This window comes from Rana temporaria, chromosome 5, assembly GCF_905171775.1.
Source record: "Rana temporaria chromosome 5, aRanTem1.1, whole genome shotgun sequence".
Lineage (NCBI taxonomy): Eukaryota > Metazoa > Chordata > Amphibia > Anura > Ranidae > Rana > Rana temporaria.
The window spans coordinates 247,534,000-247,678,178 of record NC_053493.1 but is presented as its reverse complement, the minus strand read 5'-3'; the positions used below and the strand labels follow the sequence as shown (position 1 = coordinate 247,678,178).

Genomic DNA, 144,179 nt, shown 5'->3' with positions numbered 1-144,179 from the left:
CTTGACTATGACAGCAACACTAGTTACATGCAATCTTGTTTTTGCCATCTCCATATTTAAGACACACAAACAGTACTGCCTAAATCTACAATATGATGATACTGAGAAGATAACACAAAAGATTTGGGCTTTAGGAGCTATAAGACTCTTAAAAGGACAAAGATGAAGATAAGATTTATTCAAATTAAACAACAGTATAAGTGGTGCATTTTGCTTTAGTTGACCCCTTAAATGATTTGACCCCTAATATATACAAACACAGCAGATGAGAGAATACATTTGAATTAAATCAGGGGTCTTTAGCAATGTTAAAAACATCAAAGGGTTAACTAAGGAGCGTCCGACAGTTTCAATCACTGTATAAACTGTCCCAATTAGTTCAATCATTTCAAGTAGTGCTGCTGAGCTGTCATCCTAATTTAGAAAGTGTGCCCTTTACAGCTTTCAAGTGCATGATGGATCAGAAAGGTATTAATCAACATGGCATGTACACAAATCCACACCACAAACTCTTCATAACAGGTACAACAATATAATAATATGACAGCAAAATTATAACTGTAGTGAAGATACTCAATATACAAGTTTCCAGGTACAAAGAAAATCTACTGTATTTAAGATTTTATAAAAATGTTGTTGCATGTAAATGTCGGAAAATTAATCCATCTAGGAACAAGTTATGTGCCATTGGGATTTACAGGGCTCTTCTCAATTCATCCAGTGGGATTTTGTACTGTATATGGTAAAAACTATTGTTTTTTTATCTCTAGAGCTCTGTGTTATATAGCAGAGCCATATGATTTCTTGAGCACTCCCTTTCCCAGGAAGCTTTCATCATCTGAGATAAAGATTGGACACACTGTAAAGTGGCAGGGCATAAAATGACACTGGGCCATATTCTCAAACAAGTTACGCCGGTGTATCTACTGATACACCGGCGTAAATCGATTTTCCCGCCGGCGTATCATTATTTTGTATTCACAAAACAAGATACGCCGGATTTAGGCTAGGATTCTACTAGTGTAAGTCACTTACACTGTCGGATCCTAAATGTAATTTGCCGCCGGCCGCTAGGTGGCGTTTACGTTCAGGTCTCATTTGTTTATGCAAATGGCCTGATACACTGATTCCCGAACGAAATTGCGTCGCGTAACCGTCGCTAACGTTGTTTGCGTAAGCGTAAGGTTACCCCTGCTATATGAGGGGTAACCTTACACCAGTCCCACGTATGCCATGTTAAGTATGGCGTCGGGTCCACGTCGTCTTTTCCCGTCGGGTAGGTCGTTTTACTAAGTCGTTCTTGAATACGACTTTACGTCAATGACGCACACGTCGGCGTCATTGACGTTTTCTGCCGAGAACTGGAGCATGCGCACTGGGCTATTTTTAGCCCGGCGCATGCGCAGTTCGATCGAAACGGGGCGCGCTTAATTTAAATATAAGCCACCCCCTTTGAAATACACGGGGATACGCCGGGCCTTTTACACTACGCCGCCCCAAACTACGGAGCAAGTGTTTGGGGAATACAGCACTTGCTCCTGTAGGTTGGGGCGGCGTAGTGTAAATGGCTTACGCGACGCCTGCCGGAAATCTATGGGAATATGGCCCACTGTTTTGCCAAAAAGTTGCCACTTGGCTCCTTCAGCTTTTCAATCAAAGTTTGTTGAGGCCAGTGGTGCCGACAGGGTCACCCCCAGCTCTAATTTTATCTGATTCAGCAGGAATTGGATGAAATTTGAGCCGTGTATAACCAGCTTAAAATTGAGCTTCACTCAGTTTTTTTCACCTCCTTTCATCTTGGGGTGTAACATTTTCTGCAGAGCGCAGCCTGTTCGTCCGCCTCTCCCCCCATCTGAAGCCTCAGGACTATAACGAACCCACTGCACATGTGGTGAGAGTCATCGGGGGGCTGGCTGCTTGGACCCAGAAAAGACAGCTAGTCTTCTGATGACATCAGCAAAGAGGATGTTGGCGCAGATCCTGCATTGCAGTGGCTTTTGGTGGATCAAATCAGAATATTGCTGGATTTCCTTCAACTCAACCCAGCAGAAATGGGATTGAGATCAATAGTAACTCTGGAGTGGGAGGAGGTGAAGTTCCTCTTTAGTTTGAAAACTTAAAAAAAAATCTAAACCCAAGAATACTGTAGATGTGCACGCCAGAAATTTTCATTTTTGTTTTGGATGCATTCGTTCATTGAAGAATATTGTTTCCTCATATTTTTGTTGAACCGATACATTTTCGGAATTTGTTTCTTATCTTTGGCATCTGTTTCATATATTTGTTGGTCCAGGTGGATTCAAACGTTTAGCAGTTTTTCTGGAAGATTTCTATATATTCGATATATTATCGAATCGGTCGGATTCGAATTAGAAGGATCCAATATTTTTAGATGCTAGTCCAACCCACCAGAGAAATGGCATGAGTTGATAGGACTATATCGACTGGCATCATGTGACTCCGAATTAACAAATGGAAGGAAATTTCGGATCCATTTGAAAATGTTATTAATTTCCCTGATGGGCCCGAACTACTATCGCATCATGTGACGTCATCCGAATAAAATGAGTGCATTCCTTAATTTCATTATAACTTTTTCTGACTCATTAACATTTGTTATTATGTCTAATAGGAGATTTGTACGCACCGGAATCTCTAAAAATGAATTTTTTGTCCGAAAAACAAAATCGTAATGAAACAAAACACACACCCATGGTGCAGCTCACCAGTCCTTAGATGTTGCGACGTTATGTTAGTTTCCTTTATTTTCACTTGATCCTGCTAGTAATCCAATTCCTCTTCTATAGGGAAAAAACGTACTGCCTGTACTTTATCTATTGCGAAAAGTGTTGTCGCCCTAGAACAGGAACTTTGTTAAAGCTTAACTCCACTTTTATTGAGAGAAAAAAGCATTACCCTCTGGGTGATCAATGTACATTGCAAGTATTATAACAACCTTTGTTGCAGTTTCCTAGCTTTTGTTATTCTGAAGTAATCCATGTGTGTTTGTCTGTGCCTCTGTGGGTCTAATGGGAGTGGTTTCATAATTAACCGTCAGGCGTGCAGCTGCAGAGCACTAAGGCCTGCATCCCTTTAGATGTGCTCCTATTGAACGTATATTTCCAAAAATGTCATTTTTGTTGCAGGGGAAGCCTGAAATCTGACTTGTTTCTTAGGGCAGACTTTTGGGAAAATTGGTGAGCCAATCACACAAGCAGCAAATTATGTTTTTGGGGAGTGGACAGTATACACTCTGGCCCAGATTCTGATACAGTGGGCGTACTCTGCGGCGGCGTAACGTATGTCATTTACGTTATGCCACCGCAAGTTTTTTCAGGCAAGTGCATTATTCACAAAGCACTTGCCTGTAAAGTTGCGGCGGCGTAGCGTAAATCACCCGACGGAATTAAAATTTGGCGGGTAGGGCGCGTGAATCATTTAAATGAAGCGCATCCCCACGCCGAACGAACTGCGCATGCGCCGTCCCTAAAATATCCCAGTGTGCATTGTTCCAAATGACGTCGCAAGGACGTCATTGGTTTCGACCTGAACGTAAATGACGTCCAGCCCCATTTACGACTTACGCAAACAACGTAACTTTTTAAATTTTCGACGCGGGAACGACGGCCATACTTAACATTGGCTGCGCCTCATATAGCAGGGGCAACTTTACGCCGGGAAAAGCCTAACGTAAACGTCGTAACTTTACTGCGTCGGCCGCGCGTACGTTCGGGAATTTGCGTATCTAGCTAATTTGCATACTCGACGCGGAAATCGACGGAAGCGCCACCTAGCGGGAAAAAAAATTGCAGTTACGATCCGACGGCGTAAGAGACTTACGCCTGTCGGATCTAATGGATATCTATGCCTAACTGATTCTAAGAATCAGTCGCATAGATACGATGGCCCAGATTAGGACTTACGACGGTGTACATGCGACTGCGCCATCGTAAATCCTTTGAGAATCTGGGCCTCTATGAACAGAACAACTCTATGTAGCCATATTGCAATGCATTCTCAGAAAATGACAATGCCTGCAGAATGAAAAGGAAAGGTAATTTTTAATAACATTCCATTACAATATGATTAGTGTCACAATTATATGTGCTATATTATTTTTTCTTTATTTGCTATTTTTTTCCTCTACCTCTCCTCACCTTCTTAACCACTTAAGGACCGCCTCCTGCACATTTACGTCGGCAGAATGGCACGGCTGGGCACATGCACGTACAGGTACGTCCTGTGCTAGTACCCAGCCGTGGGTCGCGGGCTCGCGCCCGGGACCGCGGGACCCGTGGACCTGATGACCGCTGGAGTCCCTCGAGCAGTCCCCGGAGCTGAAGAACGGGGAGAGCTGTATGTAAACACAGCTTCCCCGTTCTTCACTGTGGCGGTGTCATCGATCGTGTGATTCCTTTTATAGGGATACACAATCGATGACATCACACCTACAGCCACACACCCCTACAGTTGTAAACACACATGAGGTCACACATAACCCCATCAGCGCCCCCTTGTGGTTAACTCCCAAACTGCAATTGTCAATTTTAAAGTAATCAATGCATCTTAAATGCATTTTTTGCTGTGAAAATGACAATAGTCCCAAAAATGTGTCAAAATTGCCTGAAGTGTCCGCCATAATGTCGCAGTGATGAAAAAAATCATAGTAAAAAAAAATAATAATAATAAGAATGCAATAAAACTATCCCCTATTTTGTAAACGCTATCAATTTTGTGCAAACCAACCGATAAACGCTTATTGCGATTTTTTTACCAAAAATAGGTAGTAGAATAAGTATCGGCCTAAACTGAGGAAAATAATGTTTTTTTATATATTTTTGGGGGATATTTATTATAGCAAAAAGTAAAAAATATTGCATTTTTTTCAAAATTGTCGCTCTATTTTTGTTTATAGCGCAAAAAAAAAACGCAGAGGTGATCAAATACCACCAAAAGAAAGCTCTATTTGTGGGGAAAAAAGGAAGCCAATTTTGTTTCGGAGCCACGTCTCACGACCGCGCAATTGTCTGTTAAAGTGACGCAGTGCCGAATCGTAAAACCTGGCCGGGTCCTTTAGCTGCCTAAAGGTCCGGGTCTTAGGTGGTTAAAATGCAAGGAAAGAATATTAGCTAGCAACAGTATCTTACAGGCAGAGAGCACAAGAGGTTATCAGATTAATAGCTTTTTTGCAGGATCAATAGTTATTTTTGCACTTATAAAAAAGACTGTTTTCAATAATATATTCAGCCTAGGTTCACACTGCTGCGAATTCAAAATCGCGGTAAAATGCGCGATTTTACCGCGATTTCGCGGCCGCAATTTTGCCGCGATTTCGGCCGCAATTTAATGTAAATCGCGGCCCGAAATCGCAAAAAAGTAGTACAGGAACTACTTTTTGAAATCGCAGATGCGGCGTCGCACTGATTAGGACAGTGCCATTGCCGACAATTGCCGCCGATTTGAGATGCGATTTGACATGTCAAATCGCATCTCAAATCGTTCCAAATCGTACCCAGTGTGAACCAGGGCTAAACAAAACATAAGGAAGCAAATTAAAGAAGTTCATTGATAAAATGCACTTTCATTTTGCATTTGTCCTGGAAAACCTTCAGCATACAGCATTATCCATTAAGGCACTTAAAACAGACAATTTGCAAAGCGCATACAACATTTTCACATTCAAAGCTGTGACAGATCACACAGTGCACCAAATTACTAATTAGCATTCACATTTTTGTGACAGGTCTTCTTTAAATCTATCAACATTCAACTCATTCAGCCTTGCTAAGATCAGTTCAATTATGTCCTTATATATCTTAAAGCAAAGCCGTCTCTGTAGATATAGCCCACATAGGGTCTGCTCTGTGTTGTAGGTAATAGATGGGAGGTGAGGTAGTTGATTTTGATTATTTCTCCCAGGGCACTCGTTTGAGGAACAGTTTTCACAGACCATTCAACAGATTCAAACATAACTCCAGTCAAAGAGCTTGTAGGAGAACCAAGCTCATGATTTACTGTGACTTTTAAGTCCAAATAATAACAAAGATACAGGGGGTTGTATTTATATACTAATCTCCAATTTGTAAATCAGATCGCAGATCAATTTTCTAAGAAAAAAAAAATATTACCGGTATGTGCATCTATCTGTGTGCATTAACTGTTAAATAATGGGTCGGGTAAAACTTAGCTAATGATGCAATTTTACTTGCCTAGAATGTCCCTGATAAAAGTTGCATGGCTGCTGTTCTCTTGTAATTTTGGCGTTAATCACAACCAAGCCATTGAATTGTATCTATAGCCAAAGTTTGCATTTTTATTTTAGTTTTGGATAGAGTAGGGAATGGTTTAAACCCATCAGGATTTTCTTTTATTTGGGCAGATCTCTCTTTACTCCCTGCGCTAGAGACACAACAGGAAGTGAGAAAAAATCTTTACAAAATGAAGTGAAATTCCCACTTAAACAGAAGGATTTTTAATTGCTTTCTGTCCCAGTTACAATGACAATCAGGACAAAAAGAAAGGTTGACTTTCACCAGCGGAGACAGGCTACAATAAAAACCTGGTTTTAACCTTTCTCCACATCACATTAAAAAAAAGAAGAGAGAATTTATTTTGCTAGGGATACACTTTGAAGTACACGTTTAAATGTATTTGCCGACCAGCGCACGCACATTTACGTCTACACAATGGCACGGGCAGGCAAATGGACGTACCTGTACGTCCCTTTAAATTTTCCGCCTCTTGAGTGCGCCCGCAGGTCCCGGGAACTCGATGTTCGACGGACGGCCTGTCATTGCGGTCGGCAAAGGCAGAACAGGGGGGTGCCTTTGTAAACAAGGGGGCAGATTCAAAAAGATCCCCACCCGCGCAGCGTATCTGAGATACGCTACGCCGCTGTAACTTACTTGGCAAATCTTTCAATCCAGAAAGAATTCGAATGTAAATGGCGTCCAGCCCCATTCACGGACGGCTTGCGCAAACAAAATAAAAAATGTTCAAATTCGACGCGGGAACGACGGCCATACTTAACATTGACTACGCCACCAGATAGCAGCTTTAACTATACGCCGAAAAAAGCTGAACGTAAACGACGGCGTACTTTCTTTGTGGATCTGCCCCAAGGCATTCCCCTGTTCTGCCTAGAGACACGTCAGGGATCTACTGTTACCTGTGATCGGGAACAGTGATCGCTGACATGTCACTGGTAGCCCCCCCCTAAAAGAATCACTCCCTAGGACAAATTTAACACCTTCAGCGCCCCTAGTGATTAACCCCTTTACTGCCGGTGTAATTTTTACAGTAATCAGTGCATTTTTATTGCACTGATTGCTGTAAAAATTACAACGGTCCCAAAAATGTGTCAAAAGTGTCCGATGTGTCTGCTATAAAGTCGAAATCACGATAAAAAAAAATCACAGATCGCGGCCATTACTAGTAAAAAAATTATAAAAATGCCATAAAACTATCCCCTAATTTGTAGACCCTATAACTTTTGCGCAAACCAATCAATATAAGCTTATTGTGATTTTTTTTAACCAAAAATATGTAGAAGAATACATATCGGCCTAAACTTAGAAAAAAATCGCTTTTTTATTACAAAAACAATAAATAATTGGAGATATTTATTATAGCAAAAAGTACAAAATATTGCTTTTTTTTTTAAATTGTCGCTCTAGTTTTGTTCATAGCGCAAAAAATAAAAATCGCAGGTGATCAAATACCACCAAAAGAAAGCTCTATTTGGGGGGAAAAAAGGACGTTGATTTTGTTTGGGAGCCACGTCGCACGACTGCGCAATTCTCAGTTAAATCGATGCAGTGCCGAATCACAAAAAGTGCCCTGGTCTTTGGCCAGCCAAATGGTAGGGTCTTAAGTGGTTAAAAAATATATATATGGTTCCCCAAAGCCCCTCCTACCTGGTATGTCCCACAAAGACCTCAGATGTAGTGCAGACCCCTCTCCCAACTGTGGGTCCCTTCACTGAGTCAGGGGTTGTTTACATCCATTATTCAATTGAATACTTGTGCTGATAAGACAACTCCTCAATTCATCTATATTGTCATAATAGATGAAAAAAAGGATGTAAACACCTAAAAAACAGAATACGAGGTGGTATTAAAAAGTTGATACTAGCTCTGTTTACAAAAAAGTACTTTATTTAGCTACATTTACGCACTATTACCTTTAACCACTTGCTGCCTGCCCACCGTCAAATGACAGAGGGACATGGCAGCTATCATTCTGGTGATGCAGCTTTTCTCTACTTCAGGAACGTGCCTCAGAAGGAGGGGGATCGCATGCGCAGACGGAGTGGCGCATCTCCGATCGGCACGAGGGCTCTGTGATTGGCCCTTCTGATTACTTGACGACCGTGTCCAATCACAGCCGTCATGTGATGTAAACAGAGAGCCGGTTACTAAGTGATTGGCTCTCCTCTCCTCACACAAAGGTTGTCAGTGAGGAGAGGAGAGCAGATCGCTGCAGCCGGCTGGTGATCAGTGTGTATGAGCTGTTTTTTACACCTTTTCACACACTGATCACCAGCCAGTTTTTTACACCTTTTCACACACTGATCACCAGCCTAGTAACACACAATGTAAAACACACAAAGTCCCCACACACAGGTCCGCAGATAGTAAAAAACACCTGTCCCCCACACATGTCCCAATGATTATCTGCACAAATATGTCCGTGATCACCTGCACACATCTGTACATGATCATTTGCGTACCTCTGTCCGTGATTTTGGCTTAAATTTATGACAAAATTTGATTTTATTGGATTTCTTTTAAAATAGAAAGAAGAAAATATTGTGTTTTTTTTCTCCAAATTTCCGCTCTTTTTCCGCTTATATCGCAAAAAAAATAAAAAGGGAGTCGTGAATAAATACCACCAAAAGAAAGCTCTATTTGTGCGAAGAAAATTAAATAAAATGCATTTGGGTACAGCGTAGCATGATTGCGCAATTGTCATTGAAAATGTGAGAGCGCTGAAAGCTGAAAATTGGCCTGGGAAGGGAGGGGGCGAAAGTGCCCAGTATTGAAGTGGTTAATTATGTGATTGGCTGTGTCCAATCACAGCCGGTCACATGTAAACAAGGAAGTGCCGGTAATCGGCACTTCTCGCCTCACACTGACATAGTGTGTGTCGAGGAGAGCCGATCAGCAGCATCTCCTCGTAGGGGACAGTAAGAGATGTGATCAGTGCCCTGATTACATTAGACTGCCAGAAGTGCCAAGAATCAGTGCCCACCAGAGCCAGCAATTGATGCCCATTAGTGATGCCAGTCAGTGCTGGCTTTCAGTGCCCATCTGTGCCACCTATCAGTGCTGCCCATCAGTGCCACCCATCAATGCCCATTAATGCCGCCTATCAGTGCACACCAGTGCGGCTATTAGTGCCCATCAGTGCCACCTATTAGTGCCAATAAGTCCAGAATATTAGTGCCTCCTTATCAGTGCCACCTCATCAGTGCAACCTATCAGTGCCCATCAGTGCCGCCTCTTTAGCGCACATCAGTGAAGAAGAAAAAATACTTATTTATAAAATTTACTAAAAGAAACTAAGAAAAACTTTTTTTTTTCTTTCTGGTAAGAAACTCACGTGTGAGGAGAGCTCGGTGACTGGGTGCACTGTCATCATGGAGCAGATGTGGTAACGCACATGTTCAGAATACCACCAGTTGCACAGCTCCTGATGAAAGTCTTCTGACACACTGACTTAAAGCGTGGTTCCAACCACAATTAGCATTTTTTAAATGTATGTCCTTTCATTGCATTTTTATAATATAAATCTGGCCACTTACTATTTTACAATCCGCCACCGATCCACATAGTTATTCAAAAAAGATAGAAAGAAGCAATGGTTGGGACTTTTCATGAGACCATGACCATACAGTACACAGGTCTCCATCCCCAAAATATTGAGTAAAAGGTGACAGTAAGGATAGGGGAAGGGACGGGGAAGGGGCAGTGGGACTTTCAAATGAAACAAAACACTAGGGCAGGATGAGTCAGTCAATGAAGTAAACAAAGCATTTTATAGTATCATCATTGAGTGTAGTACATGAAAAGACATTCATAATACATCCATAAGACAATACCAGGTAGGGTATATAATGATTGGTAAATCATATCGAACATAGTAAAACATGGTTGCATAAAAAGCATAGTACCCATGATTCGCAAAGATGTCAGTGGTGACTCAAATGTTGAACTTATTAAAATAGTACAATAAAATAACATTGAAATGAGACTCAAACTTTTCAAAATGACGCATGATAACTTCATGATTGCTGTGATATGACATCAATTGATAATGAGGCTCAACGCGTTTCGTGGAGTAATATCCACTCATCAGGAGCAGTAATTGGGTTCATCTATAATGAGTAAATACATATATAATATAATATAAATCTGGCCACTTACTATTTTACAATCCGCCGCCGGTCCGCATAGTTATTCAAAAAAGATAGTTTATAAAACTATGTCCACACCGTTGTCATTTTGCTTGTGGGCATTGTAAAGCCCACAAGCACTTACTTCCTGGAAGTCTTGGATGGGGAGTTATAATGGGGTATCGCACTGCATCCTGGGAAATGATGACACACGTTTCCCAAGAGCATTAGCGTGCTGAGGAGCCGAGGGAAATGATGTCAGAATACTAGGTGATTCCAAAGGCAGATTTCGTGGGACCGCATAGCAACAGGCATTTCCAGGTGAGTAAAAATGTTTTATTTATTTTATCTTTATTTTTTTTAGGTGTAATGAGCACAATAATGAAAAAAACATTTTGGGATGGAAACTCCACTTTACAGTTGGCACTCCCTGTGACTGTGCTTGCAGCCTTGTACTGCCATCTGTTGGCATGTTGCAAAACAAAACGTTTTGATACCACCTCGTAGAAGAGGGGCCCTTTCTGAATAACACTTAACAACTAGAAAATTACAACAGCAGGAAGTTCCAGAAGAGTGCAATCAAATAAAGTCACACTGAATATTTTCCCTAACCCAATACAAAACTTTCAGGTTAGCAGGAGAGATGTTGCTTTAAAAACATATACCAGGACATTTCAGGTAATTCTTGTCAGTTTGGGACAATGGCATGAGAGCCCTGTGTGTAATGCCGCGTACACACCATCACTTTATGTGATGAAAAAAAACAACGTTTTTAAAAACGTCAATTAAAATGACCGTGTGTGGGGAAAACGTAGTTTTATGTCTTGTGAAAAACGACAAAAAAAATTGAAGCATGCTTAAATTTTTTGTGTCGTTTTTCAAAACGTCGTTTTAGCCTACACACACTAATTTTGAATGACACAAAAAACGACGTTTTGAAAAACGACACAAAAAATTGAAGCATCGTTAAAATGACCGCGTGTAGGCTAAAACTACGTTTTTAAACCTGCGCATGCTCAGAAGCAAGTTAGGACGCGAGTTTGAATGGAACAGAGTGCCGTCGTACGTGCTGAACGTAACCGCGCTTTGCTAGAGCTTTTGGAAAAAACAATGGTGTGTATGCTACATCGTTTTTGAAAATGAAGTTTGAAAAACGTCGTTTTTTTTCATCACATAAAACGACCGTCTGTACGCGGCATAAGTAATAGTGCATCTACTATAACAGATCTTAAACCATCATTTTCAGCATTGAGTGGAATTTTCCTTTAATTAGAAAATCACCCTAGTGAAGTAGTATTACTTGAGTTCTATTTTTTGCACTAGAAATCAAACCCCTGGCACTTTTTCTTCACAGTACACCGGGATAAATCATAGTTTCCAGAGTTTACGCAAACACTAACATCTTTTGCTGTTGTCCCAATTTCTGTAAAAATACATCTAAATAACACACATTGACAGTTTCAATGTGAATCACATCATTTCAAATAAACACAACCACGTGGAGTTTGAGGTGCAGATATGTATGGTTCTCAAACCTAAAAGCAACATTCTGCCAAATTGCAATAACACTAGGGAGAAATTATTTTAAGTATTAAGGTTTCCTTGACAAAAGTAAGGCTAGACCCAAGCACTATCTGACACTGTCTAATTTTACTGACAAGCACAACTCATGCCAAGACATCTGAATGTGACATGTTTTAGCCTGTCAGGCATTTCCGAAGGACATTTATCTCCTTTATGATTCATGTGCCAAGATGATTGTGTTTGACATACAACATATATCCCTGGGTAGTTTGTGTTTGAACATTGACTTTGATAGCAGCAGATATATGCAGTTTTCTGTTACAAGATTACATTTTCATCAGTAACATCTGATTCAAAAGATTCTAAAATAAACAGAGGGACAAAGTAAATGGCCCTGAAGAGGACCTGTCATCCGAGTGTAATTAGGTTGTATCTATAGGCTGAAAAATATTATGTTTATTTTCAGTTTAATATTTCATCATCTTAACAAAAACTAGGTTGAAAGAATAGATATTTCCTCTCCCTAGCCAGTTTTTCTCTATTCTTAATATATAGATCAAGATGTAAAAGTTAAGCATATTTTCAATGTATATCTGATCAAAGAACCGGTACTTCAAAAGTTATCAGGTTCTGCCTTTACAGAATCCGCATGATGTGATTATAGTGCAGACTATTGGGAACATTCATGCATTTCTTCCACTGACTGACTGACAGGCTTGTCATTTCAAAATGAGTGGTCCTGTCAACGCACACCATTGGGAACATAATATCCCAGTAACCCTGAACCTGGAAGTAAGCTACAGAGTTTTGTCCATTAAGGACTCAGAAAGGGGGCAAATCTTACATAGTTAGAAAAAAGACACAAGTCCATCCAGTTCAACCACAAATCTTCTGCTGACCTCTCAGGCCGCGTACACACGGTCGGTCCATCCGCGGTTAACCGATGAAGCGGACTGATGGTCTGATGTGCCTACACACCATCATTTAAAAAAACAATCGAGCCCAACACGTGACGTAAAACACAACGACGTGCTGAGAAAAATGAAGTTCAATGCTTCTAAGCATGCGTCGACTTGATTCTGAGCATGCGCAGGTTTTTAACTGATGCTTTTACATACTAACCATCAGTTTTGACCTATCGGTTAGGCGTCCATCGTTTAAATTTTAAAGCAAGTTCTAAAATTTTGGACCGAAGGATAACTGACCGATGGGGCCCACACACCATCGGTTTGGACCGATGAAACGGTCCTTCAGTCCATTTCCATCGGTTTTGACTGACCGTGTGTACGCGGCCTAAGTATAGAAGACCAAATTCTTGGTAGTTTCAGGTGTGTTGGGGCAAATAGAGAAGTAGTCATCTCATGTAAGGTTTGAGGTATTTTTAAATGGCTTTAGACTATATGATATGTCATATAACACCTTTCACTCAAGAATTCATGGAGTTTTGCTTTAACCACTTGCTTACTGGGCACATATACCCCCTTCCTGACCAGCGGACTTTTTGCGATTCGGCACTGCGTCGCTTTAACTGACAATTGCGCGGTCGTGCGACGTGGCTCCCAAACAAAATTGACGTCCTTTTTTTCCCACAAATAGAGCTTTCTTTTGGTGGTATTTGATCACCTCTGCGGTTTTTATTTTTTGCGCTATAAACAAAATAGAGCGACAATTCAATTTTGAAAAAAAAATATATATTTTTTACTTGTTGCTATAATAAATAGCTAAAAAAAAAAAATTCTCATTCTAGGCCGATACGTATTCTACATATTTTTGGTAAAAAAAAATAAAAAAATCGCAATAAGCGACTGGTTTGCGCAAAAGTTATAGCGCCTACAAAATAGGGGACAGAATTATTTTATTAATATTTTTACTAGTAATGGCGGCGATCTGCGATTTTTATCGGTACTGCGACATTATGGCGGACACATCGGACACTTTTGACACATTTTTGGCACCATTCACATTTATACTGCGATCAGTGCTATAAATATGCACTAATTACTGTATAAATGTGACTGGCATTGAAGCGGTTAACACTAGGGGGTGAGGGATGGGTTAAATGTGTACCTTGCCTAGTGTTACTAACTGTGGGGGAAGGGGACTGACTGGGGGAGGTGACCGTTCTGTGTCCCTATGTACAAGAGACACAGATCGGTCTCTTCTCTCCCTGACAGGACGTGGAGCTCTGTGTTTACACACACAGATCCACATCCTTGTTTCTGTAACCGCCGATCGCGGGAGCGTGGCGGACATCGTGGCCGCCAGGCACGCGCATCAGCATCTCAGTGATGCGGCGGGCACGCTCGCGCGCCCCGCAGTGGCCAGGAGGAGTGGAAAGTATGAGCTGAAAGTTTAGAGGGACGGCCAGGTCTTCGTAGATTTGCAGTGGTCTGATACTCCTTCCATTTCAATATTATCACTTGAACAGTGCTCCTTGGGATTTTTAAAGCTTGGGAAATCTTTTTGTATCCAAATCCGGCTTTAAACTTCTCCACAACAGAATCTCAGACCTGCCTGGTGTGTTCCTTGTTCTTCATGATGCTCTCTGCGCCTTAAACGGACCTCTGAGACTATCACAGTGCAGGTGCATTTATACGGAGACTTGATTGTACACAGGTGGATTCTATTTATCATCATTAGTCATTTAGGTCAACATTGGATCATTCAGAGATCCTCACTGAACTTCTGGAGAGAGTTTGCTGCACTGAAAGTAAACGGTCTGAATAATTTTGCACGCCCAATTTTTCAGTTTTTTATTTGTTAAAAAAGTTTGAAATATCCAATAAATTTCGTTCCACTTCATGATTGTGTCCCACTTGTTGTTGATTCTTCAAAACAAATTACAGTTTTATATCTTTATGTTTGAAGCCTGAAATGTGGCAAAAGGTCGCAAAGTTCAAGGGGGCCGAATACTTTCGCAAGGCACTGTATCATAATAAACCAGCTAGGAAGGCAACGCTGGAGAAACTGCTGGCGTTAGTAAAGACACAGGTCCCCGACACAGACATCGCGTTTGAGGAAAAGAAAATTGGTAACTTGAGAAGTATGTATAAGAAACAGCGTAGGAAGGTCCTGGAATCACTTTCTACACTTCCCTCTCCCCCAGCTGAGGCTTCTGAGGACCAACCTGGGCCTTCCATCCTGGAAGAAGTGGAGGAGCTCAGCTGGAGCCAGGTATAGTATTTTTTACCATATTTATTGTCCTAAAATTATTGTTGTTAACTAGATGTTATTATTGAAAACAAATGAATGATTTAACAAAAAGTTTCTGACATATCAATACACAGTAGTGGAATGATTGGGACAAGAATGAAAAATGCTGGGGTCAGAATGATAGTTTTTTGTATTTATTTATTCAATTTGCAACAATCATGAGCTAAAAATTGTGTGTGATCGATGAACGAAAAACTAAAACTATGTCCCTTTTTTAAACACAGGCAGACCTCAGCCAGGAGGAGGGTCTGGAAAGTGGCAGGCAGGAGGAGGCAGGGGTAAGTGGCAGCCAGGAGGTGGCTGGGCCCAGTGGCCTCACCCAATCTCAGGTGCCTCCCCTCAGCCTTCCAACTAAAATGGCCAGGAAGGGGAAGAACATGAATGAGGCAGCACTGGGCCACATTAGGGAGGCTAGTGAGGCCCTCAGAACCCCCCTGGCGCTGAAGAGGCTTATGGCTGCTATATATCTGGTAGATTGCAGAAAATGGAGGTGGGCCAACAACTCATCTGTGAGGGAATTCTTTTTCAGGCCCTTCATAAGGGGTTGAGGGGCCAGCTGACTGATAACATGCACTTATGTGTGCTTGACCATCATCCTCCTCCTGCCACAAGTCCACCTCCAGAGCCACAGCCTCCAAGGAAGCGTGCAGGGAAGGCAAGAAAGTGATGGCCTGGGTTCTGGTCTGACAGAAGACGCAGGCTGTTGTAGTACCACAGACTGGGGACATATATGTCATATGCTGCTGTTCCTGATCTCTGGGAGTCCTGGACCAGATTGGGCTCCCTATTATATTGACTTCTCAGGCTACCATTTTTTTTTTCGCCACAGAGTTGATGTCTGCCCTGGGTCCAAAGGCTTCGCAAATTCCAGCAGTTTCTCCAGCGTTGCCTTTCTCTTTATTTTGTTATGAGCCAGAATAAATGGAAAAAAAAGTTCTGAAAATACTTGCCTATGTGTTTTTCTTCAAATAGGACAGCTTGTTTGTGGGTAGGCAGGTACATTTCAAAAATACAATGTCAAATTAACAAGGGACACCAACCAACCTCCTTGAGGTTTAAAAATACAAGATAATAATGTTGTTGTGGTAACTTGACACACACACAGAAAAAAAATAAAAAATATATGGAGATCACTAGAAAATAATTTTAAAATAATCAAAAAAACAGGATATCTGGATTAAAAAAAAAGAGAACTATAAAAAAATGATTCTAAACATTATTATGGAGATTTGGCTTTAAAAAAAAAAAAAAAAGATTCACGAGATTACGAGAAATAATAAAGAAATGCGTTTGACAGAACTCTGTGTGAATATCAGCAGCAAAACAACTTCATTATTCTAGCATTATAAAGAACAAAAGAATGTGCTGCATTAAAAGATCCCAGAATTTGCAGCGTGATGAATGTGCTATCTCCATTACGAACGCTAGTTTTACAAGACCGAGCGCTCCCGTCTCTTACTTGATTCTGAGCATGCATGTTTTTTTGCGTGTCGGAATTGCATACAGACAAACGTATTTTCAGATAGGAATTTTTTCCGTCTGCAAAATTGAGAACCTGCTCTCAAACTTTTGCTGGCGGAAATTCTGCCAGCAAAAGTCCGATTGAGCATACATACACTGTCGGAATTTCCGACGAAAAGCTCACATTGGACTTTTGCTGGCGGAAAATCCGTCCATGTGTACGGGGCATTAGAAAAAAAAAACAGCATTTTTGCTTGCACATGATTAAATGATGGAAGTCAGCAGAGCTTCTGCTCATTTACTAAGCTCAGGCACAACTGCACCTGTTGGGCCAGATTCACATAGGTTAGCGGATCTTTTGGTTAAGCATATTATTATTATTATTATTATACAGGATTTATATAGTGCCAACAGTTTGCGCAGCGCTTTACAACATGAGGGCAGACAGTACAGTTACAATACAATTCAATACAATACAGGAGGAATCAGAAAGCACTGATGAATAGAGCTTACAATCTAGGGATAAAAAAAAAAAAAGCTCCTTATTGCACATTAATCCTGGGCACGTTCCTGCATTCTAATGGCCAGACTCTTAACCAATAGAACGTGTTAACACCAGATGCGCATTAGAGTAGGTTGCATTCACACTAGAGCATTTTGTAGCTTGAAGCGCCAACAATCTATTATTCTTTATAGAGATGGTTTACATCCCCACTCCATGTTGCCAGAAGCTAAAAAAAGTTCTGGAGCTTTTTTAGTAGCTTGAATCGGGCAGATCTGAGTGTTTTTGGCGTGGTTTTATTCTCATAGAAATGAATGGAAACGCACCATTTGTGTGTTTTTGTGCACATTTTGTTGCAGTTTTTGTGTGATTTTCTGCTTAACCACTTTAAGTGGAGTTCCTCCAAAAAAAAATCTTTAAGAGTCAGCAGCTACAAATACTGCATCTGCTGACTTTTAAAATATGGACACTTACCTGTCCAGGCCACCCGCGATGTCGGCACCAAAGCAGATCTGTCCCTCGGCTCTCAGGTGGAGGCGCTACCACCTTCAGTAAGGGAATCAGGAAGTGAAACCTTGCGGCTTTACTTCCTGGTTCCCTACTGCGCATGAGCGAGTTCACTGGTCCCTGCTGTCTTCTGGGACCTGTGTCTCCCAGAAGACAGTGGGGGGGTGGACATGGCGGATTACACAGGTATTTGCTCCTCCCTCAGGCCTATTTTTGACATGTGTTGTTTAAGGTAAAATCAGTTATTTATATATTTTTTCAGACACCCCAGAGACTAAAATGGCGGTTGTTGCAATACTTTATGTCACACCGTATTTGCGCAGCAGTCTTATAAACGCGATTTTTTTAGGAAAAAATACACTTTTTTGAAATAAAAAAATAAGAACACAATAAATTTAGCCCAATTTTTTCTCTATTGTGAAAGATGATGTTACACTGAGTAAACTAATATACAACATTTCTACAGGTTACCAGTTTTGAGTTAGAGGATTTCTTATGCTAGAATTATTGCTCTCGCTCTAACAAATGCAGCGATACCTTACTTTTTTTTCCTTATTTATTTTACTTCTTTTTTATTCTTACACTGTCCTTTTTTTTTAAATTGGATCATGTCAGGGGGCTGCAGAACAGGGAGATGCCTATGTAAACAAGGCATTTCCCTGTTCTGCCTAGTGACAGGACATTGATCTACTGCTCCGTGTCATCAGGAGCAATGATCATTGTCATGTCACTGGTAGCCCAGTCCCCTCACAGTTAGAATCACTCCCTAGGACACACTTAACCCCTTCCTTGCCCCCCTAGTGGTTAACCCCTTCCCTGCCAGTGTCATTTACACAGTAATCGGTGCATTTTATAGTACTGATCGCTGTATAAATGACAATGGTCCAAAAATAGTGTCAAAAGTGTCCATGAGCTATGTATGTATTTTATTTTGTCTTTCTTTTGTTGTTACGTGAAAAAACCTTAATAAAAACAACTTAAAAAATATATATATGAATACACATATAACAAAAAATTATCATAAGTAAAATAGATTAATAATATGTAATAATACATTAATAAATAATAATTAACCTTAAAAATATTAAATAAATTAATTATTAACAATAATAATAACAACAACAACAACAAACACCCAAACTCGAACAAAACAAATACACTATTAATAATTATAAATGTATTTTATGTTAGGGTTAGTTATGTATTATTTTTTTGGGGGGGGTAGGGTTTAAAGTTAAAGTGGATGTAAAGTTATATTTTTTACTTTTACTACAGGTAAGCCTATATATTTACCTTTACGGTTTAGGAGATATTCCCCTCGCAATGAGCCGCTGAATGCTTAAGGCCCGGCAGCCGCCGGACCTTGCCGGAAAGAAGTCTCCCGCACGCATACAGTGATGACATAGCGGCTCCAGCCACTCACAGTGCTGGAGCCGCGATACCCAGAAAGACACGCCGAGGCAAAATGTCAGCTGCCTCAGCGTGGACCGCGAGGGATGCCGACGCCTCGTTCTAAGGTAAGTATTTCATGAGCTAGTATGCACTGCATACTAGCTCATTATGCCTTTTCCCTTACAGGTGTAAGGCTTCATTTCAACTGACATTTTTACAGCCACTTTTCTGAGCGTTTTTTACAGCTTAAAAACGCCTGTCCATGTTATTCTATGGCATCATGCCCACATAGGCGTTTTTGAGCTGCAAATGGCATAGGCGTTTTTGAGCTGTAAAAAAAACGCAGGACCAGGGCGTTCTGTGGCTCCTAAAACACAGCTGTAAAAACGCCAGACGTTAAACGCGCAATAACGCTTAAAAACGCGTAAAACGCTAACTGCTGCTTTTTTGAGCTCCAGGGATTTATCATCAAAAATCCCATTGGTCACTGTAGCCTCTGTAAACACAGGAAATTCCTGTCTGGACACCCAGGAGTGCTTTGCAAAGCCGTGTGCTTGTGGAGAGAGAGAGAGAGCAGAGACAAGATGGCAAATGTTAATGCTGTGTCCCAGGCTGCCATGATTGCAGCTGTGCAGGCACCCCCTGAATTATGGGATGTGTCTCATGTTCTGCATGGAGATCATGTGAGGAAAATCAGCTTATGGGAAGATATTTGTGCAGCAATATACCCCGGCTGGGAAGACGCAGAAGATTCCAGCGAAAGAAAAGAAATAAGTAAGTTCATTTTACTTGAATGCAAGTTTATAACCACTTGCCATCCTGGCCAATTCTGACCTTTTTTACCTACCTGAAAATCATCTTTTTTGGGATAGAATTACATAGAAACCCCAAAAATATATGTTTTTTTTTTTTAGCCAAGACCTTATAGAATACAATGGCGGTCACTGTAACTTATCTCACACGTTATTTGCGCTTCAATTTGTACAACCCTTTTTTAAAAAAAAAAAAACACATTTTCATGATTTAAAAAAAAAAAAAAGCAAAGTTAGCCAAATTTTTATTACCTAATGTAAAGATGATGTTACGCCAATAGCTAGCTATCATGTCACCCATCAAAATTGCACATGCTCGTGAAATGGCGTCAAACTTGGGTAAAAATAACATGTTTTGAATTAAGGTCTTGCGCTTCAATTATTTCGATCTTGCACAAACGTTGGGGGCAATACCTCACATGTGTGGTCTGAACACCATTTTCATATGTGGGTGGGACGTGCGTATGCTTTCGCTTCTGCGTGCCGGCACACGGGGACAGGTGCACTTTAACCACTTAAGGACCGGACCAATATGCTGCTAAATGCCCAGAGGCGTTTTTACAATTTGGCACTGCGTCGCTTTAACAGACAATTGCGCGGTCGTGCGACGTGGCTCCCAAACATAATTTGCGTCCTTTTCTTCCCACAAATAGAGCTTTCTTTTGATGGTATGTGATTGCCTCTGCGATTTTTATTTTTTGCGCTATATACAAAAATAGAGGGTAATTTTTGAAAAAAAAACAATATTTTACTTTTTGTTCTAAGAAAAATCGAATAAACTAAATTTTACTCAAACATTTAGGCCAAAATGTATTCAGCCACATGTCTTTATTAAAAAAAAAAATCACAATAAAAAAAAAATAGCTACCTAGCGGCAAAAGTGACACTAATACAGCGATCAGAAAAATGATCGCTTAGTGACACTGGCAATAGGGAGTGAAGGGGTTAACTAGGGCGGTGATCAAGGGGTTAAAACTTTATTGGGGGGTACGGGGGCTACCCTAAACCTAACACTAACTGCCTGTCACTAAATGCAGTGATCAGTACATATATGATCACTGCATTCAGTGACACTGTGACAGGTGGGGGGGGGGTGATCGCAAGGGGTTAATGTGCCTACATGTCCTGGTGTCAGTGTAGTGTTGTGCAGACTCACTGTGTGATGTCTTCTCTCCTCAGCGGCGGTTGAAAATACCGCCGAGAGGAGAGATCACATCACTTCCCTCTTCCTGTGTTTACACAGGCAGAGGAAGTGACACGCAGGGGGAGGACGCGCATTGGCTTGTAGCGATCCGGAGGGGGCGGACAAAAACGAACAGCCGCCCCCTCGTCATCGATCGCTCCCACAGCCACGGGGACCGCCACAGGTACCGGGGGGTCCCGATCGGACCCCCGACCCACGTCTAGGCAGGGACGTACAGGTACGCCAATGTGCCTGTACGTGCCATTCTGCAGACGTATATGTACATGCGGCGGTCCGCAAGTGGTTAAAATAAAAAAAGTTTGGCAATTCGCAGAGGTGAGTCAGTAGAAGTCAGTAGAAGCACCGGAGGGGTAACATCCCCTCTCGCCGCCTAAAGCAGCAGAACAGCTGCTATGATCGTTCGGGCTCTAAAAGACGATATCTGAATGATGCCTGTAGCTGTACCCATCATTCAGATATCCCCGCACATCATTCAAATATCCCTGCACATCATTCGGATATCCCTGCACATCATTCGGATATCCCTGTCCAAGAAAAAACATGCAAAACAGCAGCAGACCGTAAGTTTTAATTATTTTTCTGAATATACTTGACTATGTACAATATTTTATGTCACTGTCTTTGCCCAGCGGTCTTTCATATGTAATGAATTTTTTTTTTTAATGAAAAGCAAAAAATGATGTTACACCATGAGAATCGTGATCTATCTTCTAAGCCAAAAAAATGTGATTCTCATTTTCGGCAAAATCGTGCAGCTCTAATGTACATTGCTTTTCAGGCGGTATTCTCTATTGATTACGTACATTTTGTATTGTCTGCAGCACAACCTCAAATATATCCCCGGTGGATGCAGGACATTCAAATCCGGAACCCACCAGTCCCACAGAAGAGAGCCCACCAGTCCCACAGTCACCAAATTCGAATGGTGATGTAACTGAATGTCTAGATGAGGTAACTGCTTATGTCTGTCTATCTATGGGCTAGATTCAGGAAAGAGATAAGAGATCTCCAGATAAGCCGTCCTATCTCTACGTCTGAGCCCTTTCCCTTAGATCCGACTTGCGTAAGTCTCTTACGCTGTCGTATCTTATTTTCATATTTAGGCAGGGCGCTAGGTGGCGTTCCCGTCTAAAATATGCAAATGAGCGTATACGCTGATTCCCGAACGTGCGCCAGGCCGGCGTATCTGTTTACGCCATTTACGTTAGGCTTACGCCTGGCCTAAAGTTATCCCTGCTATATGAGGCGCAGCCAATGTAAAGTATGGACGTCGGGACAGACGTTGTTTGCGTAAGTCGATTCAGAATGGGGCTGGCCGTACGTTACGTTCACGTCGCTTTCATTGACAATTTGCGACGTGATTTGGAGCATGCGCACTTGAAAACTTTCACGGCTGGCGCATGCGCAGTACGTTCGGTGCGGGATCGCGCTTTATTTAACCACTTCCATACCGGGCCTTTTTTTGGCACTTATCTCCTACATGCATAAATCATAATTTTTTTGTTAGAAAATTACTCAGAACCCCCAAACACTATATATGTTTTTTTAGCAGACACCCTAGGGAATAAAATGCCGGCCATTGCAACTTTTTATCCCGCACAGCATTTGCGCAATAATTTTTCAAACGCCTTTTTTTGAAGAAAAAAACTGTTTTGTGAATTAAAAAATAACAAAACAGTAAAGTTAGCCCAATTTTTTTGTATAATGTGAAAGATGAAGTTACGCCGAGTAAATAGATACCTAACATGTCACGCTTTAAAATTGCGCACACTCATGGAATGGCGAGTCAGTACTTAAAAATCTCCATAGGCGTCGCTTATTATAAAATTTACAAATTTAGAGTTACAGAGTAGGTCTAGTGCTAGAATTGTTGCTGGCGCTCTAACGCATGCGGCGATACATCACATGTGTGGTTTGAACGGCGTTTACATATGTGGGCGGGACTTACGTGTGTGTTCGCTTCTGAACGCGAGTTACCGGGGATAGGGGCGTTTAAAAAATGTCTTTTATTATTTTATTTTACTCAATTTCTTTTATTTTTACACTTTTTTTTTTGTATCACTTTTATTCCTATTACAAGGAATGTAAACATCCCTTGTAATAGGAATGGTTTGTGACAGGTACTCTTTATGGAGAGATGCAGGGTCAATAAGACCCCACATCTCTCCTCCAGGCTGGAAAGCATTAGATCGTGAAAAAAAATTCACCGATCTCATGCTTTCAGCTGCGATTGCGGCTGTGTTTACATTCCAGGACCCGGGCGTGACGCCATAACATCTCGCCCGGGCCTCCGACGATCATACAGATGACTGGTGACCAGTCTACTCTATGGTTTCCATCGGACGCCGGCGGATCGTTTCTCTGGGTCTCCGATGGCAAAGGAGAGCCCGGAGAAGCACCGGATGGCGGCGGGAGGCGTCCCCTCCCGCCGCCTATAAGAACGATCAAGCGGCGGAACCGCCACTAAGATCGTTCTTATGGTGCAGGGATTCATCGGCTGAAGAGATGGATACCTGAATGATGCCTGTAGCTGCAGGCATCATTCAGATATCCCCACTGAAAGTCCAGGACGTCATATGACATCCTTGGGCGGGAAGTGGTTAAATAATAGACGCCCCCTACCCGCCAAATTTGAATTACGACGGGCCATTTACGCTATGCCGCCACAACTTTACAGGTAAGTGCTTTGTGAATAAAGCACTTGCCTGTAAAAATTGTGGCGGCGTAGTGTAAACAGCATACACTACGCCTGCACAAAAATCGGCGATTCTACCTGAATCTAGCCCTCTCTCTTTGTCTGTCTGTCCATGTACATGTTAATTATACTTTTTTTTTTCATTTTGCAGGATTCCTTGCCAATGGATTTGGCAACTGGCAGTCGGGTGGCTACGGGAACAAGGGGTCGTGGTAGTCTCCGTGGACGTCAGCCGAGGGGCGGCTGTGATGATCAGTTGGTAGCACTGCTGCAGGAAGTGCGGCAGGAGAGGCACAGTCTTGATGCTTTCTTGGATCATAGCAACCCACGCACCATCTTCTGCCGCAGCTTATACCCTATCCTGGAGGAAATTGGGGGAGACCAAGAGAAGCTTTGCATGAATCGCATGTATGCGATCGCAATGGAATTTTCGTGCTGCCAAAATAAGTGGTGGGCCGACACCTACATGCGATTCATGCAATACTTCTCTTGCTCCGCCCACGGCCCCTGGCACCTCAGCAGTGCGACCATCCCCCTCTCAATATTATCCCCCTCCTCAAAACCAAACACTACCTACTCCATCGTATTCCCAATTGATGCCCCAGTCATATGGTGATTTCACACCAGCCACCTCCTCCCATTTCCCTTCCCCGTACTCTGCACCCCGCTACCAACCGGACTCTTGGATTGAGACCCAGCCCCAATTATTACCCCGTCCCAAATCCCCATGGAGATCAAGTCTCCACCCCCACTTTTCACCAGCTCTGATAAAATCTTTTTTCTCTCAATAAATATATTTTTTCACCTGTAAATATAATTGTTCAATAGTCTTTTCTATGATGCAAAACAGCACTGCTTTGCCCTCTGCCCTCAGACGGGCTTATGCTAGCCCTTTTTGGGCTTAGCATACGCCCGCCTGAAGGCAGAGGGCAAAGGACTGAAAAAGGGCTAGCATACGCTTTCCAAGATGCAGAGGGCAAAGCACTTCTTTGCCCTCAGATGGGCGTAAGCTAGCCCTTTTTGGGCTTTGCCCTCTGCCTTAACCACTTACCCCCCGGACCATATTGCTGCCCAAAGACCAGAGTACTTTTTGCGATTCGGGACTGCATCGCTTTAACAGACAATTGCGCGGTCGTGCGACGTGGCTCCCAAACAAAATTAGCGTCCTTTTTTTCCCACAAATAGAGCTTTCTTTTGGTGGTATTTGATCACCTCTGCGGTTTTTAGTTTTTGCGCTATAAACAAAAATAGAGCGACAATTTTGAAAAAAAATTATATTTTTTACATTTTGCTATAATAAATATCCCCCAAAAATATATATATATATAAAAAAAAAATGTCCTCAGTTTAGGCCGATACGTATTCTTCTACATATTTTTGGTAAAAAAAAAAATCGCAATAAGCGTTTATTGATTGGTTTGCGCAAAAGTTATAGCGTTTACAAAATAGGGGGTATTTCTATGTCATTTTTATTATATTTTTTTTACTAGTAATGGTGGCGATCAGCGATTTTTTTTTTCGGTACTGCGACATTATGGCGGACACTTCTGACACATTTTTGGGACCATTGGCATTTTTATAGCGATCAGTGCTATAAAAATGCATTGGATTACTATAAAAATGCCACTGGCAGTGAAGGGGTTAACACTAGGGAGCGGGGAAGGGGTTAAGTATGCCTGGGTGTGTTCTTACTGTGGGGGGTGGCCTCACTAGGGGAAACACTGATCCTCGGTTCAAACATTGTATGAACCGAAGATCAGCATTTCCCCTGCTGACAGGACCGAGAGGACGTCATACTACGTGCTCTCGCCCAGCCGAGCCAACTTGCCGACGTATAACGGCGGTGGGCGGTCGGCTAGTGGTTAAGGTAAGTGTATGCTAAGGACTCAAAAAAGGATAGCATACGCTTGCCTGAAGGCACAGTTAAATGGACTTGTAGAACAAAATCGTTGAAAAATGGACATATAAAAAAAATATTTTTTTTGAGAAATGCTTTATTTCAAAAAAACACAAGAAAGTTAAACTGTATACATCTTTATTTAAAATTTATCTGTATCAAATTTAGCTGTATCTGAATCCATGTGTATTCAATTTTTTTCTTTTACACATAATCATTCTGCCATGACACCTCTCCATCAGGGGATTCAAAAAATGCAGCAAACTGGTTGCGAATGGTCATGACACGTGCCGTTGACCGTAGGTCCATAAATTGCACCCTCTGCGATTGGTGACTGGGCTCCGGATCAACGTTGCTGCTGTCATTGTCCCTTAGGAAATTATGAAGAACACAGCATGCCAGAACAACTTTAATGGCGTTCTCCACGTCAAGTTGCATGCTTGTTAGCAAAACGCGCCATTTGGCTGTGCACACCCCCAAATGCACATTTGACAACACGGCGTGCATGGCTGAGCCTGTAATTATAAATTTTTTGTTGTCGGTTGAGACCTCAGCTGCTGTATGGCCTCATAAGGTTTTCTGCCAAACCAAAGGCCTCATCTGCCACCATTACCAAAGGTAAGCTTGGTTCCTCAGTGCAGGGTAGAGGCCTGCTTTCTGGAATGTTCAGTTGTCCCGCATGTATACGCCGACCAAAGGCCGACTCGCGGAAGATACGGGCGTCACCTTGGCTTCCATAAGCTCCCACATCCACCAAAAGAAATTTAAGGTGTGCATCTGATAATGCGAGTAGGACCAACGAAAAATATTTTTTATAATTAAAATATGATGATCTTGAGTGGGGAGGCTTCCTCACCCTGATGTGTTTCCCATCAAGGGCACCAATGCAATTTGGAAACTGCATTTTCTCCCAAAACGTGTCTACGACTGATTCCCAGATCTCCTCTGTGGGCTCTGGCATGACAACGTCATGTAACTCCTCCCATATTGCCACACATGTTTCCTTCACTACTCTGGATACTGTTGTGACGTCAAGTAGAAAATAATGGTGTAAGGTTGCATAACTCTGTCCTGTAGCAAGGAACCTAAGATATATAAAAAAAAAAAAAAAAAATGTACATATTGAAAAAAAAAAAAAAAAAAAAGAATACAAATAAGTCCTTAATCCAGGGCTCGACAAATCCAGGGCGCCAGGTCGCCATGGCGACTAGAAATAGGGTCCTGGCGACTTGGCTTGGAAGGGGGGCAAAAAAAAAAAAAACATTTTTTTTGTGAGCTGGTGCCATCTGGTGGTGAGCCGTTGGTATTACAAGTTATTACCACCAGATGTGTAAGCTGGCGCCATCTGGTGGTGGCCGTTGGTATTACAAGTTAAACAGCAATTCTAATGTAATTTTTCACTATTTTCACTGCCATCTTCTTCCCTCTAATTAGAACCCCCAAACATTATATATATATTTTTATCCTAACACCCTGGAGAATAAAATGGCGATCATTGCAATACTTTCTGTCATGCCGTATTTGCGCATCGGTCTTACAAGCGCACTTTTTTGGGAAAAAATTACACTTTTTTTAATTAAAAAATAAGACAACAGTAAAGTTATCCACATTTTTTTTAATATTATGAAAGATAATGTTACGCCGAGGAAATTCATACCCAACATGTCACGCTTCAAAATTGCGTCCGCTCGTGGAATGCCGACAAATCTTCATAAATCTCCAGTCTGGGAGATCGAGTGCAGTACTGCTATGGGAGAGGAGTGAATATACTGCTTGTCAGTGCCTACTAAACTCAGCTGTGTGTCCTGACAAGAAATAAAGAAAGATTAAGATTAGCCAGGTTGACTGTGACTTATGTTGACGAAGAAATGCTTTCAGGATAGTTTAAACATGCACATAACTCAGACTGGGCAATAAGAGACGGTTTGAGGAGGAGTACTACACATTAGATCTCGTATATCCCGCCAAGGATTCCTATGCATTGTGGTCTGTTTACATCCCGGGTTCAACTTAAGCTGTTCCTCATACTCTGGAGTATCCTGGTGTTAACCATAAATAACGCTGTTATTTGGTTGCCTTGTGGTAAGCCTCAGTCCATGTGGTGGCGGATCACATTTATGTCATTAATCACACACTGGGTGTCGTTTATTCTGGATTTCACTATTTTGGACTTTTATGTTGCATATGTGCACTATTAAGGACTTAATTACACTTATTTTTTGCACGTATTTTTGTGCGATTTTCTCCTTAATAATTTGATAATTTTTTGTGGATACACATAAGGACTTTATCGCATGTATTAGGTTGGCGCAATTTTTCTGCTTTTTTCTAAATCTTCATAGGCGACGTTCAAAAAAATCTACAGGTTGCATGTTTTGAGTTACAGAGGAGGTCTAGGGCTAGAATTATTGCTCTAGCTCTACCAATCGCGGTGATACCTCACATGTGTGGTTTGAACACCGTTTACATATGTGGGCGCTGCTCACGTATGTGTTCGCTTCTGCGCGCAAGCTCGTCGGGACGGGGTGCGTTTTCTGGCTCCTAACTTTTTTAGCTGGCTCCTAGATTCCAAGAAAATTTGTCAACCCTGCCTTAATCTAACCTAACCCTATCCATGAACCCTAACCTCTAACCCTAACCCTATCCCCTAACCCTAATCCCAGAACCCTATCCCCTAACCCTAATCCCAGAACCCTATCCCCTATCCATAAGCTCTATCCAAGAACCCTAACCCAATCCCCTAACCCTATCCCAGAACCCTATCACCTAACCCATATGTGTTTTGCACTTACCTGAGTGTCACTAAGAGCCGTTCCTCCGGTGAAACAGAGTTTCGCATTGCAGTGTCCATCCTGGTCAGCCTTGGTCTGAGCCTCTCCAACAGGTCGTCGAAGCGCGGCACTGACATCCTTGTAAAGTTCATAAATTTGGTTGGATATATACGCAATTCCGAATACAAATTGCAAAAATAGCCCGTTGACACCCGATGGGATACCATAGGATGCACCCAATACTGATGCCGTCTCCTGCTTCTCTCCTCCTCCTGTCTCCTCCGTTGCCTCCGCAAGGCAATCAGAATGATCGCCTCATCAATTTTCTGCATGACGGGATCCATATTTATCCGCTAATTTGACAAAATGCCGAAAAGCTCAATCAACTCAGATATGCTCTCTCCAAACAAAATGGCACCAACACATGCTCTGTTATGTTTTCTGATGCATTGTTGGAAATTTGAGACTGTATATAGCCTAGAGATGTTTTTTTTTTCCAAAAAACGCTGCCTAACGCTAGCGTTAAAAAACGTGCAAAAACGCTAATGCAAAAACGCTGTAAATATCGCGTTTTTAACGCAGATTTTTCCAGGAATACCTAGCTTTTTTACAGCTCGTTTTTAAAACGTCAGTGGAAATGAAGCCTAAAGGAAAAAAAAAAAAAGTCAGCGAGTTTACTACCGCTTTAAACTCGTGTAGGAGAAAAAGAACCCTGTCCTGAAAATAACTTCCTGCTTCAGCTATCTGCAGAGTTCTCCCATACATTTGGTGTATTTGCTAGAACAGGAAGTGACGCTTCTACACAGCACCCCTCAGGCTGATCAGTGGCACACCGAGTTGAACAGAATACAAGGCACCTGAACAACCCCATCTAGTTACGTGCTGACGTATATATATATATATATATATATATATATATAATTTAGCCCCAATGTACATAAATCCCCTCCGTTCAAACACAAAGCCACGACCAGCCCTATAGACAAGCCGTGCTCTCGTCACTGACTGACTGAGCCACAACTGCCTACAACACGCTTGTTCATTCATTTGCTTCCGGTTGCATGCGCCCCGCCCATTATCTATTCCTACCAATCGAATCTTGTGGTGAGAAGTAGGCTTCCCACTTTTGGACCATTCGCACATGTTCTCATTTAGAAGGGGAGGGGCAGTCTTGTGCTGTGTGGTTGGCAACGTGTTTCTCTGAGGGACTTGCCAACCAAGATGGCGGTGGAGGAGCTGTGTGCGCTGGAGAAATGTCTGGGATTAAAGGCAGGAAAGTACAGCAGCCGCGCTCAGGGGGACAGACAGGTAATGTGAGGGGGACACGTGTGTCACTAGCTTTAAACTGAATAGCACGTTTGGTCGGTGTGCCGTGTTTGGTTACAATGCACATTGACTGAATGGCTCCCTTTATATGGAGATGTGTTGGTTGTGTGTTGCTCAGAGGTTCTATGTAATGTAGATCAGTGATAAGTGCCTTACTATGGCTAGTTGTCTTACTGTAGGACAGCTGCTGCACTATGAATAGTACCCGGCGTGGTGTGCTGCTGATGCAATGAGGAGAGGAGATCCGATATCATTCATATGCAGTGTCATCATCAGCTGAGGAGATCCGATATCATTCATATGCAGTGTCATCATCAGCTGAGGAGATCCGATATCATTCATATGCAGTGTCATCATCAGCTGAGGAGATCCGATATCATTCATATGCAGTGTCATCATCAGCTGAACAATGCTCCATCACATTCTAGAAATCCGTCTTATGGGTGCTTCAGAGCTCATCTCTGGGGTCTGGGCTTCCCCTTTATTTACAATCGCTAACTAAACCCATTGACTTAAAGGGGAATTCCAACCTGGCCATACATGTTCAGTTTTTTTTCTTATTATTCAGCCAGCAGTCTAAATGAAAACACTGAACCAGTTCTGACTTTTTGAGGCGGATGGGGGAATTCTCTCCACTGCATTGTAGTGTTGTGACAGCAGGAAAACACGATCCCATCCCCCCCAAACCAACACACCTTCAAAATACACAAAACAGGGCTGCGGCGCTGATCGAGCGACTTCTGTTCGACTGCAGTGGCCACACGTGGTTCAAAATGTAGATGAATATGTTTTCACCATGACGGAATATTGTAGTTATTGGCCATGTATATAGAGAGAAAATAATACCCCCTAAAATGGGACTCTAACCACTTAAAGCGGGGGTTCACCCTTAGAGGGCACTTTTCCCCCTTAGATTCCTGCTCGTTTTTACTAGGGGAATCGGCTATTTATTTTAAAATATGTGCAGTACTTACCCGTTTACGAGATGCATCCTCTCCGTCGCTTCCGGGTATGGGCTTCGGGAATGGGCGTTCCTTCTTGATTGACAGGCTTCCGAGAGGCTTCCGACGGTCGCATCCATCGCGTCACGATTTTCCGAAAGAAGCCGAACGTCGGTGCGCAGGCGCAGTATAGAGCCGCACCGACGTTCAGCTTCTTTCGGCTACGAGTGACGCGATGGATGCGACCGTCGGAAGCCTCTCGGAAGGCTGTCAATCAAGAAGGAACGCCCGCTCCCGAAGACCCATACCCGGAAGCGACGGAAGAAGATGCAGCTCGAAAACGGGTAAGTACTGCTCATATTTTAATACAAATAGCCGATTCCCCTAGACCGAACGAGCAGGAAGCTAAGGGGAGAAAAAATTTTTTTTTACAAATGGGTGAACTCCCGCTTTAAGACCCGGACCAATATGCAGGTAAAGGACCAGGCCCCTTTTTGCGGTTCGGCACTGCGTCGCTTTAACTGACAATTGCGCGGTGGTGCAACGTGGCGTCCTTTTCCCCCCACAAATAGAGCTTTATTTTGGTGGTATTTGATCACCTCTGTTTTTTTATTTTTTGCGCTATAAACAAAAATAGAGCGACAATTTTGAAAAAAATGCAATATTTTTTACTTTTTGCTATAATAAATATCCCCCAAAAATATATATATAAAAAAAAACTGTTTTTTCCTCCGTTTATGCCGATATGTGTTCTTCTACCTATTTTTGGGGAAAAAAATCGCAATAAGCATTTATCGATTGGCTTGCGCAAAATGTATAGCGTTTACAAAATAGGGGATAGTTTTATTGCATTTTTTTAATATTTAGTTTTTTTTACTAATTGCGGCGATCAGCGTTTTTTTTTTTTTTTTTTTTTTTTTTGTGACTGCGACATTATGGCGGACACATCGGACAATTTTGACACATTTTTGGGACCATTGTCATTTTCACAGAAAAATGTGCTATAAAAATGCATTGTTTACTGTGAAAATGACAATTGCAGTTTGGGAGTTAACCACTAGGGGGCGCTTAAGGGGTTAAGTGTGACCTAATATGTTTTTCTAACTTTAGGGGGGCGGGGCTGCACGTGTGACGTCATTGATTGCCTTTCCCTATATCAGGGAACAATGACAGCACCACTGTGAAGAACGGGGAAGGTGTATTTACACACACATCTCCCCGTTCTTCAACTCCTATGACCGATTGCGGGTCTCGCGGCTGCGGAGCTTCAGACCGGGTCGCGCCCGCGACCCGCGGCTGAGCACTTAACCACTTAAGCCCCGGACCAAAATGCAGCTAAAGGACCAGGCCCTTTTTGCAAATCGACACTGCGTCGCTTTAACTGACAATTGCGCGGTCGTGCGACGTGGCTCCCAAACAAAATTGCCATCCTTTATTTTATTTTTCACAAATAGAGCTTTCTTTTGGTGGTATTTGATCACCTCTGCGTTTTTTTTTTTTTTTTTTTTTGCGCTATAAACAAAAATAGAGCGACAATTTTGAAAATAATGCAATATTTTTTACTTTTTGCTGTAATAAATATCCCCCAAAAACATATAAAAAAAACATTTTTTTTCCCTCAGTTTAGGCCGATGCGTATTCTTCTACCCATTTTTGGTAAAAAAAAATCGCAATAAGCGTCTATCGATTGGCTTGCGCAAAATTTATAGCGTTTACAAAATAGGGGATAGTTTTATTGCATTTTTTAAATTTTTTTTAAAAAATTTTTTTTACTAATTGCGGCGATCAGCGTTTTTTTGTGACTGCGACATTATGGCGGACACATCGGACAATTTTGACACATTTTTGGGACCATTGTCATTTTCACAGCAAAATGTGCTATACAAATGCATTGTTTACTGTGAAAATGACAATTGCAGTTTGGGAGTTAACCACTAGGGGGGCTGAAGGGGTTAAGTGTGACCTCCATGTGTTTCTAACTGTAGGGGGGCGGGGCTGCACGTGTGACGTCATTGATTGCCTTTCCCTATATCAGGGAACGGACGATCAATGACAGCGCCACTGTGAAAAACGGGGAAGGTGTGTTTACACACAGCTCTTCCCGTTCTTCAACTCCTGTGACCGATTGCGGGACTCCGGCGGCGATCGTGTCCGCGGGGTCCCGTGGCTGCAGAGCTTCGGACCGGGTCGCGTGTGTGCGCCCGCGACCCACGGCTGGGCACTTAATAAGCACGTACAGGTAAGTGATTGTGCCCAGCCGTGCTGGTACTACAGGAGATGGTCGGGGACTGTGGACATGGTACTACAGGAGATGGTCGGGGACTGTGGACATGGTACTACAGGAGATGGTCGGGGACTGGGGACATGGTACTACAGGAGATGGTCGGGGACTGGGGACATGGTACTACAGGAGATGGTCGGGGACTGGGGACATGGTACTACAGGAGATGGTCGGGGACTGGGGACATGGTACTACAGGAGATGGTCGGGGACTGGGGACATGGTACTACAGGAGATGGTCGGGGACTGGGGACATGGTACTACAGGAGATGGTCGGGGACTGGGGACATGGTACTACAGGAGATGGTCGGGGACTGGGGACATGGTACTACAGGAGATGGTCGGGGACTGGGGACATGGTACTACAGGAGATGGTCGGGGACTGGGGACATGGTACTACAGGAGATGGTCGGGGACTGGGGACATGGTACTACAGGAGATTGTCGGGGACTGGGGACATGGTACTACAGGAGATGGTCGGGGACTGGGGACATGGTACTACAGGAGATGGTCGGGGACTGGGGACATGGTACTACAGGAGATGGTCGGGGACTGGGGACATGGTACTACAGGAGATGGTCGGGGACTGGGGACATGGTACTACAGGAGATGGTCGGGGACTGGGGACATGGTACTACAGGAGATGGTCGGGGACTGGGGACATGGTACTACAGGAGATGGTCGGGGACTGGGGACATGGTACTACAGGAGATGGGCGGGGACTGGGGACATGGTACTACAGGAGATGGTCGGGGACTGGGGACATGGTACTACAGGAGATGGTCGGGGACTGGGGACATGGTACTACAGGAGATGGTCGGGGACTGGGGACATGGTACTACAGGAGATGGTCGGGGACTGTGGACATGGTACTACAGGAGATGGTCGGGGACTGTGGACATGGTACGGGACTGTGGACATGGTACAGGAGATTATTATTTAGATACTTCTAGCACCGTCAATTTACGCAGCACTTTACATATACAACGTACATTCATAATCAGACCCTACCCTTAAGGAGCTTACAATCTAAGGTCCCTAACTCACATTTATATACTAGGGCCAATTTAGGCAGAAGCCAATTAACCTACTAGCATGTCTTTAGAGTGTGGGAGGAAACCGGAGTATCTGGAGGAAACCCACACAGGCACAGGGAGAACATGCAAACTCCAGGCAGGTAGTGTCGTGGTCGGAGACTGGGGACATGGTACAGGAGAATGGGTCGGAGACTGGGGAGATGAGGGGCTCATGGGCAGCAGAAAAAAGCTGGTGAGGAGGGGCAGCATACAGAGGAACCAATGCCCTCTGTTCTTCCTGCAGCTGCTGAATGCCCACGTTTCCTCCTTTCCCTCCTGCAGGAAGAACATGGAAGGCATTAGTTCCTCTGTATGCCGCCCCTCCTCTCAGGCTGGGTCGCCATTGCGACCACTGTAGTTACGCCCTTGCAGTGAAGCTGTGACAGCTGCAGACTAGAGCATACAGAGGGTAACAAGACTAGTAGAAGATTGTAGACAGGAAATGCGGAGGATGAAGGCGGAGGAGGGGGGCTGTGAGAGCTGGACAAGCAATGAGAGAGAAGAAAATGGAATGGGGTCAGATGTCAGAATCCTCCCACATGGGAGGGACTTCTAACACCCGATCGCCACGCTGAGTGATGGGAGGAGGGGAGCAAGCTCCACCGCCTGTGCCGCCGATAAACTTGTACCCTGTGTCCCGGCTGCACTTAGCATGTGCAGGAGCAACTCGGAGCGAGATGTCGGGAGGCGGAGCTGGGAGGGAAAGACGCTCTGCACAGTTTCCTCCACAGTGCGTACCCGCAAAGCACGACCGCGCTCTAGAATGACACCCCCGTAATGGGCGGCACCAGGGGGGGGGGCGCCCCATTTTTGGCTTCATTATCGGTGTGTTTTTCTTTCTTTTGGCAATATGCCGAAACGACAGCCGAAATTTCGGTGCATCCCCACACACGTGATGATTTTTAAAGCGCATAACAAAAAAACACAATATCTTGCAATCATATAATTATTTACAGTGTTGTACATTGTCTCTAGTGGTTACTTTCCATTGTCTGAGAACAAGCTTCAGTACCCAATGCGTTTTGGGTTCAAGCCCTTTGTCAGGGGTATTTATATAGGAGAATCTATATTCCGCATACGATAAATGGTACAGTATTCCAATGTACAGTTATTCAAGCAAAGACTGGATTGTCACTGACAGTGGATGACGTGGTTGGAAGTTTGGTGTAGCCCTTGATATCAACCAAGGTTACCCCACGGAGATCCCAATGTCAGATAGATCACGCAAATTGCGTTTTTACAAGTACCACAAACTGAATTAGTCAAATGGTCTCAATGTGGGCTAGATCAGCCCTCAAAACTTCAAATTGCTAGCTCGCATTTGGCGAGTTGAAATAAGTTGAGGGCGAGCATAGAGCAGGGTTGCCAACTGTCTGTTACGGACGGCTGCCGCCCATAAAATATATGACCGCAGGCAGGTTTTTATAACTGCAAGCACAGTGCTGAGGCCGGCTCAGGCAGGGGGCAGACAGCCGGGCGTATAGTTGGTGACATCACAGCCGCGCCGCCTTTTATGAATTACAGGGTAGGGTAGCTGGACCGGCCTGGGAACGCGGCGGCCTCGCATTTGGAGGTATTGCATTAGTTCCGGCTGCCGCCTCAGAGCCCTGGATGGTGTGTCCGGAGGAGGCCGAGTACAGGAGAGGCGGGGATGGTGCAGTTTTTCTCCCCTCTAGAAGGTAAGACCAGCCGGGGAGAGGGAGGAATGCAAGTCCCAGACAGCAATGCGTGCAGAGCCGTGCTAAGGTATGGTGGGAATTGAAGCTCACTACTAATAATGTCCAGAGTTTATAGGAGCTGTGCTTCTACCCACTACCTGCCTATAAAGTGCTGGGACTTGTAGTTTCACATCTGCAGAGCTGCATGCTGACAGGAGGAGAGACCAGATGGCCGTACACTGTCCAGTCTGATTGCAGATGACCATAAACTGTACAATCTCCTGTAAGTTGGCCATACACTGTACAATCATATTGTACAGTGTATGGCCATCTTACAGGAGATTGTATAACCAGATTGTACAGTGTATAGCCATCTTACAGGAGATTGTATAGTCAGATTGTACAGTGTATAGCCATCTTACAGGAGATTGTATAGTCAGATTGTACAGTGTATAGCCATCTTACAGGAGATTGTATAGTCAGATTGTACAGTGTATAGCCATCTTACAGGAGATTGTATAATCCACAACCCCCTAAAACTCCCCTCCTTCCAGGGGTGTGCTGTGTGCAGAGGTCTTGGATGCGCTTGGTACATAGTACAGAGTTTAGGGGTGTGCTTGGTACAGAGTTTAGGGATACACTACATGCAGAGTTTAGGGGTGTGCTTGGTACAGAGTTTAGGGATACACTACATGCAGAGTTTAGGGGTGTGCTTGGTACAGAGTTTAGGGATACACTACATGCAGAGTTTAGGGGTGTGCTTGGTACAGAGTTTAGGGATACACTACATGCAGAGTTTAGGGGTGTGCTATGTACATAGTACAGAGTTTAGGGGTGCTCTTGATACAGAGTTTAGGGATACGCTACATGCAGAGTTCAGGGGGGTGCTATGGACTATGAACCAGAGGTGGTGGAACCGAGTTTCACCAAGTTCCAGCTGGAAAAAAGCCCTGCGTGTCACCATATTATGTCAATGATGTCTCAAGCATCCCCGCCCCTTTGTGTACATGCAGCTGCGGTGTGGGAAATGCCCCTAGCCTTAGTTGATGGGGCGAGTGTGTTGGCTTCCTTTTTCAGTTTCCATCCAAACCAGAGCTCATCCCTATTCCGGATGTTGGTAGAAGGGTGTGTGATCTCGCAGAGAACTACAGTGGGGCTTTGAGGAGACTGGTCTATGTGCTGCACATAGATCTGGTGCAGTTGCCTGATCCCAGCTTGGCCGTGAACAAAAGTGCTCATAGCTGAGGGGACCAGTGGGAAGGTGTTAATTGCTGTAGTGGTCAGCGTTCTTATGGTGATAGCCACAATCTTCAGGGTCCTGTGCCAAACGGCTCTGATTTGGAAGAGGTGGAGATTGGGACATCACGGATTTGCCTGTCCACGTCGTCCAATCTGAGAACACTTTGTATTCATTGAAAAAATACAAGATGTTCTATGACTAGCAGCAGTGCCAAGCATGCAACCCTCAGCTCACCCTGCCACCCTTGTCCCTCACTGGAGCCTCTTCTAGGACTGGAGATGAGTAATCCCGTTCTGCAGTCTGCTTTTGCTAATCGCTCCCCTTATGGTGACCCTATCATGATGCGCATCCTTCTGGATCCTGAGAGGATCTCACAATTGGATATCAGATGGACATATTGTACGTCATTCAGGCAAACAACGTGGAGATCTGTAGAATCTCCAGCTAGGTAAAGACCACAGATTTAAATTGGGACCTGTGTTGATGGTATTGGTTTGAGACACTTGTGAGATCATTCAGAATTCATTAACGTTTACATTTGACCTGCAGTTGACCACCTTCTGATGTAAAAAAAAACTGGAGTGGGGTCTTAAGACCAAGAAAATCTAATTTGTATATGAATAAATAAAAGCATTTTACATTTATTTATTTTTTTCTCAGATTCCTGTGCTTCAAACCAATAAAGGTCCCAGCTTGGTGGGACTTGCCACTATCGCTTCTCATTTAGCTACTGAGGCCAAAAAAGAGGAACTCCTTGGTGTCTCAACAGAAGAGAAGGCAATTGTACAACAGTGGCTGGAATATAGAATTGCACGTATAGACAGATTGTCTTCCAATTCCAAAGAAGATGTTCGATCCATTCTAAAGGTTAGTGTGATGACTTTTGTGCAGATATGGTGAGGCCATACTTTTTGGAAGCCCTGTTTCAAGTGGATATGCAATAAACATAACATTTTTGAATCCTTCTCAAGCTAGATATACATTGGGCCAGTTCTAGAACTCTATTCATATCAGTTGAAAAGATAAGGTGATGCTGCATATGTAGACAGATTGGTCCTTTGTATATATATTCCCATAAAAGATGTGTGACTTTCTTTTGGGTTTAAGAATGCATGAGCTATCACTTTGACAAAGCTTGTAAACCTTTTTGTTGTAATAATCAAAATGACCAAGTGGTTGGCTCCTAAAAGAGGAACTGATCTTTTATAATAAAATAAAGACAGTCCTATTCCACAACAGCTTACCTTGCCATAATTGTTTTATTGGTTTAGACTGTCAAAATCAAAGACTAATATTTGGTAACTCTTGAAGGCCTGCTCAAGTTCAAGGCTGCCTTGACACTAGGGTTGTCCCGATACCAGTATCGGGACCGATACCGAGTATTTGCGGGAGTACTTGTACTCCCGCAAATACCCCCGATGCCTAAATAGAATACTTGCCCCCGCCGCCGTATATCGCAAAGCAGCCGCCGTATATCGCAAAGCAGCCGCCGTATATCGCAAAACAGCCGCCGTATATCGCAAAGCAGTCGTCGTATATCGCAAAGCCGCCGCGTTAATCACCGCGCGGGGAACATTAGAGTGAGCTTTCGTTTGAATAGCTGTTTTCCCCGCCGCGCATAGACACTCCCCCTTGCTCGGGATTGGACGGATCTGTCCAATCGCGAGCAAGGGGGAGTGTCTCTATACATAGCGCGGCAGGGAAAACGGCTTATTCAAACGAAAGCTGACTGTAATGTTCCCCGCGCAGTGATTAACGCGGCGGCGGCATCATTTAGGTACGGGGGACATGGCTGCGATATGTTTGGGGACATGGCTGCGATATGTTTGGGGACATGGCTGCGATATGTTTGGGGACATGGCTGCGATATGTTTGGGGACATGGCTGCATTTGGGGACACATTTAAAAAAAAGTATCGGTATCGGCGAGTACATAAAAAAAAAAAAAAAAAAAGTATCGATACTTGTACTCAGTCCTAAAAAAGTGGTATCGGGACAACCCTACTTGACACCACAGTAGTGTGTGAACACAAAAAGCACCACGTCACATTTGCAGTACCGTTCATTTGTTAACCACTTTTACCACAAGGCACTTTTACCCCCTTCCTGCCTAGGCCAATTTTCAGCGCTGTCGCACTTTGACAATTGCGTGGTCATGCAACACTGCTTTACCCAAACTAAATTTTTATCATTTTTCTCACACAAATAGAGCTTTCTTTTTTTGGTGTTATTTAATCACCACTGTGTTTTTTCTTTTTTGCTGAATAAACAAAAGAACAAAAATTTTGCAAATAAATCATTGTTCTTCATAATTTTAGGCCAGAATGTATTCTGCCAAATTTCTTTGGTGAAAATAACCCAAATCTGTGTATATTTAGTATAAAGTTAGAGTCCACAAACTAAGGGGTGTGTGTGTGTATCCCCCTCAAATTGACCCCTTTTTATTTATATATGGTAGACAGGCCAATGTATAGTAAGAGGCATGGCAAAAATTTTTGTCATAAGTTTTCGAAAAATGACTTTTTTTACTTTCAAAATATTTTATTTTCATAGTATATAGAATACAATTATTTATTGTTCTAAAGTCATACAAATAATAAATCCTGGACAATGACAAGATTAATCAAATAATTGCTGAGTAGCTTAAATAAGTTGAGATAAAAGAAGTTTAGAAGAGTAAAATAATCCTATTAGGTCCTACCAAGAAAGCAACCAGCTTAGGGAGAGACACCAAAGAGCAGAGGTATTCTCGATCCCCCGGGAAACCCCTAAAGGCAACACGCTGTGCCAGCGGAGAGAACCACTCCTCCAATGACCCCCATCCCCCTATCCAAGAGGTCCTTATGTCGAAAATAGTCAGCCCTATGAATTGAAACATAATGAAAAATATTTCTGTAGGTTATATGAGAATATTAAGAAGAAATGAAAAAACATGAGGGTAATTCTTGTGTTATCTTTTATTTATTTTTTATTTTAACATACTTGTCACCAGTGCCATATAACAGGTGGATTGTGTGGTAATCATGAAAACTGACTGGTGACGGTACAAAAAAAATAACTCACTATTCATATTGTACAAATGGGCTGTGATTGGCCTAGTCTGTACCATGGGATCACACAATTTCATACAATGGATGGCTAGAAAGAGAGCCATCCATTGTATACAACTGTCATGTGACCTTCTGTGATTGGTTAGGGGTCACATGGTATTTGCAGTGGGCTAGTACAGTGATCAGTCATTGGCTGTGTTTGGTGGACGCAGCCAGTGACAGCTTGCGCTGCTGTACGGCCCTACAATCCAGAATGACGTTATGACATCTGCCCGTATTGACGAGAGGTTCCTGCCAGCGTCATTCTACTATACGTCAGGTCGGAAACCAGTTAATAGCACCACAAATGCACCAAAAAATTCTCGAAGCCCAGAAAGATACTTGAGCTTCTTCGTCATGTGTAGAGCAGCCTAGTGAAATAAGTGGCCTGCCCGATGTAGGAAAACTTGTGTACATGGGACGTGCTATGTATTGTGAGGAAGGGTCAGGTCGTTTATAAAGTTTTAAAATGGTTCCCCGCTGGGAATATTTCCTTCTGCTTCTTTTGACAACAATCACCTGGACAGGGATTGAGGAGAAATGTGCAGAAGACAAAACAGAGGTTCTAAGCCTTCCCTATATAGATAGAGATAGATAACATTTTTTATATATATCTATCTATTGTTTTGTATGTAGCCCTGAAAACAAAAATTATGCTACTGCCTTTTTAAAGCAATGTAATACATTTTTGTATATTGCCATTTTATTCAGCCCTGCCTATGTTGTGCAATACCTGGTTGATCCTGCCTGTGCACCTCCTCCTGATAATAAACTGACCACTCTAGCATGGCTGCCGATCCATGTTAATGTGGTCAGTTTAGGTCTTCTGTCATGCCGCTGCTAATACATTCAGTGTGCCAGTATCTTCCATTGTCTGTGGAAAAACACACACACACACACACACCCTCCAGTTGCTACTTCCTCTCTCTGCACTTGGCTGGGGTAAGGGGGAAGCAACATTGTTGCTGGGTCGGACTGCATTTCATTGCTATAGAAATGCAGGAGCTCAGCTGCAACATCATTTCCTGCAATGACGTTGCTCCCTTCTCTATTGGCACTACCAGCAGATCCGTGGTTCGCTCAGTAAGCTAGAGAGGGATCATGTGGCCTGCAATTTAGCAAGGAATAATACTGTTGCTGCATAGGCCAAAAGAAAATAACTGCTTTTAGACCAGTGTAGCATTTATCCTTGGAACAATGATAATGTGTTTGTCATTTGACTTTACAACTACTTTAAGCCCTCGTTGTTCACACTAATGCAATTTGACGGTTCAAAATCGCATGGCAAGTTGAACGCAATTTTCGGCAATGAAATCGTTCAAATTGTTGCCACTCGAGATGCCCTACTTTTCTGCTATTTCATTGCCACTTGCATTGACTTCTGTTAAATGAAGTCGCAAGCCGCAATGGAATCTGAGAATCACATTGATTGGCTTTGAAATCACGCTGAAGTAGCTCAGCTTTTTATTAGTAGGAAAAATTCACCAAAACAGCAAAAGGCAGTAGTACATGTATGAGTCACAGATTTTCCAAGCATAGATAAAATGGTATACAGTAGTCGGGTAAGATATACAATCCATGTATACACAGCGTCTCCTCAATATAAACTGGTCGGGCTCAATTTTTCAAATTTGTTACATCTATAAAGATGGACAAGCTGGACAAATAAAGCGGTCATGCAAATACATATTTTTCCAGTTTGCGCTTATGTTTCACTGACAGGCTAGTAAGCCTGTTGTATTTCTAGTACCTTCTTCTGCAGCAAAAAGCCACTTGTAAGATTACAGTGTACTGTATGTATACTGTGTTTTTACTTTTTTTGCATTTGGCACCGATCTCCGCCCCCGTGCGTCGCAGGGAACAGAGCTCAGTGGCACACGGGCACTGTGTGAATCGAGCGAGGAGACAGCTCGCGCACACAGCGGGGAGACATCGCAGGATCCAGGGGACAAGGTAAGTAACTCTCCCTGTATCCTGCGATGCAATCCCGAGTCTGGCTCGGGATTACTGCTAATGGTACTGAAATGTCACCCCGCGCCAGACTCGGCAATACCACTAGGCAGGTTAATCATAGCAATCACATGATACAGTGATCGGGTACCAATCGCCGTAATCGGACGCAGCGGTCACGGAATCGTGCTGCTGCGCACCCCAGGGGTGGAGCAGTATATTTACTGTGAGCGGGTCAGCAAGTGGCGAAATACGAGTGATTCTAAGCAGACCTGGTGATTCAGCACACTCCTAAACCGCCTTGTTTGATTATTGTGATCATTTTGCTAATTTCTGTTTTGTCAGCATACAGCATTTACACGTTAATAGAGCTGTTTTATTGCTACCAGTGAATCGTATTTTTCCTAATAAAACTAAACAAATCTAGTAGTTATGACGTGACTGGGAAAGCTATGTGAAAGGCAGAACATTTGGTTGTTCTAGTAATAAGCTGAAGGGTATTCACATATGTCAGATCACTTTTAACTGGTACTAATTTGAATGCATTTTAGTAAATGCTCTTGGCCACATCTTCCCATAGTTAACAAGAGAGAAAAAATGCAAAGCTGTTAGGCTATTGGGCAAATTGTACATTTTAAAATGGAAACAAAAGTAGCAACTGTCACCTCCTGTGTATTTTCTAAGTGGACAACTTAAATGGTTGCTGAGTCCTATTATTGTAGTGTGTTGTAAAATAAATGTAGCTCAATCATTGAGCAGTGTGTCTAATGTATTTATACTACAGTAATGCTTGTTCTTCATAACCAGAGCTTTTTTTCTCAGAAAATAGGTGCAGGAACTCAACCAAGACCCTGTTCAGTTTTCAAAAACAGTAGAAGGGTCTTAAAGGGGCATTAAATACCAGGATTGCATAACATACGGAGTGCAGAGTTCAGGGGGCCACACACAGAGTGCAGAGCGGTAACTTGTAAACACAAAAACCACACTTCTGTGTTTACAAGTGATTGTGGTGAGCAGGCACCAAAGGGTCTGAGCCAGAGGTGGTGGAACTGAGTTCCCCCAAGTTCCCCCTGAAAAAAAGCCCTGTTCATAACACAGGTGATCGACTAATAGTAGATTACAATGGGGTAGGATAAAGCTAACCCCACATGTTACAATCTGACTACAATTTCTTTGATCTACCAACAACTATGTATGACAAGCTCTGGCCTGATTGGAGAGTTTAGGCAGGTCCCCATATCACGTAGTTTTGGTAGATGATATGGAGCTTGTACAGTTAAATTGAAATATGGAAGCCAGTGGGTTAGCGTAAAGTCTATTTTTTCCTCTCGAATAAATTTAGCACACTAACAAATGCAATCTCTGAGTCCCCCACACAGGCTCAGTACACCTCGCCCACAGTCTTGCTCAAGCGTTCAAATACACTACACTGCATTTTTAATACTCCATTGTTCCTGTCTCTATTAACTCAAGAGGAGTGCTTCATAAAAAAAAATGTCGGAGGTCACTGTCTGGCTTTGCAGACCCTTTTTTTGTGTCCTTTTTTACCTGCACATTTTTAATTTCTTGTGGCTCGTTTTACATGTGATGCCATTTGTTTCTTTGGAATATTCACTTGGTGGAACCACCCTAAAAATCCAACGCAGTTTTAAAAAAAACACTGCAGTAAAATGCAGCCAGTAGAAAAAAAAAAAAAATACTACAAGTTTTACCTGAGCTGAACACTGGTTAACGTATATTGTTTACTGTTAAAGTTGCCTATAGATAACCAAGATTAATGTTCATCTACTATTTTATATAATTTTATTTAGGACCTTAACCTGTATCTGGAGGACAAAGTATACATGGCTGGAAATAAAATAACTTTGGCAGATATTTTAATTTATTATGGGCTTCATCCAATTATAGTAAGTATATAAATATCTAAAATGGATTTAATCAATATATATGTAAATTGATATAAATATACGGCTGGGCATATTTTAAAGAATCTGTGTAACAAAAAACGTTATTCCCTAATCGTACATTACAGGTGAGTTTAAAGGGGAAGTTCTGCTCGTTGGGCTCCTCTTTACCATTTTGCACCTACCGTATATACTCCATTATAAGCTGAGGCACCTAATTTTACCACAAAAAAAAATGGGAAAACGAATTGACTCGATTATAAGCCTAGGGTGTCCATCTGCGTGCCTCACTGTGCCTCAAGTACGGTACCTTGATCTGCGTTATCTCCCGGTGCTGTGCCCATCTTCAGTCTTATTATGTCCCAGCGCTGTGATACATTCACTGTAGTGTAACCAAGCTCCTCTGTGATGAAACACAGACTCTGTTTTCCAGCAGTAAGTCGGCCTATCGAGAAGAAGGAGGAGGCGGCAGCGCTTGGTTACACTACACAGCTTGGACTGAATGTATCACAGCGCCGGGACATAATAAGATTAAAGATGGGCAGAGTGCTGGGAGACAAAAGACTGAAGATGTATCACAGCGAGGGGGATTAGGCTGCAGATGGGTACAGTGCCGCGAGAGACTCGAGTATAAGCCGAGGGCGGCATTTTTTTTCTGGATTAGCCTGGTCTTGATACGTGCTCCCGCCTGGAACGGCGCAGTAATCCGAGCAGAATTTCACCCTGGGTAGCCCCTCCCACTCCCAGCATAACCAGTTTGACACTATCTGTGGTGTTGTGTTTTTTTGTTTTTTTTTTCTAGGCAGATTGCATTCAGCTTCTGAGCCTTGGTGCTGTAGAGATGCAGCATTTATCTGGATCGGTCCCTTCAGAGGAGCTGCACCCAGACCCCCGAGGGCCCTTACCTTCTTTCTCAGGGACCTTTTTCTGCCACCTCCTGTGATAACGTTCTTCCGCTGCCCCTTCATCCCCAAAAATGACATAATCCACCCCCCTCGCATACATTCCATCTATGAATTACCTGATCACCTTTCACCTCCATCCGGCAACCTTTATTAACCTCCATCACCTCTCCCTACCATTCTCCATATTTCACCCAATCGCAGCCACATTTTATCCTAATCACAGCAAAGGTCAATTGACAACCTATATTAACCCCGTCTAACCCAACACTCAAAAACTATCGTGAGAAATTCTCACTTCCTGTTCTTTCTGTAACTCCACACAGTAATGCAAGGCTTTCTCCCTGGTGTGGAGTGTCGTGCTTGCCCCCTTCCTTGTAGCATCCAATTTACCGGATAGAGGGGGATCAAGGGGCCATATTTTACATGGAGCGGCCCCCTTACAGCTGCATATGTAAAGAAAAGCATGTCGTTTAAAATGAGGACAGCTGGTATGTACCATTTATGGGATCTGGAATTGCATAAGGGTATATTTGTAAAAAGTTACTAAAGGTGAACTTGCACTTTTAATTCTCTAGCATAGCCCTTGTCTAATTGTCTGTGCTGACCCAGCATCTCTGCCCCTCCTGTCGCCTTCCTATATAAGGCCTGGTACACACTATCGTTTTTTGTTTTTTTCCTTTACTCAACCCAGCGCGCTGAATGGGGGGAAAAAAACATGGGAAGATTGCTGCAGAAGAAAATGTAACTATAATGGTTGCAGGTTTCACTGGACAACAGATTTTACAACCCTAATTTCAAAAAAGTTGGAACGCTGTGTAAAATGTAAAAAAACAAAAACAGAATGCAATTATTTACACATGTCGGGAAGCAAGACTTTTGAAAATTGTTGTCCAGTGTTTCTTCTCCTTCGGTCCTAGGACGGGTATATTGCTGCTGTCAGGATCGCCAGCTATAAAGGGAGGGGGAGGGGAAGGGGAAATGAGCCTAAAAGAAGAAAAAAATACAGAAACCACCTAAGGACCTGTGAGATGCAAAATATAGCATTTATTTTTGCCTTGTGTATAAATCTTCTTTTAACCTTTTATTTGATTTCTTCCTAGGCTGACCTTTCGGTTCAAGAAAAGGAGACTTGCATTAATGTATCTCGTTGGTTCAGTCATATCCAGCACTACCCTGGCATTCGGCAGCATCTCCCAAGTTTGGTCTTCATTAAAAATAGAATCTATACGAATATCCATTAGCTGAAGGGACAGCTCCACTGGCTCACCCATCTAGTACCAACTAATACACATGCTTCCTCTTCAGACTTGGCCATTTACTTTATTTCAGGTGGTTGGTGCATCTAATATGAAGCATTCACAAAACCCAGAGCCTAGTTTTGTTATTTATTTTAATAATTGAAATTTGAAACTTTTGGTAGTTAACTTCTGTTTTTAAGTTTTGCATTTCCATCCCAGCTTTCTTAAGCCCTGGTTCACACCAGTGCGGTTTTGAAATGGTACTACTTCAGTGCAATTTCAGTGCTGCAGATCTGTGTGATTTGCATCTCCCAGATTTCATTGCGGCTTGCGAATCGCAATGAATTCGGGGGGAAAAAAAGTAGTGCAGGAACCTTTTTCAAAGTCGCTGCGACATGAGTCGTGGAAATTTGAACGGTTTTATTTCTGGCAATAGTGTGCAACTTGTCATGCGATTTGGAACTGTCAAATTGCATGACAAATCGCATTGTGTGAATGAGGGCTAAAGGGAGGAATATTTTATTTTATTTTTTTCCCCTCCTTACCTGTGTTTTTATAATACTGTGCCAAACGTGAGAGAGACGGCTTGCCACTCTACGATTTATCAAACACGTTATAAGTCTACTTTTTGTCTTGGCAGGTTGAATATCTAAACCCAGAATATAATAAAAAAATTGAAATTTTATGCTTAATAAATTTTCATTTTAGTCATGTTTTTTTTTTTTTTTTTTTTTTTGTGTGCATTTTGTCTCCTTTTATATACTGAGTTGTAGGCATCCGACGTGTGAACAGATGACATTGCATGCAAACCTGAAAGGTTGGTCTTGGCAACAAGATGTACAATATCTGCCCCTTTCCTAGAATACGTTGCAGCACCAGATCAGTGTTGGTGTTATTTACCACCATACTTATGACACAAAAAGAGATGCCCTACCATCTGGGCCCCTCTGCTATTAAAGTGGTTGTAAAGGTTGATGGTTATTCCCCTCCCCAATACTTGCCTGAGCCCCATCTTCTTCCAGTGCTGTGCACAGGAGCCTTGGCTCTCCCGGGCCTTTCCTTCACAGCCAGTGAGCCAATGGGTAGAGGGCAGGGCAGAGCCTTGTTCTGTGTATGAATGAACACACACCGAAGTGGCTCAGGAGCCCCCATAGCATTCTGCTTGCTAAGGGGGCACTTAGCAGAGGGAGGGGCCAGGAGTGCCAGCTGGGGACCCAAGAAAAGGAGGATTCAGGCTGCTCTGTAAAACCATTACATAGAGCAGGTAAGTAGAACATGTTTGTTAAAGAAAAAAATACTGCCTTTAAATATCACTCTACCTTTGCTCCACTATAATGTTGTTTTCATATCTTGTCTAAGTTATCCTGTCAGCCATAATGATTGAATTCTGATGAACCTAGACACAAACATAGAATGACTCATAGTGGCCTTAAAGTGGTTTTAAACTGAAAATACTGAAATTAAAAAGACCTGCAAGACGATGCCATTTTGTGCTAGTATGCCTCACATACAAGCACATTATGAAATGTTTACCTTAGAATGAAGCCACCACAGCAGATAAATCTTCTTTTATATACAATTATTGTTAGGAAGACTGTGATCCTGCGCATGCACCTCTATACCGTGTTGTTTTTTTTTTTTTTAACCAGCAATGAAAAGTTATTTACAAATAAAATACTATGGGCCCAGTGTAAATAACTTTTCAATGCTTTATACCATTGCTGGTTAAAAAAATAAAAAAAATCTTTCAGTTTCCGGTATATAGCTCCTATATGCAATCAGAGACCCCCTTTGTATCCCCGGTGTATCTGCATCAGTGGATCTTGCAGTGGGGTGTAGGGAGATGTAAAGAGAGATGCGCAAATAGTGTAGTCGTTTTCAAGGTATTTATTTGGCAACAGTAAAATTAATCAAAGTACAACGAAGGCGGGGGGGGGGATGAGTAGCGAGCTTGCCCACGTCACTTCCGGTGCCTCAGTGTGACTTCAGTATGCAAGCAGCTTGGTAATGCTGCTTTCACACTGAGGCGTCTGCGGTAAAGCGTCGCTATCTGGGTTATACCCAGAGGGCCCGGGGCTGTAGGGTGTGTATGATAAGTTTTACCTTTTTCTATAAGTTTCTGCCTAGTCACTCCTAAAGGAAGGCTAATACCCACTATGTCAAGATTAAGGCTGTGTCCGTCCATTAAGTCAGAGAAAAAGATTTTACGGTGAGCATAAAATCCTATTTTTCTTGGTGGCCTTTTTGTCAAATTACATTTTTTTTTTTTTTTAGTCTAAATATAAATATTTTTTTTTAGTCTAAATATGAGATCTGAGGTCTTTTTGACCCCAGATCTCATATTTAAGAGGACCTGTCATGCTTTTTTCTATTACAAGGGATGTTTACATTCCTTTGTAATAGAAATAAAAGTGACCCATTTTTTTTAAAGCGCCTGTCCCAACGAGCTTGCGCACAGAAGCGCCCACATATGAAAACGGTGTTCAAACCACACAAGTGATGTATCATGGCGATCGTTGGAGCAAGAGCAATATTTCTAGCCCTAGACCTCCTCTGTAACTCAAAAGATGCAACCTATAGAATTTTTTAAACGTCGCCTATGGAGATTTTTTTAAGGGTAATGGTTTGACGCCATTCCACAAGCAGGTGCAATTTTGAAGCGTGACATGTTGGGTATCATTTTACTTGGCGTAACATTATCTTTCACAATATAAAAAAAAATTGGGCTAACTTTACTGGTGTCTTATTTTTTAATTCAAAAAAGTGAATTTTTTCCAAAAAAGTGCGCTTGTAAGACTGCTGCGCAAATACGGTGTGACAAAAAGTATTGCAAAGACTGCCATTTTATTTTGTAAGTAATTTTCTAGTAATTTAATCTTGTACACACCAAGTCTGAAAAACAGGCAAGGTCCTTAAGTGGTTAATTTCCTGTCCCATTGCCAAACAGGAAGTGAGACGAAATCCCTGCAAATTAAAGGGTCACTAAAGGAAAAAGTTTTTTTAGCTGAAATGACTGTTTACAGGGCATAGAGACATAATAGTTAACTGATTCCTTTTAAAAATGATTAAAAATAGATAAAAAAACAATCATATAATGTGCCTGCAGTGTAGTTTCGTTTTTGCTGTTGTTTCCTGGTTCTCTAATGTACAGAGAGCCACTAGAGGGCAGTCAGCCAATAGAGAGCAGTGATACTTTGTCTAAAACTCCTCAGCACCAATCCAGTTTCGTTTTACACACAGTAATCACACCTCTTTGATTAGTGACCACCGTGAGAAATCTCCCAGTACTGTGGTTATCAGGAAACAGGCAACCAGGATGTGTCCAGAACAGAGAGGAATTACAGCAACATCAAAGCAAAAACGAACAATGAGGACATGAAACCAGGACTGCAGTAAGGTAAAGGAAGCTATTTAGCTAAAAAAAAAAATTCCTTTAGTGACCCTTTAAGGGAATTCCTTAGGGGCTCCCAGGTAACCAGAACTACTGTCCCCATTGGACAATTTCCACTCTATTACCTTTCTGGGGACAACCCAAAATTTGGGATTTTCTTTTACTTTCAATGATAATGGTAAACAGAGCAAATGGAGAGGATGAATCTCCCTAACAGGGGCACAGACAGCAATAAAAACTGACAAGTGTTCTAATCCCACATTCTATCCAAAACTAAAAAAAAGTTTTCTCTAGTCGTCTTCCAGGACAGCCTCTTGAGACCTTGGGCTCCTCCCTCCGGGACAGGAAACACGTACACCCTTTTCTTTAAAGGGCAGTCCTCCAGGTCTCCTCCTCAGTTATTTGTGTTTCCTGCCAGAAGGGAAGGAGCACGTAAAGGGACTAGAAAATGCTGGACTTCCCTCTCTGCCTTGGTACCCCTCTGTTCCTGGTCGGAAGAGGAGGTCACCAAGTTCCTGCTGCTGTCCTTTACGCTCGGGGAGAGCGGGGACCCTTGGGGCTTAAAATCCTCCCCCCCTTTCCCCAGTACCTGACCTCGGTAGCGTGGATTTTCCACAGCAGGGGACTCAGCATGGCGGCGGCGAGTGACGCTGGCTTAGCCATGCCGCTCGGCACTTACTTCCTCTTCCGGAGCGGCGCTGAGGGGCGGGGCGGATTCGTTCCTCGGGCGGAAGTGCGTCAGAGGAACGAGTCATCAAGGGGTGCCGACGGATGTGGTCCCGTCCGTCAACAGGCGCAGCAGAGGAACGAAGGCTCCGGAGCGGCGTGTTACACGGCAGCAGCGCTGTTTACAACACGGGGACTGATGGAGGAAGCGAGGGCTACAGACTCCGGGTCCACCGGCTCCGGCATCTCCCAGTTAAGGGGGCGAGGCCGTTCTGCCTTACTCTGGGGGATTAGGTCTGGAAGCAGACCACTATCACTTCTCCCTCCCTGGGTGGGGAACTTTGGTGGAGGGACTCCCCCGCACTTATTTTCTGACTATCTCACAGTGGTGTGTGGTCATAGGGGCTGTTTCTGACGATTGTGCTTGGCTATGTGTTTGCTTGCAGGTCAAAGCTCAGGACAAGACAGCAGTCCAGGCCCCAAAAAGAAAGTGCGCTGTGTGTGGGGAGAAGTTAGGCTCTAACTGGAAAAAGCCTCTATGCGCTGAGTGCATCGCCAGTTTAGTTAAAGACGACTCCACTGCTGAATGTCATAAAGTTTTGACATCTGTCAGGGACGAATTGGCATCCACCTTCAGCTCCTTTAGGGGGATGATGGATAGGGTGCAAATGCCATCCCCAATTTATAAAGCCTCTAGTGCACCATCCTTGGTAGCCACTCCCGGAGTGTTTGAGCAGGAGGAAGAGGAGGCTGGTGGGTCCACACGGTCCCAAGCCTCTTCCCAGATGGACTCAGCATCGGGCTCAGAGGTAGAGGAAGATTCCTCCAGGGGGACAAGATATAAGTTATCTCTAGAGGACGTAGGAGAATTGCTTAATGCTATCTACGAAACCTTAGAGATCCGAGAGGAACCGGTCCAGTTATCAAAGCACGACCAGTTATACCAAGGGTGCGGTGCTCAAAAGACCAAGGTCTTCCCTGTCCACAAGTCGCTAATAGAAGCTATCTTGCAGGAGTGGGAGCAGCCTGAAAAAAGGCCCTTTTTTGCGGGGAATTTAAAAAGGAAATTCCCTTTTGAGGATAATGCATCACAGCCCTGGAACAAAAACCCCAAGCTTGATGCACCCCTAGCCAAGGTCTCTAAAAGAACCGACCTGGCCTTTGACGACCTTGGATGTCTTAAGGATCCCATGGACAAGAGGGGTGAAATACTACTCAAAAGAGCATGGGATGCCTCCACCATTGCACTAAAACCTGCTCTGGCGGCTACGTGCGTGGCTAGGAATCTAGAATGTTGGCTCAATCAGCTTCAAGCCCACATTACAGCGGGTACTTCTAGGCAACAGATTCTAAAATCTTTCCCGTTGCTTATGAAAGCGGTAGGCTTTCTAGCTGATGCTTCTTCTGAATCAGTGAAGCTGGCAGCTAGATCAGCTGCCCTGGTTAATGCGGCCAGAAGGTCAGTCTGGTTAAAGACGTGGACCGGAGATGCAGCGTCAAAACCAAAACTCTGCGGCTTGCCTTTTTCGGGGGACCATTTGTTTGGTCCGGGCCTCCAAGAGGCTTTGGAAAGGACGCAGGATAAAAAGAAAGCTTTTCCCGAGAGAAAGAAAAAAGATGGGAATAGAAAGTTTTTTCGAGGGTTCAAGCAGAACCAAAAAGACGATAACCGTCCTAAAAAACAATGGGCTAACCAGAAAGGACGAGGTCGAGGGGGAATCTTGTTCAACCCTCCTCAGGCTACCCCCAAAACCCAGTGACATTCAGGTCCCCGTGGGAGGAAGACTGGGGGAGTTCCTCCTGCAATGGACAAAGTCTACAGTCAGTCCGTTTGTTTTGGATATAATAAAAAACGGTTACAGACTAGAATTCCTGTCCCCTCCCCCTCCATTACTTCTAATCACCCAACTACCAAAAGATCGGGAGAAAGCGGAAGCCTTAAGCCTCCTCATAGGAGACTTATTAGACCAGAGAGTCTTGGTGGAGGTTCCCCTAGCGGAAAAGGGTCTAGGAGTGTATTCACACGTGTTCGTGGTGAAAAAACCCTCAGGAAAATACAGACTGATATTGAATTTGCGCCCCCTGAACAAGTTTGTCAGGTACAAGCGCTTCAGAATGGAGTCGATTTTTTCAGTGACCAATCTTATCTTTCCAAATTGCTTTATGGCCACGGTGGATCTGAGGGACGCATACCTGCATATCCCAATTCGCCCGGAAAGTCAGAAATTTCTGAGGTTGGCAGTGAAGATGGGGACGACAATCAAACATTTCCAGTTCAGGGCTCTCCCCTTTGGACTGTCGTCCTCCCCAAGAATCTTCACCAAAGTGCTGGCAGAAGCCTTGGCGCACCTGAGAACACGGAATATCACAGTGATTCCATACTTAGACGACCTCTTATTCTTAGCCCCATCAGGTCCCCAACTAGAGAGCGACCTAAGGGTGGCCCTGTCCTTCCTGAGCTCCTTAGGGTGGTTGGTCAACAAGGACAAATCACAACTGGTACCTTCCCAAGAAGTCATGTATTTGGGATACATAATTTCCTCGGTGGAAAGAAAGACCTTTCTCCCACTGGAAAAATTCCACAAATTGGAACAAGCAATTGCACAGCTTCAAACAAATTTAGAAGCCAGCATCAGGGAGGTGATGAGAGTCTTGGGACTCATGTCAGCCTGTTTCCCAGCGGTGCCCTGGGCCCGGTTCCACCTACAGGGGCTTATGCTCAAACATTGGAATGGCAGGAAGGAGGGGTTGGACCTTCCAATGCCTATCCCAGACAGGATCAAAAGAGATCTGTGGTGGTGGCGGTCCAAAAAGAACCTAGAGGGAGGGCTCTCATGGCAACCCCCAACTGCTCTGGTGCTGACCACCGATGCCAGCGGAAAGGGTTGGGGAGCCCACTTAGGGGAGACTTGGACCCAGGGACAATGGTCCTCTTCAGAAGTCCTAAAGTCATCAAACCAAAAGGAGCTGTTGGCCGTCCTGAGAGCCATACAGACTTTCGGGAGTCGCCTAGTAGGACAACACCTACAATTAAGGACAGACAATGCGTCTACGGTAGCCTACCTAAACAAACAAGGGGGCACGAGAAGTCCAGCCCTTCAGGCCACGGCGACACAAATTCTAAGCTGGGCAGAGAAGAATTTGATATACCTTTCGGCAGTCCACTTGAAGGGATCTCTAAATACCCTGGCCGACTTTCTCAGCAGACAGTCGGTAAATCAGGACGAATGGTGTCTGAACCAGGTTGTGTTCGAGCAAATAGTGACTCTCTGGGGATTACCAGAAGTGGACCTATTCGCAGCAGAAGGGAACAAGAAAGTTCCAGTGTTCTTCTCTATCCACCATCAGGACAGGTTGAAGGGCATAGATGCCTTTGCCCATCCCTGGCATTTCAACCTAGCATATGCCTTTCCCCCAGTGAGATTAATTCCCAGGGTAATTCAGAAGTTTATCAGGGAATGCACGGACCTGATTCTGGTCACGCCGTTTTGGCCGAAGCGGCCTTGGTTCACCAGCCTTAAGAGACTGGCTCTATATCCACCTTGGTCACTTCCGGAAAGAGAGGACCTACTGTCCATAGGTCCGGTTCTTCACCCTCGGATAAAGAGCATGAAATTAACTGTTTGGTTTCTGAGGAACAACTCTTAAAAGCCCGTGGCTTTTCAGATAGGGTAGTGAAAACCCTACTGGAATGTCGCAAGCCAGTGACAAGGGCTATCTACTTCAAGATCTGGAAAAAGTTCAATTCCTGGAGGTTGGAGCAAGGGTCTTTCCAAACTAATATTCCAGCAGTGCTGGATTTTCTGCAAGCTGGGGGAGAACTGGGCTTATCCATAAGCACCCTCAAGGTACAGGCTGCGGCCATAAGCATTTTTTTGGAGACTCCCCTTCAGCAAGATCGCTTTGTTAGAAACTTTTTCAAAAGCCTGGCAAGATCCAAGCCCGTTAGGGTTAAAGCATGCCCTACGTGGGATCTCTCGCTGGTACTAAAAGCTCTCACCAACAAACCTTTTGAGCCGCTGGAGGAATCTTCTCTGAAGCATGTGACATTAAAGACAGCATTCCTAGTCGCCATAACCTCGGCTAGGAGAGTTAGTGATCTTCAGGCCCTCTCTATTAGAGAGCCCTTCCTGAAGGTTTTGGATGATAGGGTCATTCTTAGGACGGACCCAAATTATTTGCCAAAAGTGGCATCGACCTTCCACAGAACTCAGGATATTATCCTACCAACTCTGCATTCCTCGTCAGAGAATGATGAGGGGGAATTGTTGTCCCTACTGGACGTTAAAAGAAATATTTTATTTTATTTAGAGGCCACTAAGCAGTTTAGACTTAGTGATTACCTTTTTGTTAATTTTTCTGGTACCCGTAAAGGTTACGGGACGTCTAAATCCTCTATAGCCAGATGGCTGAGGATGTTAATTACTGAGGCTTATCAGATAGGGGGTAAAGAACCACCGATTGTCAAAGCCCACTCTACCCGGGCAGTTGCAGTTTTCTTGGGCAGAGAGAGCCGGAGCTTCCCCGGAAGAGATCTGTAAGGCGGCAGCCTGGACATCTTATTCAACCTTTGCAAGACATTATCGGTTGGACCTTATGTCAGATAAAGATCAGGCCTTCGGACGAAGGGTCCTACAGACAGTGGTCCCACCCTAAAAAAGAGTAAGTTTCTTGCTTATCATCTCAAGAGGCTGTCCTGGAAGACGACTAGAGAAAAACCGGAGTTAGGCTTACCGGTAACTCTGTTTCTAGGAGTCTTCCAGGACAGCCGGAGTTTTTCCCACCCGGTGTCAATTTAGGAACTGGTAGTGTGGTAATGATCTAACGATGTGTAGATTGTGTCTTTCAGAGTCTTCTGTTATTTCTCGGGCAAACTGAGGAGGAGACCTGGAGGACTGCCCTTTAAAGAAAAGGGTGTACGTGTTTCCTGTCCCGGAGGGAGGAGCCCAAGGTCTCAAGAGGCTGTCCTGGAAGACTCCTAGAAACAGAGTTACCGGTAAGCCTAACTCCGGTTTTTTCCTTCAGTTTTACTTTAACCTTTTGCCTACTGGACACTTTCACCCTCTTCCTGACCAGGCCATTTTTTTTTTATTTATTTTTTTTAAATTCTTTCTTTTTGAAAAAAAAACTGTGTAAATATTCCACAAGAAAAAAAAATCTCACAACCATGGCATGTCATTTAACCTAAATCTTGCCCATTTCATGGTTCGCAACAAGCGCTACGATACTATGTTATCAGAAATGTTATAGTCTTCAAACACAGTTACCTTGAAGATCACACCATTTTCCTTTTATATTTCCCTTAACCAGGTAGCATCCTGGCCAAGGCCAACATTATAATGAACAGAAAAGAAAAGGAGAGAAGAAAGGAGAAAAAAAAAAAAAAATTCCCAAACATATTTGTCCATCTATCCTCTATTAGCTAAGATTCTACAGGTTATTATATTGATGATTCCATTGTTGCTAAGAGGCTAGGGAGGCTTGTTCTATCTGTTCCCTATAAAGGGCTAATTTTCAGCTTTCTGTGCTGTTGCACTTTGAATGATAATTGTGTGGTCATGCAACACTGCACCCATATGAGCTTTCTTTTGGTGGTATTTAATCACCACAGTTGTTTTTTTTGCTAAACAAATGAAAAAAGGACCAAAAAAATAAAAGTTTTCGTTATACAATTCGGATGTGCACTGATAAGCTGTACTGATTGGCACTGATGGGGCTGCATGGTCAGTGTAAAGGTGTGTTGAAATCCTAAATGAATGGAAACGGTCTCTGACGTCTTTTGTTTAATGGGAAGAGGATCAGTATAAATATCTGTGGAGTGGAATCGATCTGTGCGTGAGGATCATCGGTGCCATTACCTAATACATTTATTGCATGTACCCTATACACTGGTGGTAAGAGTCAGTATTATTGGGTGATGGTGTTGGTTATTCTATCCATTCTTATCTGGAGTTATTTAGTGGCGGACTTTATTTCGATCGTCCTCAACAGCTTAACTTTCATGAACTCTATTGTTTGTTTATTTCTTTAGCGCTATACCTTTTTATTTAATGGGCTAGTTAGAGCCCAGACTAAAACCTTATTGAAAAATCTGTGGAATGACTTGAAGACTGCAGTCCACAGATGGTGACCATCAAATTTAACCACTTGCCGCCCGCCAATGACATATTGACGTCGGCAAAGTGGTTGTAGAATCCTGACTGGACGTCATGACGTCCTCAGGATTCTGAGCCGCTGCGCGCCCCCGGGGGCGCGCATCGTGGCGATCGTTGTTGCAGGGTGTCAGTCTGACACCCCGCAACACCGATCTCGGTAAAGAGTCTCTCACGGAGGCTCTTTACCACGTGATCAGCCGTGTCCAACCACCGCTGATCACGATGTAAACAGGAAGAGCCGTTGATGGCTCTTCCTCACTCGCGTCTGACGAGAGTAGAGGAGAGCCGATCGGCGGCTCTCCTGACAGGGGGGGGTTCACTCTGATTGTTTATGAGCGCAGCCCCCACTCGGATTGCCACACTGGACCACCAGGGAAGCCCACCCTGGACCACCAGGGAAGGGCAAACTAAAAAAAAAAGTCTGGGGGAAAAAAAAGATGCCAATCAGTGCCCACAAATGGGCACTGACTGGCAACATGGGTAAATCAGTGCCGCCCCACAGTGTCCATCAGTGCCACCCCACAGTGCCCATCCATGCCCAGTGCCCATCTGTGCCACCCATAAGTGCCGCCCATCTGTGCCGCCTATGAGTGCCCAGTGCCGCCTATGTGTGCCCATCAGTGCCGCATACCAGCGCCGCCAATCAGTGCCACCTTATCTGTGCCCGTCAGTACTACCTCATCGATGTCCATCAGTGCCACCATATCAGTGCCCGTAATTGAAAGAGAAAACTTACTTATTTACAAAAAAATTAACAGAAAAAAATAAATCTTTTTTTAGTTGTTGTGCAAAAAAAAAAAATCGCAGAGGTGATCAAATACCACCAAAAGAAAGCTCTATTTGTGGGGAAAAAAGGACGCCAATTTTGTTTGGGTACAGTGTAGCATGACCGCGCAATTGCCATTCAAAGTGCTACAGTGCTGAAAGCTGAAAATTGGCTTGGGCGGGAAGGTGCGTAAGTGCCTGGAATGGAAGTGGTTAACTGAACTTGAGCAGTTCTGCAAAGAAGAGTGGGCAAATATTGCAAAGTCTAGATGTGAAAAGTTAGTAAAGAGTGACATATCCCAACAGACTAAGGCCAGATTCACACTTGTACGTTGCGTTTTTGAGCTCCGTTTTCTTCTTTCTTTCTTTCTCAATCAGCTGTTCAGCGGATCCACTGCGTTTTAGCTGCGCATTTGATGACCTTGGAGAGGGGAAGGAAGTCTCGCCGCTGTTATCATGTGGGGGAACTCCACGCCAAATTCCAAATAAAAAAAAACCCTCCATGAGCATACCAGGCCCTTAGGTCTGGTATGGATTTTAACGGGGAACCCCTTTGCCAAAGGAACGGTGTGGGGTTCCCCCCAAAATCCATACCAGACCCTTATCCGAGCACGCAGCCTGGCCGGTCAGGGCCTCTTCCTGACAACCCTGGCCATTGGTTGTCGGGGTCTGCGGGCGGGGGGGCTTATCGGAATCCTGCCCCCCCACCGTATGTGAATGAGTATGGGGTACATCGTACCCATTCACCTGGTGGAAGAAAAATGTCAATAAAAAAAACACTAGTAAAGTAAATACAGCTGGATAAAACAAAAACTGTCTGTCTTTTTTTGAGACTGCAAAGCAACAAAATGTGATTCTTTCCCATACCCACAGTATGCGGTATCATTTTAAGCAGATTTTGCCAGTTAAATTACTTAAAGGTTGCACTGAGAAAATTATTGGTGAATGCATTTTATTTGGATTTTTTACTATTATCACTTATTATGTATCCATATCTGCTCGAAAATTAAAGCCTTTGTCCCCAGAAAAGCTACTGTATATGTAATGTTAGACTAATCCACAAAAGGCTATATCACACTATTGTGTTGTGACGATCGTTAAAATATTGCATTTTTTGACAACTGTGCCCCCTTATGCCCTGTACAGACGACCGGTTTTCCTGACATGCCAAAACCCGACGTTTTTCCCGACGTGATTCCTCTCAAGCCTGCCTTGCATGCAAATGTTCAGTCAAAAAAACACTTGACCAAAGCACGGTGTCGTCCAACGCGGTGTCGTCCAATGGAACCACCCTTTGGTCTGCTTTTGCCGATCCTCGTGTTAGTAAAAGTTTGGTGAGAGACAATTCAAGCTTTTCAGCCTTGTGCTTTTCAGTCCGTTATAGCGTGACGAATGTGCTATCTCCATTACAAACGCTAGTTTTACCAGAACGAGCGCTCCCGTCTCATACTTAATTCTGAGCATGCGTGTTTTTTTCCCCTCGGAAAAGCATACACATGAGCTGTTTTTGCGACACGAAAAAGACTGACGGGAAACACGACGGGAAAAAATAGAGCAGGTTCTAATTTCTTTGCGGGCAGTTTTCTCGTCGGGAAAAATGCTATGGAGCATACACACGACCAGTTTTCCCGACCGATATAAAAAATGTCAGTTTTCTCATCGGGAAAACCGGTCGTGTGTACGAGGCATTACACACAACGGGAAGTAAGAAAAAAATCTCACCAACATAAGGAAAATTCCTCTTTAAAAAATGATCACCAGAATAACTTTTCTCAAGTGCCGGGTGGACGTCCCTGGACGTCCTGTTGTTGTTGTTCCCTGTGCGCGCCGCGATGTCCGCCAGACACTCGCGATCGTCGGTAACACAGCAGGACGTGGAGCTCTGTGTGTAAACACAGAGCTCCACGTGCTGTGAGGGAGAGAAAAGACCGATCTGTGTCCCTTTACATAGGGACACAGCATCGGTCACCTCCCCCAGTCAGTCCCCTCCCCCCACACAGTAAGAACACAATGAGGGAATACATTTAACCCCTTCCTCACCCCCTAGTGTTAACCCCTTCACTGCCAGTCACATTTATACAGTAATTAGTGCATTTTTTTTATAGCACTGATCGCTGTATAAATGTGAATGGTCCCAAAATTGTGTCAAAAGTGTCCGATACGTCCGCCGCAATATCGCAGCCCTGACAAAAAAATTGCAAATCGCCGCCATTACAAGTAAAAAAAACAAAACATAAATCTATCCCCCATTTTGTATGCACTATAACTTTTGCGCAAACCAGTCGCTTATTGCGATTTTTTTTTTTTTTACAAAAATGCGTCGAAAAATACGTATCGGCCTTAACTGAAAAAAATATTGGGATATTTGTTATAGCAACAAGTAAAAAATATATATATATATTTTTAAATTGTCGCTCTTTTTTTGTTTATAGCGCAAAAAAAAAAACTGCAGAGGTGATCAAATAGCACCAAAATAAAGCTCTATTTGTGGGAAAAAAAGGACGTCAATTTTGTTTGGGAGCCACGTCGCACGACCGCGCAATTGTCAGTTAAAGCGACGCAGTGCCGGAAGCTGAAATTTCGCCTGGGCACGAAGGGGGTTTATGTGCCCAGTAAGCAAGTGGTTAAATATACTTTAATCTATGCTGGCACATATGAAACGTCTTTTTTAACTTTTTTAGTCTTTGTTCAGAAGTGTTTGGCCAAACTTTTTTTATTCTTTTGCAAACCATATTTTTAACATTTCTAGTTATTAGACAGTCTGACTGCTTTGATACAAAGCTCTAAATTCCAGCACATACAGGGGAACAGTTCTATATATCCGCTGTTCTTAATGCTTTTCTTGATTTATTAAAACTGAGTTACACCTGTCTTGAGGCAGAAGATAGGTTTTATAACAAAAGCGATAAGGCGAATGTATGACCATATATCTGTGTGTTGCAAGGAGCCTTTGGATAGACAGGTAACTTCTTTTTCTTTTCTCACTGGTCAAATTTATTACACCAACCTATTGCAATTAAACCCCCTGCTTTGGGTTATACAGAGCCATAAAACAGATTAGATTAAGAATGTCTATCAAAGTATTGCTTGTTGCCCCTGGTCCTTAGGGCTTGGCCGTTGTGTGTTCTCCAGGCGTGATGTAAAAAAGCCAGGTGTGAAAATATTGGTATCTCTGAACAGACTTTATTGTCGGAATACTTTACTTTTCTGTCTTTACGCCGTGGCTATTTAGGATAATCTTTATCTATTAAACTTCCCCTGCTTTATAGGAGGGACTCAATCTCTGCATCATTTCCAGCCTTATAAGCTAATTTGACAGCTCATTGGTGATGTCTCTTCCACTTCAAAAAGGCATCCCCCCTGGGGCTAGCCAGCTGTATTGTGGAGTCCACAGATTTGGCTTGCTGTTCCTGCTGGGTGTCATCTGTCTTCTTAGACTTGCACTAGATAATTTTTGTCTTCCCTGACATCATCTGCCTGAGCAGTTTTTGCCTGCCAGGCCTGTCTGTCCAGGTTGAGCATCAAACACAGTAGCCATACGGATAATCGGGAAAGGCACCATTCCAAACACAGAAGCCTAGGGCTGGCTTTGACCAAGATCAACATTACATCCCAACAACTTCTAGCTATCGTGAATGCTGCAGCCCCGATCTTGTCACAAATGCAGCCCATGGGGCATATTTTGCTCATACAACTTCCATCCCCTTCCTCCCCACCTCTTATTTATTGTAATAACTGTCAGCCTAATCTCCCATTGCCAAGTAGAGGATGCCTCAACAGGTTTGGGTCTCCCTGCCTGTTGCTGGCATTTCACATGGATTATCGCCAGTTGGATGCAGTGGTGTTTTAGTGGATTACTATTGGTAGGCAGCCTGTGGGAAAATAATATGGTTTGGTACAAAAGCATAGTAAATATTGATAGCACGTGGCACTGTGAGGCTCTTTGTTTGAGCCATTGCATGTACAAGTGACAAACAATGTTCACTGTACCATCACATGGTAATACACAACTGAGGGCATATGTTCATGGCAATACACTACATTTTAACATGGTGACTTCATAATGCGCAACTAGGGGGGTTTGCTTACTCTAGAAATACTGTATATGTAATGTGAATGAGTGATGGTGAAGCGCTGTGAAATAATTAACTATAACAAGGGAACGCGGACATAGACGTATATGTAATACTAAAAAAAGTATTAATTTTTTTTTGATAAAGAAACAGGTGTTAATTAATCCATTGCATTTTAAAGGAAAATTCCCATTTTCATCAGTCTTTTATTAAAAGATGACAAAAGTGATACTACCATATTATAATATATAGGTAACCCATCTCCAAGCAAGATTAACCTCCCTCCCACTCCCTGTCCCTTTTACTCATTCTGCATTTTTTTTTTTTTGTCTTACCTTAAAAAGCAAGTTTCACTCACCTGGGTCACTCTCTAGTGCCAATGCTTGCCAGCCCCCAAAGGTCCCCTTGCAATGATGTGAACACTGAGACTCCTTTTCTGGTTTCTGAGATGGTCCCACCACTCAGGGCCGTCTTAATAGCATCATGGGCCCCTTGGCAAAGTAATGCTCTGGGGCCCCTACAATGGAGACAGTGCAGGTAAATAGACATCATGGGGCAGATCCACATACCTACGCTGCGCCCGGCGCAGATGTCAGATACGCTACACCGCTGTAACTTACTTTGAGTTGGTTTGAATCCTCAACTAATTTGCACCGTAAGTTACGGCGCAAATTATCTCTCGCGGCGTAAGGGTGCGGAATTCAAATTCGGCGGGTAGGGGGCGTGTTTCATTTAAATGAAGCGTGTCCCCGCGCCGAACGAACTGCGCATGCGCCGTCCCTAAAATTTCCCGGCGTGCATTGCTCTAAATGACGTCGCAAGGACGTCATTGGTTTTGACGTGGACGTAAATTACGTCCAGCCCCATTCACGGACGACTTACGCAAATGACGTAAAATGTTCAAAATTATACGCGGGAACGACGGCCATACTTAACATTGAGTACGCCACCATATATCAGCTTTAACTATACGCCGGAAAAAGCCGAACGGAAACAACGTAAAAAAATGCGACGGCCACTCGTACGTTCGTGGATCGTCGGAAATAGCTAATTTGCATACTCAACGCGGAATACGATGGGAACGCCACCTAGCGGCCGCAGAAAAATTACATCTAAGATCCGACGGCGTAATAATGCATATGCCTGTCGGATCTAACAGATGCCGTCGTATCTTGTTTTGTGGATACCAAAACAAAGATACGACGCTCAAAATTTGAAATTACGCGGCGTATCAACAGATACGCCGGCGTAATTTCTTTGAGGATCTGCCCCCAAGTAGATAGGAGTTAGACAAGAGGAGCTTCCCCTTTTGGGTGGAGCTCCGCATTAACTAAATTCTGTACAGCAAAGAAACAATGGGAAAATATTACATACATAAAGTAACAAAGTTGTCCTGTGCATATAATATATCTGCTAGAATGATGCCTCCCCAGCACTATGGCTCCTCTACACCCCAGAAATCCCCCCAGCACTCTGACCCCTCTACACCCCAGCACTCTGACCCTCTCTACATCCCAGATATCCCCCAGCACTCGGACACTCTACATCCCAGATACCCCCCCAGCACTCTGACCCCTCTACACCTCAGACATACCCCCAGCACTCTGACCCCTCCACACCCCAGATATCCCCCCCAGCACTCTGACCCCCTCTACATCCCAGATATCCCCCCAGCACTCTGACCCCCTCTACATCCCAGATATCCTTCCAGCACTCTGACCCCCTCTACACCCCCAGATATCCCCCCCCTAGACATGTGCACAGCAAAAATTTTCGTTTATTTCTGTTTCGTTTCTGTTCGTTTATCGTGATTCGTAACAAGTCGTAATTTCGTAAGACGTTAGTTATCGTATTCGTACTCTTTAGTATTTTCGTAACACTCTTTTTTCCGTTTCTGTTTTTTTCTGTTAGTTTATTTTTCGTTGAATCGAGATTCGTATTTTCGTTATATTTTGTATTCTGCCGCGTTCGTATTTTTAAAATTTTATTCGTTCCTTCGTTTTTACGTTTAATTTTCGTTGTTTTGCTATTCGTATTTACATTATATTTTCCATCATGCCGCATTCGTATTTTCGTAAGAAATATATTTTCGTTGCTTTATGATCATTCGTATTTTCGTGTCTAATTTCCTTTGATTGTAAAAACGTACTTTTGTAGATTTTATTGCATTCGTAATTCTGTTAGAATACATTTTACGTTTATTCGACACACTACTCGTCGTAATTTTGTAATTCGTACTTTACTGTGATTGACTTGACTGTCTTAGTTAGCACACACACCCTGTCTAGAATGAAGTCTGACGTAGATGAAAACTAAAATATGTCAGATATTACAAATACAAATCTAGAAATTAGATGCATTGCAGTCTAACACAGAAAAAGACACAAGGAGCCAGGAGGTAATGAGAAAGAAGCTCATTGGGGGAAGGAACAAACCTCTTCAGAGGAAAGGGACAGCGCTCAGTGGCTATTGGTCAATGTCCAGAAATATTTCAGTACTAACGAAATCTAATTTACATTATTTCGTATTTTCGTTGTTTTCATTTCTGTTTTCCGAAGATTCGTAATTTATTTTTCGTTGGTTTTGATTTTCGTTTTTTATTCTTTGTTCAGCATTTCGGTTGTTTTCTTTTCGGTCTTCGAATATTAGTAAGTTTGCAATTTCGTTCATTTTGTTTTTCGTAATTATTATTTTTTTTGGTTTCGGTATTTTCGTTGTTTCTATGTTTTCGTTTCTTTCATCTTTCGTATCTTCGTTGTTTTTCATATTCGTTATTTTGAAAATATGGTTATTCGTTATTAATTGCGCTAAACCGTTCGTTCATTCGTATGTTAACGAATCAGCTAAAATAACGAAAAATGACGGAAAACGTATTCGTAACTTAAAAAAATGCACATGCCTACCCCCTCCCCCCCACAGCACTCTGACCCCGCTATACCCCACATATCCCCTCAGCATTGGTACCATATACCATAAGAAACCGATTGTATTGTGACCCCACTATATCCCTGATACCCCATACACTGTGGCCTCTCTACGTCCGTGATACCTCTAGCACTATAGCCACCCCAAGCATTGCTAGCCCCTATACACCCCAGATCCCCCCTCAGCATTGTTTTCCCCCATACACCTTTGATACCCCCCCCAGCACCATTATTCCATCCATGTAGTACCCCCTTTTCCAGTGGAGATACAGTGCATGTGAACTTTTGGCTCGGTGCCCTCTAGCACTGGGCTCACCTATACCAATCAAGCAGGCAGAAGGAGGGGCGGAGGAGGGAGCATCCCTCCGGGCATTTCAAGCCCTTCGGTGCAAACAGTGCTGGGCTCACCATGACACCATCCACAATGCTACTTCCGTAGGTGGGCTCTCAGTGCTGCCGACTCAGCAGTTCCCACTCCAGCTTCAACCCCGCGGCCTCCGAGTCCCAAGCATTCAAGCTGCAGGGGGTGGGGTCAGAGCATCACTGGCACTCCGGCCCTGCCCCTCCCTGCTGGCTGTAAAATAATAGGTATCGTTCTGTACAGCACGGCGCACCGCTGCCAGCCTGCCTCCCCTGTGTATCCATCACTCTCAGTGCCATCATGGAGCCCCCAATTTTGGGGCAGTGTGGGCTCAAGGACCAGCTGCTTTGGGGGAAGTGCAGGGGCCCCCCCATGAAGCTGGGTCCCCTGGGCAGTTCCCAGGTGTGACCATTCATTAAGACAGCCCTGCCACCACTGGACATCCATCAGTAAATGTCCACGCCATGCATGCACTGATATGGACATCTACAGAAGGACCCATCCTCTTGTAAACAAAAAAATAGAGAAGACTCAGACCTGCAACGTCCCAAGACTATGTATTCAGGTGAGTAATAGTGGCATTTAGATTTATTTATTTTTTCTATGCCAATGATTTGTTGGGGGGCAGACATCAGTTTCGCACAGGTGTCAAACTGGTAGCCCTCCAGCTGTTGTGGAACTACAAGTCCCATCATGCATCTGCCTGTCGGAGTCATGCTTGTAACTGTCAGCCTTGCAATGCCTCATGGGACTTGCAGTTCCGCAACAGCTGGAGGGCTGCCAGTTTGACACCTGTGGTTAAGGTAAAGCAAGCTATACCTAGCATGTCAACAGCATTACAAAAGCCTAAACTAATTGTTTTCACATCCCGGTGGTCCAAAATGGCCTACAGATATGACAATAAAATTAATGAACATTTTACAAAGCTGCACAAATTTGTATTATCTACTGGGGCCCCTTAACTGCATAGGCTGTTTTCTGGAAAATGTAAACTTTGCATTTAAATGGTTTGTTTCAACCATTTAACTGCCACTATTGCTGGACAGCTTGGTCTGTTAAAGTAGAAGCAGTGGTTAATGCTCACCTTTCCAATGGTCCCTCATCTGACCCAGCACCTTCTCCTGTGTGCCAGTCTTTGCCCACCTTCATTGGCTGGCGTGGGATGACATCACTCCTGCGCATGTGCAGGAGACTGTCACTCCAGCACACAGAGATCAGCCTACGTTTTTCATGCTTAAAGGGTCACTAAAGGAATTTTATTTTAGCTAAATAGCTTCCTTTACCTTACTGCAGTCTTGGTTTCATGTCCTCATTGTTCGTTTTTGCTTTGATGTTGCTGTAATCCTCTCTGTTCTGGACACTTCCTGGTTGTCTGTTTCCTGATCACCACAGTACTGGGAGATTTCTCACTGTGGTGACTAATCAAGGAGGTGTGATTACTGTGTGTAAAATGAAACTGGATTGGCGCTGAGGAGTTTTAGACAAAGTATCACTGCCCTCTATTGGCTGACTGCCCTCTATTGGCTCTCTGTACATCAGAGAACCAGGAAACAACAGCAAAAACTAAACTAAACTGCAGGCACATTATATGATTGTTTTTTTATCTATTTTTAATCATTTTTAAAAGGAATCAGTTAACTATTATGTCTCTATACCCTTTTTTTTTTTTTTTTTTTTTTTTTACTAGTATTGGCGGCGATCTGTGATTTTTATCGTGACATTGCGACGGACATATCAGACACTTTTGACACATTTTTGGGACCATTCACATTTATACAGTGATAAGTGCTATACGAGTACTGTGTAAATGTGACTGGCGGGGAAGGGGTTAAATATGTTCCCTAGTGAGTGATTCTAACTGTAGGGGGAGGGGACTCACAAGGGGAGGAGACCGATCGGTGTTCCTCTGTACTGGGAACACACATCAGTCGCCTCACCTCTGACAGTAAGTGGATCTGTGTGTTTACACACACAGATCCATGGTCCTGTTGTAATCACAGTCAATCGCAGCCGCCGGGCACATGCACTGGGTCCCGAGCAATGCTGCGCACCCCCTAGACGGCCGGGAAGCCCAGGACGTCATATGACGTCCACCCAGGATGGGAGATCCCATCTGTGGACGTCATTTGACAATGGGTGGGTAATGAAGTGGTTAAACATGAAAAACCGAGCATCAAAGAGACCATTTTGCCCAACCTGCTGCCCCTTTGTACTTATGTGCAGCCTTTATTTTGCAGGCCATAGGTAGTAGTCGGTCCTTTTTGCTTACTCAGGATAGTGAGGAAAACTTTGCTTTATGCTGGCTTCTGATAATAAAACAGATTAGCGTATTTCTTTCCTACTGTCTTATTTTTTTCAGTATTGCTCATTGCCTTTTATCCTTTTATGTATTTTTTTTTCTTTCTCAGTACTTCTATAATGGATATTGGTGAGAACAATATTAAGGCTGGGTTCACACCTCTGATGGATGTGGCCGCAATAAAGATATGTGAACCCGCTCCATAGAGAGACAGTCACAATCTCCTGTGAACCCAGCCTTAGTGTGGTGCTAGTAATGTTTAGAGGGACATTGTGAAGCACAAATGTGGGAATTTGTGTTGATTTAGAAAGGCTGTGATCTCTAGCAGTCACAACTAAAATCTGGGGATGTTTTTGTTTAGGTATTTAGTGGTAACTGTGCTTTCAACAATATTTTCTCAGCGCTCTATAAGAATTTTTTTTTTTGTTAAAACTAGGGATGCACCAATGCCGATACCAAGTTTTTGCGCGAGTATTGGTACTCACCCAAATGTTCCCGATACTGAAACCGATACTTTGTGGTGCAATTTGCAACATCACAAAATGAATGGGCGCAATCCGCACTGCAAAGAATGGCATGCAATTTTAACAGGAATGTGGTGCAATTCCTGTCCGAATTGCATGCGATTTCCCCCACTTCTCCTGTGCGTGTGTATAGAAAGGGATTAAAGCACCATCTAGTGGGCAGTTTACAAAATATCAGAACTCACAGTATGTATCTGGTCACATGAAAAATAATCTACATAGGTCTCCCGATCCGCCAACGGTAGCAAATTAGGGCTGCTGCAGGTGCTCACAGGGCTGGAGGAGATGTAGTTGCGGTCCGCTCCCAAGCTGACATCACTTCCTCTATACCAGGGGTCTTCAAACTACGGCCCTCCAGCTGTTCAGGAACTACAATTCCCATCCTACCTAGTCATGTCTGTGAATGTCAGTGCGTTACAATGCCTCATGGGATGTGTAGTTCTACAACAGCTGGAGGGCCGTAGTTTGAGGATCCCTGCTCTATACCCACGAGGTCCCTCCAGCCCTGTGAGCATGTCCAGCAGCCCTGATTTGCTACAATTGGTGGACTGGGAAACCAGTGCAGATTATTTTGCATGTTGCCAGATATGTACTGTGCGTTCTAACATCTAATGCTTTTTGTGAGTACTCTGCAGGTACGAGTACCAATACTTACGGTCAAGTACTCGCCGATAAAAAAACTGTATTTTTTTTCCGGATGCAGTGGAGAGCATTAGAACACTTGTCAGGTCTTGATTCCTGTCTGTCTCTCTGTTATTGACAAGGGGGGGTGTAATGGCGCTTGCAACAGGATCTAATTAAAACTAAATATCAATAACGATTTCCATAATGTGAATAAGTTGTCAGGAAAATGTGCTCCACTGGTTCCTGTGTTATGCCGCGTACACACGATCATTTTTCGGCATGAAAAAAAACAACGTTTTTTAAAACGTCATTTAAAACGATCGTGTGTGGGCTTCACATCGTTTTTCGGCTTCTGAAAAACGACAAAAAAAAATTCGAACATGCTGCATTTTTTCACGTCGTTTTTTAAAATGTCGTTTTTCGTGTTGTCAAAAATGATCGTGTGTGGGCAAAAACGAAGTTTTAAACCCGCGCATGCCTAGAAGGAAATTATGAGACAGGAGCGCTCGTTCAGGTAAAACTACCATTCATAATGGAGTAAGCACATTCATCACGCTGTAACAGACAAAAAAGCGCAAATCGTCTTTTACTAACAAGGAATCTGCTAAAAGCAGCCCAAATGAGAATAGGACTTCCCCTTTAGAGTGCCGTCGTACGTGTTGTACGTCACCGCGCTTTGTTCATCACTTTTCAAAAACGATGGTGGGGCAACATCGTTTTTAATGATGAAGTTGGAAATGGAAGTTGGACATGCTGAAAACGACAGGTTTTTTTTCATGCCGAAAAATGATCGTGTGTACACGGCATTAGAGAGATTCACCCTCTCTTTTTGTCCTGTTTACCATTATTGCTGAAAAAAATCTGTTTATCCTCTTTTGTTTTCGTGAATATCCTTAGATTGATTTTATACGTATCTGAAAATGAACGTCTGTTTTCCTTGCTTTCTAGGAAAGCCTAATACCGTTCAAATTCATTAGCTAATCATAATAGGTTATGTATTTGTACCCAACATTATTTCCTATCTTACTCTAGGCTAATATTTAAGCCCATGACTGCCAGATACTTTAAAGCAGTTGTACAACCTATGCTCATTGGTTTATTGTACATAAGCATAATTACAGAATGCCTAGGGACATGTAGAACGGGATTGAGTATAAACAGTATTGCATGCAGGAATGCAGAAAGAAGTCTAATTTCAAGTATAGGATTTTTTAGTACTAACATTCTTTTACTAGATCTTTGTAGCTCTGGAATGTGAAGCATTGTAACCTTATTGCAAACTTGTGCTTTGCCCTAATTGACAATAATGCCGCCTACACACGGTCAGAATTTCCGACAACAAATGTTCGATGTGAGCTTGTTGTCGGAAAATCCGACTGTGTGTAGGCTCCATCGGGTCGAGGATTTTGGGCGTGTGCGTGCCAATCCCTCCGAGGAGAGGCAGAATGACAGCCTGCCTATGTAAACAGGGCAGATCGTCGTTCTGTGGGGGAGGAAAACGACGATCTTGTGTTTCTGCTAAGCAGAATTAGAGATCTCTTTTTTCCTCTGGCGCATCCACTGATGTGCTCGGCTGTGCGCGGTGACGTCATCACAAGGCGGCAAGTTTAAATAGCTGTCAGATACAGCTAGGCAATGGCACATTCCGGGAGCACTGCATTTTGGGTTCTGTCTTGCTGTCCTAAGGTACGAGGCTGTGTGTGTCACTGCCTTACTCTCCACTATATTTGTTCATATACTTGATGCCTTATTGTTGTTTTATTGGTTATTGCAGTACTGTGTGCTTCCTGCCATGGATGTGTCACCGCCCCCCTGTGGCCAAACCTTACGCTGCAGGTAGGATGGAATTTATTTTCCCTCTGCCTGTTTTCTATGAGGTTTTTTTGGCCGGTCTAAAATAGTATTTTATTTCCTTGTTCCCAGCCCCTCTAGGTCTGTTTCTCAGTCGTTAGCACGTGAAGATAATGTTGAAACTCGGTCTCAGCATCATCAATCAAATTCTAGAAGCTCTAGTCTAGGTCATCATCTAAACATCATAGAGAGGGATCTAGATCCACATCTGGTCACCATTCTCACCGCCATTCCAGTCACTCTGGAAGAAAATCATGTTGGGGATGTAGAGCTCAGGTCCCAGAAGGAAAATCCCTCTGTGAGCCATGTTATTCTTGTGCTGTAAGGGAAAGAGGAGGTGAAGACCAGCAGGTGGAAGCCCTGGTCAGAAGAGTAATCCAAGAATCTTTGAACGGCTCTGATTCCATCCAAGCATGGATTGTACAGGCCATCCAAGGGGCTTATAAAGCGAAAGGTTTGGCTCTTCCAGAAGCAGTAACCGCCCATTCTACTCTGAGTGTGGCCACGTGTCCGCTGGAAACCTGTCCGCTAGGCCGTACACACGGTGGGACATGTCCGCGGAAACTGGTCCGCGGACCAGTTTCAGCGGACATGTCCGGTCGTGTGTACGCGGCCTAACTGACACCTTGTGGGAACTGACATCACCAGTGACACTAATACAGTGATCAGTGCTAAAAATATACACTGTTACTGTACTAATAACACTGGCTCGGAAGGGGTTAACATCTAGGGAGATCAATGGGTTATGAATGGACTGCTGCACAGGGATGTACGGAACACCTGTGTATCCTGTGTGGGCAAACATGGCGAATAAATGTTGCCTGCCTGTGTAAAAGAGGCCTTTAATATGCAGAAAACCATTCTTTTGACAATAGTGGTCATTCAATCACACACTGTTATGGGTTTACACTGATGCAGTGCAGGAACCAAAGCGATTCCTGTACGGGTTCCCGCACCGCATCACAATCACAGGCTTTTGAAACTGTGCTCTGCGAACTGCTGCGAGTGTCAATATAAAGGTAATGACAAACCCAAATTGGTTCGCAGAATTGGATTGAATTGGATCGCATAGGTCTGAACACCCATGCGATCCGATTCCAGTACGGACAAAAATTAGGGTCCTGCACCTTTTTTGTGCGGATCCAGTGCGGATTAAACCCTACATAATGTAGGGCTCAATTCGCACCGCACTAAATTTGCATGTAATTTTTACAAGAATCCGGTGCGATTCCGGTACATAATGACATGTGATGCAGTACACTTTTTTTTATTACCGAAGTCCCATTATGTGATGCGGGAAACGCCTTGAATCCTGTGCTTCTCCAGCATTGCATTGCATTGCAATCGCACTGCGTTCGTGCGATCTGCTGCGGGTGTCAATGTTGAATGCACAAAACACAGTGTGATTTCCAGAATCCTATCGCATGGGTGTGTGAACACCCATACGATGCGATTCAGGTGCGGGGGGGAGGGTCCTGCACAAATCCTGTGCGAATCACATGCGGTTTCTGAAGTATTGTTAATCATTTCTGATGCTAATAATAATTTTTCCGCAAACCCAAGTGATATTTTCTTTCTAGGGTTACATATTTCATAACGTTGTGAAGCACTTTAATAACATCTGCCATCAGACTCTCCGTTTATGATTCCCCGTGGTGTGGCTTACTACCTCTACTCAAGCTTTTATAGAAATAAACAACACAGCACTTCCTGAAACAGATGGAGGCGTGCCATGTGAGTCCACCAATCACACGCCGCGGCTGCTTAGGCACGCCTCTATCACGTATCCAATCACGGTGTGAGTTTTGCGGCCCACAGCCGTAGTGTTGGTGGGTGATTCAGTGCGCTGTGAGCGGGGTCGGCTCTGGTGACAGTGGTCATGTGACATGGTGGTCAGCTGTCTCCTCCAGGAACATGAGTACTACTTCTCCTTCCAGAGCTGCCGCTTCTCCGGTCACGGCGAGCCCCAGAGCCCGGGACAACGTCTATTCTGTGACACCAGCAGCCCAACTTATCATTAAGGGTATGGCAAAGGGACCAGGGGAGGGGGTTCGGGTGTCTTGTGTGGGGTATTGCTCATATGTTACATTGTGAATAGAGTGAGATACACCTGGACATGTCCATCCATCAGGACTGTGTGTGTGGTAGTGGAATATATTGTCCTTATCAGTGTGGAAGGGTTCTGTCAGTTTGTATTGCTGCCTCCGCCCCCCACCAGGGAGATTTATCTTTACTTCCGGTCCTGGAAATGCAACCGGTGAGGAAAAAAACTCCTCTGCTCCCACTTGTGTAACTGTCTGTCTGTCTGTCATGGACACTTTTAATGGCACCCGTTCCAATCTATGCGACCCTGATTCACACCGGTGCAGCTTTATCTTGCGATTTCAGTGCCGCATTTCTTTGTGACTTCATTGAAAAGAAGTCTACGCAAGTCGCAATGAAATTGGTAAAGAGTAGCACAGAAACCTTTTTCATATTTGCGTCTTTTTTTTTTTTTTATTTCAGATATTTACATCATCATATAGAATAATGGCAAGCATTATCCCTTTACATTGCGCCACTAAAATTTACAATTTTTTTTTTTTAGATAAAAAAATCGCCTTATTTTTCTTTCTTGGAATTTTCTATCCTGCTTGTGGGCATGTGAAGCCCACAATCTTAATTTTCCTGGATTCGGTGCTGCTGAATAACCAGCATGCACGCCCATTGTGGAGTATGCGCAGCTCGCAGCGTAGAAAACGTATTGGGTTGTCATTACAACAGGCATCGTCGTCTGAAGTACCCGCCCCTGTTGCGATTGGCAACGAAGATCCGGTTTTCGAATCTCGCAATGATGAGCGGTGGCGGGCCACACTGACTCCTGGGAGTTATGACACAAAGCTCCCAGGACACAGTGCGCCGCAGGATGTGACGGAGATATCTGCGGGCGGGAGAAGCCAGAAGCAGTATGGAAAAGATTACAATCCTAGTAAGCTAACAGAAAATAAATGCTATTTTGATGCTAAATGACCGGGCCACTTTTTGCGATTCGGCACTGCGTAGCTTTAACTGACAATTGCGCGGTCGTGCGACGTGGCTCCCAAACAAAATTTACATCCTTTTTTTCCCACTAATAGACCTTTTTTTTGGTGGTGTTTGATCACCTCTGCGGTTTTTATTTTTTTGTTATAAAAAAAATAGAGCGATAATTTTGAAACAAATTCAATAATTTTACCTTTTTGCTATAATAAATATCCCCCAAAAAGATATAAAAAAACATTTTTTTTTCCTCAGTTTAGGCCGATACGTATTCTTCTACATATTTTTGGTAAAAAAAATTGCAATAAGCGTTTATTGATCTGTTTGCACAAAAGTTATAGCGTCTACAAAATAGGGGATAGTTTTAGTGCATTTTTATTAATATTTATTTTTTACTAGTAATGGCGGCGATCTGCGATTTTTATCGTGACTGCAACATTATGGCGGACACATCTGACACTTTTGACACATTTTTGGGGCCATTGTCATTTTTACAGCCATCAGTGCTATAAAAATGCACTAATTACTGTGAAAATAACACTGGCAGTGAAGGGGTTAACCAGTAGGTGGAGCATTAGGGGTTAAGTGTTCCCTAAGGCGTGATTCTTACTGTAGGCGGAGCGTGGCTTGCTGTGACACATCACTGATCGTGTTCCCAATGACAGGGAACACGATCAGTGTCAGCTAGCCAAAACAGGGAGATGTTGTGTTTTACACTAACATCTCCCCGTTCTATGTCTCCGTGATCGAGTCCGCAGGACCCACGGGCGCGCTCACGAAGATCGCGGCGGTTGCGCGCACCCGCAACAACCGCTTCTTAAAGGGAATGTACAGGTACGTCCCTTTGCCTGCCTGTGCCATGCTGCAGATGTATATCTGCGTGCAGCGGGCGGCAAGCGGTTAAAGAGGAAGTAAACCCTGATGGGTTTTATTTCCTTTGTTTCCCTGCAACCGGGGAACTATGCACCGCATAGTAGCCCATTATGTGTCACTTACCTGCAATCTCACCGCTGTCCCCTCTTCCACGAAGCGTCCATCTATCTTCCGGGTATTGCGGCTCTGGCACTGTGATTGGCCGGAGCCACGATGACGTCACTCGCGTGCATGCCCGCAGGAGCCGCCAGTCACAGCACGATCTACTTTAGAAACGGCACACTCGCCGTTTCTAAGGTGCACCTGCACCCTTGTCTACGGTGCATGCGCAGTAGACATTGGCGCCCATCTCATTTGTAAATATCTCCTAAACCTTTTAGGTTTGGGAGATATTTTGAGCACCTACAGGTAAGCCTTAATCTAGGCTTACCTGTAGGTAAAAGTGGTTGCAACGGGTTTACAACCACTTTAAAGCGACTTGAGTGCCAGAGAGTGTAAAGTTGCATGAGTCGCCCTAGTGGGAACAAGCCTGTTTTAACATGTGGTGGTGGGGGGCTGGGTTCACACCAGTGTGGCTTTAAGGACCGAGCCACGTTTTGAGATTTGGTGTTTACAAGTTAAAATCTGTTTTTTTTTTTTTTTTTTTTTTTTTTTTTTAAAAAGAACCACAAAACATTAAAAAAAGAAATTTCAGACACCCTAGAGAATAAAATGGAGGTCGTTGCGATACCTTTTGTCACACCGTATTTGCGTAGCGATCTCGCAAGCAAAATTTTTTGGGGAAAAATACACTTTTTTGAAATAGAAAATAAGAGAACAGTAAAGTTAGCCCAATTTGTTTTATATTGTGAAAGATAATGGTATGCCAAATAAATTTATACCCAACATGTCACGCTTCAAAGTTGCACCCGCTCGTGGAATGGTGACAAACTTTGACCCCTAAAAATATCTTTTTTTATTTACAGGTTACCAGTTTTTTAAATTACATGTCTTGCTCTGGATCTAACAATCGCAGTGATACCTCACATGTGTGGTTTGAACACCATTTTCATATGCAGGCGCTACTTACGCGTTCGCTTCTGCGCGGGATGGGGTGCTTTAAATTTTTTTTCTTTTCTTTTCTGATTTATTACATTTTTTTGTTTTTTACACTGTCTTTAAAAAAAAAAGTAAACATCAATTGTAATAGAAAAAAAGCAATGTGAGATCTAGGGTCAAATAAATATATATATATATATATATATAGTGGGGATCGAAAGTTTGGGCAACCTAGGTAAAAATTTGTATTAAGGTGCATAACAAAGCCAAGGAAAGATGGAAAAATCTCCAAAAGGCATCAAATTACAGATTAGACATTCTTATATTATGTCAAAAAAAGTTAGATTTTATTTCCATCATTTACACTTCAAAAAAATTACAGAAAACCAAAAAATGGCATCTGCAAAAGTTTGGGCACCCTGCAGAGTTAATATCTTGTACTGCCCCCTTTGGAAAGTATCACAGCTTGTAAATGCTTTTTGTAGCCAGCCAAGAGTCTTTCAATTCTTGTTTGAGGTATCTTTGCCCATTCTTCCTTGCAAAAGTCTTCCAGTTCTTTGAGATTTCTGGGCTGTCTGTCACGCACTGCTCTTTTAAGGTCTATCCAGAGATTTTCAATTATGTTGAGGTCAGGAGATTGTGAAGGCCATGGAAAAACCTTCAGTTTACGCATCTTGATGTAATCCCCCGTGGATTTTGAGGTGTGTTTAGGATCATTATCCATTTGTAGAAGCCATGCTCTCTTTAACTTCAGCTTTTTCACAGATGGCATCAAGTTACCATCCAAAATTTGCTGAAATGTTATTGAATCCATTTTTTCTTCTACTCGTGAAATGTTCCCTGTGCCACTGGCTGCAATACAACCCCAAAGCATGATTGATCCACCCCCATGCTAAACAGTTGGACAGAGGTTCTTTTCATTAAATTCTGTGCCCTTTCTTCTCCAAACGTACCTTTGCTCATTCCGGACAAAAAGTTATATTTTAACCTCATTGGTCCACAGAACTTGTTTCCAAAATGCATCAGGCTTGTCTATATGTTCATTTGCAAAGTTCAAACGCTGATTTTTGTGGTGAGGACGTAGAAGAGGTTTTCTTCTGATGACTCTTCCATGAAGACCATATTTGTACAAGTATCTCTTTATAGTGGAATAGTGTACCGCAACTCCAGTGCCTGCCAGATCTTTCTGGAGGGATCGTGCAGTCAAACGTGGGTTTTTAATTGCTTTTCTCACAATCCTGCGAGCTGTTCTGTCTGATATTTTTCTTGGTCTTCCAGATCTTGCTTTAACTGCCACTGTTCCTGATGACTGCCATTTCTTAATTACATTCCGAACAGAGGATATTGACATCTGAAAACGCTTTGCTATCTTCTTATAGCCTTCTCCAGCTTTGTGAGCGTCAACTATTTTCAGTTTCAGTTTTCTAGACAACTGCTTAGAAGAACCCATGGTGCTGGTTGTTGGGGCAAGGTCAGATGAGTCTGGGCATTTAAAACCTTTGAGATTGACATCACCTGGTCTTTCCAGACGATGATTGAGAACAAGCCATGACACTGGCAGGTCTCAGCTTTGCAAAGGGGGAAGTGCATGCTATAAATTCTGCAGACTTTTGCAGACGCCATTTTTTTGTTTTCTGTAATTTTGAAAGTGTAAATGATGGAAATGTAACTTTTTTTGACATATTATAAGAATGTCTAATCTGTAATTTGATGCCTTTTGGAGATTTTTCCATCTTTCCTTGGCTTCGTTATGCACATTAATATAAATTTTTACCTGGGGTGCCCAAACTTTCAATCCCCACTGTGTATGTGTGTGTGTGTTTATATATGTGTGTGTATGTATATGTGTGTGTGTGTGTATATATATATATATATATATATATATATATATATATATATATATATATATATATATAATATAATTAGAATTTTGTTTTAAATACTAATTTCCTTTTAAGACCATTGGGTGGAAGTGACGTTTTGACATCCAATGGTGTGGAGGCTATCTTTCCCTCACTTAGCATCCAGGCAGTGGTGGGGGGCGATCGCACTCACAGCACGACCGCATTGACGCTAAAGTTCTTTTTGGGCACTAGCAGGGTGCTTTTTAACCCCACTAGTGGTTGAACAAAGTGTTAAATGCACCCGAAGAACGCCGCTGCCAAATCGTTTTGTAGGTGCTTCGGCAGTGGTGCCAATTTATTTCATTGGGCAGGGGCAGTGGAGGAGCGTGTATACACCGCTGCTTGCAGGACTTTTTCAAACGTCCCGCAGTCGCACCGCCCCATTGTAAAAGCACTCAGCTTAAATGTGAAGGGGGTCAAGTGTTTAAGCACTGTGTATTATAAGCTATACCATGTTATTATTTGCTTTTAGAAGAGCCTGTTTTCTCTGTATTTAATCCCTTTCTGAGTGCTGCTGATCTACTGCAACCTTTTTGTATCCTTTTTTCTGTCTGTGTGCTTACTCTGGTGTCAGCTGCATTTTATTTTTCAGGGAGGGCTTCTTAAAGGGGTTGTAAACCTTCGTGTTTTTTCACCTTAATGCATCCTATGCATTAAGGTGAAAAAACACCCCTTTGCAGTCACCGCCCCCTCGAGCCCCCCTTTACTTACCTGAGCCCCGAATGTCCGTGATCCTGCGTTGCTTTCCCCCAGCTCTTGTCGGCTCTTCATTGGATGATTGATAGCAGCGCAGCCATTGGCTCCCGCTGCTGTCAATCAGATCAATGACGCGGGGGGCAAGGCTGAGTCATACACTTGGCGGCTATGACCGCCGAGTGTATCGCACTGGAGCACTGCACACCCTCCTAGCTGGCCTGTTACTCCTGGACATGTTGGAAAATCTCTTTCTTTCCCAAAAAGAGATAATCTATTGTTGGTACACCTTATAGACAGCCTCTCTATAGAAATAAATAGGATTTTTTCCTTGCATCTACAAAAAAGGGTAAAGAACTGGCTAGGAAAGTTTTTAGTGGCCTCCCATCGGTCGCACAATGTGGATCTTCTGGAATTTTGGACATTTGGTGGGATTCTGGGGATGGACTAAAGGCATTTTTTTTTCTTTTCATTTTGGATAAAGTAAGGGAGGGTTATAACCCAGTCAATCCTTTTTTTTTTTTTTTTTTTTTTGTCCGATTAGGGAAAATTTCTCTTGACTTCCTTTTGCAAAAACAGGAAGTGAGAGGAAACGCCTCCAATGTGAGAGAATTTCTAGTGGTCACCAGAACTGGTATCACCATTTAAATATTTCTCTTGCATTCCTGTTCTGGTGGCAACCCAAAACTTGGCATGCATTTTAATCCCACACAACTTTATCCAAAACTCCCAAAAAAATAAAAGAAACATTTTGCTTTTAGTTTATAGTATAACTTATTTATTTTTTTAAAGTGGGAACAGCACAGATTTTAAATGTGTAGACTATATTTCAAGACTATTAGTTTAATATTAATATTATTTTTTAATGTGGTTGCCATTGCCCCACTTGTTTTAAAGTGGTGGTCTGTAAAAAAAATAAACACATAAAAGCCAGCAGCTACACATACTGCAGCTGCTGGCTTTTAATAAATGGACACTTACCTGTCCTGGAGTCCCTCGATGTCGGCACTGCAGCTGATGTTTCCATCAGCTGTCGGGTGCTGCCGCCGCCATTGCGAGTAAGGATACCCGGCATTGTAGCCTTCCGGCTTCACGCAGGAGCCACGTGGTGATGTCACGGTCTGTCGCTGGCTGTGGCCGGACTCTGGGAAGTGGGAAAGGATACTGGTCAAAGACAGGTATCCTCTCCCCCCAAAAGGTGCCAATTGTGGCACCGGAGGGGAGGAGGAATCAGATGAGCGGAAGTTCCACTTTTGGGTGGAACTCTGCTTTAAGTAACATAGTTTCCCTCTCTGTACATGGGCCCTTTAAGATCTTAGTCAGGGGAGGAGTTGGGTTGTCTGATATATTACATGTTGGTTGCAGGGTGGGTGTGACTTGACAAAGGAGGCCATGCCTCTGAAACGTGTAGTCATGGCAACTGTGACGCACGTTCCTTCCTGGTTGCCTGTTTCCTGATGTTGTGGTGTTCGTTACAGTGTGTGTTTGTTTTTTTAAACGTGTGCCCGCCCTATAGCCGAAAGATGGCTACAGCGTGGCTCTCCACTTTTCGGAGGATATCCATGGACATCCTCCCCCCCGTACTCGCCTCCCTGCACCCCCTGGGATGCGAATCGGGCACGCTCTATGACCACTGTGTCCTATATACATAGCTGATAATGGTAAAGGGCCAATCGAAGCAGCCTTTTACCAGGTGTGTCCAATCATAGCTGGTCCCATGTAATCAGACTTGACGGTTATCTTGCTGTCTCTGTGTGAGGAAAGGAGAGCTGATAACTGGCAAGTCTGACAGGGCACAGTGAGTACGTTGTTTACACTGATAATCGGGTCACTAATCATCAGTGCAGCCCCATCAGTAAAGAAGAAAAATTACTTATTTTCACAATCTTATAACAGAAACTAACACATTTATATTTTATTTTTTTCAAAATGTATGATTTTTTAGTTTTTGTTTTATAAAAATGTATTTTGGGTACAGTGCTGTATGACCGCATATTGTCATTCAAAGTGTTGCAGCAGGGGGTGAAATTGCCTGGTATTGAGGTTGTAAAGGATTATATTATAAAAGTTTTTCTTTTTAAATGCCTAAATCTTTTGCTTTTATTTTATTTAAATTGATTGATTTTTTTTGTGTTGTTTTTTTGATTTTTATCAAAATGATTTTAATAAAATGCTTTTGGAGTAAGAATCTAAAGATCGTTTTTCTATTTAAGATACATCAATAATTTTGTCTTATTCAGCATTAAATGGTTCATTAAATTCAGTTTTGTAGCATGAGGCTATATATTTTGCAATATTTACACTTTTGGTAAACCCATTCAATGAATCCAAGCTCTGCAAGCTGAGATAACATGCACTGCATTGATGCATTCACATCATTTCACAGTAAATATGAGATAAAACAAAGTTCGGAAATATTCCTTTATCCCATTGTTTTGTCTATGTACACTACAAACTGTATGATTGAATCGGTTCTGATATCGCCGTTTTATTAATCTGACAGCTTATTATTCTAAATAGGAAACCTTAATTTTGTTTAAAAATATTAAAGATTCTCACTACCAGCAAGAATAAGTCCTTACATTTAAAGAGCACCTGTCATTTCACATCCATCATGGCAGAGCCTGTTAGCGGTCATCCGATCACCTGCTGCCGCCACGTCCCTCGCCTTGTTTGTCTCACTAATAAAGTGAATGGGACTGTCGGTGAGTCAACGGCGGGTCAGAGGAGGAGCCACTGTGGGACAGAGATGACAGTTGCTCTTTAAAAATGATGATTTAAATCGAGTTGATTTAAATCAAGCCTTTTAACTAGTGATTTGAATCATGATTTAAATCAAATCCACACTTGGAAAAACGCTAATATATCCATAACCCTTTTAATATGCCCTAAATAATTGATGCAATTGTTTTACAGATGTTGGAGAAATCCATTCTAGGCTGTTGGATCACCGGCCAGTTATCCACGGAGAGACACGGTATTTCATTAAGGAGTTTGAGGTAAGTCTGGGTGCTGTAGGCACGTTTTACAGATATTTTCACTCATGGTTACCTGTTTTTGTCTTGGAGTTCTTACAAAACCATAATACAAATAAAGTTACTGCAAGAATCCCTTGTGTATTTTTTTGGAGTTTAACTAGTTTCAAACTCTGGGTGTGCTACACGCACCCAATTTTTTTTTGATCATTATACACAGGATGTGTGAAGCATGTCCCTGCTGGAACCCCCTCCCCCAGTATACAGTACAGTGGAACCTCGGATTACAAGCATAATCCGTTCCAGGAGAATGCTTGTAATCCAAAGTACTCGCATATCAAAGCGGGTTTCCCCCGTTGAAGTCAATGGAAACTAAAATAATTTGTTCTGCATTGACTTCAATGGCATGCAATACCCCATGCGGCCAGAGGTGGTCCCCCCACCTCAGGCCAAACGCAGTACTGCAAACCGAGTTACGATTTTTAAAAATACAGTGCTTGTATTGTGAAACGCTCGTTAACAGCGTTACTTGCAATCCGAGGTTTAACTGTAATTGTTGGCATTGAATAATCAAATTTCGGATTGCTGTGTACTCACAGAAGGGCCAGCAGCTTCATGTGTCAAAAAAAGCAGTCTGAATGGTGTTTAAAAACAATAATGCTCCAAATGCAATATAGAAACATAAGTAACATAAAGTTGTTTTTGTATCCATTCTGTTCATTTATCTGTGGTTTAAGGGAATGAACTTAGATCTGCTGATCTGTTTAACCCTAGTTTATGCTCATCCGCCCCAATTAACTCTATAGTCTCCTCCCTTCAACTATTATTTTTTTGCTGATCTTTTTTTGTTCTATTAATAAAAAAATGTAAATATTAATAGTTAACATTTTTACACATTTCCCATGTGAAAATGTTAGTGTCATTTTAAACGGAACAAATTACACAATAGAATACACACCTTTTTATGTGCAGTAAGACCATTTATTTTTAAACTAACACTGTTTAAAAATGGTGCCTTTTGCTTAGTTTTGTTGTGTGTTTTTATTTTTCTGAGGATTGCAAAGAAATTCTTGTTGCAAAACAAAATCTTGAAAAAGCCTAAGACCCCTTTCACACTGTGGCGTTTTTCAGGCGCTTTAGCGTTAAAAAAAAGCGCATGTAATGCGCCTGAAAGAAGCTGCATCTGCAATCCCAATATGAAAGCCATAGTGCTGCGCTAGCAGGGCGTCAAAAAAAGTCCTGCAAGCAGCTTCTTTGCAGCGCTTTAGGAGCATTGAATACACCGCTCCTAAAGCCCCCTTACCATTGAGATGATTTTTTTTTTAACCCCAGAGCGCCTGAAAAACGCCCCAGTGTGAAAGGGGCCTTATTTGTTCTTTAAACAGTATTTCCTTGTTGCCTTAAATAATGACAAAGCTATCGCCGAATAAACATGTGCATAGCAGAAATGTAAACATTTGCTCGGGTCCATAGGGGTTAACAGGTTTGAGAGACAAAGTGGGTAAAAAGGAATTTCCTCCTACCTAGCCAAAATAAAATGTAATATCCCTAACACTTGTCCCTGTATGGGGGGAAAAAAAAAACGTATGACCCTAGTGTTGTCTTCATGCAGGGGAAGTTCTCTTTGTGCCACTATTTTGCTTGCGTCTTTAACCCCCAAGGAAGTCGTATGACGTCCTCGACTTTGTGCGGTGATATCTGAATGATGCCTGCAGCTACAGGCATCATTCAGATATCACAGTCTTTTGCCAGCGATTCTGTGCACGATAAGAACGATCATAGCGGCAGTTCCACTGCTTGATTGTTCTTATAGGCAGCGTCCCCGTCCCCCCTCTCCTGCCGCCATCCGGTGCTTTTCCAGGCTCTCCCGTGCCATCGGGGGCCCGGAGAACGAATCGGCCGGCTCACGACGATGACCGTCGGAGGCCCGGGTGCGACGTTGTGATGTCACGCCCGGGTACCCGGAAGTAAACAAAGCCGCAACTGCGGCTTTCGGCATTAGATCAGTAAAAATTTTTTCATAATCTCATGCTTTCAAGCCTGGAGGAGAGATGTGGGGTCTTATTGACCCCACATCTCTCCATAAAGCGGACCTGTCAGTGATTCCTATTACAAGTGATGTTTACAGTTCTTGTAATAGGAATAAAAGTGATCAAAAATAAAAAATAAAATAAAAAGTGTAAAAAAAAAAAAAAAAAAAAAAAAAAGTAAAATAAAATACATATTTTTTTTTTTAAACGCCCCTGTCCCCGGTAGCTCGTGCTCAGAAGCGAACACGCATGTAAGTCCCGCCCACATATGTAAACGCTGTTCAAACCCCACATGTGAGGTATCGCCACATGCGTTAGAGCGAGTGCAACAATTTTAGCATTAGACCTCCTCTGTAACTCGAAAATAGTAATCTGTAAAAAAAAAAAAAAATTTAAGTACCGAAGTTTGGCACCATTCCATGAGTGTGCACAATTTTAAAGCGTGACATGTTAGGGATCTATTTACTAGGCGTAACATTATCATTCACATTATACAAAAAAATTGGGCTAACTTTACTGTTTTGTTATTTTTCAATTCACGAAACAGTTTTTTTCCCCCAAAAAAGGCGTTCGAAAAATGATTACGCAAATACCGTGCGAGAAAATTGCAATGACCGCCATTTTATTTCCTAGGGAGTCTGCTAAAAAAATATATATAATGTTTGGGGGTTCCGATAATTTTTCTTGCAAAAAATGTTGGATTTTTTTACATGAAGGAGAGAAGTGCCAGAATAGGCCCGGTGGACAAGTGGTTAAGGTTACTTTGTAATATGAGCAAATTAATGTGCTTTACTGAATAGAAAAGCTGCACATACAACTGCAGGATATACAATTTATAGCATACAAAGTATTACAGAACATGCCTACAATGTACAAACGTCCTGACAAATTGGCATGTAGGCATGGGCATAAGTATATCAGCACAACTCCTTCCTCCTTTTGTGTTCTAGCATAACTGTTACCTTTTTCCTCCCCTCACTTCTTGCTACCTCATTTCCTGCAAGGAGTTTCACAATCTAGCCCAACAGGTTTGTTAGCATATTAATAGGGGAGGCCTAATTTAAAAATAAAAACTGCACATGGTCTTTTTAAATGTAACAATTCACATATATATCTATGCTATAATAACTCTTCGCCGGCATCTTGAAGAGATTGGATGCATGTACAGACATGCCAAGTCCCAAAGCGTCTCTCCCTCTCCCCTATCATTCAGGTAATTTCTCTACTCTAACCCTTAGATCCCCCCCACATTCCTCCTCCACATCCCTACCATCTCCGGCTTTTTTTTTTTTTTGCTAGTGCCTTTAGGTCAGGGATTGACAAATTTGCTTGGAATCTAGGAGCCAGCTAAAAAAGTTAGGAGCCAGAAAACGCACCCCGTCCCGACGAGCTTGCGAGCAGAAGCGAACACATACGTGAGCAGCGCCCGCATATGTAAACGGTGTTCAAACTACACATGTGAGGTATCGCCGCGGTTGGTAAATCGAGAGCAATATTTATAGCCCTAGACATCCTCTGTAACTCAAAACATGCAACCTGTAGATTTTTTTAAACGTTGCCTATGAAGATTTTAAAGGGTAAAAGTTTGTCGGCATTCTACGAGTGGACGCGATTTTGAAGCATGTTGGGTATGAATTTACTCGGCGTAACATTATCTTTCATAATATTAAAACAAATGGGGATAACTTTACTGTTGTCTTATTTTTTTAATTAAAAAAAGTGTAATTTTTTCCCAAAAAAGTGCGCTTGTAAGACCGCTGCGCAAATACAGCGTGACAAAGTATTGCAACGATCGCCATTTTATTCTCTAGGGTGTTAGGATAAAAAATATATCTAATGTTTGGGGGTTCTAATTAGAGGGAAGAAGATGGCAGTGAAAATAGTGAAAAATGACATTAGAATTGCTGTTTAACTTGTAATGCTTAACTTGTAATACCATTGGCCACCACCAGATGGCGCCAGCTCACACAAGGAAGAGCTGGGGACTTCACAAAAAAAAAAAAAAGATTTTTGCCCACCTTCCAAGCCAAGTCGCCAGGAGGCTATTTCTAGTCGCACTGGCGACTGGGATTTGTTGAGCCCTGCTTTAGGTAATGGATCTCTTCTCCTATAGAAACATTTCTAAACCATTCTTTATTTTTATTTTTTTCACTGCTCCAAATTACATTTCTATGATAACATCCAGCTGCTTATTGCCTCGGGACTCACTAGCAGTTTTTGGTTTGATTACCCTTGATGTATGTCTTGGGAGTTGTACCCAGACATCGGCCTATAACGTTTCCTTTGGGCACTGCATCCTTCATTCAGCACCTTAGAACTTGGTTTGTTGGATTGGGCCACATTTTTCATATCCATATCAGGTTGTGAGTAAGCCATCTGATCACTGGCTGAAAAGGATAACATCTGATGAGCCGTCCACCATGAGATCAAAGGGCAGGCTGTGGCCTTAGATTGACCAATGTCGGAGAGCTTGCCCACAGTGTGACAGGGGTTATAACTCTCCCTTGCTTTATCCAAAATGGAAAAGAAAATTGCCTATAGTTCTTTAAAGCGGTGGTTCACCCTCCTTCACATCATTATACCATTACATTCGGCATCGTAGCGCGAGCTACGGTATGCCGGTCTTAAATTTTTAATCCCCGTACTCACTGTGCTATCGATCATTGAAGAATCCGACTCCCGCGGGGAATGGGCGTGCCTATGGAGAGGGAGGATGATTGACGGCCGGCTCTGGCACGTCACGCTCCCCGAAGACAGCCGGAGTAGGTCTCGGCTCTTCACGGCGCCTGCGCACAGGCTATGCGCAGGCGCCGTGAAGAGCCAAGCCTATTTCGGCTATTTCCGGAGAAGCGTGACGTGCCAGGGCCGGCCGTCAATCACCTTCTCTCACCATAGGAACGCCCATTCCCCGGAATCTTCAATGAGCCATAGCACAGTGAGTACGGGGATAAAAAATGTAAGACCGGCATACCGTAGCTCGCGCTACGATGCCGAATGTAATGGTATAATAAAAAAAAACATTTTTTTTTTTTTTTTAACAGGGTGAACCCCCGCTTTAAGTATTTTTAAAAGGCCAGACCTCTACAAGAGAAACCGTTAAAGGCATTCTTCTGTGAACAAAATTCACGCTGGTTTGTGAATTCTGAATCTTTTGCTTGAGTGGTACTGAAAATTATGGGAAATACTCGGTGAGTGGACATGCACATCTGGTGAGTATAGAAGTTTCCATATCCTTGGCTGGTGTATGTAAAAGTATCCATACCCCTCAAAATGTTTCAAATTTTTTCATGTTACAATCAAAAACCTAAATGCATTTTATTGGGATGTAATTGTAAAGTGGAAGGAAACTAATGGTTTTCAATATTTTTTACAAATATCTGAAAAGTGTGACGTCCATTTGTATTCAGCCCTCTTTACTCTGATACCCCTAACTAAAATCTAGTTGAACCAGTTGTCTAATTGGTATATAGAGTCCACCTGTGTGTAATTTAATCTCAGTAAAAATACAGCTGTTCTGTGAAGTCCTCAGAGGTTTCTTAGAGAACCTTCATGAACAAACCGCATCATGAAGGCCAAGGAACACACCAGACAGATCAGGGATAAAGTTCTGGATACATTTTAAAGCATGGTTAGGTTTAAAAAATATCCCAAGCTTTGGACATCCCGCAAAGCACTGTTCAATCCATCATCCAAAGATGGAAAGAGTATGGCACAACTGCAAACCTACCAAGACATGGCCGTCCACCTAAACTGACAGACCGGACAAGGAGAGCATTAATCAGAGAAGCAGCCAAGAGGCCCATGGTAACTCTGGTGGAGCTGCAGAGATCCACAGCTCAAAAGGGAGAATCTGTCCACAGGACAACTATTAGTGGTGCCCTCCATAAATCTGGCCTTTATGGAAAAGTAGCAAAAATCCATAAGAAGTCCCATTTGCAGTTTGCGAGAAGCCATTAGGGGGCACAGCAAACATGTCTAAAAGCAAAACGCTATGTGTGGCAGAAAACTAACACTGCAAATCACTCTGGACACACCATCCCCACTGTGAAATATAGTGATGGCAGCATTATGTTGTAGGGATGCTTTCCTTCAGCAGGGATAGTGAAGCAAACGTGGGAGAAGGTGCTCTGGTCAGATGAGACCAAAATTGAAATTTGTGGTCTAAAAGCAAAACACTACGTGTGGTGTAAAACAAACACAGTACATCACCCTGCAAGACAAAGGCATAATGAGCTAGTAGGCATATAGCATACTAGCTCATTATGTAGTACTTACCTCCAATCAAAGTCCTCACAACCATCCACGTCTCCCCCTCCGGCCGCCGACATGTTGTCCCACAGTGACTTGTATCGCGGCTTGGGCGCTGTGATTGGCCGGAGCATGTGCGCGGGAACGGTACAGTACAACTGAAGCAACGGCACATAGTGCCATTGCTTCAGTTGGCTTAAGTGCGCATGTGCCGCATGACGTTGGCACATGCAAATACAGGGATTTCTCCTAAATCGTGCAGGTTTAGGAGATATCCTTGTTGGCTACAGGTAAGCCTTAATATAGGCTTAACTGTAGCATACAGTTGTAAACAAGGGTTTACATCCACTTTAATCCCCCCTGCAGTGTTTTTATTAATTGATTGATTCTATACATAGCCAATATAAACGACTTCAAACATTAAACTTGTTCTCAGAGAAGAGTCGCTCAAGAAGAGATAATGACGGTGTATATATAAATACCTAAATGGTGATTCTAGCATAGGGAGAAAACTATTAAACTGCATAAGGGATTTTTTACTGTTAGAACAGTAAGGATGCGGAACTCACTTCCTCAATTGGTGGTGTCGGTGAGGTCTGTCTACTTTCAAAAAATAAATAAATACATACCGTATTTTTCGGACCATAAGACACAGCTGACCATAAGACGCACCTAGGTTTTAGAGGAGGAAATTGAGGGGAAAAAAATATTCTGACCCAAATGGTCTACTGAAATATTTAATAAAATTATAACAGAATAATATTTCAACCATGTAATGTGAACAGCAGTCACCAATGGCATTAAGGACCATCATCGCTGTCATTAACAAATAAGGAGAGACTTTAAGTTTCGTGCCCCCCCCCCCCCCCCTCCATCATATCCATGGTGTGCCACCATCCAGCCTGTGTTATGTAATACAGCCATAACTACCGTACTTGAGGGTTAAATAATTGTTTAATTTAATGAATAATAATTCAGGGTGTAGAGTGCCTCTTTTGTACAAGTCAATTTAAAAGAGTGTGTTAGAAATTTTAACAGTCAGCTTATATTAATTGTGAAACTTAAAATGAGTAACTTTTTTATATTCGTGAAGATATGTACCAGACAATTGTCTTTGTTTTTAGACATAGAAAACCACTGGAGTTTATAAAAAACAAAGTAACATAATAGTTTTGCTTTGATACAGATACGTAAAGAATTCTAAATATATGTATCATTTTAGTTGGTTAAATGAATAAGTAGGTTTATATGGGAAATATGTCATCCAAACATTTATTGGTGGAACATAATTAATAACACCCATCTAATCCTGTGTACTTAACCGCTTCCATATCGGGCCTACTCTTGCACCCCTCTCCTACATGCAAAAATCTTTTTTTTTTTTGCTCGGAAATTACTCAGAACCCCCATACACTATATGTTTTTTTAGCAGACACCATAGGGAATAAAATTAGCGGTCATTGCAACTTTTTATCTCGCATAGTATTTGCGCAATCATTTTTCAAATGCATTTTTTTTTTTTTATAAACGGTTTCATTAATTAAAAAGTAACAAAACCGTAAAGTCAGCCCGTTTTTTTTTTTTTTGTATAATGTAAAAGAGGATATTGCGCTGAGTAAATAGATACCTAACATGTCACGATTTAAAATTGCGAACACTCATGGAATGGCGCCAAACTTCAGTACTTAAAAATCCATAGGCGATGCTTTACATGTGTGTTTTTTTTTTTTTTTTGTTTTTTTTTTATTACAGGTTACCAGTTTAGAGTTACAGAGAAGGTGCTAGAATTGTTGCTCGAGCTCTAACGCACACGGTGATACCTCACATTTGTGCTTTGAACGGTGTTTACATATGTGGGCTGGACTTGCGTGTGTGTTCGCTTCTGAGAACGAGCTACCGGGGACAGGGGTGTTTTTTAAATCATATATATTTTTTTTTTTTTTTTTTTATCACTTTTATTCCTTATACAAGAAATGTAAACATCCCTTGTAATAGGAATATATCGTGACAGGTCCTCTTTATGGAGAGATGCAGGGTCAATAAGACCTCACATCTCTCCTCCAGGCTGGAAAGCATGAGATTGTGAAAAAAAATTCACGATCTCATGCTGACAGCTGCGATAGCGGCTTTATTTACTTCCGGGTACCCGGGCGTGACTTCATAACTTTGCACCCAGGCCTCCATCTGGTCACCAGAAATCTCTATCCTTCTCATCCGGCGCCGGCCGATGGCACGTGAGCCCGGAGAAGCATCGGATGGCGGCGGGAGTGGGGGACGTTCCCTCCCGTCACGTAAAATCAAGCTGCAGAACTGCCGCTATGATCATTCTTATAGTGCGCAGAATCGCCCGCTGAAAATAGTGATATCTGAATAATGCCTGTAGCTGCACCTATCATTCAGATATCCCCACTGAAAGTCCAGGACGTCATATGACCTCCTTGGGCAGGAAGTAGTTAAAATGAAACACAAGCCAAAAATAAACAAGTCCTCTTCTCTTCAGTTCAATTTCAGTATCTGTGCCTGGGTGGGACTTCCGGGGCCTTGTAGCCAAGGGTAAGATGGAGACCAATGGTAGAATTTAACCCCTACACACACCCACAGGTTGAACTGGATCGACTGGTGTCTGTGTCTTTACTGAGCTGCGTTGCACTTTGTGCCGCAGACTTCTGTGACCTGCTCCAAAAAGCTGTGGGTAAATAGCTGGGGGCTGAACTTCTAGCGGAAGTGGGAGGAAGTGTCAAAACCAGGTACCTGCTCTTCCACCCAAAAAAATGACATGCCAAATGTGGTAGAGGAGGGTGGGAGGAGAACTTAAAATGGAACTTCCCCCTTTGGGTGAAGTTCCGCTTTAAGTTAAACCCCGAAAGACCCAATTGATGAAGGATTCAGATTGTTTTTTTGAGTGTGATACTTTAACAGAGGAGAGGACTCCTGACCCAAAGAAGTGTGAAACTATCAGGTAATTTCTAAGGCCAAGCACTTAGGCTGGGTTCTCATTCTGTTGCGAATTGGATGCGGGTTTCCCAAGCATTCAATTCCCATGTCATGAGATTCTGACTGGCTCTCAATGGATCCGGTTCGCACACCTCCGGAGCAAATTGCACAGGAAGCCTGTGCGTCGTCTGGTTTATTTTCAGGTTCAAATTCAGTGAGGGGCCATCATGTATTTCAGTTTAGGCACGGTAACCATCTTCTCTGACAGTGCCTCTGTAAAAAGGTCATTAGGCGACTACAAGCCGTTATGGCTCCCAAGGGGTTTGGGTGATGCTCCTAGGAAAACCCTTGTATATGGCTCCATTTTCAGAGGGTATATAGAAGAAGCAAGTGCTGAGCCTCAGATGTCCATCATTAAAGTGAAGGTTTACTGGAAAGGTAGTGAGGAGGTTACCGTGGGCAACAACAAGGCAGTTGCGCTTTCAAAGGAGGCAGCCCTGATTGGAGTCAAGTGGACACCCTGTGATGAAGGAAGGCAGGTCTGGGAAGAACATAGTTTTGATGTGCAGGAAGAAGATGCAGAATCACCTAAACTTAGGGCTGAGCTAAAGGTGCCTACCCTGTGCTAAGCAGAGGAGCAAGATGAGGATGTTGCCTTGAGGTATGTCAAAAGGCAGCTTGGAGAAAAAGCATCAGATGCTGCCCAGAATGATGTTTTACAAGAATGTCTCTTGTTAGGAAAAAACCTCCTCTGGAGTTCCAAAATTAGTTTTTCTCTCCCAGCATCAAAGGGAATTAAGCTGGCCATAGATGGTGAGATTTTCTTGGTTGCAGGAAAGAATCTCTTGATTCCCCATCAATGCAGTCACTGTTAATGGGGGATTCCCTCTGGCAGATCTATTGTGTTTTCCCGGCCGGAGGAACCGTCTCAGCCGGGAGAACACAGTGATTATTTCTAGCAGCTATAGCTGCTGGCAATAATCGCATGAAAAGCCTAGCAGGCTGGTTTTACCCAAGTTGATTGATCAACTTGTGTACAATCCGCCTGCCCATACATGATTTGAAAAGTGTCTCCTGAAAAAAGAGTGGCAAATGCATGAGAAAATGGAGATACATTAGTGAGTTCATACAGATTACTATAAGAGATACTGCTGTTAGAAACTTGGCTCTCTTTTTGTTCTAGTGGAGCAGAGATTGTCAAGATCTCTACAACATGGATGGATGGTCCTCTTGTTGGCAGTTAGTCTGTGCCAACCATTTTACAAATATATTCTGAGGAAAATTCTGGGGATGATTTAGAAAGGCAAAAAACGGAAGAGAGCTTTGCAGCCACATCTGCTGGGTCATCAATATTGGAGTCATTAGACCTGGTGGGAATGCAGGGGAAGTGTGCTAAAAGGACGACAGTTTAAGATTATACTGGAGGGTCCTAGGTTAGAAACCTACCAGTGGGGGTTGCCAAGGATATGTGCAATATAAGTTTTCTTTTGCTTTTGGACAATTTATTCCTACCATGACAGCAGGAGGACTTGCACATAAACAGAACTTGCTAAATATTGTATGGAACCTGTCCAGATATTCGTGGATAATGGACAAAACAATCTATACCAATGCAATGAGTTATTGGTTAGGGCATCTAATTCATTAAAACCTTCAGAAGCAATAGGTGTAAACTTTGTGCCGACACAGGGGCGTGTCTTCACGCTATGTAAACTATTCTCCAATCCTGCGGTCAAGTTGACTTCTCAGCTGTCCTGGGAGAGAGACCTGGGCATAGCTCCTAAGGATGAGGACTGGCACTTTTGGAAGAGGCTGCACACTTTTTTTTTTTTTATTCAGTTACGACAATCAATATTATTAAAGAAGCAAGCATTACCTTGCTGAATAAGCCAGTCAAAAATGTTCAGAAATGCACACAGACCTTAATATAGTTCAAGTTCCTTGTGGCCAAAATTGCCATTGCGACCGTCCAGGTATAGGTATAGCCTTAATGATGTGTAAACTCACGTGGATAATGCTAAATGGAGTCTTGAGAGACAAACAATGTCTCCAACAAAATGGGGTCTCCTTGACTTGCCGTTTTGCAGGTCCCAGACCAGGACTCCAGGAATGGCTGGCAGTGGATCCCCGGATGGACTCCCTTCTTCTCTTTCTCACCCCCCCCCTTTTTTTTTCCATTCCCCCCCCCCCCCCTTTTTTTTTATACATGCTTATTGTAGTGTTTATTTAAAGGAGAAATTATTTGGGGGACAAAAATAGACAAACTTAATTCTTCCCAGATCTTTTCCTTGTAATTCAATGTACTTGCATTTTTTTACATACACTAACATGCATTTAGATGTTTTTAGAGTATCCAATCTGCCCCTGGACACACAGAATTAAATTTTCTATAAATTCGGCCAGATTGAATGGTAAACGCAAGACTGCTTTTATTTGAAATATGAAATTATGCTAAAAGTTATAAGTGAAGTGTTTGTGGTTTCATGTGATCTAGACCGTCTTATTAGAAGGGTCAATGAACCTGTTTAAATCTGACTTGACAAACTTCCACAATCACCAAATAAAGACAACCATTCTTCCTAATCAGATATATGTCTTCTAATAATGAAGCAGACAGTGCGTCACCCAATTTTCTCTACACTGTCTGTACTTGTCTTTGCAATTACACATGCTAGAGCGAGCTGTCTATTTTTGAAAAAATATGGCTACCTCTTGAGTACCGATTTCATCATCTAGTCGTTTTTAGAGAAATGACTGTTCAGCTTTAACGGTTTTGTTTTTGGACTAATATATTAGGTGACGTGATTTATGTTTTAATTGATAAAAGGTTTGAGGTGATTTTACGTGACTGTGTCTTCCAATTTCAGCTGATTCCTTGCTGTATCTACATCTTGTCTACATTATAGGGTTAGCTGGAGAGTGCTCAGTGGTTGCACAATACATGTTTCACCACTAGGTGGAAGTAGACATCTATGTTTTAGTACATTTCTGTTTTATCTGGATAGTATGACTTTTTTCTATATGTGGGTTTTAATGCTGTTCACCTCAGAAAGGCGGGTCATGCATAGCAGACATGACAAACACATGTTCCAAACAGATGTCCTTTGAGCCGCTTGTGCGAGGTGCTGTTGTGAGCTAATATCTTCCAGTTTTCAGCTGTGTCTGTGTTTCATTCCACTAAGGGTTTATTAAAATGCTCATATTCTTTGTAGTTGGGATTCTTTTGAACCATTTTCCAGGCCTGCAGAACTCATCTTTTGCAGTATGCCGGGCTCCAGAGTGTGATATCAATGTTCTGATGAATAGCACTTTATGAACCTGTTATGATGATTTACCTTACTCGAACAATCCCATGTGTTGCATGCTGATTGTATTCCGTTGTATTTCCCTAGTTTAAAAAAAAAAAAAAAAAAAAAAGCCAATGCTGATAATGGCTTTGTTAAATAGTTGGTCGTGTGTGTGTGTGTGTGTGTGTGTGTGTGTGTGTGTGTGTGTGTGTGTGTGTGTACAGTATCTCACAAAAGTGAGTACACCCCTGCACATTTTTGTAAATATTTTTTATTATATCTTTTCATGTGACAACACTAAAGAAATTACACTTTTGCCGAAATGTAAAGTAGTGAGTGTACAGCTTGTATAACAGTGTAAATGTAATGTCTAAACTGCTGGCAACAAAAGCAAGTACACCCCTAAGTGAAAATTTCCAAATTGGGCCCAATTAGCTTTTTTTCCCTCCCTGATGTCATATGACTCTTTTTTTTTAGTGTTACAAGCTCTCGGGTGTGAAAGGGGAGTAGGTGTGTTTAAATGATGATGATCTAACTCTCACTCTCTCATACTGGTCACAAGAAGTTCAACATGGCACCCCATGGCAAAAAACTCTGAGGATCTGAAAATAATTGTTGCTCTACATAAAGATGGCCTAGGCTATAAGAAGATTGCCAAGAGCCTGAAACTGAGCTGCAGCCCAGTGGATAAGACCATACAGTGGTTTAACAGGACAGATTCCACTCAGAACAGGCCTTGCCATGGTCGACCAAAAAAGTTAAGTGCACATGCTCGGCTTCATATCCAGAAGTTGTCTTTGGGAAATGGACGTATGAGTGCTGCCAAGGTTGATGGGGTGGGGGGGGGGGGTCAGCCTGTCAGTGCTTAGACCATACGGTGTGCATGGCTGTTGTCCCAGAAGGAAGCCTCTTCTAAAGACGATGCACAAGAAAGCCTTCATACAGTTTGCTGAAGACAAGCAGACTGAGGACATGGATTACTGCAACCATGTCCTGTGATCTGATGAGACCAAGATAAACCTATTTTGGTTCAGATGGTGTTGAGCGTGTGTGGCGGGAACCAGGTGAGGAGTACAAAGACAAGTGTGTCTTGCCTACAGTCAAGCATGGTGGTGGTAGTGTCATGGTCTGGGGCTGCATGAGTGCTGCCGGCACTGGGGAGCTACAGATTGAGGGAACCATGAATGCCAACATGTACTGTGACATACTGAAGCAGAACAAGATTCCCTCTCCAACATAATGACCCCAAACACACCTCCAAGACTACCACTGCCTTGCTAAAGAAGCTGAGGGTAAAGGTGATGGACTGCCCAAGCATGTCTCCAGACCTAAACCCTATTGAGCATCTGTAGGGCATCCTCAAACAGAAGGTGGAGAAGCACAAGGTCTCTAACATTCACCAGCTCCGTGATGTCATCATGGAGGAGGGGAAGAGGACTCTAGTGGCAACCTGTAAAGCTCTGGTGGTAAACCGCATCCAATTCGCAGAACATTTCGAAATACATTGTTTTCAATGAGGCTGGTTCACATACAGTGTATAAATATATGTACAACGCCTGGGATGCATATACAGTACAGACCAAAAGTTTGGACACACCTTCTCATTCAAAGAGTTTTCTTTATTTTCATGACCATGGAAAATGTAGATTCACACTGAAGGCATCAAAACTATGAATTAACACATGTGGAATTTTACATAACAAAAAAGTGTGAAACAACTGAAAATATATTTCATATTCTAGGTTCTTCAAAGTAGCCACCTTTTGCAGCAGACACATCTCTAGAACTGTTAAGAGGAGACTGTGTGAATCAGGCCTTCATGGTAGAATATCTGCTAGGAAACCACTGCTAAAGAAAGGCAACAAGCAGAAGAGACTTTTTTTTGGGCTAAAGAACACAAGGAATGGATATTAGACCAGTGGAAATCTGTGCTTTGGTCTGATGAGTCCAAACTTGAGATCTTTGGTTCCAACCCCCGTGTCTTTGTGCGACGCAGAAAAGGTGAACGGATGGACTCTACATGCCTGGTTCCCACCGTGAAGCATGGAGGAGGAGGTGTGATGGTGTGGGGGTGCTTTGCTGGTGACACTGAAATTGAAGGCATACTGAACCAGCATGGCTACCACAGCATCTTGCAGCGGCATGCTATTCCATCCGGTTTGCGTTTAGTTGGACCATCATTTATTTTTCAACAGGACAATGACCCCAAACACACCTCCAGGCTGTGTAAGGGCTATTTGACCAAGAAGGAGAGTGATGGGGTGCTGCGCCAGGTGACTACCTCTTGAAGCTCATCAAGAGAATGCCAAGAGTGTGCCAAGCAGTAATCAAAGCAAAAGGTGGCTACTTTGAAGAACCTAGAATATGAAATACATTTTCAGTTGTTTCACACTTTTTTGTTATGTATAATTCCACATGTGTTAATTCATAGTTTTGATGCCTTCAGTGTGAATCTACAATTTTCATAGTGATGAAAATAAAGGAAACTCTTTGAGAAGGTGTGTCCAAACTTTTGGTCTGTACTGTATGTGCGATGCATTCGCACTGCGCATTACTGTAAAAACGCGTGCGTTTTCTAGGCATTGCGGTGCGAATTCAGACCCATTATCTTCTATGGGCACGCATCTGATTCGCACATGTGTTAATTTCTGTTCAGGATTTGTCTCATTCACCTCAATACACTTCCCCCCTCCCCTCTCCCAGGCCTCCAAATTCGCAGCTAAAACTGAGCTGATCTGCTGAACAGTTCTCTTATCTCTCTGCAGAGATAAGAGCTGAAATTCACACGCACTAGTGTGAATCCGGCCTAAGAGTTTCAATTTGTAAGCAATCAGGTATGCCCTTGCACTATATGGTTTTGGTAAATCTGAAGACAAAAATCTGCAGAAAATCTGATAGTGTGTATGGGGTCTAATACAATCTGTACACTCACTACTTTACATTGTAGCAAAGTGTGTTTTATTCAGTGTTGTCACATGAAAAGATATAATAAAATATTTGCAAAAAATTGAGGGGTGTACTCACTTTTGATGTATAATAAAAAATAATATAGCTGTGCTCATAAGTTTACATACCCTGGCAGATTTTATGATTTCATGGCCATTTTTCAGAGAATATGAATGATGACACAACTTTTCGTTCACTCATGGTTAGTGTTTCGCTGAAGCCATTTATTATCAATCAACTGTTTACTCTTTTTAAATCATAATGACAACAGAATTTACCCAAATGACCCTGATCAAAACTTTACATACCCTGGTGATATTGGCCTGATAACATGCACACAAGTTGACACAAAGGGGTTTGAATGGCTATTAAAGGTAACCATCCTCACCTGTGATCTGTTTGCTTGTAGGTATGCGTGTATAAAAGGTCAATGAGTTTCTGGACTCCTGACAGACCCTTGCATCTTTCATCCAGTGCTGCACTGATGTTTCTGGATTCTAAATCGTGGGGAAAGCAAAATAATTGTCAAAGGATCTGCGGGAAAATTTAGTTGAACTGTATAAAACAGGAAAGGGATATAAAAAGATATCCAAGCAATTGAGAATGCCAATCAGCAGGGTTCAAAATGAGGGGTTTTGTTGAAACCAGCCCATGGTCAGGTAGACCAACTATGAATTCATCCACAACTGCTAGGAAAATTGTTTGGGATGCAAAGAAAACCCACAAATAACTTCAGGTGAAATACAGGACTCTGAAAACTTGTGGTGTGGCTGTTTCAAGATGCACAATAAGGAGGCACTTGAAGAAAGATGGGTTGCATGGTTGAGTTGCCAGAAGAAAGACATTACTACACAAATGCCACAAAGTATCCCACTTTCAATACGACAAACAGCAAAGAGACTAGCCTCAAACCTTCTGGCACAAATTAATTTGGAGTGATGAGACCAAAATGTTGCTTTTTCGCCACAACCATAAACTATACATTTGGAAAGGAGTCAACAAGGCCTATGATGAAAGGTACTCCATTCCTACTGTGAAATACGGTGGTAGATAGCTGATGTTTTGGTGATGTGTGAGCTACAAAGCCACAGGAAATTTGGTCAAAATTGATGGCAAGATGAATACAGTATGTTATCAAAAAATACTCGAGGAATATTTGCATTCATCAGCCAGGAAGTTGCGCATGGGATGTACTTGGACATTCCAACATGACAATGATCCAAAACACAAGGTCAAGTTGACCTGTCACTGGCTACAGCAGAATAAAGTGAAGGTTCTGGAGTGGCCATCTCGGTCTCCTGACCTCAAATATCATTGAGCCATTCTGGGGAGATCTCAAACATGCAGTTCATGCAAGACAGTCCAAGTATTTACAGGAACTGGAGGCTTTTTGCCAAGAGGAATGGGCAGCTTTACCATCTGAGGAAGATAAAGAGCCTCATCCACAAATGCAACAAATTACTTCAAGCTGTCATTGATGTTAAAGGGGGCAATACATGGTATTTTGTACTGGGGTATATAAACTTTTGATCAGGGTCATTTTGTGTAGTTTCTGTTGTCATGATTTTAAAAAGAGTAAACACAGTTGATTGATGATAAATGGCTTTAGGCAACCATTAATCACGAGTGAAAGAAAAGTTTTTTGTGTTATTCATATTCTCTGAAAAATTACCAAGAAATCATAAATTCTGTAAACTTCTGAGCACACAAGTGTGTGGTATGTATGTATGTATGTATGTATGTGTGTATATGTATGTGTATATATATATATATATATATATATATATGTGTGTAATACATATTTTTTATATATATATATATATATATGTGCTGCACGATCAATAATGAGATACTGTGTGTGTGTAATATTTTATTTATATATATATATATATATATATATATATATATATATATATATATATATATATAAAATATATATAGCGGTTTATGTACACTATTTACAAAGATCCAAAAAGAGCAAAACAAGAAGAACTATGAAAATAAATCCTTGCCATCTTGGCCACTTACTACATACACGGGTTTCCCTGGCTATCAGCTGGGTGCAGCCTTGTGCTGTTCCAGCACCTATCTCCCTGTTGCAGAGGCTTGCCACACAGGTATCACACTCCCCAGTCTAAGCAGGCACAGAACTGGTTCCAGGATGAAGCACCTCCCTAAACATGCTGGGAGTTTTTGTAGAGGTCTTAATGAGCCAACTTACTTCAGCTGGGCTCATTCCCTCTAACCCTGCATGACTCTCAGCACTTCCCCCTATTGTTACAAATCGGCATAGAGCCTGAATCTGAGACACACATTTGCCACCCTGGATGCAACTAGGCGATTTTTTACCTGCCTGCTTTCACAATATATATAATGTATATGTGTATGTATAATAATGTAATTTCTGTGAAGAAAAAAAATCAGCATTCAGAGATGATCAGTATCTATGGGACCAGACAGGTGCCTGATTTTTGACTCAACATTACTGGACTGCTATAAAATCTATTGGAGCATTCAAGAAAACCAATCCTCTTGCTTTCGCATCTAACAATACCTGTGCTATCTATGAACTGATAGAAAGTTTCCACATGAGCAAGGGAATCAAGAGCTTACAAGCGTCTATATGCACAGGTACTGTCTGGCTGGATCCAAAAGAGGGATGGCATGATTTACTTTTAAGATGGAATTACAAAAATATGCGTTTTGTTTTTGACACACTGTAATTTGTCTCACATTTGTTTTCCTAATATATAAAAATTGGGACTGGTAAATGTAATTAAAAAAAAAAAGTACATTCCGATATGTGTAAGGGTTTTGGCAGTTACAGCTGCGACAGTTGCACAAACAAACTAGGATCCTGAGTTCCAAACTCCTTTTCTTCCTATTACTGCCAGACTCTTGCTGCTTCCACTCTGTAGCTTGCTGGTTCTTCTATGCAAGTCTGCTCAACTGTCTGCACTTTCTAGAAACGACAGAGTACAAATACAGCCCCAATTCCAAAAACTTGGGATGTTGTGTAAAGTCTACATAGAAACAGAGTGCAATGATCTACAAAGCTCATAAAAAAATTATGGCAACCACAGGGCCATGTTTAAAACGGTGTGGCATCTCCTCCTTTTCTTTTAATAACACTCGGCAAACATCTGGGAACTGAGGAAACCAGTTGCTGGAGTATTGAAAGAGGAACGTTGGTCCATTCTTCTCTGATTTATAAGATTCTAACTTCTCAACAGTCCTGTATTTTCTTTATTGTATTTTTTATTTTAGGATGCTCCAAATATTTTCAATAGGTGAAAGGTCTGGACTGCAGGCAGGCCAGTTAAGCACCTAAACTCTTCTACTACAAAGTCATGTTGTTGTCATAGATATAGTTTCACCCAACCCTCCTACACTTAAGAAAAAAGTTATCGGTGTCTGTCCTATGGATGCCACATCCAGCTCTCTACTTTTAACCCTCCTACACTTGGGGACTAAATTAAGGAGTTGGACAAATATGGAATGTTTGAAAAACATACTTGTATTCAACGTACTAATTTTTGCAAGTTTGGAAAAAAATCTGGAGAAAGTGGATTGATGCATCATGTTTTAATCTTTTAAAAAAAAAATATTGGGTATGCATGTAGGGAGGGAAATACTGCAGCTGCTGACTTTTTAAAATAAGGACATTTTGCCTTTCCAGGGCTCCCACAATGTCCTCACCCGAAGTTGACCCATCCCTCAGCTCCGGGTGGAGGTGCTGGCCTTGTTAAGGGAATCAGCAGGTGAAGCCTTGTGGCTTCACAGTCTGGTTCCCTACTGCGCACGCTTGAGTCGTGCTGTATGTTCTTATTGGTCCCAGATGTCTTCTGGGACCCTGTGTGTCTCCCGGCGGACAGCGGGGGAGGGCGGAGGAGGGGCCAGACATGCTGTAGATCACTGCGGATACTGCGGCGATCTTTTGTTGGAAGTGGGAGCAAATACCTGTATTGGGTATCTGCTGCTGCCCCCCGAAAGGTGCCAACTGTGACACTGTAGGGGGGGGGGTGGGGAATCCAGACAGCATAAGTTAAATTTTTGGGTGGAACTTCGTTTTTAATATCTGCTCCAAAGTATCTCTAAAACCCAAAATATTTTTTTAGTACAGTATATGTATATTTTGAAAAACATATATGATGATGTATCAATGCTGATACTGTTTGAATTGGTGTTTTTGATCTTGGTTGGAATGTTTCTTTCTTTCTTTCTTTCTTTTGTTTGGTGTTTTGTTTTTGTTTTCTGCCGTTGTTTACTTGTTATCTATTTCTATTGATATATGATATCATGTTTTGTACATCATAATAATAATATTAATAATATTATTATTATTATTATTATTATTATTATTATTATTATTATTATTATTATTTAATTAATTTTGTAAACAAAAAAAAATCAATCTGAATTAAAAAAATAGCTGTAGTAAGCAGTTTAGCATAGTCTTACTGAAATATGCAAGGTCTTCCCTGAAAATGTCTGGATAGGAGCATATGATGCTCTAAAACCTGGATATATTTTTCAGCATTGTTGGTGCCTTTCCTGATGTGCAAGCTGTCCAAACCATACGCCATACGCTCTAATGCATCTCCACACAATCAGCGATGCAGGCTTTTGAAATGAGTGCTCATAACACGCCAAGGGGGTCCCTTTGCTCTTTAGTCTGGACAATAAGGCACCCATGGTTGCCCAATTTAAAATTTTGCTTTGTCTGGCCAGAGAACAGTTTTCCTCTTTGCAACAGACCATTTTAAATGAACCTTGGCCCAAAGAAGACGGAAGCATTTATTTTTCAGATGTGACTGCTTTGCATTATAAAGCTTTACCTTGCATTTTTGAATGGCATGACAAACTGTGTTCAAAGTGATTTTTGGTAGTATTATTGAGCCCAAGCAGTGATGACGTCAGAGAATTATGCCTGTTTATAATGCAGTGCCATGTGAGGACCATAAGATCAGACATCCAATATTGCATTTCAGCCTTCCCGCTTGGGCAGAGATTTCTCCAGATTCTCCATATTGATGATCTTATGTACTGTAGATGATTATATAATTTAAAGTCTTTGCAATTTTTTTAATTGATGCTTTGGTCTGAAATTGTATAATTTTTAGACGGTTTTGCACAGATTGGTGAACCTCTGCCCATCTTTACTTCTAGCACACTCAGACTCTCAAAGATGCTCCTTTTTATACCCAATCATGTTGCTGCCCTGTTGCAAAATGTTCTTCCAGCTGTTCCTTGTTGGTATCGCTTTGCCTGCTTTTTCTTGTCCTGTCTCAACTTTTTTGAGACGTGTTGCTGCCATAAATTTCAAAATGACCTTATTTTTTTTCTTAATTTTTATTTTCTCAGATTAAACATTTTGTTTTTATGTCAATTTTACACCACTTCCCAACATTTTTGGAATCGGGGTTATATTGTTCTCGGCTACAGCTTGCATACTGTAGTTCTTTTGCTTTAAGGAAAGTAAAAAAAACTGGACTTAGAATGTTAGAGCCGGTTCACACTCCCGCGGCACGACATCGGGGGCGACTCTGCAAGTCGTCCTGAAGACGACTTCAGAGGCGACCTTCAAAACGACTTCTGTATAGAAGTCAATGCAGGTCGCCCCGAGCCGCCCCCGAAGTCGTGCAGGAACCTTTTTCTAAGTAAGAGCGACTTGCGTCGCTCCTATTAGAACGGTTCCATTGCATTGAATGGGACGCGAGTCGCCCCGGTGTGAACCGGCTCTAACAGTTGTGTTAGAGAATATCTGTTCTCCAAATTACTATTACAAATGTGTACTCTTATTTAGTAAACCTGTTTGTCCATATTAGTTGCAAGTGAGTATGCAAATTGGTTGAGAAACAGTTATGTAAATTGCATTATTTATCTGTTTGTTTTTTGTTTTTTTCCGTAGGAAAAGAGAGGATTTAGAGAACTAAGAGTACTTGAAAATGTGAAAAACAGCATATCTGAAACCAATGATCCTGTTCTTCCAAAATGTATAGATACAATGCAAGACCAGCTGGGGTTGGTGCTAAAAACCTGTAAGTCAATAAATCCCCCCCCCCCCCCTTTTTTTTTTTTTTTATTATTATTATTTCTCACATATATATATTCCCAAGTGCTACTATTACTACATAAGTGTACACGATGGAGTACCTGACACTGCCTTGAAATTGCTGAGAAGATTTACTAAACACTGCACTTTGCGTCCACGTGCATTTTTACTTTACCTTCTTCAAGTTCAGAGTTTTACAGCTTGTGTATGCAGAGCCTAAAGCAACAGCTAGTGTATCTTATTTTATGTTCTAGTATGGACTTTTAGGATCTGAGTATATTTAGATAAATAGTAATGCTCAGAACATATCCAAAGAAAATCTTGCAAAATGAAGAACTGAGTCAGCAGATGGCAGTAGGTCATCATTTTAAGACCAACATAAACGCATTGTCTTGTGTTTCAGTCTTTTGCATATTAAATGTTCAATTTTTTGCTGATCTGTCCATTGAGAGGATCACTATGTAAAGGGATTGCACCCTGTAGTACTGCCAGTCTGGATCAGAGGTTTTAGAAGAGCAGGTCATGTACTTGGTTTTCTTGTTAAAACAAACTTTTCAGCGATGTGAAATCCTACTCCTCTGACTGTAGGACAGTATGTTTTTCAAAGTTAATTACGAAGCTTAAAACAACAGGTAGATCTTTTTAGTGTTTAATTTGTCTGCCAGTGTCAATGTGCAGTTACTTTTACACAAAGTTTTGCTAAACCTTTGTGTTTAAACATTTTTTTTTTCTGCAGCAAAGTGAGTCTTTTATAAATGTGTGCCTAAAATACAGTTGCTCTTAATTTGTCTTATGAAAAAGTGCTCATTCACACCAGTTCAGCTGAACTGCTTTACAGACCAATGCTAGGGCACACAGAAAACCATTATTTTCTATGTGACCTGTTCACACCACAGTACTGCCTTAAAGGTCACTAAAGGGAATTTTTTATTTTTTTTGCTGAAATGACTGTTTACAGGGTATAGAGACATAAAAGTTAACTGATTCCTTTTAAAAATGATTAAAAATTGAATTTAATCTATCATATAATGTGCCTCTAGTTTCACGTTCGGTTTTAAAGGTACATACATGATTTTCCGGGTGAGAGGTGAGTCGGGAAGACTCACAGAACAAAAACAACAAATCCAGGGCAGTGTTTTGTTTTTAAAATTAATCTGATTGGTTCTGAGGAGTTTTAGACACGCAGTAATGACGGCTTAGACCACCGTGAAAATCTCCCAGTATGATGGTTATAAGGAAACAGGCAATCAGGAAGTGTGGAGATCACAGCAGAATTACAGCTACTTCAAAGCAAAAACAAACAATGAGGACATGAAACCAGTACTGCAGTAAGGTAAAGGAACTTATTTAGCTAAAAAAAAAATTCCTTTAGTGACCCTTTAAGGTGGATTGCATAAAAATGCAAAAACTAAAGCTGACATCTTATGCACACAGTCAGACTTTTGACCGTGCAAAAGTCCGCCGTGAGTTCAACGGAAAGAAAGAGAACAGGTTCTCTATCTAAGGTCTGTCGGACTTCTGAAAAAAAGTCCAATGGAGGCTACACACGGCCGGACTTTCCTAGAAAAAAAGCCAGTCAGACTTTTTTTTTTCTCGGAAAATCCGGCCATGTGTACGAGGCATTAGGTTAGTACACGCTCGTTCGCTGTGCAGTTGCAATGGTGCTGCACAGATGATCAATTATGACGGTTATGTAACTGTTTTGGGAACCCTTATATGGAAAGGTTTGGTTCCCCCTTTAAAGTGGTTGGTTGTAAACCCTTACATATACTGAGTAAAATGACTGGCCTCGGGTAATACACAGGGTTTAAACACATTTTCAGACCTAAGCTGTACCTGTTTATCTGCAGTCCAGTCCAGAATTATCTGTTCAAAGTCCATCCTTTTTTTTTTTTTTTTTTTTTTTTTTAGCTTTTTCTGAGATGTCAGGAGATTGGGAGGAGAACTTAATTTACACTCTGCAGAGCTCAGTAAGGAGAGATGTGAGAGCTGATTGAGGGGGAGAGATACACGCCCCTTAACACAGCACACAGGGACAGAGCTGAGGTTGTCAGTCAGCCGGGGCTTCCTCCCCGGTCACCATTTTTCCTCTTGGTGTCGGGAAAATTTGTCATAAGTAACTTGTGCTGATTGCAGAGGCACAAAACAGCAGATCAAAATGACACTTGGTGCCCTGGATTGAGACAAGTACACACTACAGAGGGTTATGCTTTGTTCATATTTCATGTCGGAGGTTTACAAGCTAGGGGTCGACCGATATGGGTTTTTCTCTGGCCGATGCCGATATTTAGAAATCGCGGCAGCCGATAGCCGATATATGATGCTGATTTTTTTGGGCCGATATGTTAGGCCGATTTCCCCCCCCCTCCCCTCCCCCCTTCATCTCATATAATCTAACAGTTAGACCCCTTTCACACTGGGGCGTTTTTCAGGCTCTTTTGGGCTAAAAATAGCACCTGTAAAGTGCCTGCAAAACTGCTCCCCTGTAGTCTCGGTCTGAAAGCCTGAGTGTTTTCACATTGAGGCGGTGCGCTGGCAGGACGTAAAAAAAAAAAAAAGTCCTGCAAGCAGCATCTTTGGAGCGGTGTATACCGCTCCTCCACCACTCCTGCCCATTGAGATGAACGCCTGCAAAGCGCTTCTGCAGTGGCGCTACATGGGAGCATTTAACCCCTTAATCGGTCACTAGCTGGGATATAAGCGCCCCGCTAGCAGCCAAATACCGCTGCTAGAATGAATGATGGTCCAGTTTTTAGGCAGCGGAAAAAATATTAAGTCAGCAGCTACAAATAGTGTACAAATACTGCAGCTGTTGACTTCTAATATATGGACACTTACCTGTCCTGGGTGCCCGCAATGCTGGCACCCGAAGCCGATCTCTCCCTCGGGTGCTGCCGCCACCATCTTTGGTAAGGGAATCAGGAAGTGAAGCCTTGCGGCTTCACTTCCTGGTTCCCTACTGTGCATGCGCGAGTCGCGCTGCGCGATCCCACTGGTCACTGCTGTCTTCTGGGACCTGTGCATCTCCCAGAAGAAAGCTGGGGGCGGATTGAGCGCCAGATGTGGTGTAGGTCACCACAGTCACTGCAGTGATCTATGCTCCAGAAGAGGGAGCAAATACCTGGGATTACACAGGTATCTGCTCCCCCCTCCCCCTGGAAGGTACCAAATGTGACACCAGAGGGGGGGAGGATTCGGAAAAGCTGAAGTTCCATTATTGCTCTGCTAAGTAATACAGAAAGTTTCTTACATTTAAACACAACAAGCCTCCAATCAGTGCACTTTGTGTGTGTGTGTGTGTGTATATATATGTGTGTGTGTGTGTGTGTGTGTGTGTGTGTATGTATGTATGTATGTATGTGTATATATATATATATATATATATATATATATATATATTATGTAGTATTGGGCAGAGGCAGGGGTTCCAGACATAATAAGCCAACCTTGCATTTTACTGCATTGTCGAACTCTTTAGCTGGCCTGTGTGGCTAGACCTTCCTAGTACCAGTTTGTCCCCACCCAGGTGCCATAGCTGTTATAGTACTTTTTTTTAAATGTTACATTTGTTTCTCTGCATCACTGTTACATGTTACTCAAGGAATAACAAAGGGTTTAGAGCCGGTTCACACTGGGGCGACTCGTCAGGCGGCTCAGCCGCCTGACGAGTCGCATCCCATTCTATGCAATAGAACTGTTCTAATAGGAGCGACGCAAGTCTCTCCGACTTAGAAAAAGGTTCTTGTACAACTTCAGGGGCGGCTCGGGGCGATTTGCATTGACTTCTATACAGAAGTCATTTTTCTAATCGCCTCTGAAGTTGTCTTCAGGACGACTTGCAGAGTCGCCCCCGAAGTCGTGCTGCCGCAGTGTGAACCGGCACTTAATTATTTGTTTCAAGAAGTTATTGCTCTGCAGTCCAGTGCTCTTGTTGGCAGTTTTTTTTTTTAATTAAAATACGGTTTCATTCCCACAGTAGACCAGTGGAAAGTTGTGGAATATTGAACATGCTGTTAATTAATCTACAAATGCGGTACTTCAAAGCTGCTGTTTTATTAGGATGGGGAAAGTTGAATTTTCTCCAGTTTAAAACCACCTGTGTCTATGTGGGGGATCAAGAATTCAAAACGGGGTCAGTTCAGTTGCAGAGATGGCCTAAGGTCTGTTAGTAGTGAAGACCAAGGTATTCAATTTCTGTCCTACATGATATACAGCTTGACATGCTGTAAAGTATTAATTGTTTCTGCGTAGTCTTGCATTCCTGAGATCAATCAAAATATACTGCATATGTGGGGGGGAAAAAGCAAAAAAAAATGTGTCTAGGGTTTTTTTTTTTCCATGCGAGCTTGGCTCTTGCCAAAAGGAGAAGAAAGTGACACAAGTTGGCAAAATATCCCTGAGCTATGTAAAATTTGGTCCTGTTGTGGTTTTAAATCTGGCCCCTGGCAAGGTTTTCACACTTGTGAAGTAGCTGGGAACTTTTCTGCTTTTTCTGTGTGTTGGCATTTATCCAGAGAATGATTTCGATGCACGAGGAAGAACCTGTCTATGCACCTGTATCTTTCTGGAGAGCTTTAGCTATAAGGAGTGTCGCTGAATTTTATAAAGATTAATAAGACCCTAGACATCGTCATGTAGCCTTTAACTGTTCCTGTACAGCTGAACAATCATGCATGGAAATTATTTTTTTCTGAACCAGTTTTTTTTGAAAGAATGAATACAATATCTTGAAGAAAATTAGTCAAGAGAGAAATATGTTCTCTCTTGTCCTCTGAATGTGTTGGTTGCCTGTAAATCTTTTTGGCCTCGGTACTTTCCATGTAACTAGCCTAGAAGTATGCATATTAGGAATTTTGATGTTGCTTGTTTTAAGTTAGTAAATAACTAGACTAGAAGAATATAGAATACTAGAAGGTAATAAATCCACAGATTACAATATGCTGGAGGTCGGAAAGTGCAGCGTATTGCAGAAAATCCACAAAAAAAGATTTTCTACAGAGTATAATAATCTGTGCAATAACAATCAAAAACATTGTACAAAAATGCATAAATAATAATAAATGAAAAATTGGCAACACACAAACCTCTGTGAGATGCTTAATGGGAGTTCTAGGCCTCATGGTAGCTTTCTTCGAGGCTGTTCCTTTTGCTCAATTCTATTTCTGGTCACTATAACACAACATCTTGTTGATCTAAAACAAATATGCTCCTGTCCAGCCAAGTAAGGAACTCTCAAGCTTGGTGGATCTCCAGCCCAGCCTGAAAAACATTGAAGTCCTTCCTTATATACATCACATGGATAAGAATCACACACCTCAAAGCAACAGCTTCTATCAGGAAAATTATACTCCCATATTTGTCTTGCCCTCAGGACCAACCAGAGCTCACAATCGGGCAACTGATTGCGAGAGCTTACACTAAAAAAAAAAAAAATATTCCTGCGCTTCTACTTCAGTGGATGTTAACTGCCCATTCTGGCACCAGACCTGCTTTGCAAGGCTGCCACCTCCTCTTCTGTTCATACTTTTCCAAATTTTTACCAGGTGGATGTCCAAACTTCTGTGCACACACAGTCTTCATCCACAAGATTCTTGCATCGTCTCTCTAAGCTGGATCTGTTGACTCTTTTGTTGTTGCTGGGTCTGTTGGCACTATTCTGTTTGCCTAGTTGTTGCTTTCCTACTCATTCATTGCTTGGGGACATCCCAGTGTCTATGAATCCTCAGCGTGTGTTTTGTATTGTAGTAAAATTAAAGATAAGATGGGACGTCTGGCTTACCTGTAAATTCCATGTCTTGGAACACAGTACGGAACACATGGAGAAATTTGTCCTGGCCTGCACTGAGACTTTTTTCATAGACCCCCTTCATCCTTGGCGGTAAAAAAAAAAAAGCGCCTGAAAAAAGCTGCATCTGCAATCCCAATGTGAACGCCTGAGTGCTTTCACACTAAAGCGCCTAAAAACGCCCCAGTGTGAAAGGGGTCTTGGCGTTAAAAAAAGTGCCTGAAAGAAGCCTCATCTGTAATCCCAATTTTTTTTTATTTTTTTTTTTTTACTCCAGAGCGCCTGAAAAACGCCAGTATGAGAGGGGTCTTGGCGAAGCCTTACCAGCTTTTTTTCGGGAGCTGGCAGTGTGAACGGGCTCTGAAAGCACTCTGGCTTTCACATTGGGATTGAAGATGAGGCTTCTTTCAGGCGCTTTTTTTAACGCTAAGACCCCTTTCACACTGGGCGTTTTTCAGGTGCTTTAGTGTGAAAGCACTCAGGCTTTGACATTGGGATTGCAGATGCAGCTTCTTTCAGGCGTGCTTTTTTAACTCTAAAGCGCCTGAAAAATGCCCCAGTGTGAAAGGGGTCTTATAACTCTCTGCTTGGATATCCCTGTTAACCACTTGAAGACCCCTTCACGCCGATATACGTCGGCAGAAGGGCACAGGCACCTTTTAAAAGCCCAGCTGTGGGTCGCGCGTGCCGCCAGCGGCGCGCTCGCGACCTAGTCCTGAGCTCCGAGACCGCACCCATGGGGCCCGATCGGGTCACAGGAGCTGAAGAACAGGGAGTTTAAACAGCCGCTTTGAGCGGAAAACCAACGATTTTCTTCTCAATGCATTAGAGTTTATTTTACATCACAAGCACTTTATGTTCAACAGTTCCCACTACCTCCAGGTACAGGGTGTTGCGATGGGGGACATCTTGTGCCCCATCGTACCCCAATCTGTACCTGGGGAAGTGGGAAAGCATGATTGGGCAATTCGGTGATCTAGCCCTATTTACCCTTTCGTCTTCCAGGACAGCCCTGTAGATGTAGCTCCTCCCTCCGGGACAGGAAACACAATCACCCCCAATCATAAAAGGCGGTCCTCCAGGTCCTCTCCTCAGTTTTTTGTGTTTCCTGCCGGACGGGAGGAGATACAATCTGGGAACGTATCTTGCTTTTTTTGTATGTGAGAGAACCTACCTCAGACCTTCAGCACTCCTCTGGCCCTAGGGGTAGAGAGTGTAGCTGGAGTCTCCTCCGCCGTGAGCTCGGCGAGAGTCGGACCCCGTTGACGGCGGGATCCGTCCCCTGAAGTGATCCGGGTGGCGTGGCTGCAAGGGTGAGAGACGCCATCGAATCGGCGCGCCACTTCCGGTATTCGATAAGGGGGCGGGTTCCATGCGTTCCAAAGAGAGGAAGGAGTATTCTCGGCGGAAGCGCGTCATCAGGGGGCGCCCGGAAGTATCGTTCCTACTTCAAAAAAGGGCGCGGAGGAGACTCGAAGGACCCGGCGCTGGTATTTGTTCAGGGAGACTGAAAACGAATAACACAGGACCATGGAGGCAGCAGCGGCTATTTCCGATCCTGGTCCAGCAGGCACCGGTACCTCTCAGGTAAGGCCTGGTGACGGCACATGGCTTACTCTGTTAGGTAGGGGATTGTTACCCCAGATACCCCCCCCTAGGTGGTGAGCCTGTTTGGTGGAGGTTTTTTTGCACCTTCTAGGAAACCTTGTCACAGTGGTGAATGAAGGTTTAGCTGGTGGTAATGTGGTCAAACTGTGTTGTTTATTTTAACAGGTCAAGGCCCATGATAAGAACCAGCCTCCTAGGAAGAAATGTGCAGTGTGTGGGACAAAGCTAAGTTCGAACTGGGATAAGCCTTTATGTCCTGACTGTGTTAATAGCTTGGTTAAGGAAAGTTCGTTAACCACTTGTAACCAAATGTTATCATCTTTTAAGGATGAAATGGCATCCACATTTCAGTCGTTTAAGGGACTGATAGACAGGATGCAGGCTCCAGCCCCGTCCCTAACTAGGGCCTCTAGTGCTCCTTCCTTACAGATTCAGGAGGAAGAGGAGGAAATTAGAGACAGAACTCCCAGATCAGTTGTTTCCTCTCAGGCAGGTTCAGCATCTGAATCAGAGGGAGAGGAGGATTCCTCCAGGGCGGCCAGATACAAATTATCATTAGATGATGTGGGGGATCTCCTGAATGCCATCTATGACACTTTGGATATCCAGGAGGAACAGGTTCAGCTCTCACGGCATGACCTCATGTATCAGGGGAATGCTACCAGAACCAAGGTTTTTCCGGTTCATAAGTCTTTGATTGATATGATTCTGCGAGAGTGGGAACAACCTGAAAGAAGACCCTTTTTTTCAGGCAGCCTCAAACGTAGGTTTCCATTCGAATCAGATGTGTCTCATCCTTGGAACAAGGTTCCTAGACTGGATGCCCCTTTATCCAAGGTCTCCAGGAGGACAGATTTGGCATTTGATGACCTAGGTTCCCTTAGGGACCCAATGGACAAAAGGGGGGACCTACTATTGAAAAGAGCTTGGGACGCCTCTGCGATCAGTTTAAAGCCAGCTCTATCGGCTACTTGTGTAGCAAGAAACCTAGAGTGTTGGCTCACCCAGTTACAGGCACACATCTTGGCCGGTACCTCTAGACAAGAGCTTTTAAAATCTTTTCCACTCTTGTTCAAGGCAGTGGGTTTTCTAGCTGACGCCTCAGAGGAGTCAGTAAAGTTGGCTGCCAGGTCAGCAGCCTTGGTCAATGCAGCCAGAAGATCAGTATGGCTAAAAACTTGGACGGGAGATGCCGCCTCAAAATTAAAATTGTGTGGTCTTCCGTTTTCAGGAGATCACCTTTTTGGACCCGGCCTCCAAGAGGCTTTGGAACGTACTCAGGACAGGAAGAAGGCCTTTCCTGAGAAAAAGAAAAAAGCTGAGGGAAAGAGTTTTTTTCGTGGCTTCAGGGGTTCAAACTTTTGGCAAAACCAGAAGAAGGAAGGCCAACCTAAGAAGCATTGGGCAGGCCACAAGGGGCGTGGTAGAGGAGGAATCCTGTTTTAATCCTCCTCAACCCCCCCCAAAACCGCAATGACTCCTGTGTCCCCGTGGGAGGAAGGTTGGGGCAGTTCCTCCCACAATGGACCAAGGCAACTTCAAGCCCGTTTATTCTAAATCTAATAGAGAACGGATACAGGCTGGAGTTTGCGTCACTGCCTCACTGGAACTTCAGGGTGACTCATCCACCCAGGGAAAAGGCAAAGGCAGAAGCTCTCATGCTGTCGCTAGGAGAATTAGTGGATCAGAGAGTTCTAATTCCGGTGCCCCTGGAGGAGCAGGGACAGGGAGTATATTCCCATGTCTTCATAGTAAAGAAACCATCAGGGAAGTTCAGGATGATCCTGAACCTTCGGCCCCTGAACAGATTTGTAAAGTACAAAAGGTTCAGGATGGAGTCGATCTTTACAGTTGCAAGATGTCTGTTCCCGGGGTGTTACATGGCGACCCTGGATCTCAGGGATGCTTATCTGCACATCCCTATACATCCAGATTACCAAAAATTTCTCAGGATAGCAGTAAGTGTAACCCTAGGGATTCAACACTTCCAGTTCCAAGCTCTGCCCTTTGGTCTATCCTCGTCTCCGAAAATATTTACCAAGGTTCTGGCAGAAGCTCTTGCCCCTCTCAGAGATCAAGCTATCACAGTAATCCCATATCTGGACGATCTACTGTTTGTAGCCAGATCGGCTCAACAGTTAGAAAAGGATTTACTGGTTGCACAGGAATATCTCTCCTCACTCGGGTGGATAATCAACCGGGACAAATCCCAGTTGGTGCCATCCCAGGAAGTGGTATACCTGGGGTACAAGATATCTTCGGTAAAGAGAAAAATTTATCTCCCCGAGGAAAAGGTTACCAAAGTAAGTCAGGCCGTTGCCCAACTACAGTCCAATCAGTGAGGTAATGAGAGTCCTGGGGTTCATGACATCCTGTTTCCCTGCAGTTCCTTGGGCAAGATATCATCAACGCCCATTACAGGAACTTATGCTCCGTCTCTGGAGTGGCCAAAGTCAGGATTTAGAGTCGCTGATTCCAATTTCAGCCAAAGTAAAAAGGAAGTTGTGGTGGTGGCGAAGACATCACAACCTGAGCAAGGGTCTAGACTGGTCCTTCCCGGTGGAAGTAATAGTGACTACGGACGCAAGTGCCTGGGGCTGGGGAGCCCACCTAGGGGAAGCAGTAGCCCAGGGAGCATGGTCTCCAGCGGAGGCAAGTCGTTCTTCCAACCAAAGAGAGCTGTTGGCAATCCTAAGAACAATAGAGTCATTTCAGGGAAGTTTGGTAGGACATCACCTGCAAGTTCGTTCGGACAACGCAGCGGCTGTTGCGTACCTGAACAAGCAGGGAGGGACAAGAAGTCCGGCTTTGCAAGAAATATCCAACAAAATCCTCTCCTGGGCGGAGACCAACTTGTTTTCACTGACAGCAGTCCACCTAAAGGGTACTCAAAACTCTCTGGCAGATTACTTAAGTCGCCAGCCAGTGAAGCAGGACGAATGGTCCCTGAACGAAGAAGTATTTACTCAGATAACACAGAGGTGGGGTCTTCCGGAAATAGATCTTTTTGCCTCAGAAAAGAACAGGAAGGTAACCCAGTTCTTCTCAATACATCCCAGAGACCAGGCCTTAAGGATAGACGCATTTACCAATCCCTGGAGGTTCAACATTTGCTACGCCTTCCCCCCAGTAAGGATGATAGCAGCAGTGCTCCAGAAATTTCGGTTGGAGGCGACAGACTTGATTTTGATCGCGCCCTGTTGGCCAAAGAGGCCTTGGTTCGCAATCCTGAAGGAACTATGCATTCTTCCTCCGTTTCCCCTTCCAATCCGGAAGGATCTGATCTCGCAGGGTCCAATCCTTCACCCGCAGATAGACAGATTGAGTCTAACTGCGTGGTATCTGAGGAACAGTTATTGAGAGCAGAGGGTTTCTCAGAGAAAGTAATAAACACCCTATTACAGTGCAGAACGCCAGTTACAAGAGCAATCTATGCCAAATTCTGGAAGAGATTTTGTTCCTGGATGAGAGAACAAGAGTTAGATCATCCAGGTATTCCAGCTATTCTGGATTTTTTGCAGGCTGGGGTAGATCTGGGTCTCTCCCCTAGCACCCTAAAAGTACAGGTAGCAGCCCTGAGCGTCTTCTTGCAGTGTTCCCTTCAGCAGAATTCATACGTTAGGAGTTTTTTCAAGGCCTTATCAAGATCTAGGCCAGTGAGGGTTTCGACCTGTCCTTCTTGGGATCTTTCATTGGTGCTCAGAGCACTTTCAGGCAAACCTTTTGAACCTCTGGAGGAATCCATCCTGAAATGGATCACACTTAAAACGGTCCTCTTGGTGGCAGTGACCTCAGCCAGACGGGTGAGTGAGCTACAGGCTCTTTCAATTTTGGAGCCTTTTTTGTTAATTTTTGATGATAGGATTATTTTGAAAACAGACCCCAGTTTTCTTCCTAAGGTTGTGTCCAAATTCCATAGGACACAGGACATTGTCCTTCCTTCTTTTTGTTCCACCTCAGACTCAGAGGGAGCACCCCAAAACTTACTAGATGTTAGGAGGTGCCTTTTAGTTTACTTAGAAACTTCCAAGGAGTTTAGGAAAAGCGATTCCCTTTTTGTTAATTTTTCAGGTAGTAAGAAGGGACATAAGGCATCTAAATCCTCTATTGCCAGATGGATCAGGATGGCAATAGAGAAGGCTTATGAGTTAGAGGGCCTACAAGCCCCATTTGTTAAAGCACACTCGACTAGAGCAGTTTCGAGTTCATGGGCCGAGAGGGGCGGAGCCTCACCAGAAGAGATTTGCAAGGCGGCAACGTGGTCAAGTTATACTACCTTCACCAAGCACTATCGCCTGGACTTGATGTCTGAGAAGGATCAGGCATTTGGTAGGAGGGTCCTCCAAGCAGTAACCCCACCCTGATAAGTAAGTTTCTTGTCTATCATCTACAGGGCTGTCCTGGAAGACGAAAGTGTAAAACCGAAGTTAGGCTTACCGGTAACTCTGTTTTCAAGAGTCTTCCAGGACAGCCTGGCTTCCCACCCGGTGTATATTATTCTAAACTGGAAATGGAAGTTTGTACTAACGATGTGTTGGTAAGATTATGTTTTTCAGAGTCCTTCAGGAATTCTTGGATGAACTGAGGAGAGGACCTGGAGGACCGCCTTTTATGATTGGGGGTGATTGTGTTTCCTGTCCCGGAGGGAGGAGCTACATCTACAGGGCTGTCCTGGAAGACTCTTGAAAACAGAGTTACCGGTAAGCCTAACTTCGGTTTTATGCAACATATCAAAATTTGGTACCGTTATATTGACAATGTTTTTCTAATATGGGAGGGTCCTCATGACCAGGTGGACCACTTTCTTGCCCAATTAAACCCAAATGACTTTAACTTGAGGTTTACTATGAATTCAAACGAGTCCTCCATTAACTTCCTTGATTTAACGGTCCATAAAGACAATATGGGCCGTCTAAGCAGCAGTTAGTGTTGCCAGCAGTTTGCTTTCTATACAATTTTACACGCCAGCAGTTTCCACCCAAAAAATCTCATAGCCTCTATCCCCTAAGTCAATATCTTAGAATACGAAAGAACTGCACTGAAGACAACACCTTTAAAAAAGAAGCGGACCTACTACGGGAAAGACTGTCTAGACGTGGTTACTCTAAAAGTATTTTGAAAAAGGCTTATATAAGAGCCACTCAAAAAACTCGAAACGATATGCTATACAATCCAGCATCCAAGACACCCATATCGATAATTATGAAATTTACCAATCAACATGAAGCTATTGAACAAATTGCCAAAAGATACTGGCATATCCTTACTATGGACACAGTTATTGGTCCCTATGTATCAAAGGATCCGTCCTTCACCTTCAAAAGGGCAAGATCGCTTCGGGACCATCTGGTGTCCAGTGAGTTTAAAAGATCGGGTAAAAGCTGCTCGTGCAAATACCCAGGGACATTTACCTGTGGTGGATGTAAATACTGTAGATTTATGAATACCGCCAGAAACCTTGTACTACCGAATGGGGACAAATATCTCCCCAAACATTATGCTAATTGTCAGACTACTGCTGTAGTCGATCTACTCCTTTGTGAATACTCATGCTTCTACATTGGAAAAACAATCCAGCATTTTTGGCAAAGAGCATACAGACATATATTATCTATGAAAGCGTGCAATCCGGACCTCCCACTTGGTCGACATGTAACCAATTTCCACAATGGTCTTCCCCCTAAGATATCCTTTTTAATTTTGGACAGAGTGCATACCAGTCGGAGAGAAGGTGATCTCAACAAATTGCTGTTACAACAGGAACCGAGGTGGATATTCCATCAGAATGCCACTCAACCCCCAGGCCTAAATGGTTCCATATCCTATAGACCGTTTCTAGAGGGATTTGCATCCGGAGGCTCTGAGTGGGATCCCCCTTAATTTTTCTTGCATCCAATGAGGACCCCTGCCTTGGGTGTTACCATATTTTCCATTTTTGAAACACTTGCTACATATGACAAGTCTTCCCCTCTATCGCTCTTGCACCCCCTTGTCCCTCCTCTCCTTCCCGCTCTGGGCTGGAGCTATGATTGTATCACATTAGCTGTGCTATATATATTTTTTTTGTATTCCCTCTTATAGAGGGATTTTGTAATACCCACTATGTGGGGAACCTTTTTCCAGTGACCCTTTTGAACGTTTTATGTGTTGTATTTAGTGGTTTTGTCTATGTACTGTACCTTTTAAATATCTTGCCGCAGTGCGATCATGTGCTATGTGTATCACAATGAGAAACTTGCAACCATTTTTCTATGTATTATTTTTTTTTTAACATTTAAATTTCGAAATATATTTTCCTGAATTCTTTGGAGTAGGTATTTTAGATGTGGGGACAAGTCCGACGTGGCCACGTTTATGCCGTTTTGTGTTTTCTTGCTGGCACTCGGTGCAGGTAAGACCAGTGCGCACTCCTACGTGCACTGGCCTTTTCTTCTAACAGGGGGATGTGTCCTTGCTTTGCATGGTTCTAGCCTCCAGTCATCCCTGCGTCGCGGAACTCTGACACGTGACGTCACAGCCCTGTGCCTCTCTCCCTGCCAACCAGAGATCAGCGCTCTGATGCTCCTCTTCTAAGTGCGTCTTTGGTGTTCCCATACCAATGGGGAACACCCGCTGGGAGGTAACGCCGTGCGCCGCCGCACCCCGTGGGTGTACCATGGACCAGCCTCCTCACTTGCGTCCCCTCCCACTGGCCAATTCATTTAACCACCTGTCATGCATAACTAATTACTACACGACTATATCATAGGCAGGGACGCCATCAGGAATTATGGGGCCCCTTACACAGCTTCAGGCATGGGCCCCCTGAAGCAGAGAACCGGAGGGGGGGGGGGGTGCTGCCGCCTAAAATTGAGAAGCGGGGGGGGGGGGGCCTTTACAAAAAAAAGAAGAAATAAAGAAAAATATATATAAAAAAAGGGGGGTAGCTATCAAGGCCCTTTAATAAAAAGAAATAAATATATAAGAAAATATATATATATATATAGACACAAAAAAATGTGCTGAAAAACTCGGCTTAAAGTTATAGTGTTTACAAAATATGGGATAGATTAGCAATTACTGCTATAAAACTGCACTGATTACTGTGTAAATGTGACTGGCAGGGAAGGGGTTAACACTAGGGGGTGCTGAAGGGGTTTAATATGTTCCCTAGGGAGTGATTCTAACTGTAGGGGGAGGGGACTCACAATGGGAGTAGACCAATCTGTGTTCCTCTGTACTGGGAACACACATTGGTCTCTTCACCTCTGACAGAACGTGGATCTGTGTGTTTACACACACAGATCCACGGTTCTGCCGCAATCGTGGGTGTCTGGCAGACATTACGAACAGGACCATCTTAATAGCATCATGGGCCCCTGGGCAGAGTAATGCACTGGGGCCCCTACCAGCTTGCCCCAATTTTACTACTTTTAAAGAAATAAAGTTTAGATAGCTGATAGACTTAAACTTATATTCATTAGTACTTTTGATTTTACAAAAGGAAACATTTACATAAATCAAAGACTAGTAAACACAAAGGGCACAATTTGGGGGGGCTGGAGGGCACAATACTGGGATCAGGAGGGCACAGTATGGCTTCTGGGACGCTTCCCAGGACCCGACCCTATCGGGACAGTTTAGTAAAAAGTGTGCCTGTCCCAGCAAATCTGGAGCAGTTGGCAAGTATGATGTAATGCATGATTACTGTGGGGGCCCCCATGTACCTGGGGCCCCTGCACAGTGCCCATGAGTGCCCTTGCATTAAGATGGCCCTAATCGCGGCCGCCGGGCAGGCGCAGGCCCCCTAGACGGCCAGGAAGCCCAGGACATCATATGACATCCACCCAGGATGGGAGATCCCATCTGTGGACATCATTTGACTATGGGCGGGATCTAAAGTGGTTAACCACTTCCTGCCCGGTCAATTGACGTCCTGGAAGTGGTTGTGAAATCCTGACTGGACATCTATTGACGTCCAGCAGGATTACATGCCGGCGCGCGCCCGTGGGGGCGCGCAGCGTGGCGATCGGTGATGTGGGGTGTCAGTCTGACACCCTACATCTCCGATCTCGGTAAAGTGCCTCCGGTGTACAATCACGGCTGATCACGATGTAAACAGGAAGAGCTGTTGATGTCTGACAGACGCGAGTAGAGGAGAGACGATCGGTGTCTCTCCTGACGGGGGGTTCGCACTGATTGCCCACACTGGACCACCAGGGAAGCCCACACTGGACCACCAGGGAAGGGGGCAGTAAAAAGAGATGCCAATCAGTGCCCACAAATGGGCAGTGACTGGGAACATGGGCACTGGGATAAACAAGTAATGCCCTCAGTGCCCATCCATGCCCAGTGCCCACCTATCAGTGCCCATCTGTGCCACCCATAAGTGCCCATCAGTGTCGCCTATGAGTGCCCAGTGCCGCATACCAGCGCCACCTATCAGTGCCCATCAGTGCTGCCTATCAGTGCCAAATCATCGGTGCCCATCAGTGCTGCCATATCAGTGCCCGTAATCGAAGAAGAAAACGTACTTATTTACAAAAAAAAAAACAGAAAAAAATAAACTTTATTTTTTCAAAGTTTTCGGTCTTTTTTTAGTTGTTGCGCAAAAAATAAAAATCTCAGAGGTGATCAAATACCACATAAAGAAGGCTCTATTTGTGGGATTAAAATGATAAAAAATTGTTTGGGTACAGTGTAGCATGACCGTGCAATTGTCATTCAAAGTGCGACAGCGCTAAAAGCTGAAAATTGGCTTGGGCAGGAAGGTACGTAAGTGCCTGGTATGGATGTGGTTAATAGTGGGAGCGATTATTGTATTCCAATGTCTAGGTATAGTTATACGCGCCACAGAAATTAAATGAGGGTGCAGTCCTTTTTTGTGACCTCTTGCAAAACACCTGGATATATGGATAGTAAAGCTATTTCTGGAGATTTATGGTAAGATATGCCTGTGACACGAGCAGATTTGAAATAGACTCCCAGAATTCTTTAATCCACCAAATATGGATCATTGTACCAACATCTCTTCCACATCGCCAGCATTCCTTAGGATAGACCTGAGAAGTCTCTGTTACGCCCTCATCCAGAGTGTAGGCACCCTAATACAAGAGGTGTGTTACTGGCCAGATCACCAGATGAAAACAGAAAAAAGCCTAAGAAAACAAATGCAGCCACCACATCTAATGATTGGGAAGCTGCAATATATTAGTTTTTTGTTTTTGGATTGAATACCTCTTTATCCTATTGTAAACAGGACCATTTGTTTCTCATTTCAGACAGATTTCAACATCATCCATCCATATTTTAAAACCTCATAAATCGGCCTAATGAAAAACGAAAATAAACAGTTTAGGAACCAATTAGCGCTTTTATAGTACAAAAATCATGTTAAAAGGAAAATTATCTAGGCAGGCAAAGTTCTAGCATTCACTTGGATGTTTTTTTTCAGTCACTTGAAGTTTTTATTGTGTGCTTTTGACAAAATTCATGTTTTTTTCAAGCACAAGAAGTTTTTAATAAAAATTCTAATGAGAAATGTGTCATGGATCTTTCACACGTCATCTATATTGCCAGCAACAGGTTGATTGGATGCAGCACTTTCCAAAAATGTTTCAGTCATGGAATGTTGGGTGGGGCGGCCACCCATGTAGCAAATTTCGATCGGTTCATCAAGAAATGTCTGAAATTCACATAGCATATGGCCAAGTATTTATTTCTATCAGGAAAGAAAAGTAAGAAGTTCTTACATACTTGTTCTGGGTCATCAACTCAAAGTACTCAAGCTAGATGGGTCAGCATTACAGCTAAATGGTAATGACATTTACAGAATGAGAACTCTTCAGAATGCATGATTTCCCTCATGAAAGTTTCCTTTTATATTCCATAAGGACAGATGAAATCTGTTTCCAGGCAAAGGGAATCCTTTATTAACCTGCTGCAGCAATTAGGGCCAGTTGATATAAGATGATATATATTTTTTTTCCCACTTCGTCCCTATCTACAGTGGAACCTCTGATTGCGAGTAACGCGGTTAACGAGCGTTTCGCAATACGAGCAATAATTCATTTTTTCTTTTTTTTTTTTTAAATCCTGACTTGGTTTGAGAGTGTTGTCTCGCAAAACGAGCAGGATTCAAGCCTCTGCGGTGTGCAGTACCGCATTTGGCCAGAGGTGTGGGGGTGCCGGGGCCGTTCGGAAATACTCCATTCCCAAGCCTTTCCAAGGGTTTACGAATGAAGCCGAACAAACTCCAAATATTTCCGAGTCTCTCCGGCGCCCCCGACCTCTATGGCATGCAATACCGCATGTGGCCAGAAGTCGATGTGGAACAAATTATTTCCGTTTCCATTGACTTCTATGGGGAAACTCGCTTTGATATGCAAGTGCTTTGGATTACAAGCATTCTCCTGAAACAGATTATCCAAGGTTCGACTGTATATGAGAAAATGAACCGTCTGGGCTAGAGCTGTTTTTTTTTTTTTTTTTTAAATCTGAAAGTAATAGAGGAGGAACTTGTTCCTTTGCCCAAACCGTGTTGTTGCCAAAAATATGAAATATTTTGTTTTCAAATATATATTTGTATGCCAATTTAAAACAGTTTTTATTGATTTTATTTTTACTCCTGTATTCCAAAAAAAATGTATTTGAATTTTTTTTAACATATGTGACCAGCAGCAGAGGACTAGAAGCCCCTCATGCTTATGTTTCCCTGCGGACGTGCTGGGAAAGATCTGGGTCACTGCAGTATATTGATTAGGAAAAAAATACTTGATGTTTTTTTTTTTTTTTTTTTTAACCAATTCAGCTCTTTGGACGTACTGTGTACGTCCAAAGAGTGAACCTTTTAATCACAAGCTGATGGGTGGCTGGCAGACATCGGGTTCACCGGACCTGCTGATTGGCTCCCCCGCTGGCCCACGAAATCTAGTGCATGAATCGCCATACTGGTACGGTGATTTGCACAGCCGAGCCACCGTACATCTGCGGCGGGTGGTTTGCAAGTGGTTAAAAATTTCTGACAACCACCGTAGCCCCGCACATTGGCGCAAATGCGAGCCCAGGGTGTGCATGCACATGTAAACCACAGTCACACCATATGTGTGATTCTAGCACAAAAGATACTAGTTAACGCTAAACTGATGAGCTGTGGAAGCTTTTAAAGCGTCGCCTATGGGGATTTTTGGGCACCATCTTTTTTGGCGATATTGCGAGTGCACGCCATTTTAAGACATAAAATCTTTGGTACCCATTTACTCAATGCAACCTCATTTTTTATATTTTAACCAAAAATTGGTATTTATATGGTGTGGTTTTGCACTGAAATTAATTCTATTATATTTTTTCCTGAAAATTTGCGTTTTTAATAAACAGTTTTTCAAATATCACATTGAACAGAAATTTGTAACTAACCCCTTTCTGTTCTACAGGGCCGCTGCTTTCAGAAAATATAAAATGTTCTGGAGGTTTATGTAATTTTATTACCAAAAATTATAATTTTTACATGTATGCAGGGAAAATAAAACAAGTTGCTCTGGAGCTGGACTGGTTAATTAAAATAATAGTGCCATCATCCACCTACAGAAACAGAAGAGACAATGTAAATGAAATGGTGTGTGTTTAGTATCACTTTAAGTTTTTCCGGTAAATGCCTTCCTTTGCTACATTTGATGATCAGCTGTCTTCAACAGGGAATTGTAGGTAGGTGAGAGCAGAAGAGCTTCACAAAGCTGATCTAAGCAGTACTACAAATAATACATATTTTTTTTTACACATGGCCTACCCCATTACCCTTAATGGAAAATTTAATTGTTTTAGGTGAGTGCCCAAGGTTTATTTGTAGACACTGAAATGTCTGTACGGTTGCCTGTTTGATCTAATATTTAAAATACAAGTGTGGCATATTCAAATAACAATGAAAGACCTTTAAATGCTTGTACGGCTGTTCTGGAATATGTAAATAAAGGAAATATTTAAGCCCCTCTCCCATCTGTTAGCAATCTGAGATTTGTCAAGCCTTTCCTTGCATATGTACAAAGTACTAGCAATTCCCATTGCTTGTCAGCCGGGGAAACTGATGATTCCTTTAATATCCTTTCCTGCTTTGCCAGGCCTTCGCAGTGATCACCCAAGGGCACTTCCTGAGCATAGTGTGAACATGTTTTACTAGAGTCCGTTTTTAGTTCTGTCATACATGCTTTTGTGTACACAACTTCCCTTTGAGGATAGAACAGCTGATTAATCAATTCAAATCTTTCTTACAGTGGAAACTGCCAATCATACCATCTGCAGGCTCCAGAAGCAAGAGCAGGAGCATGCAAAGGTAAACGCTGATCATACCACACTCCTAATATTACTCTGAGACATACAAAGAACTGGAATCTTGGAATACCTATAGTGAAGATGGAAACTTTGAGGCAGAATTCACATGTAAGCTGTCAAAAACAAAGAAGTAGTTCTTATTTAAAACCTAAGTGTAGCCAAAGTAAAAAAAAAAAGAGACAAAACTTGTCCCTTGCGTTGATGCGTCTTGTTTTGGTTGAGATTCTCCTCCTTCTGTGCCACCCCCCCAGGGTGACAACACTTTCAAACTGCCATTCAGGGACACCTCCCCCGCCCACCCTTCCCAAAAAAAGATGAGGGGGGGATTCGGCAAGCTCTAGCATGAAATCCTGATATTGAGGATGTGTCCTCCCTTCCCTCTGAGTGTCATGTCATCTGTCACTGTTTCATGTCAGTGTCCTCACTGCTGTCGGCTTACACCTCTGCACAGTGCATCTGCATACCACCGGTCCCCCGTAGAAGATTGAGGATGTGGGCGTAGCAATGCACTAGGCATGAGAGGAGGAAGTTGCATCCTCCTCCGCTCTGAATGCCGTGGCCACGCACTGTGGTGACGTTATTGATTGCTAGACACCAGGCGCCTAGCAACCAGTTGTGGCAGTAAACCAGCAGGTGGGGGATTCGGGTCAAATTGTTCTTGGCAAGCCCAGGAGTCCACCAGGAAATGACGGCGGCGATGCAGAAGCCTATTTGGGGGGCATCAGATTGACCCAGGGGGAAATTCCAGGACACTGTATGGTCCTGGAATGAAGGTGCCCAGGACAGGCCTGCCAAATGTGTGACTGTCCCGGGAAATGTGGGCAGCTTCTGCATTCATAGAAGCCATACTGCAGCTTCTTAAATTGAAACAGGAACTAAGAATGGAGGATGGGCGGATGATCATGCTTTCATTCATAGTACAGCTTCAATGAATGGTGAAGCTGGGTGGGGAGGGGCAGGCATAGTCGGGGCCTCTTGATAAGAGCATGTGATGGCCCCTTTTTGTATTAACCTGCTCCGCACCAGAAGATTACGACATCGGAGATGGGGGGCATAGGGTGCTTGGATGGAGAAAATTTTCAACCAAAAGAGGCATGAGCATAAGGGACACTTCCTACTGACTGTTAGATATGTCTTGTGTTTGATTTTTCAGTTTTTTATTTTGGCTGCACCTTTGCTTTCAAGTGACTTCCTATAGGGTTAAAGTGGCACTTTACGTTAGTTTACATCGTATTGTTAGGGCAATACAAACGGCAATGATGTAGCAGCTAACCACTTATTGACTGTATCTGTTTATTATACAAATTAGTTTTGATTGCTAGGAGTTGCTTGATTTTGAACATTGTTTTGATTTAAAAAGCCAAAAAGTTCACTTAGAAGCTGTGGACACCTGTAGTATATGTGGTTTATTAAATGTTAATGTATTTCAAAATCTGCTCCAGCTTAGCCCCTTTTTCTCTTTTTAGCTTTGAACGTACTTGGGTATGAATACTTACATTTTTATTGCTGGGGAGGTTTCGTTTCACTTCCTGTTCCTATAACAGGAGGACATTAAATAAAGGGAGTGGTTGTCACTGGGACAGGAAAACACAAACCGTGACAATATGATGTAGGGTCTAACTCTTTCCCAGTTTACTGAAAGAATGTATTTTGTTGCAGTCTGTGTGCCTTCTGGAGAGATTTTTCCTTTTTTTTTCTTTTTTTTTCTTCCGCTTCCTGTTTCAACATGGGTACAGAGATTAATCAAAACTAACAAAGGTTTTATTCCGTTCAATAGATTTTTATTTTTCAAATACAGAAGCAGACAGAATACAATTGCAATATGACAAAAGGTTGGGTCTACATCATTATAACATGTAACAAAAAAAGCATAGTGTCAGCAACAAGGCTTCATTTGATTTTATGAAGCCCAACAGTGGGCTGATTAATGGAAGAATACAAGCTAGTTAGGGGAAGGGGAGGTATAGAAATGAACTAAAGGTGTCTGTCGCTCAGGGAGTCCTGTTTCCAAGCCCTAGCAATGGTGATTTTTGCCCCGAGGAGCATAAAGTGGATCAGCTTCTGATTGGGCTTGGATATACAAGGAATCCGGGCATTAAGGAGAGCAACAGATGCGGATCTGGGGACCGAGCATTTAGTGACTATAGAGATGAGGTTAAATATCTTCTGCCAGACCAGTCTTATTCTGGGACATTCTTACCAACCATGCAATAGCGAACCCAGTAGTTAGCAGCCTCTAAAGCAACTAGGATCTGATGATGGGTAGATGGCCGCAAGTCTGGTGGGAGTCATGTACCACCTCATGAGTACTTTTAAATTTGCTTCCATCAAGGAAGTATTCAAGATACCCCAAAATGAGTTGGAGAAAGCCGCTTGCCAGGTCTCCAGATCCCATTCGTGTTGGAGGTCAGCCTCCCATGCTCTCATATAGGGCGACTTCTTGGTTGGGTGAGTGAGTGAAGAGTAGATGACAGAGATCCCTTTGTCCCACGGCCTGCCCACACCAGAGCTCATAATCTGTGAATTTGGGAGGGAGAGGCTTCTCCATCCATATAGTTTATAAAAACTGATATTTGTCTAAATCTGAGTTTTTCAGTGTCAGGGAGATCCAATTTTGTTAAACAGTGGTCCAGGGTAAGAGGGCACTTCGTGGTGAAATAGTGTCCTATGTGGTACAGACCCCTGTCCAACCACCAACTGAAGGCCTTACTGTCCATTCCAGGTGGAAAATTTGGATTTTGAAACACATGGGCTAGAGGTTGCCCCATTGAAACTAGGGCTGGAAGGTGACAGATTCTGTCCCAAAGGGTGTAGGATTGAGAGAGAGATTGTTTCTCTATATGGACCCAGTCCGGTTTTTCAAGTTTGGAGTAGACTACGGATAGTTGAGCTAGTCTGGCGGCTAAGAAGTATTTATATAGATGCGGCAATCCTAGGGGGATTCTGTAACCTGATCACAGGTTTTATTCCTTCCCTTACACCGTCCAAATCATTAAAGGGGTTGTAAAGGAAATATTTTTTTCCCCTGAATTCCTTTACCTTAGTGCAGTCCTCCTTCACTTACCTCATCTTTCGATTTTGCTTTTAAATGTCCTTATTTCTTCTGAGAAATGCTCACTTCCTGTTCTTCTGTATGTAACTACACCGTAATGCGAGGCTTTATCCCTGGTGTGGAGAAAGCCTCTTGAGGGGGGAGGGGACAAGCAGGCAAGTCAGGACACTCTCTACTTTGCAAATAGAGAAAGGAGCTGTGTGTTAGTGGGCATCCTGACACTCCTGCTCGCCCCCTCAAGAAGCTTTCTCCACACCAGGAAGAAAGCCTTGCATTACGGTGTGTAGTTACAGACAGAAAAACAGGAAGTGAGGATTTCTCAGAAGAAATGAGGACATTTAAAAGCAAACTCGAAGCATGAGGTAAGTGAAGGAGGACTGCACTAAGGTAAAGGAAGCTATTAGGGGGAAAAAAAATTCCTTTACACGCGACCATTTTTAATGGTCTAGAAAAACGAAGTTTTTTTTTACGTGATTCTTGTCAAACCTGCCTTGCCTACACACGATCGTGAAAAAGAAAATGCTCGAGCAAAGCGCAGTGACGTACAACGGCCCTATAAAGGGGAAGTACCATTCGGATGGCGCCACCCTTGGGGCTGCTTTTTCTGATTTTGTGTTAGTAAAAGTTTGGTGAGAGACGATTGGCGCTTTTCAGTCTTCGTGCTTTTCAGTCTTCGTGCTTTTCAGTCTGTTACAGCGTGACGAATGTGCTATCTCCATTACGAATGCTAGTTTTACCAGAACAAGCGCTCCCGTCTCATAACTTGCTTCTGAGCATGCACTGTTTTTTTACGACGTGAAAAACAACGCAAAAAAATAGAGCATGTTCTAAATTTTTAATGCCCATTTTTCACGTCATGAAAACTGCTCTGGAGCCCACACACGATTGTTTTTAATGACATTAAAAAAATGTAATTTTTCACGTCGTGTGTACGCGGCATAGTGCAGCCTAGGGTGAAAAGCTGCTTTTCCTTGCATACGGTACAGTATAGTATTGTTCTTGGATTAGGATGGGTCTTGAGTGCAAAACATGTAGGAAGATATTCCAAAAAATATATATACTTGTAGGTAAATTTTTAGATGTTGGTGTATGAATATGAACTTCCGAATGCTTGATTTTTTTTCTACCTTGACTCTAGATTTGATTTTATAATTGAAATTAACTAATTGAAATTAACTTTTTATAGTAACACATTTTGTAAAAATTTACATTTTTAAATCACCTTGTACTTTAAAAGAATTTGTGGAAAATGAATCTGTTTGCTTATGTTACAAGTTTTTTTTTCCAAGGTTTGTAAAAGAGAAAAAGCACTTTTTATTATAAAAAAAAAAAAAACTCCCATAGTGGAAAGGTAAAGGTTACAGCTGTTGCTCTTATACCTCAGACATACTGTCTATTAAGTCGCCTTTATGGAGTGGCTTTTCATCATGACATGCTGAGAGAACTTGTGAATCACTGAAGTGTACTATTTGCTTATTTGAACTGCCTGTTGAACAACTAGCTTTTATGAATTTGCTGTGTATATAAGTCTATAGAGGAGTTTCTCTTAAAGTGACCCTGTCCGCACAATTTTATCTAGCAGCATCCTTTAACATAACATGCAAGTGCAGTAACCTCCTGGCAATGGAATGATGCATGTGCAAAAGCATGCTTCAAGATGTGCAGGTGCAATAGCATTCAATTTGAGCAGGCAAGACCACAGCTTCCACCAAAAACACAAATAACAGATTCCAGCTTTGTCAGCATGTTCCTTTATGGGTGCTGTGGTTCCTCACAAGATGACCATAGCACCCAACCCGGGACACACTATGCACCTACAATTGTTGCCTAGCGGCGATGACCAGATTTATAAAACACAGTCAAGGTTTCCCTCACCTCTCTGCTATGTTAAAGCTAAAATATATATATATATATATATATATATATATATATATATATATATATATATATATTTTCCTTGCATGTCCCTCTCAGATCTACAGTGACTACACTTCCAATGGCAAAGTGGATTTGCTTTTTTGGAAATGACCCCCAATGTCTACAAAACCAAAATAGACCCTCACTGCAGTTCTGCTATTCTCTTCATCGAATATTCGAACTGCGATGGAATCAATTTTAAGAAAGTTAGGTTTTCCCATTAATTATGTAGCTTGGAATATCTCCCACAGAACTTTGACAGCACAATTTCAATCTTGATTAGCTACAAATGTATATCCTCAAAATAGAAAACAACTAAAACCAAGTTCATGGTGTCCTTTTGCCTCTGTTAGGCATATGTGGGAAATTCAAACAGTAATTTTATTTAGACAACTATGTCTAAATAAAAAAAAAATTAAAGTTCACTTGACACAAAGCTGGGCTGTATAAAATGCTGTGCTGTGGAACAATAAAATGCATAGGAGCTGAATAATCCGCAGATACTGGGCTGTTTATGAGCTGCTTTGTCATTGCAAGGAAAATATATTTTACTCATTACACATATTTTAGATACTGGATTCCTAGGAAAAGTCTTGACACACAACATTTAGTTTAAGGCTCTTTTCCTTATTTCAGTTCTGTAAATTTACTTTAGTAACCTTTTAGGGGTGTGATGGAGCTGCCAAAACTGCTTTCGTGAAGTGATGGGTATATTTTATTCTTTACACTAAGAAGATTAAACCGTACTTGTTTGTGTTCACATCAAGAGCTGGAAACCACTGTGACCTATACACTCCCACTAAAAATCAACAGTGGTCTCCACACTGTGGCCAAGACTGGAGTGGTGAAAGCCCATAGGACCTGCTCATACAGTGCCTCTCTGTTTACAGGAAAATGGGGGAACATGCTTAGAAAGGTCAGAGCACAAAATAGCTCTGGAAAAGGACTGTATCATCCATACACCCTGCTTTTTTAGAAACCAAATCAGACATTTAGGCATTTTGAAAATATTGCTTATTTAAACCCAAGAACTAACAGTTTTTGCAGCATGAAAATCTTTTATAAAGAACAAGCATTGGGCAGTTTTCACTTTTTTGTTTTAGGTTTTAACCCTGACTGTATTTGTTGTACGGGTAAGTAGTTTAGAAGGTGTGGCACCATAAGTGTCTAATAGATAGATTTATACCTTCTGCTCTTTCCCAGATATATTTGGGAAGGTCAAAACTGGCATAGAAAGTTCAATATAGCCGGTAAAAAGGAAACGCAAATAGTTAATTAACTACTAGACATTTGAATTTTATCAGGCTCTATGCAAGCTTATATGTCTATCCATATCACTCAAAAATAGGCAATTGGATAAAAATAAAACCAAACAAATTCTGCACTAGAAAAATGGTGTGGCCCATTATTGATGGTCTTAGGTTATCTGTTACATTTAGGCAAACCGCTAAATACACTGTAAAAATGTCTGTACGTTGGAGAGCACAGACCCATGTGCTTGTTTATGATGTTTAATAACATGCTAAGGCAATTTTACACCCAAAATTTCTCACAAAAATTTGTACACCCCTCACATTTTTGTAAATATTTTATTATATTGTAGCACTACCCCCAAAGGAGCACTGGTTATTTTTGGGTGGCATGTTACCTCTATATTCTTGCTGTCCAGGGTGAAAGGAGAGTCTGAAGAATTTCAATGTCCACACAATGCACTTTTTTTCTTGGGTTTATTTTTCAGAACTTCAATAGAAAAGAAGGTGGAGGGGTGGAAAGGGTAGGTAGGTTCAGGTGCATAATCACAGATAGGGAAACACTCCTGCTTCCAGCAAACGGTTCTCGTTGCCACTCTAGCCAGAGTGGGTATTGCTCACCCGGATAGGTCCCTCTGACTGGCTTAGCAGCCAGGATGGCGCATGAAGTAAAGTCCAGTCTCTACCACAGACTTTCCTGTCTGACACTTTGGTTCGGAATCCTCTGCCACAGGACTCAGCACCCGGATCTTCCAGGCCTTCTCCCAAGGTACCAGCCTCTTGCATGGCCTTCTCCAGTATAGGTCCTGCCCTGGCTATCTTCACCAAGTGGTTTCCTCCTGCAGGACGGACAGCACAGGATCACCATGGCAAGGCAGGCCCCAGCCAGACTACTGGGCCTACCAACGAAGTCACAGCCCGGGCCAACGTGGTCCCGGAACCAGGATTCAGGACACGCACCTCAGGCCAGACGGGCCACGAGGCGCTTGGGACGACAGACAGATCCCCACGATCCCACCCTAATGGCGTCTGTCCCTTAAATATCCCTCCCCGGCATGCACAGCGAGCAACCACTCCCACTGATTCGCTGCCGAGGGGAATACCCAATGCACTTTGACCTTGCTGCTGCCACCCTTGGCCTGGGGTGGTAATGACACCCCCAGACGAACAATGGTGGAACTCCCAGCATAGCAACGGCTGGAACAGAGGCTAAATTGCCCTTTAATCATTCTTGTCTGAGCCAAATAACAGCTCAGACCCCACTAAATTTAAAGCAACACCTGATCAACAGGAGCAGAGCGCTACATAATCTTTTCATGTGACAACACTGAAGAATTTACACTTTTCTACAATGTAAAGTACTGAGTGTACAGCTTGTATAACAGTGTACATTTGCTGTCCCCTCAAAATAACTCAACACACAGCCATTAATGTCTAAACCGCTGCTAACAAAAGTAAATACACCCTTAAGTGAAAATGTCCAAATTGGGCAAAATTAGCCTTTCTGGAATCATGTGACTCATTACAAGGTATTAGGCATAAATGGGGAGCAGTTGTGTTAAATTTGGTGTTCTCGCTCTCCTACTGGTCACTGGAAGTTCAACATGGCACCTCATGCCAAAGAACTCTCTGAGGATCTGAAAAAATAATTGTTGCTCTACATAAAGCTGGCCTAGGCTATAAGAAGATTGCCAAGACCCTGAAACTAAGCTGCAGCACAGTGGCCAAGACCATACAGTGGTTTAACAGGACAGGTTCCACTCCGAACAGGCCTCACCATGGTCAACCAAAGATGTTGAGTGCACATGCTCAGCGTCGTATTCAGAGGTTGTCTTTGGGAAATAGATGTATGAGTACTGCCAGCATTACTGTAGAGGTTAAAGGGGGTCAGCCTGTCATTGCTCAGACCATACGCCGCACACTGCATTAAATTGGTCTGCATGGCTGTTGTCCCAGAAGGCAGCCTCTTCTAATGATGCACAAGAAAGCCTGCAAACAGTTTGCTGGTCTAATGAGACCACAATGAACTTATTTGGTTCAGATGGGTGTGGCGGCAGCCAGGGGAGGAGTACAAAGACAAGTGTGTGTTGCCTACAGTCAAGCATGGTGCTGGGAGTGCAATGGTCTGGGGCTGCATGAGTGCTGCCAGTGTTCTGTCGAATAGTGCCCTCTATCGAAATATGCCCTCTCCAGGCTGCGCATGCACAGTATGGAACGGCATACTGATCAGCTGTTGTGATGGCACATGCGCAGTGTGTTGGCTACAATAGCCGACGAGTGCCGAGGGACAGGTTTATTCTCCAATCCTGCCTCACACTTGCGGGGTGTGTTTAGTGTTGTGAAGGGAAGTTTTTTTTGTGTTGTTGGGTGGGTTTAGTGCTGCAAAGGGGCAATGTTGTTCTCTGATTCTGTAACAATGTACATCAACACAAAAAAAACGCACCCTTCACAACACTAAACAGGCCCTGCATGTGCGAAGCAGAATCTGAGAATAATTCTGTCCCTCAGCGCTTTTCGGCTATTGTTACGCACTGTGCAAACGCTGTCACAACAGCTGATCTAGAAATCTGCTGTTGTGCCATTCCGTTCTGCGATATATATTCTTTGGACAGAGGGCACTATTTGACAGAACCGGCACTGGGGAGCTACAGTTCATTGAGGGAACCATGAATGTCACATGTACTGTGACATACTGAAGCAGAGCATTATCCCCTCCCTTCAGAGACCGGGCCGCAGGGCAGTATTCCAACATGATAGCGACCATAAACACACCTCCAAAATGACCACTGCCTTGCTAAAGTAGCTGAGGGTAAAGGTGATGGACTGGCCAAGCATATCTCCAGACCTAAACCCTATTGAGCATCTGTAGGGCATCCTCAAATGGAAGGTGGAGGAGTGCAAGGTCTCTAACATCCACCAGCTCTGTGATGTCATCATGGAGGAGTGGAAGAGGACTCCAGTGGCAACCTGTGAAGATCTGGTGAACTCCATGCCCAAGAGGGTTAAGGCAGTGCTGGAAAATAATGGTGGTCACACAAAATACTGACACTTTGGGCCCAATTTGGACATTTTCACTTCGGATGTACTCACTTTTTTTGCCAGCGGTTTAGATATTATTAGCTGTGTGTTGTTATTTTGAATTTACACTGTTATACAAGCTGTACACTCACTACTTTACATTGTAGTGAAGTGTAATTTCCTCAGTGTTGTCACATGAAAAGATATAATAAAATACTTACAAAAATGTGAGGGGTGTACTCACTTTTGTGAGATACTGTATGTACAAGCAATAACTTACATTTTTATTGTATGTACAATTGCTGTACAATATAAAAGGGCCTTTTGCTTATTAGAGTTAATTTTAGTAGCAAATCTCTGCCTCCTTCTTTTCATAGTGATTGCATAACATGTTGCCGATTTAAGCCTCTGCAGCGCTCCTTGGTCCTAAGCTGTAGCTTTTGAAAGAGGGAGCAAGACAACAGGATCATGCGACCTAAGCTTAGAAGAGACCATTTTTTTTAGTGCTTTCACAATTTAACAAAGTTCTAATGTGCAGAAAATTGCAATATATGACCTTTTTTGTTCTTGGGTTTCGAGATACTTTAATCTACTTTCACTAAATGTATAAATATAATAGTTTACATATACTAGTATGGAGCCAATTAGATGAGATTGTATGTGTTAGTAGAGTTCCTTTTGGCTAAATATTGTACCTTATTACCAGAGGTAGACCGATATATCGGCCGATATTTGGCAATTTTTGATAAATCGTCATCAGACGATTATTATCAAAATTAGGCCAATATTTAGCACTGACCGCCGTTCCTCCTCCCTTCTCCACACTCGGCTTTTTCAAATCTCACTGTGCCATTACATTCCTCACTGTGCCATTACATTACATGCCCCCACATTGCCATCACTTGCCCCTCACTGTACCATCACTTGCCCCTCACTGTGTCATCACTTGCCCCTCTCTGCGCCATCACTTGCCCATGTTTAGGAGAAGGAATGCCCCCCCTGACAAGGGTACTTTGTAGAATAACCTAGTTACATTGGTGGATAATGGGATAACCATATTACATTAGTGGATAGTGGGATAACCATATTACATTGGTGGTAAGTGCTGGGAAGGTGCTTTACATGAGCGATCTGTATGATAATCAAGTTACATTGGTGGTAAGAAGAAGTAATACCCCATCACTTGCCCCCACTGTGCCTGACCGCAAACATCAATGATTTGAAAGCCGCGCCTTCTCTTCAGAGTGTTCTGTGATAGGAGGAACACAAATTTTCCCAGCAGCGCCTCTGTTCTGTTTTCCGCCTATCACGGACGTCTTCTCATCTCGTCCGAGGATGAGAAGGCATCTGTGATAGGAGGAACACAGAACAGAGGCGCTGCTGGGAAGATTTGTGTTCCTCCTATCGCAGAACACTCTGAAGAGAAGGCGCGGCTTTGAAATCATTCACGCTCGCAGCACGGGAGACTGTCACCGCTGGAAAAAAAAGTGAGTACTGAGACCGTACCCGGCGTATAAGACGACCCCCGACTTTGGATGCATGTTCTTGCATCCAGAAAGTCGTCTTATACGCCGGAAAATACGGTATAAATAAGATATATTGTTGAAGAGCGAATGTTAGATGTTTTAAGTGGCCCTTCAGGAGAACAGCCTTTTGAATTGCCTGAATTTTTCCATTACAATTTTTACCTGTCAAAGGGGTCATCATTTTGCAGTATGCGCAACCAGCCTCTTAATCCGGGCATCACTACCAAGCAGTACAGCCAGGCCCTGAACCTCTGCAGACTACACAGTAGTTCTTTAGCTTCACCTGTAAATAAATATTAGCACATTTTTTATGCCTTTTTTTTTTTTTTTTTTTTTTGCAGAGCGGTGCAGAGAAAGCTGGTCATGAGAAACTTTGTGCTAGGTGGGAAGCATTTCTGAAGGAACAGGAACAAAGACGTCTGGAAGTTGATGAAGAGCAGCGTAAAGCAGTGCAGCGTCTGAGGGAACAATATGTGGAGATTAACCGAGAACTTACCAAAATGGCTTCCTTCTAATAATTTTCCTACGCATATCAAGTTGGCCTAGTTACCTGTTTGCTATTCTGTTGAGCTGTAAAAAAAAAAAAGCTTCCATTACCTCATTTGTTAAGTGCCTAAGGATGTTTAGGACTGAGATGTGATAAAGTGCTAGTTGAGCAGAACATGCATCTTTGCTCTTTCATCTGCAGCTAGTATTCTGAGAAAATGGGTTGTGTATGCACAATGTGCTCACCCACAGATATATGCATTTTTTTCTAAAATCTTTTAATGTTTTCTTGTTACTGACTTTTTGCTTCACCTGGATTGGTGTGTCACAATTTTTAATGAATGTGTTTTGTACCATGTACCTCAATCACTGTGCATACTTGACAGCAATATACGCTGTAGCTCTTACTATACACATTGAAAATAGTTCAGCAATAAAAATAAGTCAATGATGCTAACAATACAAAAATGTAAAATATATTTATGTTTTTTTTCCCCCTAAACTTCACCTAGAGTTAATTGTGCCAAACCCCTATACTCAAGATGAGTCTGTCTGCCGTAAATGCTTCTTCTGTCCGGTACCAGTCCAAACCAAGATCCCTCAGAGCACCCAGTCATTAGCCATAACTCAGTGTAGGATGAAAACATCAGACTCTTTATTCAAACACATGTAACAACAGATATACACTCAGGGGACAATCGCCCCTCCCTTTTTGATTCAGGGCCGGGTAAACTGTCCAATCAGCAATAAGGAATACACAGGTATTTAACGGCTGTTGGAGAATCCCCCCCCCCCCCCTCTCCATCAGTAGCATGACACAGGTGGATTCAAACTTCTCATCAGAAGACTGTCTTTGGGAGGGGCTGCTGGGGAAATCCCCACCCTCCCCCTTACAGCTAATCCATGTGGACATACATCCCATAATAGGTTGCTTCTAAGGCAGGCAGAAACAATGGGATACATACAGGCACACCCCAAACGACCCAACAGAGAGCACACCATAGTATGAGACAATATACTATATACATACACAAACACAGTTGTACTCATAAGTTTACATACCCTGGCAAAATTTATGATTTCTTGGCTATTTTTCAGAGAATATGAATAACACAAACTTTTCTTTCACTCATGGTTAGTGTTTGGCTGAAGCCATTTATTATCAATCAATTGTGTTTTACTCTTTATATCATAATGGCAACAGAAACTACCCAAATGACCCTGATCAAAAGTTTACATACCCCAGTTCTTAATACCGTATATTGCCCCCTTTAACATCAATGACATCTTGAAGTCGTTTGTGTGATCTTTATCTTCTCAGATGGTAAAGCTGCCCATTCCTCTTGACAAAAAGCCTCCAGTTCCTGTAAATTCTTGGACTGTCTTGCATGAACTGCATGTTTGAGATCTCCCCAGAGTGGCTCAATGATATTGAGGTCAGGAGACTGAGATGACCACTCCAGAATCTTCACTTTATTCTGCTGTAGCCAATGACAGGTCGACTTGGCCTTGTGTTTTGGATAATTGTCATGTTGGAATGTCCAAGTACTTCCCATGCGCAGATTCCTGGCTGATGAATGCAAATGTTCTTCCAGTATTTTTTGATAACCTACTGTATTCATCTTGCCATCAAATTTGACCAAATTTCCTGTGCCTTTGTAGCTCATACATCCCCAAAACATCAGCGATCCACCTCACTGTTTCACAGTAGGAATGGTGTACCTTTCATCATAGGCCTTCTTGACTCGTCTCCAAATGTTGTGTTTATGGTTGTGGCCAAAAAGCTCAATTTTGGTCTCATCGCTCAAAATGACTTTGTGCCAGAAGGTTTGAGGCTTGTCTTTGTGCTGTTTGGTGTATTGTAAGAGAAATATTTTGTGTCATTTGCGTAGTAATCGCTTTCTTCTGGCGACTCGACCATGCAGCCCATCTTTTTTCAAGTGCCTCCTTATTGTGCATCTTGAAACAGCCACACCACATGTTTTCAGAGAGTCCTGTATTTATGAAGTTATTCGTGGGTTTTTCTTTGCATCCCAAACTATTTTCCTGGCAGTTGTGGCTGAAATATTACTGTATTTGCCGGCGTATAAGACAACTGGGCGTATAAGACGACCCCCTAATTCTCCAGCTAAAATGTTGGTTTTGGGATATACTCACCGTATAAGACTTCCTACCAGTCATGCCTCGCCTCACCTCACTGTGCCATTACATGCCAGACTGTGCCACCATTACATGCCAGACTGTGCCACCATTACATGCCTCACTGTGCCATTACATGCCAGACTGTGCCACCATTACATGCCTCACTGTGCCACCGTTACATGCCTCACTGTGCCACCATTGCATGCCTCACTGTGCCATTGTTACATGCCTCACTGTGTCGCTGCATGTCTCGATGATCCCTTACCTTATCCCTGACATGCAGAATCTCAGACCGCGGCTGTCCATTTTTCAAAAGCCGCGCCGCCTCCTTCTGCTGTTCCGTGATAGGTGGAGCACTCAGCTTCCCAGGAGACACTGTGTTCAGTGTTCTGCCTATTACGGATGCCCTCTCTTTCGAGGACGAGAGGGCATCCGTGATAGGCGGAACATTGAACAGAGGCTCTGCTGGGAAGCCGAGTGTTCCGCCTATCACGGAACAGCAGAAGGAGGAGGCGCGGCTTTTGAAAAATTGACGGCTGCGGTCTGCATATTAGGTTACCTCCATATAAGACGACCCACAACTTTCAAGAAAAATTTCATAGGTTAAAAAGTTGTCTTATACGCCGGAAAATACGGTAGATATTCTACCTGACCCTAATTTTCCACTTCTTGATTAGAGTTTGAACACTGCTGATTGGCATTCTCCATTCCTTGGATATCTTTTTATATCCCTTTCCTCTTTTATACAGTTCAACTACTTTTTCCTGCAGATCCTTTGACAATTCTTTTGCTCTCCCCATGACTCAGAATCCATAAACGTCAGTGCAGCACTGGATGAAAGATGCAAGGATCTGTCGGGAGTCCAGAAACGCAATGACCTTTTATATACACACACTAATTACAAGCAAAAAGATCTCCGGTGAGGATGGTTACCTTTTAATAGCCATTTAAACCCCTTTGTGTCAACTTCTTATTTTTTTTTCTTTTTATCAGGGTCATTTGGGTAGTTTCTGTTGCCATTATGATTTAAAAAGGGTAAACGCAGTTGATTGATAATAAATAGCTTCAGCCAAACACTAACCATGAGTGAAAGAAATGTTTTTGTATTATTCATATTCTCAAAAAAATGGCCAAGAAATCATAAATTCTGCCATGGTATGTAAACTTATGAGCACAACTGTTTGTGTGTGTGTGTGTGTGTGTGTGTATATATATATATATATATATATATATACACACACACACAACATTCCAGTGTTGTACAGTGAGTGTGATTAGTACAGTTTAGACTGGGGTTCTCGGTCACCCTGTGCCCCTAATAATAGACACAGGGTGACAGACATAGGAGGTGATTGGGAAGCTCAAGCAAGGGTTTGCCAGCCTCTCCAAGGGATTCTGGGTTCCACGGGCCCCCCGCCCAAAGTGACTCCCGTCACAGTAATCCTTAGGATTATTTTGGCTATCCATATAAAAAAAAGTGGATGCTTTTTTATTGACTATATTTTAACCACATCAGGATTTGGATTGTAAGCAAAGATTTTAGAAAACATTACTAAGGGCTTGTTCACTCGTGCTTTTGATCTCTGAAGTGCAATCACGTTCATATTTCTCTTCAGAAGCATTTGACAGGCAGTGGGGGGGAGACATTGTATCTCCTCACTGTCTGCTTTTTAACCCCTTGAACCCCACACTTTCATTTGGTTGCATTCATCGGGCGCTACTGCCACCAAAAGCGATTGGGTAGAATTCCTCCCACAACATGTAAACCCTCCCGACCACTGACTAAGCTAAAGGGGAGTGTTTGTGTGCTGTAAAAATCCAACTCAACCATGGGATTTTGCTGACCCTCAACTACTAGTGTGAATGAGTCTTAACATGCAGTTCTTCTTCCTCTGCTGCTGTTACAGGTCATTAACAGCTGTCAAAATGACACCTGGCAATTGCTTTGTGTTGTACAGCAGGAGGGACTGTCAAAATGCACCCACTCCTGTGTAAAATGATACTTGCAGATAATCTGCAGGTATCTGTAAGTATGATAATACAAAGAAACCATTACATTGACTTAACTGTTTCGTGTATGTGTATATCAAAGGTGTGACCTTTGTATTTGCAGATACTATTACTTTAAGTAACTTTACAAGTAGGGATGAGCTGACTATTTGGTCTGACCCTAGGATGAATGCCTGAAATGTTGCCTATCTTGTCCCCTGTTTAGCAGGAGCTAAGCATCATACCGTTGGTCCAAAAGTGAGTACACCCCTCACATTTTTTATAAATATTTAATCTTTTCCTGTGACAACACTGAAGAAATTACACTTTGCTACAATGTAGTGAGTGTATAGCTTGTGTAAATTTGCTGTCCCCTCAAAATAACGCAACACACAGCCAAATAATGTCTAAACCACTGGCTACAAAAGTGAGTACACCCCTAAATGAAAATTTCCAAATTGGGCCCTATTTTCCCTCCCCGTGTAATGTGACTCGTTAGTGTTACAAGGTCTCAGGTGTGTTAAACTTGGTGTTATCGCTTTCACTCTCTCATACTGGTCACTGGAATTTCAACATGGCACCTCATGGCAAAGAACTTTCTGAGGATCTGAAAAAAATAGTTGCTCATATAGTTGCCGAGGCCCTCTACATAAAGAGGGCCTGGGCTATAAGAAGATTGCAAGATTGAAACTGAGCTGCAGCTTGGTGGACAAGACCATACAGCAGTTGAGTACACATGCTCAGCGTCATATCCAGAGGTTGGGAAATGGACTTATGAGTGCTGCCAGCATTGCTGCAGAGGTTTAAGGGGTGGGGGGGGGCTGTCAGTGCTCAGACCATATGCCGCACACTGCATTAAATTGGTCTGCATGGCTGTCATCCCAAAAGGAAGCCTCTTCTAGAGATGATGCACAAGAAATCCTGCAAACAGTTTGTGGAAGACAAGCAGATTAAAGACATGGATTACTGGAACCATGTCCTGTGGTCTGATGAGGTCAAGATGAACTTATTTGGTTCAGATAGTGTCAAATGTGTGTGGCGGCAACCAAGTGAGGAGTGAAAAGACAAGTGTGTCTTGCCTACAGTCAAGCATGGTGGTGGGAGTGTTGGAATCTGGGGCTGCATGAGTGCTGGCGGCACTGGGGAGCTACAGTTCATTGAGGAAACCATGACTGTCAACATGTACTGTGACATACAGAAGCAGAGCATGATCCCCTCCCTTCGGAAAATGGGCCGCAGGGCAGTATTCCAACATAACGACCCCAAACACACCTCCAAGACAACCAATTAAGCATCTGTGGGGCATCTTCAAATGGAAGGTGGAGGAGTGCAAGTTCTCTAACATCCACCAGCTCCGTCATGTAGAGTGGAAGACGACTCCAGTGGCATCCTCTGAAGCTCTGGAAAACTCCATGCCCAAGAGGGTTAAGGCAGTGCTGGAAAATAATGGTGGCCACACAAAATATTGACACTTTTGGTCCCAATTTGGACATTTTCACTTAGGTGTGTACTCACTTTTGTTGCCAGCGGTTTAGATATTAATGGCTGTGTGTTGAGTTATTTTGAGGGACAGCTAATTTACACTGTTATACAAGCTGTACACTCACTACTTGTACATTGTAGCAAAGTGTAATTTCTTCAGGGTTGTCACATGAAAAGATATAATATTTACAAAAATGTGCAGGGTGTACTCACTTTTGTGAGATACTGTATAATTTTGGGAGGGCGTACTATAATATCTGTGACTGCCAGGTCCAGGGGACCAGGCGCATCACTGATCATGGTATAGGGCCGATGGCAGTGGTCCTTTACCACATGATCGCTCTGTCAGTTGTAAAAAAGCCGGCCCATGCCTGGTTCATCTCTCCCCTCTCCGTACCGATCGATACAGTGTGAGAGGAGAGGGGAGAGATCGGGTGCGGCAGCGCTGTATGCTGGATCTGTAGTGCCCACAGCGCTGCTTTGTGCCAATTATTACCTCAGCCATCCCTACTCAACCATGCCATCCATTCATGCTCAGCCATGCCATCCCTACTCATCCATCCATTGTAAGGATGAGATAAGAGTTATATTATGAATTTGTTGAGTCTATCATATGTGGGACCTCTTTCATTGAGGAATCTAGATATTACCTCTAATCCATGTTGGTGAGGAATGGACAAGTATAGGGCCTCAATGTCAATAGTGACCAAAAGGTACACTTGTGGTACGTGTAGACCATCTAGACTTTTTAGGAGGTCAGAGGTGTCTATTATATAAGAAGGTAATGCAACAACGTGAGTGTAAAGGTATTCATCTACAAATCTACTTGCTTTTTCAGTTTTGGATCCTATCCCTGAAATTATTGGTCGTCCCGGGGGACTAGTAAGGTTTTTTTGTGTTTTCGAAGAACACGGCTGTTCACAGAGCATTGCCCTAGGACACGGGTTTCTGGGAGAACGTCAATAGATGCCCTCCCAGAACTGGATGACCGTGCTGTTGCCATCTTTCTTCTGTCTTTTTGCTGAGCCATGAGTGGGATTTGGTCCCATGTAGTTAGAAGCGTACGAGAGGAGTAAAATGAGAATTTTTATCTCCTAGTAGATTTTTGCCATTTTAGTGAAATTCAATGAAGCACACTAAATTAAATTGCTTATTTTTGTTTTATTTATGGGGTCAATAAGCATTAATTGAGCATTGCTGAAGTTCTTTTTCAACTTTCCTGGGCCAGAAAATACAAATTTCAAAGCAACAGTACACAAAAAAGGAAAAAAATGCAAAGATCACCCTAATTAAATAAATAAAACTGCCCATCTACATTGAAAAAAAAAAAACATAGAACGCTATTTTGCCAAAATCACTCCCTAATCCCTAGTAGTAATATGCATGTCAGAAAACTGGTGGGAACTATATGGAAAGAAAAGGGCCTAAATTTAACGTACATCCAAAGCAGGGTGATACTGCGGATGCACAGTTAGTAAATGTGCCACCGTCCCGATATTAATGGAATGGACTGGAAACTAGTAAATTGGACTTTGAAGGCACACGATAATGTAGTAAGAAAACTAAGTAAATTTATTGTGGGAATGTCATAAAAGCAGTTACAAACATAATATCAAAACTCTGGGAACTATATACTGTTTTTACATTGCCGTAACCTGTAGACTACACAGATAGATAATAAAGGATACATGAGATTGTTTTCTAATAGCTGGTGCTCTTGCTTTAGCAAATGAGTTCTCATACTTATACAAGTTGCACTCTACTATTTCCTACAGGGCAGTATGCCAGCCCTAGCATAGATGATGTCAGATTTTGCTGTGGTTTCAACTATATGAAATCAATCTGTGGAAACCATTTTAAGCACTCTGAAATAAGCAAATTAAGTGTAATAAAAGGATTTTTTTTCGAGCCTTGCATTTAAAATTACATTTTAGTAATTTTACTTCTGCAGGTAGGAAAATATATAACGATTTAATATTATTTCAGTGTTTTCAATTGCAAATGTGCAACAATGGTAGCCTGTGTCAATTTATGGCTTCATGTCAAAGCTCCCTTCCTGGCAACATGGTGAAAATGTGATTACAGTGAGTGCAGGAGATGGAATAAATATTTGAGATTTCTTACAATAACACTGAACTGCAGCCAAGCTTCCCTATCCGCTACTGTCGGTCTGAGTCTCATCAATCATTGCTGGGTTACTGGCCTGAAAAAGGACTTTGCCATCACTGAAACGTGTTGGAATGCTGCTCATTGCAACTGACATTTTTCTACCTGACGGGTGGAAAAGAAAGTGGCTATGACTATAACAGACCTTCCCCAAAGATGTGTTACTTGTTGGAAGCTGTACAATGGGTCTTTCACAGAGTGACGTCACGCCATGTCTTCTTCATCTGGGCATTAAAAGGGGATTGTGCTACTTCTTTCTCCACTTAAACTTAATTTCATTTTCACCAGACAAATGCAATCATGCAGAAGAGTGGAAATGTGTATGTATGAGCTTAGGGCTTTAAAGTCTACTTAGATTTTGTAGCCTCTTAAACAGAACTGATCGCTTTGTGGATAGTTACGTAAATGGATGTACTTTTTAAGATGTACATTTAAAATACTTGTAAATAAGTCCATTAGACTTTCTTCCGTGCAGATGAATCACATCTTGTGGCTGTCAGGCTTGGTTGTTAAAAAAACAAGTAAAGCTATAATAAATCACTTTTTTTGGACAGAAAATAATATAAATCAAATAAGGTTTTCGTGGGAGATCATTTAGGGGCAGATTTCTATTTAAAGTGATACTAAAGGTCATTTTGTTTTCTGTAATAAAATAAAAAAGGTTATACTAGGCTGCTCTGTTCAACGTGGCTCCTGCGAATCTAGGAGGTCGAGGAGCGGTGCTGCAGCCAAGACAGTAGTCAGGTAAGTGTTTAGGGATGGGGGTGGCTAGGATAGGTAGTCGGGTGTTTTTTTGTTTTTTACCTTAACGAAGAGACTGCCTTTTCGGTAAAAAAAAATTTACTTTATAACCACTTGCTTACTGGGCACATATATCCCCTTCCTGCCCATGCAAAATTTCAGCTTTCAGCACTGTCACGCTTTGAATGACAATTGTGCGGTCATGCGACGTGGCTCCCAAACAAAATTGACGTATTTTTTCCCCCACAAATAGAGCTTTCTTTTGGTGGTATTTGATCATCTCTGAGGTTTTTATTTTTTGCGCTATAAACAAAAATAGAGCGACAATTTTGAAAAAAAAACAAACTATTTTTTACTTTTGTGCTATAATAAATATCGTTTTTTTAATTTATTTTTTTACATTTTCTCAGTTTAGGCCGATATGTATTCTTCTACATATTTTTGGTAAAAAAAAACGCAATAAGTGTATAGTGATTGGTTTGCGCAAACGTTATAGCACCTACAAAATAGGGGATAGAATTATGAATTTTTTTTTTTATTCTTTTTTTTTTTACTAGTAATGGCGCCGATCTTCGATGGACACATCGGACACTTTTGACACATTTTTGGGACCATTCACATTTATACAGCGAACAGTGCTATAAATATGCACTGATTACTGTATAAATGTGACTGGCAGGGAAGGGGTTAACACTAGGGGGGATCAAGGGGTTAAATGTGTGCCCTGCTAGGTGATTCTTACTGTGGGGGGAGGTGACTGACTGGGGGAGGTGATCGATGGTTGTCCCTATATACAAGGGACACACCATCGGTCTCCTTTCCCTGACAGGTTGTGTGGATCTCTGTGTTTACACACACAGATCCACGTCCCTGGCTCTGTGACTGCTGACCACGGGTGCCCGGCGGACATCGCGGCTGCCAGGCAAGCACATTGGCACCTGAGTGACGGGAGGCCGTACATTGACGGCCTCCCAGCATTTTAGAGCCACCTTGTGGCTGTAAAAACTCGATTGGCAGATGGGAAGTGGTTGTAAACCCACATACTTAAAGCAACACACCTTTGCACAATTTAGCACCGAAACTTGGTGGCAGAAACCTGACATCACTATTCCCCTCCCAGCCACACATGGCCTCTTTCTCACACAGTCTCCTGCCAAGCAAACAAACACAATAGGTCTGCAACCATGTCATTCCTGTTATATTAAATTATTTGAATAAACGTTCCCCCTTTACAAACAGTCAAACTGTGATAAAAGAAAGCCAAGTCCTATGCTGCAGACGGCAGAACAATCACTCTCCCAAAGCTGTAAAAGCACAATTTTATCTACGAGAGAGAGATATCTCTGCCCACAGTACAAGTAATGTCCTGGCCCGGGGGTTATTGTTCTCCAACCTTTTTAGTAAGCATTACGATACAGTGCAAAAAAAATACAGTACAATTTTGGCATTCGCCTATATGGCTATGACCATATTATTTAGTGATGATGTTGCTAAAAAAAATACTCTCTGTACTCCTCTACTGAAGATACTACCTGCTCCTGCACATATTAACACCTGGCATACCCTCCGCTCTTCTCTCCTATATATATATATATATATAGCCTGTTGTCACAACCCCACATTTCTCTCCTGCACATACTGCCCCTGTGAGATACCCTCCGCTCTTTTCCCCTGCACAGACTGCCTGCTGTCATCCCCCACACTCCTCTCCTGCATGTAAGGGAAGTGGGTGAGTGCCACATCCTCAGTATTCCTCTGCTCCATGGGTGCCAAGCAAGGGTCACATGAGAGGCCTACCCTGGGGTGGGTTCTTCTGGGCTACACTAGGCACCTTGGATAGGGTCCTTGCCTTATACATAGGGTACATTTGCTTAAACAGATGCCTGAACTCTAGTTAACTCTTTTCATGTAATATACCAGTGATGGCAAACTTTGGCACCTCAGATGTTTTGGAACTACATTTCCCATGATGCTCCACTACACTGCAGAGTGCATGAGCATCATGGGAAATGTAGTTCCAAAACATCTGGGGTGCCAGGGTTCGCCATTACTGTAATATACACTACCACGGTCACTGATGCATTTAGGAGGGACACACTTAGCCTATGCCCTCTCCACATGTCCAGCGTATTACCGCTACCTCACTCCCAGTTACCGTGTGGAGCTCCGCCATGCACCTAGCACTGACTCCATGCGTGCACTTCACCTAACTCTTCCTCTTCCATACTTCTGTACAGGCTGGGGACCTCTGCGGTGCTGATCTGCTCCTGTTGCTATGGGAGAAAGACCATCTCACGTAGAGAGTGCCGGCAGCATCTCCTCCTAATAGAAGCTGTCACATGTAAACACTTATGACAGGCTGCTAGAGAAACCTTTGTTACCCTTGGTAAACACTTGTATTTTCACATTGAAATAGAGAATATGTAAACCCAACATTTCATATTCCTGATATATGCCTGCTGTACAATGTACTTAAATGAAAAATCTCCTGTTCTCTTTGTATTGCTTCTTTTGTGTGAAATCCCTGGTGTTCCTGCCAGTCCCCCTACTTTTTAAAAACTGGCCACACTAAGCAGAAGAGCACAGCGTGGTCAGTTTTCTAGCTGTGCTGAGAACATATACTTCTCTCCTCCAGTGATCAGACTTGTGCTGCTATCCCCCTCCCCCTGCACAGTCATTCACTGGGATGACCAGTGTACTGTTGGTTCTCCTCTACCAGCTTTTCTTCAGCTGAGAACAGAGGGAATGTGATAACTTATATTAAAAAAAAGGAGTAAAGGGTATTATAATGTTTTAAAAAAATAAAAATAAAAAAATATATATATATGTGTGTATATATATATATATATATATATATATATATATATATATATATATATATACTAAAATGTTTTGCCTTACATTTCTAATTTAAACTGAATGGGTTGTTTTACAAGGTGATAGTTTGCAATCACTTTAAATCTTGTACCACTGTCTTCATACCCCAATGTGCATAGCTGACCCAAACTGTAGGCTATGTATGCTGGTTACTTGCATTATATCCCTTGAGTAACTTCAGATCAGGCAAACGTAAAGTTTCAAAAGCTTTACTTGAATGACA

At 42.8% G+C, this 144,179-nt stretch overlaps 3 protein-coding genes across 3 annotated transcripts; 2 read left to right on the top strand and 1 right to left on the bottom strand.

Annotated features, from left to right (window-relative positions):
* Positions 1-25,724: 25,724 nt before the first annotated feature.
* LOC120939633 lies at positions 25,725-28,772 on the bottom strand. The gene is made up of 2 exons (XM_040351991.1): positions 28,396-28,772; positions 25,725-26,688 (listed from the first exon to the last, which is right to left on the bottom strand). The coding sequence occupies exons 1-2, from the start codon at positions 28,716-28,718 to the stop codon at positions 26,154-26,156; spliced, it is 858 nt and encodes a 285-aa protein (XP_040207925.1). The 5' UTR covers positions 28,719-28,772; the 3' UTR covers positions 25,725-26,153.
* Positions 28,773-29,535: 763 nt separating this feature from the next.
* Positions 29,536-46,680, top strand: EEF1E1 (eukaryotic translation elongation factor 1 epsilon 1). Its single transcript, XM_040353696.1, has 4 exons — positions 29,536-29,682; positions 37,556-37,762; positions 43,745-43,840; positions 45,843-46,680. Exons 1-4 carry the CDS (start codon positions 29,596-29,598, stop codon positions 45,981-45,983), a joined length of 531 nt encoding a protein of 176 aa, XP_040209630.1. The 5' UTR covers positions 29,536-29,595; the 3' UTR covers positions 45,984-46,680.
* Positions 46,681-71,402: 24,722 nt separating this feature from the next.
* BLOC1S5 (biogenesis of lysosomal organelles complex 1 subunit 5) lies at positions 71,403-132,659 on the top strand. The gene is made up of 5 exons (XM_040353695.1): positions 71,403-71,636; positions 80,056-80,138; positions 101,471-101,600; positions 121,253-121,311; positions 132,415-132,659. Exons 1-5 carry the CDS (start codon positions 71,528-71,530, stop codon positions 132,586-132,588), a joined length of 555 nt encoding a protein of 184 aa, XP_040209629.1. The 5' UTR covers positions 71,403-71,527; the 3' UTR covers positions 132,589-132,659.
* The last annotated feature ends 11,520 nt before the right edge of the window (positions 132,660-144,179 follow it).

Excerpts from the sequence above, each read along its gene's own strand:
- LOC120939633 (XM_040351991.1), bottom strand. The coding sequence starts at position 28,718 with ATGGATCCCGTCATGCAGAAAATTGATGAGGCGATCATTCTGATTGCC. Across the intron at positions 26,689-28,395 it reads CGGCTCTTAGTGACACTCAG|GTTCCTTGCTACAGGACAGA; the intron begins GTAAGTGCAAAA and ends TATATATCTTAG.
- EEF1E1 (XM_040353696.1), top strand. The coding sequence starts at position 29,596 with ATGGCGGTGGAGGAGCTGTGTGCGCTGGAGAAATGTCTGGGATTAAAG. Across the intron at positions 29,683-37,555 it reads GCGCTCAGGGGGACAGACAG|ATTCCTGTGCTTCAAACCAA; the intron begins GTAATGTGAGGG and ends TTTTTTTCTCAG. Across the intron at positions 37,763-43,744 it reads ATGTTCGATCCATTCTAAAG|GACCTTAACCTGTATCTGGA; the intron begins GTTAGTGTGATG and ends AATTTTATTTAG.
- BLOC1S5 (XM_040353695.1), top strand. The coding sequence starts at position 71,528 with ATGAGTACTACTTCTCCTTCCAGAGCTGCCGCTTCTCCGGTCACGGCG. Across the intron at positions 101,601-121,252 it reads GGGGTTGGTGCTAAAAACCT|TGGAAACTGCCAATCATACC; the intron begins GTAAGTCAATAA and ends TCTTTCTTACAG. Across the intron at positions 121,312-132,414 it reads AAGAGCAGGAGCATGCAAAG|AGCGGTGCAGAGAAAGCTGG; the intron begins GTAAACGCTGAT and ends TTTTTTTTGCAG.